The sequence below is a fragment of the Alexandromys fortis genome, unplaced genomic scaffold (assembly GCF_014885135.2).
Source record: "Alexandromys fortis isolate MF-2015 unplaced genomic scaffold, M_Fortis_MF-2015_v1.1 scaffold_70, whole genome shotgun sequence".
NCBI classification, from domain to species: Eukaryota; Metazoa; Chordata; class Mammalia; order Rodentia; family Cricetidae; genus Alexandromys; species Alexandromys fortis.
In genome coordinates this window covers 711822-853315 of record NW_026067955.1, presented here as the reverse complement: position 1 = coordinate 853315, position 141494 = coordinate 711822, and the positions used below count along the sequence as shown (strand labels likewise).

Sequence of the window (141494 nt, the reverse complement as noted above, 5' to 3'; positions counted from 1 at the left end):
CTGGATCAAGGAAGATGATCAGAGGGAAGAAAGTTAAACCACGGGGGTGCACACATACCAAGCGTCGCAGAAGCAAGGTTTGTGTGTGTGTGTGTGTGTGTGTGTGTGGTGTTGTTTTGTTTTTTATTTTACAAGCGGTGCCAGGATTAGTCACATAGTCCCTACTTTGGGAAACCGGAGGAAAGAAAAATTTTAACTCTGGTGATTAGGGCGGGGTTGAGGATGGAGGTGGCGCTTCAGGGGTTGCAGCAGCCCCTGAGGACGGGAAAATCTCAGTCTAAAATAATTCAGAGATAACCTGATAAAAAACGTGAATGCTTAATGAAGAATGGCTGAAAGATAGCACTCTTAATCCCTCTCTTTAACTTATTGCAAGGAACGTCCAACCTCCGCAGCCAGAAAGCAGAGTAGATGTAGTTACCCTGCTTTTTTTTCAACTCCCCGCGAAAGCACTCCCACCGGACCGCCTCTGTGTCTGCGCTCTCCCATTGGCTGACGCTTCCGCCCGCCTTAAATAGCTTCCGCCCACGGGTCTAACCGGAGGGCGGACCCTAGGAGTCACTTCCGCCTCGTACCTCACCTCCCACCACCTCCTTCCCTTTTTAGCTGCTTCCGGCATCAGGCCCCGCCCCCGTCCGCGAGGCCCCGCCCCTGACTGCCCCTCCCCCGCCCGAGGCCGATGGCCCGGCCCCCGCGGCACCGCTTCCGGTGTGGGCCCCGCCCCGGCTGTGGCCCCCAGCTGCGGAGAAGTCGGAGGCTCAGCTGCTGCGCCGGGGCCTGAGCGGCTGCCTCCTTCCCAACCGCGAGCCCGAGCCCGGAACGCTGCGCATAGGTGAGCTACGCGGGTCTGGGTTCTTTCAGCCGCGGCGGGAGCGGGGCTGTGGCAGGTGGAGGGGAGGCGAGGCAGGTGTGTAGGGGAGACGCGGGCCAGCGAAGTGGGGGGACCGCTGAAGAAGAGTGCGAGCGCCGGGAGGAGCCCTATCCTCCCGGTGCCCAGAGGAGTGATCTGAGATAAAGAGATGGGGAAGGTAAGGGACCCCCGGGGAACCTCAGGGCGAGCTTAGGTGGAGTTGGGATGCTTGGAGAAGAGCCTGGAGATTGGCAGAGAGGGTTTGGTGGGAGTAAAAGTGATAGGGCTCCATTGGGAGGGGGGTAAAGAATGGACGGAGAGGCTCGAGGGGGTCGGTCGGGGACGGAGCTGCTGGAAACGAAGGTAAGGGAAATGGTCAGCAAGGCCGGGCTCAAGCGGCAAGCAGTCCGTTGCGCCCCATTTGGAGGTCCGGGAAGTTTAGAGGATAGAGCGAGGGCTAAAGGGATGAAGTGGTTTAGATTTCTGAGGCGTAAATTCTCTAAATGTTGGTAGTATTGTTTGGATTATTGGCTGCTTAGGGGTTGGGATGAGATGGGCTCTGTTCTGGAGAATGAGCCCATTGAGTTGTAGAACCGAGTCATTTCTTACTAAAGAAAGAGGCTACGGGACACCTCCCCTTCGGCTGAGGGCAGCCCTACCGAGAAGATGGTGCCAACCAGACAAGAAACGTTTGTGTACTGACTGGCAGGAGTTGGTTGAAATACTTCCATTGTGTTGGTTGACGTTAATGATTATATGAATATTTTTAAATCACCAGTGAATTACTTGTTACTCTTTTGTGTGTGTGTTTTGTTTCTGTATTTTTGTCCCCAAAGTGGCTTTTATTTTAGATGAATACTTTTGCCAACTGGGTGTAAATCCTTCAGGCTTTCTTACGGAATAAGAGCTAAAGCAGAATGAAAAGTATTGCTGCAGGCATAACTTACACTTTCTAAACTGCTAAAGAGGAAGTACGGGCAGTAAGAAGCAAATTGGAATTTGAATCTTTTAACCGCCTGTGAAAACTACAACTGAGTGCTTCTAAGAAACAAATTGAGGATCGTCTAGCATGACTCTGGTTGTTTTTTGGTCTCCCCCCCCCCAGCTTTAAAAATTGTACCCCGATAAGCATGTAGAAATTTACAGATCAAAGCCATTTTTCTTGCTGGGGCTTACTTCCCCCGTGAATATTTGAAGATGCTGAAGATTTCATTTTCTTCTTCATTTCAAGATGCTTTCACTCCATCTTCCAGCTCAGTCCTAAAACACTGGGACAATGCAGATATCAAGTCCCAACCTGCACAGGGCAGCTTCCCCTTTCATGTGGCAACAAAATTGCACACCCCGGTGCCAGTCCTCTTCACCCTAAAATTTACTTTGGCATGGTAATCCATTCACTTCGGAAGACTTGTGAGAAAATATAATTTAAGTGAGGCTTGTTGAAGGTGGGAGCCTGAGAAGGGTTAGAGGTGGCAGGGTGTGAAAGGGGTTTGTGTTTGGAGACGGATTGGTAAGAATGCAGATAAACCTGCCCCCAGAATACTTTGGGACTGGAAGCCTTTTCTTGCTGTATTCATCAAATAAATATAGTAGAAATGAATCAGACAGAAAGAGGATGTGAGGAGATTTATTTGTGGTTTATAACAAATGTAGCATTGACTTGTTTAGGCAATATTGGTACCTGTTTCAAATTAATTAACTTTAAAATCTCCAGAGGAATCCCCCCCCCCCCCCCCCCGTTTGTTTTTGAGGGAAGCTTGCAATTTGAGACTCTTGCCTCCTTGCATGTTTCTTTCTTTCATGTTGTTGAAACCGGATTCTTTTGGAGGCTATAATGTCCACTTAGCCTGGTTCAGTCCACTCAACAAACTGGCTGGCAATTTGATCTGGGAAATTTGTGAAGTTTTAAACCAAGAGCAGTTTGCTTGATCTTGCTTTTTCCGTCAGAAAAGTCGTTCTGTCTATCTCTTATAGCTCTGTGTCTAGCTTGAATAGGAGTCTCCTTCTCCAGAGAGTCTGGGAAATATAAGCCATATTCTTTCTTTTGCAGGCAGACTATTCTTTGCCTTTGTAATTTCAATTTTCATAGTTACTACAAATTCTATAATTCAACACCTGTACAGTGTAAGTCCAGTAGATAACTGATAAAGTAGAGAGTAAGAGAGATAAGAACTCAGTTGTTAGCAGACTTAAATGTTTTCTGGATTTCCTTTTTTTTAAAACAAAATGTTTAAATCTACCCCTACCAAGATTTGCCCCCTATTTCCCCTCTTAGATCCTGTTCTCTTTTTTATAACTTTCCCTCCCCACGCTCCAAACAAACCCCTAGAACTTACTCATCTTGAAAGTCGGGTTTAGGAGCATTTAGTATTCAGAACTTTACTGGAGAAGAGACAATCTTTTATACCTGTTTTACATAGTTTTTTCCCCCTTCTTTCTCCCTTGTGGTTTTGGTTACTCACTTAAAATACAGACCCAGTGTGCCTGCTGGTCTGTGCCCAGGTTGAGAGCCATGCCAGTCTGTGGGTGAAGTCTGAGACAGTAATGGAGCCTCTGCAGCAGCAACAAAAGCAGCCACACCAGGCTCCTCTACAGATGGATGCCAGAGAGAAGCAGAACCTGCAGACAAGAGAAGCACAGTTGCTGTATGCCCCCAAACTAACCACCCAGCCAACTCTCCTTTCTGTCACACCTGGGAGACCTTCTGGTAGCCCTGTTCTGGGCCCCTTAGCCAGAGTTACACCAGCCACACCAGTGACCCAAGTATTTGAGCAGAGCAGCATCAACTCCGAACCCGAAGAAGAGGAAGGCGGTCTGGAAGACGAAGATGGAGATGATAATGTTGCAGAGGTGGCTGAGAAAGAGGCCCAGGCTGCTTCCAAATATTTCCATGTCCAAAAAGCAACTCGCCAAGACCCCAGAGCAGCACCCATGTCCAGCCTGCTTCCAGCACCTGGACTCCCACTACAGGGACAACAAGCTAAAGAAGACCATACCAAAGATACTTCCAAGGCCCCACCTTCCATCCCCACAGCTGGGCAGTCGAGCTGGAATCTGGATGAGCAGCTTAAGCAGGTCAGTGTTTCTGCTATAGGAGGAAGGCCATTGTTCTACCTAGAGGTCAGCCACAGAGGGTGCTGGGTGGGCAGGAGCTGGGACTACGCCTTTTCACCCCACGTCACTGACCTAGATAGAAATAGTCTGAAGTTTTTCTCTGCATTTGTTTGCTTGATCTGAGGGTGTAGTTCCATGATAGTGTCAGGAGCTAGATTCAGTCTCTAGGACTACAAAAATATTAAGTGATGGTTCTTTTTATTAAAGCATTAGAGTGTACAAGTTATTGTTAATGTGTCTGGTTTGTTCCAAGTTTCTGTTAAAGAATCTTTCCTCTATTTTTTTTAAAGGAAGAATGAGGTAACAGCTGTTTCATTACGACTATCTAAAAAACAAAGTGGCTGGTTCACACTTGTAATTCCAGCACTTAGGAGGTGGCAGTAGAAGAAGCAGTAGAAAAGGTTGGGTGTGTTAGTGTATGTCTGTAATCTCAGTGTTAATAAATGAAATTTATGGTTCTGATTAGTTTTCCTAGTAGGAATGTAGAATAATTTTCCCTGTTAGTTTTTTAGCTCTAAGTAAACCCAAGATCATGTTTTTCGGTTGTTTTGAAGTTGAATATAGCTGCTACAAAGCACTTCTGAATATTTCTCAACAGAGAGCATTATAGACATGATTCTGTTATTTTTTTTACATCATCTGGTTGAAAAGAGGGAAGGGAGACCTCAGAATTCCCTTTCTACTCAAAGAAAGTTGAAATTCGTTCCAAACATGGTTGGATATTAGAGTCAACTGTAGGGTTTACTTGTTTCTTTGGAGGGCGCTGCTGGGAGCAGCATACGAGTAGGAAACTTTATAAGGCAGACCTTGGAGTCCTAGTAATTGAATAATTTTGGAGGATAAACCCTAAGGATGGATCTCTTTTCAACTAAGCCTTTGTCTTTATAATTTCTTTGTGACCTACACTGATGTTTTCCAGTGGTCAAAATATGAGAGTAATGGTAAATTGTTCCAGGGTGGCTTGTTGGTGCTGTAGACAGGACATTCATGATAAGGCCACTAGTACCTAGATATTCTGAGTTTACATATATACTGTCTCTGTAGTCCAGTGGTGCTACTTAGAAGGCATTTGTGAAAATGTATGGCTTACAAAAGGGCAATTGCAAAGTCATAGTTGACAAGGTCCTTTGGAAACTGAAAAATAAATAGGCCTCTTTGTCTCAAGGAGCCCTGTGCAGTTTACCTGAGTTTTATATAATAGCGTCAACAGCGGGCTCTAATCCCATCTCTTCATGTCTGTTCATTGATATTTTGGTAGCATTTTAAATTGTTCTGAGCCTGTGTTTTATCAATTGCAGATTGAACATAATGAAGCTAAGTATGGTTTATATTCATAAACTCTAAATTTGTGAGGCTGAAAAAGGAGAGTTATGAGTTTATTTCTCAAGGACATTGTAAAGGGAGAGCAAGTGAGCCACGTGAATGCCTGTCTGGTGCCAAGCACTTGGCGGATGTGCTGCACAAGTTGTCTTGTACAGTTGTTGTGCCTTCCTCTTCCATGTCCTAATGGGCATCCCTCTGAAGCAGAGAAGGCACTGAGAGACACAGATCACCCAAGGGGGTAGCTGCAGCGCTAAGACTAGAATCAGGATCCCAGCTTCCACGACAGCGGCACCTGGCCACCAGCCCAGATCTGCCTTCTGGCTGATTTCTTTGGTTTAGTAAAACATCTGTGAATTGCCGGCAGCCCCTGCACTGCTGTGTAGTTGGCACTGTTCCATGGTGGCCGCTGAGTCAGCTCATAGCAGGAACCGCCCTGACAGCGCTGGGAAAGTTCAGGCCCGAGGCGGCTGCTGCCCCCGCCTTGGCAGCTGGCCAGCCTCTGTGTGTGTGCGGTCATTCCTAGAAAGTGCAGCCGTGTGTGAGGAACAAGTGGAGCTCCAGAGCCTGTCTGTCTTCAGGAAGTGCAGCAGGTGTTGAGGTCAAGCCATTAGAGCTTTGAAAAAAGAGACTCTTCAGAACTGGCGTGTGCGTGCACACGTGTACGTTGTGGCAGAGCGCCCAGCCCAGCATTCTGTATGGCAGCGGCCCGTGGCTGCACAGCTCAATGGAGGCTGGATGTTCGCAGCTCAAACTCTTTGAGTTCACTTAAGTTTCTGAGGCATACATACTAAATATAGACTGTTTGGCAGAACACATGCCAAAAATGGTTTCGTAAATGCCAGAGTAGCTAAGGCCTAATGCTTCATTCTAAATTTACCTTCCTTCTGAATGTAGAAAAGAATCTTTCTGTCTGGGAGACAATAACAATGTCTTAAAACCTTTGATGACTACTTCTTGTTTCTCTTGTAAATTTAGTTTTTCAGTTTGGTCTTTGGGCTCCTCCTTTGCTTTGTTTCTGTTGTATTGTGTGAGTATTAAATTTTTACTGCATTTTATTGATTTTGTGTGTGTGCATAGGCATATACATGCCGTACTGGCATACGGAGGTCAGAGGACAACTTGTGGGAGTCAGTTCTCTCTTTACACCATGTGGGGCTCAGGGATCAAACCCAGGCCGGCTTAGTGGCAGGTGCCTTTACCAGATGTGCCATCCTCCCCACCCTCTTCCCTTGTTTTAAACTTTGCTTTAATTAATTAACTTTAAAGTTTTACTGCATGCGTGTGTATGTGTGTGTGTGTGTTTGCACATGCACACGTGTGTTGTAGTATAAGTGGGTATATGTGTAGGCATGTTTCAAGTAGAGGTCAGAGAATAGGAGTCAGTTCTTTCGGTCTACCGTGTGGATCCTGGGGATGGAACTCAGGTTGGCAGGCGTGGTGGCAGGTGCCTTTGCTTGCTGAGCCATCTCACTAGTCCTTAAACATGTTTTTAAAGAAGTAAGTATTGTGCTTGAGGGTGTGTGTGTTTATGTTGAGTTATGCTTTGGACAGAAGACTAAAACCATAGCTCTGAGAGAGCCTGTAAAGACCACCAGACCATGAGGCTGCCTGGCTGGTTTTGTTCTTCAGTCTTTTGTTCTCTAAGTAATTAACTTTTGGAGAGAAGAAGTTAAGTAGCACTTGTTCCAGCAACAATTCAAAGACCTTTTACAGTTGACCCAAGATCTTAATTGTTAATGAGTTATAGTGTCCTTTATTCTAAGTAATCTATTTGGCAGAGTCTTTGTGCCAGGGCTGTCAGCTGCAGGCTTGTCTCTCCTCAAGGAGCCAGATGTCTAGCAGTGCTGCTGCAGCCTCAAGGTAGGGTCGGTGGCGGATGCAGCGACCTAACTCTGTCCTAAGTCAGCCAAAACCCTACTGAAGCTGCTCTGGGATGCAGATATTCTAAAACAAATGTTGTTTTTCAAACACTTATATATATAGCAAAGTAGAAGAGGTGATTCCCCACCCCCATCCCCGTACAGTATAGTGTAGAATTTTCAGAAAGTTCAACAGGCGTTGGTGAGGGGCTAGGCAGTCATTTGCAAATTGAAAACCTTAAGGGTGGCACAGTTATCCTTTGTTTCTGAAATCCTGTTCTTACAGCACATAGAGTCAAAATTACCTCATGGATTCTCTTCTCAAAGAAAGCCTTGCAAAATATTTGCTTCTAAGGCCTGGCTCATTCTCTGACACCAGGGTGATGGGAAGATGGATAATACTATGGAGCCCAGCATTCTAAAACCTGTCAGATTTCTATGGGCAGAGTAAATAATTGTAAAACAAGACAACAAAGAACTGAGTGTTCCTTTTCTCAAAGGAGATCACACAGCCAACTTTGGGGGGGTGGTGGCTCTTAGGGGTGGTCTTCTCCTGCCTGAAGAGTGGGTGTTTTGGCAATACAGGCTTTGTTTTGAGCCCATTAGTGGAACTAGTGGTTCCTTCCACAGAATAGGAAGATGAGGGATAGTTTGATGGGCATGTGGAGGCTAGAGTTTATATGTCTGGTTTTCTGCTTACTTTGCCAGACACTTTGGTTACTCAGTGTGGTTTTGCATTGCCAGCTCAGTACAAAGCACTGAAATTTACTGGGGCTCATTGCCCAATAAAGATTGCCCCCCTCCTCAGTCCCTTGTGTTGTACAAGGCTTTGTTCAGAGTTGCCTTCTAGGATGGAAGGGTCTTATTTCAGAAAACTTTCAACTGAAGAAATCCTAACCCTTCTTAAAGCTTGCTGAACACATGTTAACGAGAACAGGGTATTGCCAGTTCTGCACATCTGGGGAGCTGTTTGCTGCATCTTCAGCCTGTGACAGCACCTCTGCAGGATAGATGCCAAGATAGCTCCAAGGCAGATGGGAAGGATCATTTAGTTTGATGTGCGCTGGTAGACAGAAAGGAGCATGACTTGGTTTAGAGTTAGTTTAACTAAATTATTGAATTTGTGTGCAGTTAATGAAGTGCCTATTAATGGCATACAGAAATGGAAATGGGGCTCGAATGTGATTCAGTTGATAGCGTGCTCACCCAGCACACATAAACCTGAGCTTGATCCCCAGCACTCCATAAATGACATGGTGACACACTTCTACAATCTAGCATCTGGGAGGTAAAGGAAGGAAAATCAGAAGTTGTAAATAATCCTTGGCTATGTGGTTGAGCTTGAGGACAGGCTACATGAGACTTCGTCTCAAAAAAAATCAATAGTCCTGTCTTACTATGGTAGATTAATTCCTGCTGGGTAATTAGCTTGCAGTGTGGCATCTGTCTTTTTCTTCTCATTCTCTGGCAAACTGCTCTCCAGGATCTATCCCTCTAGTGCGTGGGCCCATTAGTAGGCCTACTGTTCTGGGCACGTACTTGGTAAGTGCTTCATGCAAAACATTTGAGGGGTTTTGCAAAACTTGTTTAAGCTGTTGACTAGAAAGAAAAGGTGGTAGGCTTTCCCCATTTTCTCTGTAGTGTGTCCTTATGCCCCCCAGTATCTGGAATCACGGTCTGTCTAGATCAGTGGCTATCAGTTGGAGCTGATCCTTCTCTACTGCTTTGACGCTTAGCAGTGCTGTTGTGCCTGTATCTGGAAGCAGATGTGTGCTCCTAGCTTCTAGTGAGAAGAGCCATGAAGGCTGCCAAACATCACACAGAATTTAGGACAACATTTACACACTCCTGACAAAGAATTGTCTTATTGAAAGTGGTAAGGTTGAGAAACCCTGCTGTTCTTGGTTTCCTTAGGCAGAACAGGCTGTGCTTTTAAAGATTGGTGTTTGTGCTTTACTCTTAGCAGCTGAGGAGTTTGACAGCCTTGAATTTTCTTCATTTCTGGTTATTTTTGCTGTTGCTTGCTTATTTATTTTTCTTTGCTTTGTTTTGATTTTTGAAACAAGGTCTTTCTGTGTATTCGCTTCTCTCTCTCTCTTTGTTGGTTTTTCAATTAATTAATTGAGATAGGATCTCACCGTGTAGCTTTGGCTAGCCTAGAACTTGCTATAACTTGCTATATAGACCAGGCTTGCCTCAAAATACAGAGATCTGCCTGCCTCTGCCTCTTGAGTGCTAGAATTAAAGGTGTGCATCACTACACCTGATTTAATCCTATTTTTAGTGTCCATTTTGAGTTTGTGTCCTTGGGTAGTCATTACAGTGAGCACACTGTACCTGTGAGAATTTTAAGATCTACACCTTGAGGTCTCTTATTTGCCTCCTCTAGCCCAGCCCTGTGTACTATCCATGATATTTATGGCAGTTTATGAGAGAGCTTGGTTGCCCTTCCAGACAGTCTTTGTTAAGCCACAAAGATTAAGGCAGATACTTGACATACCTGTTACTAGCAGATTTGATTCTTAGGTCAGTCTTTGAGAGACAGGAGGTGTGGATCTAGATTCTAGCTCTGTCACTTGTTTATTACAGTGCTTTAAACAAGCTCTGTAACTGTCTGCGCTGGACCCAGGCATAGATCTCTTCCAGAGGTACAGTAGCTCTCTCCCACCATCATTGGGCTTGTTTTGTAGATGCTACAAAGGTAGAAGAAAAATAGAAATATGAATGGTCTTTGTAAAATGCATATAATGTCCAAAGGCTCTCATTTTTAGTCCTTACTGCCTTGGTAGGTAAGAAGCTCAGTAAATCCTGGATACTACTCAAGGAGAGTTTCTTTAGGTTTTCTAGAACTGTGGCCAAACATAAGTATTCAAGAGTCCTCTGAAACCTTTCAGGCTTGTGGAAACATAAACCATGTACTTTGCTGTGCTTTTCCTGTTAGCATAGGGATTAGGGATATGTGAGTGTTACTGAAGTGGTAGCTGGTTTAGCTTGCTCCATATTCTCCAAAGACTAATCCCTCTGCATGTGTCCAAGTCCCACTCTTCTAGACTTTCAGGGACTTGCTCCATCAGTGAAGACTTCTGTTTCCTGACTCTTCAGACACTTCTCTTCTGAAGAATTCTCTGCAATTAAACATCATCTTTCAAACTTTAAAACCAACAAGCAACAAAACTGTAGTCTTCAAATTCATACATTATGTGATTGTTTAAAAAACTTTGACTTTGCTTTTTAAGAAGGCCTGTACTGCACATCTCCCCAGGCACAGTTTCTCGTAAGACTTGCACACCTTACATTTCGTTTTGTCACACTTGCCAGCACACTCCAGCCAGATCCCTGACCTTTCGTTTCTCTTTGCTAAAGTTTCTAATGGCTGCCATGTTGCCTGGTCTAACTTCCTTGATGTCATTTGTTATTTAAAAAGAGGGTTGGATCATTGACCATTTCCTCCTTGAAATTTTTCTTCTTCGTGCTTATTTTCTTTTATTTTCCCTATAATGCTTTCTTTCCAGGTATTATTCTAAGCCTTCTCTATGTCATCCTTGGGAGACTCTTATATATTCGTAAATATATGAATGAGACATATGTTACTTGGATCTCTGTTCCTAGGCTGATACCAGTGTATCTAACCCCAGCTGACTGGTTAACATTTCCAATCATATCCTACTCACAATGGGAACTAGTGATGCACGTCTTTAACTTGGGAGGCAGAGGTAGGGGATCTTTGAATTTGAGGCCAGCATTGTCTACAAAATGAATTCCCACACAACCACAGCCACACAGAGAAACCCTGTGTCAAAACACCAAAATAAATAACTAAATAGAATAGCTGTCCTACTCACATCTCAAGTTTAATACAATTAAAGCAATTAAAAACTTTTAAGACTATCCTAGAACTCATTCTGTAGACCAGGCTGCCTCTGCCTCCTGAGTGCTGGAATTAAAGGTGTGCACAACCACCATCCAGTCAGATTGCTCTTTGGGCTGATGAGGGAGGGGGACTTGATTGGGGGAGGGGGGGAAATGGGAGGCGGTGTTGGGGAAGAGACAGAAATCTTTAATAAACAAATAAATTTAAAAAATTAAAAAAAAAGTCTAAAAATATTAAAAAAAAACCCAACAAGGTCTTAGGTCTCAAGTAGCCCAGGTTGTTCTCCAGCTTGCTGTATAGCTGAGGCTGCCCTTGAACTCCTGATCCTCCTGCACCCATTTCCCAAGTACTGGTAAAGCTGAACTCTTAGTGTTGATACTTTCCTTATAATCATTTTCTTTGTTTTTCCTTCTCAGAAAATGGACTTGTTAGACACTTAGTCCTTCATACCAGAAACTTTGGAGTTGGGTTATTTCATGCCTGCCCTTGTCATCCCCCAAACTTACCAGTCTTCTCATCTGAATATCTAGAATCCTGCCACTTGTCTGCTATCTCCTACCTGTCTCCTCCAAGTCTTTGCTCACCCCACTTTATAATCCATTCGACATAGTCTATAATGATCTTCTAGAAACCAAATCAGATTTTGTCACTGCTTTAATGTCCTCTACATATGTTGGGTGTTCTAATTATAAACTTCAAAATCTGCATGTCTAAAACCTGCCTCATTATCTTTACCTTGACGTCAGAAGTCTGTCTTGTCACCATGCACTGTGGCCTTTGCATATGGTGATCATCCTGCTTGGGCTCTCTTGCCAGGCTCTTTCTCTATGTATGCCGTTATTGATCATTACGCTTTACATATTTTATGTTTGTATTATTAGTTCGTTGATGTCTAATTCTTAGGCTAGATCAGTGGTTCTCATCCTTCCTAATGCTGCGACTCTTTAATACAGTTCCTTGTTTGTGGTGACCCCAGACCATAAAATTATTTTTGTTGATACTTTGTAACTGTAATTTTCTACTGTTATGAACTGTAATGTAAGTATCTGAAATGCAGGATATTTGATATGCCGACCTCTGTGAAAGGGTTGTTCAACCCACAGATTATATGAACCACCAGACTAAATGGCCAACTCCACGAGGACAGGACCACACTTATTTTGTATTCCAACAGACAGTATAGTCATGGCGTAGTAGGCACACGATATTTTGCTGCTTCTGCCTATGTTGATGGAAGCTGCTTGTTCATTTCCTGGCTGCCCAGACCCGAAATAACTACACAGAAACTATATTAATTTAAACAGTGCTTCACCTATTAGCTCATGCTTCTTATTGGCTAGCTTTTATATCTTAAATTAACCCATTTCTATTATTTTATATTTTACCACGAGGCTCATGATTTACCAGCAAGGTTCTGACTGGCAGCTCACATCTTTCTCTGCCAGTGGTTACATGGCTCCTGGTTAACTCCGCCTACTTTCTCCTCCTCTGTATGCTTTGAATTCCCTCCTTGCCCTGTTCTATGCTGCAATAGGCCCAAAGCAGCTTCTTTATTAACCAGTGCTAATCACAGTGTACAGAGGGGAATCCCATAATATATCTTCTTTTAATTTACTCTGCTTTACTTGTTCTCATTTATTTCACATTTATGTGACTGGTTCCATTTTGTGCTTATAGGCTGTAGGGGGTGGAGGCAATGTTAAGTGTCTGCCTCATTTTTTTTTTCAACCTTTCTAAAAATTATTATTACATTATGTTCTGTGTTGGGGAAAGGGGCTCATGTAGAAATCAGGGGACAGCCAGTGGGAATTGGTTCTCTCCATCTACCTCGTGGGTTCTGAATATCAAACTCAGGTCATCAAGCTCCAAGGCAAGTGCCCTTACCACTAAGGTATCCTGCCAACCACATATTTTTTTAAATAGATTATCTATTCATTATTTATAGCAAAATGAAGTAGAAAGGTATAGTGATTAGTGTTCCTCCCCATCCGTTATCACTATCAAATCTTGCACCAGAGAGTACATTTATTACAATCAAGGAAGTTACATTGACACATTATTATACCTGCTTCTATAGTTTACATTAAAGTGAGTTCCTTCTTTAAGAAACTCTTACAAAATAGATTTTGTGTGCATGGGTGGGGGTCCAGATGTACACCTCCCATGGTAAATCTCTGGAGGTCAGAGGGTTAGCGAGTCCTTTCACTGTGTAAGTCCCAGGGATCAAAATTGATCATCAGACTTAGTGGTGATCACCTTTACTCTCTGAGCCATCTTGCCAGCCTTTGGGATTCATGCTTACTGTATTTTCTATGAGCTTAACAAATTATAATGACCTGTGTCCACCATGATACAGAACGACTTTGCTGCCCTAGAAGTCATGTATTGCATAGCCTTCATTGTCTGTGGCCCTTTTTCTTGAGGCTGATATGATCTTCTGATCTTACTTAAATTTGTCAGTTTTATTTACACAAATTTGTTTTCTTTTAAGCTGTTGTAACTTAAACACATTTTCTAGAATTCTTGTTATTTACAAATACATCTTAGGCTATAAAGATTTTTCTTGAATCTATCTCAGTTTTGCCTTATTCTGCAAAATTTGGTCCTTGAAAACTAGCATGCTTTTCAGTCTCTGAAATTTAAGATACTCTGTCTTAGCCTTATGTATGATTAGTTTCTATAAATGTCCTTGAAAACAATGTGTGTTCTCTATTTGATAAATACAGTGTATCTTTTTCTATTGGATTGAGTTTGTTAATTTGCATTTACTTAGGTCTTCCTTATAGTCTAAGTTTTTTGTATGATCAGGTTCTGAAGAGCTTAATTAAAATATTCTAATACAAAATTAGCCCTTTTTTGTTAGTATTTGGGCTTTTTGTTTGTTTGTTTGTTTTGTTTTTTCAAGACAGGTTTCTCTGTGGCTTTGGAGCCTGTCCTGGAACTAGCTCTTGTAGACCAGGCTGACCTCAAACTCACAGAGATCCGCCTGCCTCTGCCTCCTGAGTGCTGGGATTAAAGGTGTGCACCACCACTGCCCAGCAGTATTTGGTTATTGGGATCGATACATGTACATATGTTTCTTGTTTCTTTTAAAATTCAGAGCCTGTGCAGTCCAGGCTAGTGGTGTGCCACAGAACTACACATCCCAGGTCTCACATGTGGATCTGTTTCCACCCTCTGGTTTTGTTTTGATTTAAGAATGCCCCCTTTTGATTTTCTCCATTCCTGTGTTCACCTATTCAGTTGTATTCTATTTATTCTTTATCTCTTATATATGGTTTTAGAAACTATACTTTCTATTTATTTTATTGGTTACTTTTTATTTTTTTGAGATGTGGGTCTCACTTTTGCCTAGGTTGGTCCCCAACTCCTACGTTGAGTAGGGCTCCTGCCTTAGCCTTCTGAGTAGCTGAGATGATAGGCATTTTTAGAATTATATCTATTTAGAGTGTGTGTGTACAGATACATACTTTGGTGTACAAGTGGAGTTCAGAAGTCAACTTTGTAGGATTTAGTTCTCCGTTTCTACCACGTGGTTCCTAGGAATCGAACCAGGTTGTCAGGTTGGATGGCAATGCCTAAACCCACTGAGCCTCCCCCTCCCATGTGCACTTACCCCCCCCATTTTTATTGTTACTTTTAGATTGCGATTTGCATCCTTTATCTTTTTAGCAAACCATAGTACCTAAGCAATTCTGATATTAACCTCTGACACTCCAGTTCTGTCTTGGAACCTCTTGTGGTTTGTACTTTAGTTCCAAGGTTTTTTTTGTTTTTTTCTTGTTGTGTTTTTTTGTTTGTTTGTTTGTTTGTTTGTTTGTTTTTGAGACAGGGTTTCTCTGTAGCTTTGGAGCCTGTCCTGGAACTAGCTCTTGTAGACCAGGCTGGCCTCGAACTCACAGAGATCCGCCTGCCTCTGCCTCTGCCTCCCGAGTGCTGGGATTAAAAGCGTGCGCCACCACTGCCCAGCTTAGTTCCAGGTTTTTTGTTTGTTTTGTTTGCTTGCTTTTCTCCAATATTTTCCCCTTAACAGTCAATTCTTTATACTTACCAAGTTTATCTATTTTTTTTCTCAGCACTACTTGTATTCTACTCTCTAGCTCTACTTTCCTTTTTATTTCTTTACTGAGTTTTTAAGTTTGTAATAAAATTATCCATCGTAAGTGGAAACATTTCTTCATATCTCTCTTGACTTTGCCCTTTTGTACTTTGTTCCTAGCTCTTTAGATCCTGAGTCCCTACACTGACCGTTATTTTGACTTCTTTACCCTGTTTTTCTTATTGGAGAGTGCAGTGTGAGTCTGGTTGCATCTTTGTAAATCTTGGTTTTTAAGATTCTACTCAGCTATTTTGTGATTGACAATAGTATTCTAGATTTGCACTCTCTTTCATCTATTCTATTTGAACCCTGTTCTATCCCATAAGCCTGATTTGCAGTCGTTTCCTCTCCTTCCACTACTGATATTTTTTTTTCTTGAGCAAGTATGTGTATTCAGGTGTATGCTCTGGTGTGTGTGTCATCCACAGGAATACTGGCCAGTAAACCCCAGGATCCTTCTGACTCCACCTCTCTACTTTTGGGAGCACAAGCATGTGCTACCACACCTGGCATTTGTGCGTAGGTTCTGGGGATCAAACTTGGGTCCCCAAGCTCTTAAAGCAAGCGCTTGAAAATATGTTTATCTATATATATTTGTTCTTTTTTTTTTTTTTTTAAAGACAGGGTCTCTCTCTGGGTGGTGGTGGCACATACCACATAAAGCTGTGCACCACCACCAAGCTAATTCCTTTAATTTTTTAAACTATGAGAATCTTGTTAAAACTTTCTTTGTTATGGAAACTTTAACCATAGAAAAGGGAGATATTGCTTAGCTTTCTTCCAAGTATCTATATTTGGCCATTCCTTTGATACAGGCTTTTAAATTCGGTTGCATGCCTTTCCTTTGTCTTGTCCTACATAAGAGTTCATTTCCCCGTGTGATTTGCTGGTTTTCTTTGTAAGCTCATTTTGTAGGGATTTATTTCTACTTAAGGGTGTTTTGTTTTCTTTTCTGGAGCTCCACCTGCTTAGCTGCTTGCTTTGGTTTGGCTGGTGTGGATTTGAAGTGTATATTTATGCCTAGGAAGAGCTTGACTTCCATTGGGTGCTCTGTGGTGATGGCAAAGTGCCATGCTGCCTCTGACCTGATGTGCAGGTTTGCCAGGCCCAAACTTTCAAGATTTCTTCCTCTTACGTAGTTACTTCAATTCTGGTTCTTGACATGCCTGAGACCTGCAACTTGAATTCTAGGGGTAGGGGAAATGATCAAATCCCAATCCTCACCCCTGTTAAGAACTATAATTGGGGTCCCCAGCTATGGTAATACCCTTTAATCCCAACATTTAAGAGGTAGAGGCAGGCAGATCTTCATGAGTTAAGTTTGGCCCCCCCTAGGATCCACATGGTGGAAGGAGACACGGGTCAAGGCTCACACGCCCCCCTAACAATAAATGTATACAAAGTAATAAAGATAATTAAAAATAAAATTTAAAAATTAGTTGGGTGACATTCCTTCTTTAGCCCTCAGCTTTAGCATTTGTTCCTATTTCTACTTGTGAAACCCTTTCTTGATTTCATGCTTAGCTCTGTGTAGGAGGTATAGAGTTAAATTTCATCTAGCATTTCTATAGTTTTTTTTTTTTTTTTTTTTTTTAAGAATTGGGGGGAAGTCAGGAGAGTTCTACATCAGATCAGCCTTACTGCTAGTGGTTTTGTTTGCTTCTTTTTTTTCCCTGTGTTTTTTAACAGTTAGGATATTTTGACCTGCCCTATGACAATTACTGTATTATTTCATTGAGCTGTGTAAGGCAAACCCTGCCATTACACCCATTTGTTCTGTGTTATTGAGGAAAGAAGGAAGTAGGCTATATGTGGCCTCACCAGGAGGAGCTGGGCAGTGAACCCAGCAAGTCTGGCTTGCAGCCCTTTTGCTCCCTTCTGAGAGGCGTGGTCTCTCAGCGCTTTCATCACTTCAACAGTAACTTTGTGGTCTGGAGCTCAGTACAGTGCTTGTGTGATCGTTGCAGCACTTTGGTTCAGTCCCCAGCACCATGTGAAATGGGTGTGTGGTGTCTTGAATTCCTCAGAAGCTAGAGAGCTGATAGTTCAGTGTCGTCCTCAGCTCCATACTCCATTCCTAGACTGCTTAAGACCCTGTCTCAATAATCAATCTACATAATTTCTGGTTTTTTCCTCCCACATTGTAGGAGTCATTTGGGCTCATTTTAGGAAATATGAAAATACACAAATTTATAAAGAAAAGATACGCCGGGCAGTGGTGGCGCACGCCTTTATTCCTAGCACTTGGGAGGCAGAGGCAGGCGGATCTCTGTGAGTTTGAGGCCAGCCTGAGCTAATTCCAGGACAGGCTCCAAAGCTACAGAGAAACCCTGTCTCAAAAAATGAAAAAAGAAAGAAAGAAAGAAAGAAAGAAAGAAAGAAAGAAAGAAAGAAAGAAAGAATCAAAGAAAGAATCAAAGAAAGAAAGGAAGGAAGGAAGGAAAAAGAAAGAAAGGAAAGATACAATAAGCTACAAACATATAACTTAGATATAACTGTAAATATTTGTGGTATTTTCTTTGTATTTTAAAGGAAAATACCTACTGTAGATTTTATTATTTTATTTTATATACAATTTTGTGCTCGGCTCTTATTACCAAAGAGTCTGCAAAATATTTATTTTTTAAATAAATGCTAAAGTGTCATTTTTAAAATTTAATTAATAGTGGTACATGTTAGATTTCAAACCCAGGACAAATGGCTGAGGTGCTTATTTAACATATCAGAGTAGACCTGGCCACTAGGTTCTCCCTTTATCCCTCAATTCCTGCCGGTTACAGGACACCCCTGGCTGAATTCTCCAGCTCAGGGGGCTGGGCTACTCTTCCTCATATAATCCAGCCATTTTGGTTGCTCGCTCTCTTTGTACCTTTGGCCTCCTGGCTGCTACACCTGGTTCCCCTCTCTCTCCTCCCCCACACGGCGCAGCTCAGTCTGGACATGTCCATTCTGGACTCTGTCTGCCTCTGGCCATGCTCTCCCACCTGTCTACAGGAAACTTCCTCTACCATACCTAGCAGTGGTCATGTTCCTTTTCTTTTTCTTTTTATTTCTTTTTCATTTAGTACACACTTTTAATTCAGCACTAGGGAGACCAAGGTGGGTGGATCTCTGTGAGCTCAAGGTTAGGCTGGTCTACAGAGCAAGCTCCAAGTCAGCCAGGCTTACAAAGTGAGATTCTGTCTCAATAAAATAAAATACAATATTTAAAAATTTGAGACAGGATGTTACTGTAGGCTTTGCTGGCCTCAAATTTAGACTCCTCCTGCCTCTGCCTCCCCAAGTACTGAGATTACAGACTTGAATCATCGTGTCTATCAGATGTACTTTAAAATGTTTGAGAAGGAAAAGTGACAAATAGTTTTAAAAGTGAAGTAAAAGTCAGCAGGACTTTGGGGTGGTTTCTTGGTAAATCTATACCTTTTCAGATTTTTAAAAATCATTATTTGTTTATATTTCAACAAAAACAAGAACCCCATGTATTGTACTTCAACTTTATTTTTTCTCAATACTGTGGCTGTCTTTTATGAATGTTCATAAAACAGTTGTTTTATTGTTGTTTGTTTTTCAAGACAGGATTTCTCTGTGTCGCCCTGGCTGTTCTGGAACGAGTTCTGTAGACCATACTGACCTCAAACTCGGAGATCTGCCTGCCTCTGCCTTCTGAGTGCTGGGGTTAAAGTTGTGTGTCACCACTGCCCTGCTATGAAGCTGTGTTTATGCATGGCTTCTTGTTTATTTCTTTTGTAGTAATGTAGATTGAACCTAGGTCCTGGTACATGCTAGGCAAGCTCTTTCTTAACCACAAGCCTACATTTCACCCCTTACTTATGCTTTTGTAGTCACTTATTTTAGAATCCAATAAGTAAAAACTGCTTATGAATAGGCGCTTATGAAGAACAATTATAGGAAAATTCAGAGTACAAACTTAGAGTTCAGAAATTAACTCGCAAGGCCAGAGAGATGGCTCAGTGGTTAAGAGCACTTGCTGCTCTTGTAAGGGCTATGCAACCATGTCGGGTGGCTCACAGACCCTGTAACTTCAGCTTCTGGATCCGCTGTCCTCTGTGGGTACTCACACAAATGTGCACATATCTACACAGACACATACACATAAATAAATAATGAAATAAAAATTAACCTGGGCCTGGTAGCTCATATTTGTCCTCCCAATATTTGGGAGGTTGAAACAGGAAGGTTGAAAGTTCCAGCCCATTTTGCTACACAAGAACTCTGACAAATAAATAAGAGAGATTTAAAAAAAAATGTATAAGCTGATGCATGTTAGTTTTTTTTCCCCACTTAAATGTTTGCTTTGTATACATTTAAATTGTGTTCTATGAGACCTTCAGAGAAGTTTCTAGCCAGGCTCCTAATCTTGTAGCTATTTCTCCTGTTACATCCCAGTTTCCTCACAGGCTCTGCAGCTCTGCGTAAGCTCTGCCCACATCAGCAGTCTTGTCAGAAGCACAAGGAATAGCTCAGAGGTTGGAAAGGTCTGTAGTGCTGGGTTCCACAGAGAGGAGCCAGCCTTCCTCCCAGACCAGGCCTGCCTTGCATTTCACCGTGCCTTGGCATCGGGTCCTCTCATGACCAACTTTGCATTTCCATCTTTCTCCCTCATTTTATAGAAACACCTCATTTCTACCAGCCTTCCTGATTGCATGGGGTGATTTTGTGTCTAGATGAGAATGTAGGATCATGTCTTCTTTCTCCACCCTGCTCCCTTCCTGCTGCTTAATCAGAAGTCTTGCTTGGCTCTTTTTCCTAGCGACCGAGTTTGAATGATCTCTGTTGCTAGTGGGAGGTGGGCAAGCTCTTTCTGGTTCCTACTAAAGTTACCTGACAGCGGAAGGTGAGCATCTGATAATTATAATTCCAGTGCTTCCAGGGCTAGAGTGATTTAGTTAAGAGCAGTAATCCTGATCTTATCAGAAGGGTTTTGTAGTCCAACAGTGTAGCTTCTAACAGTATCTGTTTTACTTCCTGGGGCTCCTCTCTCCCCTTAGGATTCCCCTGTAATCCTGCCCCTTACCCTTCTGTGTCTCATTGCTTCCTGCAATCAGTTAAAAGTAGGAAGAGAGCAGGAATGCTTTTCTTTTCTTCTTATAAAGGTCTAGAAAATGGAATTTTAACACTACAACACCACCAGCCAGGCCATCAGTAAAGCTGTCACATACATGCCACATATAATTCTGATCCATGGATCTGGACAAAGATAGGTAGTTATGTGTTGCTTATCATACGGGAAAAAACAGCCATGTTCAGCCTAAATACTTAGATAGGGACTATATTTCAGAGCAATTAATTGGTATCCAAGAGCTTGAGATCAGGCCTTTGAAACCTGGTGATTTTGCTAATGACTACGTTGAGGGTCAGTTCCTAGGAATTTGCCTAGATCCTTGCCCTTGGGGCTCATATCTATTAGATTATAGAGTAGACAGGAAATGCATTGCCGTTTTTTTCTTTTCAGAGAATGCTCAAGAATCTCCTAAGAGTTACCAGTTTGCGCAAAGGTGTTAAGGAAAGAAGTTTTCTTCCTTATTTATTTATTTATTTATTTAGGACAATTTCTTAGGTGTCAGAATGGAGACTCCCCCCCCCCCCAAGTGAAGAGTTGGTAGTAGCTTCACCCTTTTACTTAACCCTATGGAAAAGGGTTAGTTTTTGCCTTGAGGAGAAGTGAGGAATGGGAACTAAAATTGCTTTGGACATCTGAGCTGTGCTTTAATAAGATATTCCAGGTGGTCAAGGAGTAATCCTAAAATAGCCTAGATACTTAATTGCTTTTAAAGTCAGGCTCCTGTCTCTGGGGAGGTAGGGCTCTGAGGAATGCAGTGCTGGCTCCTGAGGTCTTAGAGGCGTGGTCTGGTGGGGTTACTTCCCCCACCCCCCAATCCAAGTGAAAACAAAAGCCAAGCCTTTTTGGGTCTGGAGGCATTTACTAATATTTCACCTTTTTCCACACTTGTTAGTAATAAGCCTTTGGCTTCTGCTTCTGTAACCTGGCTTTCTTCCTAGCTGTGGGATTGGTATTGTCACCCCATCCCCTAGACAGTGGTCTGTTTTCATTAGTGCTCAAAGGCTTCCTGCTTGATCCCCTGCCTGGCTTCTCTGTTTGCACAGGACCATATTTCTCTCCCTTAAGAGTTCAATCATCCTCTCTTTTATCCCCGCAGCCCATTCAAACTGATGCTCTGAGTTGCCTGCTTCTTAGGAAAGTCATTTCCCCTGGTTCTGCTGCTGCTCCCCTCCCTAACCCAGGTTCTCAGAGTTGGTAAAACCACCCACTCATCATTATTTATAGAAACAATATATTGGCATTATAAATCAGCACTGGGAGGGGACACTAAAAAGATATAAATGAAGAGAATTCAGGCAAAAGCTGAAAGACTAACTGTGTGAAGGAGTTGTTTCTGTCGTTATTCTGTCTTCTCAGTGTGATCCTAAGCGCTAGTCTTCACTACTGGGTTGCGTGACAGAGAGCATACAGGAGGTCTTGACACATGAATTAAAAATTAATGTGGGGACTAGAGAGATAGATGGCTCAGTGATTTAGAGCACTGACTGTTCTTGCAGAGGACCTGGCTTAGAGCCACCTGCAAACTCCAGTTCCAAGGGATCTGCTGCCTACTTCTGACTTCTAAGGGCTCCTCCATGCATATGATATACATATAAGCACACATATACACATAAAATAAAATAAATACTTTTAAAAAGTTAATGAAGGGCTAGGCGTGATGGCACATGGCTTGAATCCCAGCACTTGGGAGGCAGAGACAGACAGATCTCTTATGAGTTCAGGGCCAGCCTGGAACTAGAGAGACCCTGTTTCAAAAAAAAAAGAGGTAATAATATGGTAATAATATGTCAATGGCTTGACAGTTAATAACACTGGCTAGTCCTCCTTAGACCAGGGTTCAATTCCCGGCACCCACATGGTTTCTGACAAACATCTGTAACTCCAGTTACCAGGTTTCTGACCTTCAGGATACTAGGCATGCACGTGATACAAAGACACATGTAGGCAAAATACCCTTACACATTTAAAAAAAAAAACTTTTTAAAAACTCATAAATTAAAAAAAAAACTCAAATTCAAAACAAACCTTCTAGACATAAATGAGGTTTGTTTCGTGTCTCCCCATGGTGTTGGGAATTGAAGCCAGGAACTAGCATGAGCATTACCACTAAGCACATCCTCAGCATAGACTGTTTGTTTAATTTCCATCTCTCTACATGAGACTCTAGCATATCCTAGGAGAGCAGAAGTTTATATATGAATGAATAGAACAGAAAAAAACAAAAAGTGAAGGACACCCACACCCCCAGCTCCATTACATGTCTGTACATCCATATGGATAGGTTATATTTTTCCAACAAAAAAATAGTTCATTAAAACTATCCAGAATATTGATTTTATCTTACTTTTTTCTCAGTTTAGAAACCCTCCCCACTGTTCTCAGTTCAGAGTTTAAATTTTCCCCTGGTATTCAAGGCATTTCACAGACTGTTTCCACGTTAACTATTAGATTTGATGTACTTACATCTTCCTGCCAAAACATGCCTTGTTTATCCTCTACCCCAATGCTCATTTGAGCTATAAATCTCCCCTTAGTCCATATTCCTCAAGGCCACGTTAACCTCCAGATCTGAGCCTCAACCTTCTGCTTCCCAAGCATTTTGTGGTTTAGTATTTGTAGCTTTACTAAGTGTATATTCAACTTGTTTTTCCAACTCCTTGGTAACTCTCAGTGCTGGCGACCACTTTTGTTTTGGAAAGCAGGGGAGCTAGTCTTCTCAGCAGCTTGCTCTATCTGGGGTGTGTTCTCAGTGAAATCTGGACTGAATAAATTCATCATCAGATCTTTGTTCTACAAAAGAAGAAAAAGGCCACATGGTCCAACCCTGCCTCATGTGAGATCCCAAATCCTGAGATCCCAGATAGTAATCCAGAACCAAGCTGCTGCTCACTTCCTAAGAAGTCTTTCTCCATTGCCAGGTAGTTCTGATAGATAAAGACCTTCATCTGTAGACCTGAGAGCTTCCTGGGCAGTTCTTCCCAGCTGCCCTACTTTTGCCTGCTGGGACTGAGGCTGGCTCCCTCTTCCATAGGCAGCTTTTTAGATTTTCAAAGAATGAATCTGTTTATTTTCCCTCTGCTTTTCTAATCAACTAGGATTGAGAAGTTGGAGGGCCAGTGTTTTAATTTGAGTAGCAGTCGGGTAGCTTAAGACTTTGACTTGTTTTATTTTGAAACCTTTATGTATACATGCTAGGTGCCACATTCCTCTGGTCTCTAAAATGTAATCTCCTTTCTCTTCCTCCACTTCCCTTCTTCCTGGTCCCCTGTCCCCCTAGGGGAAAGAGGGCCATCCTAGAGTAGCTGGTCTATTTTGGAGGTAGAGATAAGGTAAAGATCTTCCCTTTTGGGGAAAGATGTCCCCAGATACCTTTCCAGGGCAAGTGAAGGTGATTTTTGTTTGGCTGAAATGAACCCAGTGAGAGAATCAAGAATAAAAGACCCTCCCATTAATGAGCCACTTGGGCCAGGATTTAGCCTTTCTCTAGACAGACTTTCTCTGTGCTGACGGCACCAAGCAAGCCAGGCAAACCCAGCACACTGGTGTTGCCAGTTCGGAACTGTGAGACCTTGTTTAAGTCCCCCTCCCACCCCACCCCAGTCTTCTTTCACTACCTTTTTGAAGGAATTTAAAGGCAAAATAGTCTGGTTTCCCTGGGGAAGACAGTTGAATGTGGGTATGGCAGCTAAAACTAGTCTTAGGTGGGTATTTGGAGACAAACTGTCAGTTTCCTGTGAGCTCCTGGTGAGATCAAAGATGTTAAAAGGGATTTCTGAAGTAAGAGGAGGCTGTAAATGACAATAAGTAACCACTGGCTACTGTTGACATCTACTCTTATTTCCCCTTTAACCCCCAGTTCTGGGATTGCTGCCTGTGCAAGTGGGTTCAAAGCCTTTTCCTGGAAGGGTAAACCTATCTGCAGTGACTCTTCAATTTATGAACCCCTCTTCATCCCCAAAAGGTTGAGCTGTCTCTGGGCATGCATTTTCCCCGTTCTCGTTTGCCTCTCCTTTTCCCTGTTGTTTCCACTACTGCATTCTGTCAGCCATACTTAATGTCTAAGAACAATTATTTTGGGGCTGATAACTTTTTAGTCACTCATGTCCACACCTGATGATAGATGAAGGAAGCTTATATTGTATAAGTGAACCATTTATACCATTCTATTAGAGCTGTAAACAGAAAAGAGCTGTAGCCAGCCCTATTAGTACAGGCAGGAGGGAGGCAGGAAGCAGTGAGTCCCAGTGGCACTAACCATGTCTCTCAGCAGGTATCAGTGCTGTCCCTGTGCTGAGGGCTGGGGATACCCTCAAAATGCTTAAGATTAGAGATGAAAGGACTCAGGTAACCAGAATATGAGGCTACACAGCTTAGAAGGGAGGCCGGGAGGCTTCATGAAGAAACTGGCATCCCACTGGACTGTGACAGGCTGGCTACAGGGTTAGTCTCACTTTAGCCCAGAAGAACCTGCAAAGCAGGGTAAATTTAATAACTGCCTCAAGACAAAATAGTGAGAGATTTCTGCATAGGTCCCAACCAAGTATTTTAAGCTAAGAAATGGACTATCACTGGGCAGTGTGGTGCACTCCTTTAATCTCAGCACTTGAGAGACAGAGGCAGGCAGATTTCTGAGTTTGAGGCCAGCCTGGTCTACAGAGCAGGTTCCAGGACAGCCAGAGCTACACAGAGAAACCCTGTCACAAAAAAGCCAAAAAGAAAAGAGAAGGAATGGACTGTCCTTCTTTGCCTTGGAACAGGAGAAGGAAGACACACACACTCAGGCAACTTCTTTTTCCTTACATTCTTAAAAAATAAAGTTCAGTGTCTCATTTCTGTCCTGTGGCCAGTGTCCTCCTCTGTGGTTATTGGGTTAGAGATGTTTCTGGCTACAGTCCTGTCACTGTAGGGTACTTTGGTATCCACTTTAGAATGTAGTTCTCAATTATTCTTCTTCTCCACTCTCTCCACTCCACCTTCTAGTGCTAACTCCTTTCTGGACCAGGCACATTATAAGCTGTTTCTTACTTTATGGCAATAGCCAAGGTTTAGAATCCCTTGCAGTTGGGGCAGAGCTGGAGAAAGTAGAGGAGATATAGTGGATACCAACCTCTTTCCCAACCCCCTCTTCACCCCAGCATTCTTCTCTTTTCTGTCTGTAGAACTCTGCTGTCACTTGGGTGTTTATTTTCACACATAGCCCTAAGGTGGCCACACTGGCATGCTTGTTCTCACACCCCTCCCCCACTGCTGAAAGCCCCACTAATTCAAGGTTGTGGATTAAGTTCTCTCCCTCCAACTGAGAGTGACACAGCTTCTGAGCCTTGGGATGCCTGCAAGTTACTGTAATTAGCAAATACTCAGTGTTTTCGTCTTGGTGACTGATAAAGAATCCTCCTGTGAGCATTGGCCTCAGATCTCTAGCTGCAGAGTTGGAAATTGAGCTGCCACAGTAAACAGCTGACATAACAGAAGCACAATGATCCCCCATTAAATGTCTTTCAACCAATAGGAGCTCCCAGGATAATTGACTTTCCAGCAGGAATTACTGGCTCAAACAAAATCATTGGGCATTAGGGCAACCTACTGCACCCTTTGAAAGGGGTTCAAATGTAACTGTCTGGTTTTGCTGACCTAACAGGCATATTCATCTTGATTATTCATTGTGCTAGTTGCCACCAGATGATACTAGATTTCTGGTGACTATAATACAATGTGGGGTTGAACAACAGAAAAGAAAAAGAAAAAACTATTTTTTTTTTCTACTTGGTTATTGACTTGAAAGGACACTAGTAACAGTGTCTGCCTCTGGATCTGATTGTGCACTGTCCAGTTCCTGACCAAGCACTTTTTTACACACATCTTTCACTAGATAAGCGGGAAAACAATTTGTCATAGTCTGTTTCATTTCAACTGACAAGGTGTTACTTCTCTGTCAGACTTACCGTGGTGTTGCTGCTGTGAGGAGGAAGTGGGTCTCCATCTTAGAGCCAGCTTCTAGTAACGAAAGCAAAGTATGGCCTTAAACTAGAGCTCAATAATGGCCTCTTGCTTTCAGGCACAGGGGTGTAGGGTGTACATATGGGTGCAGAGTAGAAGTCGCCCAGGCTATCATTTCATGGTTTTAGAACAATATTCCTGTGCAGTTGAAAAGTGTTCTTCCAAGATATCTCTTCTCCTAGCCCCCTTGGCTTCTCCAGCACTTCCACACGCTGCTAGCAGGGTGGTGCACCTGCGTGTGCCTGTGGTCCAGGAGAGGGGAGGAGCGGGTGTGTCATAGCTCAAGGTATCTGGTTGCATCCACTAGGACAGAGTGAACAGAAAACTACACTGGGAGATTTCATACTTGCCACTGCACAGAGGTGCTTGCACTATCTCTATGGTATGCATGTTTGTGTATTTGGAAGAGATTTTTAGTTCAAAGAACAAATTGATCACTTCCAGGCTGTGTGGTATTGTGCTGAGGTACAAAGAAAATAGTAAGATTGATTTTCTATCAAGGAATGTTCCTTCTGATGGAGATGACATAATTTCAAAAGACTGTGAAATTCTGAACTAGCAGCAGACAGACACAGTTTCTGGGGTTCTTAATGCAACCGGGTGAAGGGTGGGTTTCCTATAGAAGAGGTAAAGAGGCACCTGCTGAATGAAGAACATAAACACAGGCTCCTTCCCCTTCCCTCCCACTCCACTGAATAACATTGCTTTGATCTAACCAAAGCTTGGGTTTTGTTTGTTTGTTTTGTTTTTTAATTTCCTAATGAAAATTTCCTTTTGTGCCTAGTCTACACCTCAGGCATAGTCTCAGGCTGTGGTGGCCTCCAGTCACTGGGCATTGTTTCTGGTGGTAGGCTGGGTTGAAAGACTAAAGTTTGAAGGGAGAATGGTTCTTTGAAACCCACCCACCAACCAGCCATATTTTGAAGCTATCTTCAAAAGCAAAACAGGAAATTCATGAAAAGATAGTAGAGGGTTCTGAATAGGCTTTTCTAGTGAGCAGGAGGGCAGGGATGCTGAGGGTGGTTATCTTTGCCTGAATGATGGTCTTGCTCTTTCACTCATGATTCCCATTCCCCTCTCAATTTTGTGTTTTGTCCCCTTCAGAATGGTGCTTTGGCCTGGAGCGATGATACTGATGGAGGCCGGGGAAGAGAGATTTCTCGAGATTTTGCCAAGGTCTGTAATGTCTTTTTGATAAAGATAGAAGCAGTTCTGCAGTGGGTTGTGTCTTTCCCCTAAACACAGATGTGAGTGGCAAATGAGTCACATCTGTCGTTACTCAGATGTCTGTAGGAGCTCTGGGGTAACACCTACAGTGAGATGGGATGTTTCATTGTGGTTTTCTCTTGGGGTCTGGCCTGCAGCTGTATGAACTGGACGGTGACCCTGAAAGGAAAGAATTTCTGGATGACCTCTTTGTCTTTATGCAGAAGAGGGGTAAGTGTGTTGCCTCACATTGTCCCGACTAAGTGCTTGCAGAGTGGCTGTGCTACTGTTGCCTGTCCTTCACTCCGCCTTGTCCAAGGGTTATTTAAATAATTGACAGCCAGATTGAAGGGAGCAGAGAGGACCTTAGCAAAAGATAGATTTGGCCCTGCCTTATTTTTGTCTCTCTTCCAATTAACTAGTCTCTGGAGACATATCAAATTTAAATATGTTTTTATTGTAGCCTTATAGCTGCCCCGGGTTTCATTTAGGTAAGCATGTGGCATGTACTTTTGGCGTAGTTAGTCCCACGTAGACTGAGAAAAGGTAAGTAAAAGCATAGAGACCCCTCTGCTTGTTTTGGAGGGTGTGAAATGTTCTATGAAAAGGAAGGGCCAACATTACCTATTGGATCTCTTTGACATAGTTGGGATAATCCTGCAAGTTAACTACTGAGTACATAGACATCCATTTATAATCCACTTCTCAGTTCTTTGTCCTCCTCCCTCCACACTATCCCCCCCTATAGCTGGCTCCACTCTGGACCAAGTCGTGACTGACTCTTGAGCCCAATGACTCAACTTCCTGGCTTTATATCCTGTCACAGCAATGGGTTCACCAGCTAGGTCAGGCCTCAGGAAGCATGGCCAGGACTTCAGCCACTCTGGACCCTTAACAATTTATGTAGCTCCATGTTCATCACCCTCAAGATATAGCCACCATCATCCCCTTCACTAGAAACCTTCTATATCTGATCACACATTCCTTGAGATACGTTAGCAACTTTATTAAGATCTGGGGGTGACTTTTTTTCTTTGTTCTAGGTTGCACTTTGATGGCAGCTAAATATTATTGAATACACAGCTCATTTTCTCTCCCTCCCCACTTCTTTTCCTTACTTCTCTTCCCCCTCTCTCCCCTGCTTCTCCCTTTTTACTCCTTTTTCTAAGCCTATGCCTTCAGTGTAGTGAGCACTCACTACTGATTTGCTTTAAAAGGCGGTAGGAAGGTTAGAGGCTTTGTTCCTCTGTCTCCAAGCCTATCAGAGCAGTATTTGCAGCCCTAATTAGTTTACCCCTCCAACAGTTATCTGGAGCTGGTTGGTATGTGTGAGTAGAAGACAGAAATATAGCCCTGAATGACGATGTGACTGGCAGCAGGGAAACTCCCAGTGCCCTGAGAGAGAGATCCACTTAATACTTTGGCCTCGCCTTCCAATTACCTTTTAATTATTTACAAGCTCCACAAGCCCAGCTGGTGCAAAGGCAGGAGCTGATCCTGTCTCAGAGGGGCTGCCATAGCAATATAGATTTGAATCAGCAGTGGAGCTCTACTGCCTTAGCTTCTACTTCATTGTCTTTCTCTCTTCCCAGAAGGGTTTTTAAAAAAAGAAAGTATAAGCTAGATCAGCCTAGTCATGGGGTAAGATTGCTAATTGTTTACTCCTTCAAGTTTCCTTTAGACTTGCGACTCCTGGGGGACAGTCACTTGTCATACCTCTATCTCTGGAACCAGGCGGGTGGTGCTTAGGATGTTTGCTGTCTGAGCATCTTGTTGGTTCTCCTGACTCAGCCTGCCCTGCAGGGGACTGAGCTGCCTGGAGCTTGGTGTAGCTCTCTGCTTCATTTCCGTAGCAGTGCTGTAGTTTAGGTTAGGAGTAGGATGCAGTCTTCATGGCCTTGCTGTCCAGGGGCCGCCAGCTAGTCATCCAGCATGTTTTTGCGTGATGACAGCTGTGGATGATGTCGGTTTATAGCTCTTTGGGCCTGTCTTCAGCACTTTTGCTAGATATTTCACCATTTGCTGGTATCACCAAAAGAGTAAAGATAACTCAGTCTTTTGCTTGTTGGTAACTCTAGGCAGATTTTCTTTGCCTTAGCAGCTGTTGACTTTAGGGACTGGATTATCATTTTTTGTGGAAGTACACTTGTTGTACACTGAAGAATATTAGCAGTATCCTTGGCCTCTTCCTAGTAAATTTCAATATTAAAACTCAGTCGTGATATTGAAATGTGTCTAGAAGCCAGATGTGGGTTATACCTATAATTATACCTATAGTAATACCTATAAATACTCCACTTGCAGGGGTGGAAGTAGTCGAGGCCAGCCTCAGCTACATGGTTTATTGGAAGCCATCCTGGGCTACAAGAAATCCTGTCTCAAAGAAATGCCTCTAGATATTGTAAAGGGCCTTGGGGGAAAATTGCTCTCTAGAAAGAGCTACTGCCGTATGATTGGAAAGAGTAAGTAGAAAGTTTTCTCTGCAGGAGGGAAAACGCCATGAAAATCATCTTTCCTCATTTTAGGGTCAGCTTTTGTCAGGCAGTGTGTCTCAAGCTCCCCACTCACCTCCTGCTTGAGAGTATGAAGAGAGAGAGCTCCAGGAGTCCACACCACACTGGAGCACAGAGACAGTCTCTGAGACCGACCCAGTTCCTCCTTTCTGGAACACTGTTAGCTGCTAGTCTAGGTTGAGTGGGGTTCCCATGAGCTGGGAAGCAGGTTACACCTTTACTGGTGAGAGGCGTGTTGTCTGTTCTTATCACTCTTCAGAGTGGAATATGTAGGGTGTTCAAAGTGTAGGTCTCCTGAGCTGGATCTCAGCAGCAATTGATTCCACCAGACCTATTGTATAAACTGAATTTTAAAGTCCTGGTCATGCTCCCCTGGGCTAGGAGCTGGGCTGGGCAGCTTCCTTATAGCAAGCACCTCAGAGGAAGTAGTCAGGGCTCTGAGGGAGGCAGCACACAGCAGGCTACCCCAAATGACTGCAGCTGCAGGTGATAAAAACAGCCATCATGTGGGAAGGGCACAGGTTGTAACTGCTGCTTTGTGCTGTCTCCCGCCTGTTAACACATTTGGGTGAATTGACTGCAACAGATGGGCCTTTCAGCCTTTGGCCTTTAGTTTCTAGACCCAGCTCAGAGTTACTTGCACCCTGGTGGCCCCTCCCCTCCCAATAGGTCAGTCTGTCAGGAGAGGAGCCTAAAATCACAGTGGGCTGAGCTCCTGCTGGCCTAAGGAAATGAGGCCCTTGGAGACGGAAAAGGCTGTGGATTGTGCAAAAGCCAGGCAAACATCCACCCTTCTCCAGGATCTTAAGCAAAGTCTTCTCTTTGGCCACACTTTCCTTATCTGTAAGATGTCAAATGTTCACTTAGTCAGTATGGAAGCTTGTGTTCTACTTCCAGGATCGCTTTGCTGAGCTCCCTTAGGGAGAAAGAAGAGGAGAAGCTCTGCAGCAGTTCTCTAGTAAAATAATGCTACGAAGAGACCCAGGGTTCTCTAAGACCAACTCTTTCTTCCCTTTTGCTAAATAACACTTCTTCTTTTGTGGACTGAAGCTAAGTTGAATTACACACATTTTGTTGCATTAAGAGTCTCTTTTCCAAGCAGAACATTGTTCTCAGAATGATTAGATTTCAGAGCTCCAGTGTCCTTTTCTTCTGCATATTATATGCCAAGGTGTGTGTGTGTATTGCCAAAAATAAAGCCGAACAGTAAATAAAATTGCCTGCCAGTTTAACTCACTGTGGATAGCTTGAGCTCTCATTTTCTTATACAATGCCCATTTAGTTTTCCACTGCCCAAGGGGAGGGGTAATTTGTAAGTGTGATGAACAAAGGGCATGTATAGGTAGTTGCATTTTCACTTCAGTGAGAAAGAAAAACTCTTTCCTGAGAGGAAAAATAAAAGTGTGAGCTCTGGTGGTAGTGGTGGTAGTGGTGGAGTAATTTTACAGTTATTTTTAATAGTATCCTGTACACTTTGCAGAACATTTTCAATCTAGTATGTGATACTTTGCCACCAAGAACTTCAGCTCTGTGGGATAGAAAGAGCAGAAGTTAAACTGTGACTTACCCAAATCTGGAGAGCGGACTTAGCATTTGGTCTCCTAAGTCCTAGGCCAGTGCTTGAGAGACTCGTCCCTAACACCAGCAGCCCCATGACTTACTTGTAGGCACTCGGGCAAACCTTGTGCCTCCTGTAGCAGAGGGTACCCACCACTTCACTGGCCACTGTCTAGTAGAGGATTTGCTTAACACAGAATAGAATGTTGTGTGCAAGGGGAAGTCTCATGCCCAGGTCAGTTGTGTCTCTTGGAAGGACAAGTGTGACAGCTCAGCAGTCTGCTGTTTGCTGAGGCAGGATGAGGGAGTGGACTCAGAAGAAACTCCCAGAATCCCCTCTAGCTAGTTATCCTATCTGTCTCCACATCCATACTCCCACTCTTGACATGTCAGGATAAGCAACTGCATGGTCACGAGGAAGACATCTTTTGTCAAGACCTCACTCAGAGATCTGCCCTCACGCCAGTTCTGTCACAGCTACAAACTGGCCTTGGTTTTTCCCCAGTGGATTGTTAGATCTGTTTTTGATGTGCATATACAAAGAATTTACTGTGGGAAAAGGGCTTGGTCTGCCTCAAAGTGCAATTTGAGTGTTTTTCCTTCTGTTGTGTGCTTATCATCCATCAGGCAAGGAAATGTTCCTGACTTATATTGCTTTGCCTTTTGGTGGGGGTGGTTTCTCTGTGCTCTGGTGTCTTGCTGGCAATGCTCTGTGCCCTGGACACCCTTTCTAATAGACTAAGATGTTGTGTGTCAGATGCAGTGGGTTTGGAAGCTTTGTCTTCAAAGTTTACCCACAAGTGAGAGCCTGAAATGCAAATCTGTGATACTCAGGGTTAGTCTTTGAATTCGAGCCTTTTCTCTCTCCCAGGTGATCCAGCTGCTGTTGCTAAGTGCACTGTTTTTCTTCCTCCCATCTCTAATTGTCATTTAATACCATATACCTCCTCAGCCATCCATAATAATGGGAAAAGGAGTTTGATTTTTCAATAGTACAATTAATTTGAATTCCTCACTTTTATTAAATTCACCTTCTTTCCCCTTCAGAATCTTGCCTTGGTGAATTAGCGCATGGCAAAATTCAGTTATTTAGAGTACTCTGTGCCCTCTGTTGTAGTATAAGTCAGCGTTTTAGAGGTTGGCCTAAAGAAAGCCTGAGCTGAGGTTTTGGCCCACTTAAACCATTAGGACAAGGTGAGGATCTGTGATGGCAGAAGAAGCAGATAGCAGTATATGTCCTAGCCCAGCTACTATCCTTCTCCTCTGAACTTTGGCAAGGTGTGATCCACTAACAAACAAATAGGAGGACTACAGCCTACCTCCTTCAAACTCTTTGTTAACCTTTGACCTCAGGGATTTGTGAATGCTGAGCTCGCACTCTGCTGTATGGTTATAACTGTGACTTTATTATTAACCACAGCAGAAGGTAGTGTCACCTAAAGCAATTAGCTTCCCAGGTTGTGGAGCAGCCAGAATCTTACTCCTTTCTGAAGGAAGTGTAAATGTGAGTAATAAGTCTTGTCTGGGTCAGACAGTGTAATACCACACAACTGTAAGAATGAATACTGCTGGCACACCCAGGATGATTCTAACAGACTTAATGTGGAACAAAAGCCAGACACGAGCGTTTTGCTATGTATGATTCCATTTATATAAAGTTCAAGAAAATGCACATCAGAATGATGGACCCCGCCAGCACTGGTGGGAGGGCGAATGGATGTTATTAGGAAGAAAGGGTTTTGAGAGGAAGTGGAAATGTTTCATGTTCTGACCTGAGGGTTAATTCCATGGGTGCTTGTGAAAAATCCTTTTGTCTACTCAGATTAGCGTTCTACACCATGTGTAAGTTACAGATCATTGCTGTGTGCATTTGGAGGCAGAGGGCTGAAGTATATTGGTCATTCTAATAATGGATATTGGCACGTCCTTCCTTTTGCCTTTCCTTGTGGAACAACATGGCACAGACTGCTGCAGACTGCTAGGCATTGCTGCCCAAGCTCCTATTGGGAGATATGGGCATCATAAACTGGTCAGAGGAAGAGATCACCAGTTATTTCCCTTGTTCCTGAGGGGCAGGCCAAGGATTAATACACAGAGGAATGGCGGGGATGCCAGCTTGCCTGCCTGCATGCATGCATGCATGCCTGTACACATTCCCGGTCTTACATGGATTTTAACTCCTCTATACATCCTGGTTGGCTGTCTTGACAGTCAGGCTATGGGCGTGATTAATGACTTTTTTGAAGCCAGGAAAAAAGCAGACAAGGATCGCTGGCCGGGCCACACCCTGGGTCCTGGGCCCTCACCCCTGACCACTAGGCAGGAAAGCACCCTTTGAGTCTCTTTGCCCAGATTGTTCCTGGTCTTCCTTGGAACAGGCCATTCTCTGTGATGGAAGAAAGGGGCTTCCCCTCAGCATTCTCCTAGACTCCCATCTTTGTGTCTAGAGCCAGAGGCAGCTGTCTCTATTGCCTTTCCCTACTCTAGTATGTCTGTACAACCTAAGTGATACAGAGGGTGCCAGGCCAGAGAGCGCTTCTGCCCAGCCATTTCTACAGTGGAAGCCTCTGCTGACAGCTCTAGCCTATTAGTACTTGTGTCCAGCAGCATTCCCACCAACAAGGGTTAAAGCCCCAGGAGTCTCAAAGGCTTTGCTTGGGTCCCTAGCCCTCATAAAAGCCTTTTACATCCGTCCCTGGGGCTGTCTTAGGCTCCCTGGCTGAAATCTGATAAGGGCCCTCTTTGTTGCAACTGTCAGTCTCCTTTATTGAGGAGGGAACTAGAGACCAGTGGCATTTCTTGGGGTACAGATAAGGCCCTGGATTCCTGTCAGAGTGAGCATGATTAATTACCCTCAATCCTAGCTCATGCTTTGATAGCAGTGACTGACAGTCTGCAGGCTTCCTTGTCAAGTGCCCCCCCCCGACGCCCCCTCCCCCACTAGAGTAGGGATGGTCTCCTGCAGCGCCAACACAGCCACCCACAGACTTCTTTTCCATGGGTGTTTGTCTCCTTGCGGAAGCTCTGCAGCTCTTTGCATGCCCCTCTCATCAGACTCTGTTGGTATAGAGAAGAATCTAACAGCCTAGAGAGCAGCCAGAGACCCTTTCCCCTTCTCCAGAACTCTGGGGAAGCAGCCATTGCTTGTGGACATGAACTTCCTAGACCAGATCTTAAGTCTCATAGTTGTCTTTCAAAAGAGAGGAGTCCTGATTAACCATTTCAAGGTCATTTGGCAGCATTAGTCCCTAACTCAGGCAGGCTTCTAAAACCAAACCTCCACTTTAAGTAATAATCACAAGCACCAATTTTTATTTTAATTTTTGACTCATGCATTCTTAAGCCTTTAAAACTGAACATCATCTAAACGACATTCTTCATTTCTGTCCTGCAAGTTAATGTTAGCTTGACACAAACTAGAGTCTCCAGAGAGGAGAGAGCCTTAATTGAGAAAATACCTCCATAAGATCGGGCTATAAGCAAACCTGTAGGGCATTTTCTCATCAGTGAGTAATGGAAGAGAGCCCAGCCCGCTGTGGGTGAGGACACCCCTGGACTGGTGGTCCTGGATTCTATAAGAAAGTAGGCTGAGCAAGACAGTAAGTAGCTCTTCTCCCGCCCCTGGTCAGCTTCCATCTCCAGGTTCCTTCCAGGGTTGAGTTCCTGCCTTGGCCTCCCTCAGTGGGCTGTGATTTAGGATTATGTAAGCCAAATAAACCTTTTCCTCTCCAAGTTGCTTTTGGTCATGGTGTTCATCACAGCAATAGAAACCTTAACCCAGGGAACTCACCAAGGCCAGCTGACCTGGGTCTGAAAAAGCCTGGGTTAAAACAGGTCTCACTGAACATAGCGGACAATGAGGACTACTGAGACATCAAGAACAATGGCAATGGGTTTTTGATCCTATTGCATGTATTGGCTTTGTGGGAGCCTAGGCTGTTTGGATGCTCACCTTACGAGACCTGGACGGAGGAGGGTTTTCCTTGGACTTCCCACGGGACGGAGAGCCCTGATTGCTCTTTGGGCTGACGAGGGAGGGGGACTTGATTGGGGGAGGGGGAGGGAAAGGGGAGGCGGCGGTGGGGAAGAGACAGAAATATTTAATAAATAAATAAGAAAGAAAGAAAGAAAGAAAGAAAGAGAGAAAAAAAAAAAGAAACCTTAACCCAGACAACTTTACAGATGAAATTGTGGCCTGCATCTGCTATCTCCTATGTACACACACACACACACACACACACACACACCTGATTTTGACCCAGTCCCTTAACAGACCTCCCTCTGTTTTCATAGTAGCATCTCCTTTTGGACAAAGGGGGGAAGAAAAAAAAAAAAAAAAAAACGGCTTCCAGATCCACTTAGTGCAAAGCAAACTGCTAAGAAACCAGCCTGAGGACTCCAGTTGGTTCTCCTATTTGCCAGGAAAAATCCAAGGCTAGGCAGGTTTTTGTGTCTGGTTTATCTGGATAATGTAAGGAGAGCACACTGTTTCTGAGAGTGCTCAGGAGCCATCCTGCTCTGGGAGCCGTGTTAACACTCTAACAGAGGCTTAGCCTCAAACCAGACAGACAGTACCAGTCGTCTTGTGGACTCGACCAGCAGCCTCCCCTGGAACAGGAGCTGATGGAGTGAAGGAAAGCAGCACCGTGGCTTGCTCTGCACATAGCTGCAGTCTCTGGTGTGAGTTGTTTACCAGGGGTGTCTGCTCCCCCTGCAGGGGAGCTGGGTGAAGTTCCTGGTGAAGGTGAGGCTTTGACTTCAAAAACTGCTGTGGCCTTCTTACCGTCTCAGGTCTGTTTTCTTCCCTAAGCAGTTCCCAGCAATACCTAATCATTCTGCAATAGTATTGCCCTTCATAGACCTCCAGTGACCAGTGCCTTGCCTAGTGACTACTTCACATGAACATGAAAAACTGCTTGCAGATATTATGAACTACAATAGAGTCTTTCATGGCTAGTATCTACACTCACTTTCAGTCAGAAAACAAGATAAACCTGGAGGTGGTTACACACACCTTTAATCCCAACAGAAGCAGGTGGATCTCCTTGAGTTCAAGGCCAACCTGGTTTACAGAGCGAGTTCCAGGACAGCCAGGGATACACAGATAAACCCTGTCTTAAACCAACAACAACAAAGAGGGAGAGGAAAGGGGAGAGAAAGAGAGAACAGGATAAATAGCCTGGCACCTTCATCTTGCACACCTGGCTTGTCTCTAGATGAATGATGACCATTTCTTTGGAAGTTGTATTAATGTTAAAATGATCCAGAAGAAAATAGTGTTGTTCAGATACGGTGATCTGAAATGTACTTAGTTCTCCACTGACCTTCTGAAGAACAGTGCATCTCTAGATGGTAAACCCTGCTATGCTGGTTAAGTGCTCAACTACAGATGACCCATGTATTCCATACCCAGCCATCTTCTCTCCCTCTTTCCCTCCCCACTCCTCCCACTGATGGACTAACAGTTGCTTTGCCTTGCCAGTGCCCTACCTCTGCATGCATTCTTCTCCTGCTAGTCTTCGTAAGCAGGAGCCAGAGCAAAGGCCTTGCTCATTCTGAGCTTCTATTCCCCAGGCTCTTGAGTAATGACTGCGATCCAAATGACCCAGGGCAGGACCTGAGAGGGGGACAGCCTCTTCAGGCCTCTTACTGTTAGACATTCAAATGGGTCTAGTGATGAATCTCATTGAGTGGATCTCATGCTGTCCCAGGATGGCTTACGTAGTAGAAAATGAACTCTGGATCCTCCTGCTTCTACCTCCCAAGTGCTGAAATTACAGCCATGTACTCCATCACTCCCAGAAAGAAACACTATTGTTTAGTCTACCTAATATGCTGATTTTGCTACAGTAATATTAGAGCATGAAGGAAAAATAGTTTCTGTTTTTACAGATTTAATAGTCCTGAGAAACCATTTGAGAGAATCTGTGAGACCTGGAGGAGTTAGAAAGTTCTCCCAGGGCTGGAGAGATGGCACTAACTGCTCTTCCAGAGGACTCGGGTTCAATTCCCAGCACCCACAGCTCACAGCTGTCTGTAACTTCAGTTTCAGTGAATAAGATTCCCTCACACAGAAATACACACAAGCAAATAACTAATGCACATAAAAATAAATCATTTTTTAAAATCTCAAGTGAAAGTTCTCGCTTGGTGCAGTGGATGCTGAAGAACGGACAGCATGGAAACCTGAGCTGAGATAAGTCATGTCAGAGGAGGAGGGGTAGTAGAGCAAAAGTGGGCTTGACTTGAGGGTGATGCTGAGAAGGCTCAGGTGACTGGAGTGAGAGCAGTGACTGGGGTTTGCTGAAAATAGACAATTTTTTGTGGAGTATTGGTGAATGTGGATCATATGACCTAGTGGTGTGAGGTGGATAAGCCATGAGACTTTGTAGGCTTTTAAATGAGCAAGTGAGGGGCCGGAGAGATGGTTCAGCAGTTAAGAGCACTGGCTACTCTTCCAGAGAACCTGGGTTCAGTTCCCAGCACCCACATGGCAGCTCAGAATTGTCTGTAGTTCCAGTTCCAGGGCATCTGATACCCTCACATGCAGGCAAGATACCAGTGTACATAAAATAAGAATAAATAAATTATTTTTAAAAATGAGCAAGTGAAATACCTAATAAGAGTAGAGGTGATCTGGCCACAGCGTGCAGATCATAGGTGTGAATCCAGGCTGCTGTGAGCGAGCCAATGACCTGGCCCAGATTGGTGGCCCAGGCCAAAAAGGAAAGATACTTGTGAGAGGTACCTCAGAGAAAGAGGCAGTGGGATCTCCCAGCAGCCTGAAAGTGGGTGATGAGCACAGCCAGGACGGATGTGGAAGCCCTGCCTAACTTGTAAGGACTGCAGAAGTGCTGGGAAGGAAAGGGCAGAGAGGGGACAAGGGAGCCAGGTTAAGGAGGTGAAGGTGAGGTCAGTGTGCACGTCTCTTACTTTGAAGTGACAAGTCGTTCACATGAAGATACCTTGAAGTTTCTGGAGGATAGGCCTCCAAGAGAAGACAGTACCAACTCTGACCTGCACAACTCTCCCATCTCAGGCATTTTGTCTTTGTGGCAGGAATGGATTTGCTGTTGAGAGCAGCACAGTGCTCCACCTGGAGCTGTGAGAATTTGGGGGGTAGGTCAGGAATATGATATTTTCTGTATTAATTTGTTTGGGTTTCCTTTGTCTTTTTATTTATATATTTAAAGACAGTGATCAGTAGTCTTTGTAGCAGAGACTAGCCTTGAACTTGAGATTCTCTTATCACAGGCTTCTCAGTACTTGGAGTTAAAGGCATATGTCATTTTCCTTGGGTTACCTATGCATTCTTGGTTATGAGCCTGGCTCTAAACAGCTTAACCATTTCTCCAGCCCTTACCTACACATTTTTAAACATAACTTCATGACCTTTCCCAAACGGGTCAGAAAACAGCTCTCTGGTCAAGACAAAGGTCTTGAAAGTCCAGTGGCCTCCCCATTCACACAAAAGAGCTCTGGTCCTACCAGGGTAATCCCCATAGCTGTGTTCACACTGGTTTCTCTTCAGAAATGGGGACCTTGTAGAGACATTCCTGAGGATGATACACAAAATATTCTTTGGCCTCCACATAGACAAATACAGATAATTTTTTTAAATTTTTATTTTGAGACAGTCTTACCATGTAACCCTGAATGGACTGGAACTCTCTTTGCAGACCATGCTGGCCTTGAACTCACAGATCACAGAGATCCTCCCCTTTCCCTCGTAGGTGCTAAGATTATAGACCTGTGCCACCATGCCCATATATTTTATTATTTTATGTGTGTAGGTATTTTGCTGTGTCTGTGTATCGTGTGCATGCAATTCTAACAGAGGCCAAAAGAGGGCATCAGATCCCCTGGGACTAGAATTATAGATGGTTGTGAGCCTCCGTGTAGATGTTGGGAATCCAACCCAGAGCCTCTGGAAGAATAGCCAATGCTCTTAACTGCTGAGCCACCTTTTCAGCTCCCACATAAGATATTTTTTAGGGTGGGGCAGGAAGCCCTTTATTCCGTTCTCCTGTTTGGATTATCTGAAACAGCTGATGAGTGGGCCATGTTGTCCCGTCTCAGAAGGCCAGCACTTGGGAGACTGAGGTAGGAGGGTTTTACATTGAAGCCAGCCTGGTCAACTTTGCTAGACCCTGCTCCCAAAAATGTTATTCCTGGTGAGACTGATGTTCAGCTGAAGGGTAAAGTATCAGCACTGGAAAAGAGCAGCCTCTGTTCATGCTGCTTTGCCACTATAAGGCAACTCAATAAGATGGGGGCAGGGAAGGGGTGGGGCAGGAGCAGCAGTCCATGTACAGTAAGAGGAGTTTGCCATCAAAAGGCAACAAGTCTCATTCGCTGCCCCGGATGCTGACCCTTCCCTGTGGAATTCTCCCCTCTGACCTCAAGATCATTAATCCCGAGGCTGCCAAATGACAGTCATCCATCACGCCTCCTGACGAGCATCCCAGCCTTCTGTGAAAGGACCTGGGCCCCTCCCTCACTCCTGTCCCCTGGTGCTCATTAGTAGCCCTTCCTGCCCAGTGCCAGGTTTCCTAATCAAGTCCCCGGCTCCCTCTCACTTCCCCTCTGGGCCAGTGGGCGGAAGCTGCTCTGACCCTCCCTCTTTCAGAGGCCAGAGAGGAGGTGGAGTGATTACTGAGTGGGAAAAGAATTGTTGAGTGGCTTTTTATTCCCTGAGAGACCTTTATGTCCAGTATCTACTTTGACTTGTCTAGTCATAAGAGAAAAAGAAAACATGTTTCTCCATCCTGTCTCAGGAGAGAAGGCAGGCAGTCTGCATAGGAGCATGTTTTCTTAACTGTTCTTAGTACTATCAAAAATGTAAGCAGGTGGATGGTCGGCAGGGCCTGAGCAGAAATTGACTCCAAAGGCTCCAGGAATGTAAGTTGCCAAACTATTAGAAATCATCTGAGATTGTATTTCTGACAACAAACAAAACACCCTCTAAATTCATCTAGATCAGAAAGGCTAAGGCACTTGCTTCAGACCACACACACACACCAACCCCCAAGTTGGGCCTGTCCTACTTATTTTGGACAGAACTGGCATTGAGTCTAATTGTGTCGTGTCTAGGGCGTTAGAGTCAGAGCATACTTCTGAGAGTCACAAGCGGCTGTACAGCCTACTAATGGTGTGTACAGATTTGATGCCTTCTTGCTCAGCATGACTAACACAGCCTCTGTCTTGTTGGACAATCACAGGCACTCCTATCAACCGGATTCCCATAATGGCCAAGCAGATCCTGGACCTGTATATGCTATATAAACTGGTCACAGAGAAGGGGGGCTTGGTGGAGATAATCAACAAGAAAATCTGGAGGGAGATCACCAAAGGCCTGAACCTGCCCACGTCCATCACCAGTGCTGCCTTCACTCTCAGGACCCAGTGAGTAGCCACAGCTGAAAAGGAAACTGAGCACATATTAGGATGTTTAGGCCCGAGCTGAGGAAGGGAAGAAAGGACTCAGATTTCTGAAACAGTGAGGAGCCTTTGAGGTGAATCCCTCAGACCTGAAGAGATGTCCTCACCATGATTATTGTATGTCAGTATTTTATTATTCTGTGTGATTTAAACCTCATAATCAGCCCTGGCAAATAGATCCATTCCCATTTTGTAGATTATAAAAACAACCCTGTGCTAATCAATTTAGCCAATGCCATACTGGGCCAGTAGACCTGAAATTCAGACTTGGGCTTCTGTCCCTACATTCTACACTTTGTCCAGTGGCCCCTCTTACCCTATATTCAGCCTCGGATCAGTCCAGCCTCATTTGGTCGCTGACCTATTTTGTTACTGATTGACTAGTTACAAGGGTTGACAGAAACAGTAAATCCAAGAGTAACCATTTAGAATGAAAGCCAAAGTGGAAAATATTCTTCTGGAATGTTCTAGCTTCTCTGTGAAAGAACAGTTGACATATCTGTCAGGTATCATGCCCTGGCCTTTATTGAAAGATGGTAAGGGCCAGGCAGCAGTGATGACACACATCTTTAATCCCAGCACTCAGGGGGCAGAGGCAGATGGATCTCTGAGTTTAAGGCCAGTCTGGTGTACAGAGTAGATTCCAAGAAAGCTAGGGCTGTTACACAGAGAAGCCCTGTCTCAAAAGAGAGAGAGAGGGGAGGGAGGGAGGGAGGGAGGGAGGGAGGGAGGGAGGGAGGGAGAAGGGAGGGAAGGAGGGAGGGAGGGAGGGAAGATCGTAAGTTTTGGGGGCCAGAAAGAAAGCTCAGCACGTAGCTGCTTGCTGCCATACCTGCCTACCTGTGTTCAGTACCTAGAGCCCAATCCTCATTGTAGAAGAGGACTCCTGCAAGTTGTTCTCTGGCCTCTATACCAGCACCAAGGCATGCATGCGCTCATGCCCATAATGTGTGCACACACATGCACACAAAATAAGTAAATGTAAAAAGAAAGAAAGGCTTTATCCATCAGGACTATTCTAGCAGAAATAGATGTTATTAGAATGTTAGTGTATGGGGGAAAGAATGGATCCTTGGGACAGACGAAACATAGAAAGAAGGGCAGCCCTCCTGGGTCCCATCCAGTGGGAAGATTTGCTCCTTAAAGACATTCCAAAGGTATAGAGGCCAGTGGAAAAGATTTTAGCTAAGGCCTTAAGGTTCCTTTTATGACTGATGTTTCAGATTCAAGCAGTGTGTATATCTGAGTAGCATTAGAGAAGCCTGAAGGAATGTGTCCAGTGAGCCCAGACTTTCTTTTTATTTCTGCTGTACAGGCCACACTCTAGCTCTTGCCTGATCAAGGCTGCTTCCAAAGACACATCAGCTTAAACTAGATAGTCTCTGGTACTGTGTTTTATATTATTCTTCCTCCCTCTGTAGGTACATGAAGTATCTATATGCCTATGAGTGTGAGAAGAAAGCCTTGAGCTCCCCAGCTGAACTACAGGCTGCCATTGATGGCAATCGTCGGGAAGGTCGGAGGCCCAGCTATAGCTCCTCCCTCTTTGGCTATTCTCCTGCCACTGCTGCTGCTGCTGCTGCCGCTGCCGCTGCTGCTGCTAGTGCTGCCACTGCTGGGGCCCCTTCCCTTCTATCGCCTCCCAAGATCCGATTCTCCATCCTTGGACTTGGCTCCAGCAGTGGTACCAATGCCAGTAGCCCTCGGATATCCCCAGCATCTACTCTCAGGAAAGGTGAGCAGGGCCTTTGGAGGAGGGAAGGGATGGAGAAAGGAAGCCCAGTTTCCCTTTGTCCTCGAGGGGCATTGAGGTGGAGGGGTAAGTCACTGTGGATTCATTCTAGCTCTGTTTCCTTCTCAGGTGATGGAGTCCCAGTGACAACAGTGCCTGTGCCAAATCGCCTGGCTGTGCCTGGGACTTTGGCAGGCCAGCAGGCTGGCAACCGGACAGGCACACTGGAGCAGCTACGGGAGCGTCTAGAATCAGGGGAGCCTCCTGAGAAGAAGACATCGAGGTTGTCGGAGGAGGAGCAGCGCCTAGTGCAGCAGGCCTTCCAGCGCAACCTCTTCAGCATGGCACGGCAGCTCCCCATGAAGATCAGGATCAACGGCAGGGGTAAGCATCAGTGTGTAACTCCGTCGTTCATAATGCCTGCCACACCCCAGCTCCACTCAAGGCCTTGAGGCTGGGTGGCTGTAATATGTCCTGACCTCCTGGCCTAGGAAACGTCCTCTCCAATCATCCTTCCATTGCCTTCACTGCCCTAGAAGACTCTAGAGGCCAGAAGAGAGCCACTGGAGGTTTCGTGCCCACCAAGATCTTACCATCCTGATGTTTTCTAGGTCAGAAGTTGCTTCCAGCAGTGAAGTCCTTGTACTCTAACGAAAAGGAAAGTGGTTATTCACAGAGGAGACAGATGCTGTGCTTCCCCCACCCTTCCTAGCCTCTTGCTCTGTCTAAATTACAGGGTTTGCGTCCATCCCATCCACTTTACCTGATGCAGGCTGCGGTCAGGTCTGTCCTTCCTGAGAAATAGCAGAGACACCAGTGACCTCAGAAATAAGAAAAGAAGTAGGCAATATAAGTTTAGCAGTACGTTTGACATTTTCCCTTTTCCCCCTCTTCATTTTTCTAATTTTCCACCTTTTTTTCCTAAAATACACATTCCATTTCCCTCATTCTTCTCCCGGTTCTCCCATTCAAGCCCTCTTTCTGTGCCCTTGTTGCTGTGGCTCTCTGTCAGCAAACATGGGCAGTTGTGTGCTGGGAAAAGAGGCAGCTGTGAAAGAAGCCATTGAGATTCCCAGGCAGCCCTCCTGTATGATTGGAAGAGGGACCACTTAGAGACCAGTGGAAGAAGGCAACTCACGTGGAAGAATGCTTGACTCTGTAGAGGGAAGGCAAAGGTCAGAGCCAGGCAGACGTCCTGTGTGCCAGCTGCCCCAGAGGGCAGGGAAGGCAAGGTGCTAGAGGCAAAAGATCCTTCTCCAGAGATCCTTACAGTTCAGATGGATCAGGGGCGGGAGGAGGCCAGGGCTGATTTCTGGAGCTGATGTACAGTGGGAACCCAGTTGGGGTTGGCCTGCTCTTCCTTCACTCTGAGAGTCCAGGAATAACTTGGCAGCAGCTGGTGAGCCTGGTTCTGCTGCCAGACCTATGATGAGAGGTAGTTGAGACAGAGCTACTAGTGAGTGTTAGACCACAGACCAGCTTGACTAAGCAGCACCAGAGGACAGCAGGAAGCTTGACCAGGTCTAATGTCTCTGATTCCACAGAAGACAGAGCAGAGACTTCGGCTGCAGCACTGAACCTGACTACAAGCAGCATTGGAAGCATCAATATGTCTGTGGATATTGATGGCACCACCTATACAGGTAGGCCCTGGAGCTGCGGGGAGACCCATGCTAGCTGCCAGTCACAGTGCAGCTTCCCAGCTTGCCCTGTCTTGCTCTCTCAGATACCTTGGGGCACGTGCTGTGGGGTGTGTACATGTGTGCATGCGTGCGTGCATGCGTGTGTGTTAGGAATGGAGTTGTTCTTTTTCATCGAATCAAGATTCCTAAGATACAGAGGTCCTGGACTATAGGTGCATAGATTGATAAGATGGCCAGTCTTCTTCAACAGTGATAGGATCCCTTCCAGTCAGTGGCTGGCTTGTTGAAGATGTCATTTAGCATGAGGGTTTATTTGTCAACAACCCTATACACACTTTTCAGAATACATTATGAGCTAGGTCACCATTTACCATGCACAGTCTTCCAGAGAGCAAGACTCCTTTCCCTGACTCATTAATGGTCTTTGTTTGTTTGTTTTGTTTTGTTTTGTTTTGTTTTTGTATGTGTTTTGAGGTAGGGGAGTAGTGAGACAGGGTTTCTCTGTGTAGCTCTGGCTGTCCCTGGAACTTACTCTATAGAAGAGGCTGACCTTAAACTCAGATCCTGAGTGCTAGGATTAAAGGGTTACACCACCATGCCCAGATCCATATCTTCTTTTAAAAAGTGCTTTATTATTTTTTGTGCATGAGTGTTTCATCCATCTGCATGTATGTCTGTACACTATGTGGATGCTGGGAATCCAACCCAAGTCCTCAGGGAGAGCAGCCACTGCTCTTAATTGCTGATCTTTCACTCCAACCCCATCCCCTGTCTTAAATAAACTATGATAAACTTAAATGACTATGATACTCATGTAGCTAGGTATAGTAGCGTAAATCTGCAGCTCCAGCACTCAGATGACTATGACAGTCACATCATGAGTTCAAGGCCAGACAACTACAGAATGAGACCCTGTCAAAACTAAATATATACCAGCAGTGAATCTGAGTGCTGCAGAAGCAGCCTTGACCCTGGGGGGCATTGTTTTTCAATTGTATCTTTTTTTTTTTTTTTTTTTTTTTTTTTTTTTGAGACAGGGTTTTTCTGTATTGCTTTGGAAGCCTATCCTGGAACTAGTTCTTGTAGACCAGGCTGGCCTCAAACTCACAGAGATACACATGCCTCTGCCTCCCGAGTGCTGGGATTAAAGGTGTCCGCCATCACCGCCCGGCTGCCTGTAGTATTTTTGTAGGCGGTTGGGTTTGCATCTGTATCTTTCAAAGTCAACATAGAGTTCACATAGGCAACAGACCCAACCCTGAATCCCTGGCTATTCCATTTGTTTAAGATACAGACTTGTGTGCAAGTTCGGGCTGGGTGACATCTGCCTGTTTTTACCAGGGCATGGGGTATGTTGGCTGCCCGGTGAGAACATCCATGTGCAGACTAGTAAAACCTTGCATTCTAACCAGTGTGTTTCCCTAGGAATAGCCCCTGGCTACCTGCCACAGCATCAGAATGCAGCCAGGAAAGGATGGGTTCCTAGAAACAGCCATGCCACTGTGGCTTACCAGTCTCTTGTGTTGTACTGGTACCCTGTGCCCATTCATGATGTGGCTTGGGACATCTGGGCCTAGTTTGAGTCCTGAAGAAAACAGGAACTGGGAGTTATGGCTAGATCTCAATATCCTCTTGTCATTTTCCTAGGACGAAGAAGTGGGTAACTTTCTCCTTTGCTCTCAGAAAAAGTCAGGAGTTGAGGCATCCAACACTCTGACAAAATGAGCCTCTCACCTGTCTTGACCCTGTCTGCCCCAAGCTTTCTCAGTGGGGATGTGGTGTCCAGGAACCTCAGGTGGTTCTGAGACTCAAGGCTACCATCCTCCATTAACTCCCTTCTGCATGCTGCTTCTCACGCCTGTGCCTGCTGCCACTGCTAGGCCAATTCCTCTGCAGGGTTCCTAGGACTTGAGCATCCTCATTCTCTGACCTTCCAGAGAGCATTCTGAGTTCCAAATGTCTTGGTGTCCTTCTCCTGCTTAAAACTTTCAGGGCCAGGGGCTGGAGTGATGGCTCAGAAGTTAAGAGCATTGCCTGCTCTTCCAGAGGTCCTGAGTTCAATTCCCAGCAACCATTTGTAATGGGGTCTGGTGCCCTCTTCTGGCCTGTAGGCATACATGGAAGGAATGCTGTATACATAATAAATAAATATTTAAAAAAAAAAAAAAAAAAACTTCAGGGCCTCCAAATGGGTTCCCATAGCTATTCAAGGCCCCACCCACCTCTTTAGCCCCTTACTCTACTGCTGCCTAAACCACTATCCCCAGTGGCATAACCTCTCATGCTGCTTTGTCTGAGGTTCCCTGGTCACCATCTCTTCAGTTTGCTGCTTTTTCTCTTTCAAGGCATCTAGACACATACTTTCCACCAAAACCTTTTCTGGGCTGTACTTGTGTATCTTTCCCTAAAACCCTTATGATGTCCCCAACAGCAGAGCTACATCAGGCTCAGAACATTTATGTCATTCTAGCAAAGACACTGGTTACATGCCTGTCCTTCACCAGCGTATGACCTTTTGATGGCAGGACAATTGTCTGGGCTTCCACTGACAGCTGGAGCATGGTAGGAGAATAGAGCACACAGGGTTAGGCCAACAGTCATGCCTTGTTTAATTGAACTGAGCCCATACTGCTTCTCCTCCCACCCCAGGTGTGCTATTTGCCCAGAAACCAGTGGTCCACCTCATTGCAGGCTCTGCTCCCCAGAGCATTGGCAGCGGCACCAGCAGCAGCAGCACCAGCTCTCACTGCTCACCAAGTCCTACCTCATCCCGGGGCACCCCCAGTGCAGAGCCCTCCACCAGCTGGTCCCTCTGATGAGCAGCACCCAGCACCCATTCCCTACTCTCCTGCAGAGAATAAGGGAGATTGATGCACAGAATTTACCTCATCTCATGGAGCCCACATCAGATACCATCTGGCCAGATGTTGAATTTGGAAGTGTTCGTCTGTTCAGGCTCCATTCAGGTTCTGCTGTACTCTGGGGACAAGGAGAGACTTGGGGAGGGGGGCAGGGGCAGGACAGAGCAGCGTTGTCCAATCAGGGATTGTCCTGGAGAAGTGGGTGGGGTATCTGAGCATCCAGCTTCCCCAGGGTTCCCAACCACTCCCCATCCCAGAGCAGTGTATCGACAATCTGTAAGGCGACATGGGGCTGGAGGCTTTTCATTTCCCTTCCCCTTAATTTATTTCCCTTCTGCTGCCTTCTGCCTTCACCCCAGGATCACCAGTCTCTTAGTCTGCCCAGTCCCCCAGTATTTAAGTCCCACTTGGGGCTTTAGGAGCAGAAGGTTGTCTTCCTTGCTCTAATCTTTTGAGCATGGGATGGGGTGGGCCTTCCCAGTCCTCCTTGCTTACTGCTTGATTCTTTGGGCATGAGTCTCTCAATCCAAGTCTTAACTTCAGTCCTCAGGGCCCTGGAATATTCCCTTTGTTGTTCTAAGAAAAAAAAAACTGTGAGGGCAAGCTTCAGGTTCAGGGCCTCTGCACATGAAAAGGAGGAAGGCCCTGGGACCTACCTGACAAGGCTCCATTTAATCCCTAAACCTCAGCTCCCTGCCTGCCCATGTTGGCCAGCTCTCCCAAGATACCACTTGTCTCTGGCCCCTTCTGTCGTCTCTTGGGGCCAGCCCTACCAGCCCCAGACATGCTGATGTCAGGCTCACAGAAATACCTCAGATTTGTAATTGTTGATATTTGATTCTTCAGGAAGTATTTGCATCTCTGTAATCTTTTTTATATATGTTTTACTGACTTTAATTTTTTAATTTTTATTGTTGTTGCTGTTGTAGCACCAAAGAAATGAAAGCAGATCACCCCAGCCGGGTGCAGTGCAGCCAGCCTCCCTCCAACCTGCCCATGCTCTGGCCAGGAGTTGGAGCAGGTGGGGTGACTCAGGGATCGCCACAGCAGGAGGATGGGGTGGAGGGACCCATGCTTGCTGGTGGATCCTGAAACCACACTGGTTCTCTCTGCCCTTACCCCAGCTGACAGAGTAGGGCAGGGTTTCTTTCTGCCCTTGGAGCCCTCGCCTTGGGACATAGGAAATGGCTGTGGGTTCTGCTTAAGGCTGAGCCCCAGGACTGAGAGCTCTGTCTCCTCTTAGCATGTAACTGGAACAGTCCACTGTGGTAGAGAAAGGGTGGTCTTTAGCAGGGCTCCACTCTCATCCCAGTGTGCTCTACCCTGTTACATAAGACATAAGACATAGTCCCTCTGGGACTACTCGGGTCGTGGCAGTGAGACCACCCCATGGCCCAGCAGTCCTGACTAGGACTTGAAAGGGAAAGCAAAAGCTCGTGCACAAATATACCTCAACCTGGCAAGCGCCACTCTGCTGACTTCTGGCTCCTATCCCTGCCCCAGGACACACATGCTCAGTAACTCACACACATAGCTCTTATACTGGGATCTGACCCTCTTCTGGCCTCAGAAGCCTTACCCACCAGGCACATGCAGGGTTGGGCAGAGAGGTGCTGTGAGAAGGCTATTTGGCCAGTGTGTCTCAGGATTTAGTCATGGAGGATAGACCCTTCCTATCCAGGGGAAACGGGAACAATGCAGGTCTTTCTGGTCATCAGATCTCCTTTCTCTTTCCCCAGGCAGCTGTCCACCTGTCCCTCTCCATGCCCCTCACTTCCCTCAAGCCAGCAGCAGGCTCCTAGCCAGAAAATGCAAGAGTTGGGTGCCCATGTGTGCCCAGCATTAGGGCTCTGGCCCAAGTGGAGCTTCCCCTGCAGGCATAGTCCTGAAAGTCACGTGGCAGGACAGCATTCCCCTTTTCATGTCTTGTATGTATTCTAACCAGAAAAAAAAAATGTGATAGCACATGGTAGCCTAGGCCGTGAATAAATACCTCAGACGTCCTCTCACAGCAAGTGTCTGTATATGTTGTGGTTATTTTCTGTCTTACATGTTCTTGAATGTTTATATTTCAATAAAGCTCTACCTCTTCACATGAGTAGGTCTGGGCTTCTTTCGCTTGGTTTCTTACACTTGACAAGGTCCTTCAGAGGGAAAGGGGGTTTCATGAACTGTGCCTCAGGTCCCCAGCTCCTCCTGATCTACTTTCCCAAAGGCTCGACCTCTATTTCTCTGCTGTGCCGTCAGAATCTCCTGGCATTACCAGTGACCAAAGCTGACAGCAGTAGTGTGTTGTGTCTGACAGGCAGGGGACCACCTCCATGGTTTAGTAGAGACCCTTGCTGAGCTCTCACTGGGTCTGATTCAGAAGAGATGTGTCTGAGCACTGGAAGGGCCTCCGGCTAAGAGATTTGTGTGTGTCATCATCCTCTGCATTTTAGAGAATGTGTTCTAACCAGGGCATGAACTTAGAAAGGTGACCTAGAACCAGATGTCAGGCTGGGTGGAGGTCTTTTCTGCTAAGCTGAGCAGTCTCACGGCACAGTAGGAGGAGATGTGCAGAGGCAAGGCCAGGACCACAAGCAGCTCATGTGACACTCGAAGGTACTAGAACCTTAGCTGAGTCATGCTTCTCACTGGCCAGTGTGACAGCACACCTTTATACCATCACACTGTGCGCAACGGTCTTGGGTTTCAAGCCATCATTAGAAATAGCCAGATTCTGTCCCCTGATAAAACGACTAGCAAGGTGGCTCAGCAGGTAAGGGGCTTGCTGCCAAGCCTGAGGACCTGGGTTAGATCTCTGAACCCCATGTGGTAGAGGGGGAAACTGACTCTTTCAGCTTGCTGTCTGACCTCCACACAAAATGTCTTAAAAGGGGTGAGGGCCTGGTGTAATGGTATGCACCTGTAACCCCAGTGCCTGGACCACTCTGCAGGTAAGAGCTCCTGCCCCACAGCTGACACCTGCTTTGATCTGGCAGGAAAGCACACCTCCCAAAGTTGTCCTTTGTACACGCGCTATGGCACATGTGCACACAAACACCATCTGAAAATTGCATATTTATTTAAAATATTTTTTTAAAGAGGATGGATCAGTCTGGCCATAGTGGCACACCTTTAATCCCAGCATTTAAGAAGCAGGGGCCAAGCTGGCCTGGGTCTGAAAAAGCCTGGGTTAAAACCGGTCTCGCTGAACATAGCAGACAATGAGGACTACTGAGACCTCAAGAACAATGGCAATGGGTTTTTGATCCTACTGCACCTATTGGTTTTGTGGGAGCCTAGGCCACAGAAAGCCAGTCTGGGCAGTTTGGATGCTCACCTTACTAGACCTGGATGGAGGTGGGTGGTCCTTGGACTTCCCACAGGGCAGGGAACCCTGATTGCTCTTTGGGCTGACGAGGGAGGGGGACTTGATGGGGGAAGGGGGAGGGAAAGGGGAGGCGGCGGTGGGGAAGAGACAGAAATCTTTAATAAATAAATAAAAAAAGAAAAAAGCAGGGGCCAGTCTGGCTGAGACATAGTGAGTTCCAGGCTTGCTAGGGCTGTATGGTAAGGCCATGTATGAGAACAGCAACAATAACAGAAACAGTGGATCAGAGTCCTTGGCTACTGTATTGGGTTCTCTAAGGGAGCAAAACTGATGGAATGAATATATATACATATGTATATGGAAGTTATTAGAGTGGCATGGGCTGTGATCTGAGTAGTTAAATGATTCTCAACCTGTGGGTTAAGACCCTTTGGAGGGTCAAAAGACCCTTTCACAGGGGTTGCCTAAGACCATCAAAAAACACAGACGTTTACAATACGATCCATAACAGCAAAATTACAGTTAGGAAGTAGCAACGAAATTACTTTCATGGTTGGGGTCACCACAACATGAGGAACTGTATAGAAGGGTATAGAACTGTATAGAACTGCATTGGGGAAGTTTAGAACCACTGGAGTAGTTCAACAGTGGCCAAGGATCCGGCAGTTGTTCAGTCCATGAGACATCGGCGCTAGAGTCTCAGGGACGTCCTAGACAGCTGTCTATTTTCAGTCCATATTGGAATCCCAAGGAAATAGGTTCCAGCGCCAGCAAAAGAATGGCTCAGGAACAGGATAGATGAACTTGCCGGTGAGAGTGAGGACAAGCAGGCAAAAAGTGAATCTTTCTTCTTCCATGTCCCATGTCCGTTTATGTGAGCTGCCTCCGGGAGGTGTGGCCCAGATGTAGGGTGGTCTGGGTTGGTTTAGGTTTTCCACTTCAAATAAAATAATTCAACCAAGGGCTGGTGAGATGGCTCAGCGGTTAAGAGCGTTGCCTGCTCTTCCAAAGGTCCTGAGTTCAATGCCCAGCAACCACATGGTGGCTCACAACCATCTGTAATGAGGTCTGGTGCCCTCTTCTGGCCTTCAGGCATACACACAAACAGAATATTGTATACATAATAAATATTTAAAAATATATATATAACTTCATAAAAAAATAATTCAACCAAGAAAAATTCCTCACAGGTGTGACCAGCTGTTTGGGTTATAGTTAATTCCAGATGTGGTCAAGTTGAGAGCTAAGAGTAACCATCAGGACTACCTAGGGAGTCCCAGGCCTCGCTGGGCTACATGAAACCCTATTTAAAGAGAAAAAAAAATGACCATCACTTTAATCACTGGCCACCAGTCATGTGTGACACATGGAGAATCAGTAAGCCTCTGGCTGGGGGGCTGAGAGGTAAAGTGTGACACTGGGTCGGGGTGTTGGGGACTGTCTTCATTACCATTCCATTGCTGTGAAGAGACACCGTAACCCAGGCAACCAAGGAGAGGAAGCATTTAATTCTGGTATTGCTTACAATTTCAGAGGGTTGGTCTATTATGATGGTGGGGAACAGACAGGCATGGTGCTGGAGCAGTAGCTGAGAGCTTTACATCCTGATCCACAGGCAGCAGGCAGAGAGAGGAAGAGACTGAGCCTGGTGTGGGCTTTTGAAACCTCAAAGCCCACCCTCCCAGTGAGAGACCTATTTCATAAGACCACACCTCCCAATCCTTCATCATCCACATAGTTCATCAACTGGGGACTAAGCATGCAAATACATAATAAGCCTGGGGGGGCATTCTCAATCAAACCACCACATGGAGATAGATGAGTGGAGACGCCTTTTCACAAGGGGGGGGGTCTGAGGACCGCACCAAACCACTGCAGTCTCTTCTGTTTCAGAATGCCAGAGAGAATGAGAAAATAGAAGCCTTCAGAAAATTTCAAACTTAACACCACCATTGACACACACACACACACACACAATGTTCTTCAAACTTTAAAATCAAAAGACGAACAGGAGAAGAGATGGTTCAGCTATTAGGAACACTTTCTGCTCTCTCAGAGGACCTGGATTTGATTCCTAACCCTTGCAGGGTAGCTGTAATTCCAGTTCTAGGTGATCCAGTGTCCTCTTCTGGCCTCCAGGAGCACCAGGCATGCATGTGACACATGTGCATATATGCAGGCAAAATACTCATACACACACACAAAAAAAAAAAAAAGAAAAGAAAACAAATCTTAAAGTCAGGCATGATGACACATACCTTTAATCCCAGTACTCAGAAAGCAGGCAGATGTCTGTGAAATGGAGTCCAGCCTGGTCTGTAGAGAAGCCAGGCCAGCCAAGCTACATGAGAAAAGAACAAACTGGAGAAGGCTACTTGCAAAGGAGTAGTAGTGAGATGGACTAGTGAATGCTTATTCATCACTAAAACAAAAGACAAAAGAAGGGCAGGAAAAAACTGGGCGGTGGTGGCACACACCTTTAATCCCAGCACTCAGGAGGCAAAGGCAGGCGGATCTCTGTGAGTTCAAGGCCAGCCTAGTCTACAAGAACTAGTTCTAGGACAGGCTCCAAAGCTACAGACAAACCCTGTCTCAAAAAAGAAAAAATAAAGAAGGAAGAGGAAGGGGAGGGACAGGAGGAGGAGGGCAGGAAAGCTGGGTGTAGAGATTCAGGCTCCCCAGCACTTGGGAGTTGGAGGAGGCAGAACTATCAAGAAGTTCAAGGACAGCACTGACTATGTAAGGAGGCTCCCCGGGGTACATGGGACTGAGTCTCAAGAAAAAGTAAGTAGGAGCCCCAAACAAGTGTGTTTCAGAAGATAGAACTGGAAGTGTAGCTCAGTGGTGGAACTTAGGCCTGGCATGCAGAAGCCCCAGGGTTTAGTTTGTCCCCAACACTGCAGAGATAGAGTAGTTCAGAAGGCAAAATACAGCCCAGCCACACTAAGACAGGGCACACCACTGCACAGCTCTGAGGTTGCACAGGGGACTCCCTGCTGGGGAGGACATGGCTGACCGGTTGGAAACCAGTTGCTGAGTAAATGGAACATGCAGTAGTCCTGGGGCTGTGAAAACTCCCTTGTGGGCGCGGGCCATGGAGAGGACCATTGAACCTGGTGCGGGCTGCGGTTCCTTCTCAGGCTTGTCCGTGGATTGGCTTCTTTCGTTTCTGTGGTGGTGTGAATGAGAACGGACCCCACAAGCTCATTATTTTTAATACAATTCCCAGTTGGTGAAAATGTTTGGGAAGGATTAGGGGATGTGGCCTTGTTGAAGGAGGTGTGACACTGGGGGTGGGCTTTGAGGTTTGGAAGAGCCCACACCATCCCAATTAGCTCAGACTCCTCCTGGTGTATCAGCTGTAAGCCCTCAGCTACTGCTCCAGCACCATGCCTGCCTGCTTGCTGCCATGCTCCCCACTATGAGGAGCATGGGCTCTAACCCTCTGGACCCATGAGCCCCAATAATGTAAGTTACCTTGGGCATGGGATCTCTCTCTAGCAATAGATCTCTCCCTATACATGAGGTAGAACTAAGAATTTGTTACCCATTTCACAGATGAAGAAATAGAGAAGTTGAACAACTAGAGCACACTGTGAGCAGGGCCTGGATCACCCATAGCCCCCGTGCCAAGCACGCTGTGCACATTGCTCTGTTGTGCAGACTGTGAGGCACTTGCTGCTTGTTGTACACCTGAAAATCCTGAGTAGATATGTGCTCGAGGAGCCAAAGAGCTAGGGTCGGACTCTAAAGTGCTTCCCTTCTTAAAAGGGAAAGGGATCGGAGTGGAGGGAGGCAGAGGATTCAGGGGTGTTTGTCAACAGGTCTCTGTTATACCCTGCTGTACCCATCCTGGTACTAACTGGTGGTCCTAGCATCATGAAGGAAAGCCTTTGCTGCTGTCTGTGGCTGTCCGAGTCAAAGATCCCAGACTGTATCCCACATCTGGAAGAGATTCATTGCTCTCTGTGAAGGAGTGAAGGCCACCATTAGAAGAAAAGAGGAAGTGGAGGCTGAGGGGCTTGGCGAGGGTTTGAGGTCACAGCTGGAGAGAAGGTACTGGTAAAGAATGGTCAGAACAGAAAGGGTGAGCTTGGGGACATTGAAGTGCAAACCCAGATGGTGGCTAAGATAGATGCAGGACAAGGGGAGCCAGGCATGGTGGCATACATCTCTAGTGTCAACAGTTGAAGGGCTGGTGCAGGAGCATCATTTAAGCCTAGGAATTTGAGACCAGCCCAGGCTACAAAACAAAACCCATCTAAAAAGACCAGAAGGCCAAGATGCTTAGGGGGACAGTTTCAACAAGCTAGTGGTCTCCCCACACTGGAGCCACTGAGACAAACAGTTGAGGCTATGAGAAAGCAAGAGACTCGGGGAGCAGGTGAGTGACTGGATTGGATGCAGCACAGACCAGAATAGCAAAGAGGAGAGGGGTTTATTCTGGGCCTCTCAAGCATATGGAGAAGCCTGGACCTAGCTGGCCCAAATTGGCCTGTAGAAGGGCCCAGAACCTGAGCTGTTTTGTCTATGAATGGTACCCCTCTCCTGTTAAAGATCACCCCCAAAGGAACAACTTGATGTTTTCTCCATGTGTGAGATCCCCTTCACCAAACTGAAACCTCTCTTGCCATCAAATCCACTTCCCGAGAAGCTATCTGCTCTCTCCAAACAGGGAAGCAGTGCAATTGACAGATTCCCAATTTTCATTCTCCCTGCACATCAGCAGTTCAGGAAGGGGTCCACAGATGCAGGAAGACTCTGTGTGGAGGAGCTCCTGGAGCAATTCTAAGACCTGGGCTAGAGTCTCAGAAAGCTCAGCAGCGATGCAGGCAGGTCCCATGGCCAACTCTGTACATGAATCCTGGCTAACAGATGGGAGTGGGGGATCCGGAGGGGGCGATCACACTGGCAGGGTGGGGAGAGGTGTCCAGGAAAAGAATGGCCAGTGTCTAAAGGTTACTATTGCTGTGATGAAACACCATGACCGAAAGCTAATTGGGGAGGAAAGGGTTTATTTGTCTTACGCTTCCATATCATAGTTCATCATCAAAGGAAGTCAGGGCAGGAACTCACACAGGGCAGGGACCTGGAGCCAGGAGCTGATACAGAGACCAGTCAGTGCTGCTCCCTGACTTGCTCTTCACAGTGTGCCAGCCTGCCTGCTTTCTTATCAAACCCGGAAACACCAGCCTGAGGGTGGGGGTGGCACCACCCACAATGTGCTGGGCCCTCCCCAACAATCGCTAATTAAGAAAATGCCCTACAGGCTAGCCTACAGCCCAATCTGCTGGAGACACCTTCTCAACTGAGGCCCCTCCTCTCTCATGGCTCTACCTTGGGTCAAGCTGACATAAACTAGCCAGGACAACTGGTCCTTTGTCAGATTGACACACACACTCATCGCTGCTAAGGCACGGCTTTTCCCTTCTTGTTCAGCCTCAAGAACACGTTAATATGAACATCACGGTATAAAATGTTCACAGTCTTACAAGTCCCACAGCCTTTACAGATTCAAACACTTTAAAATTCAGTCTGCTTAAAAATCTAAAGTCTCTTTTAAAAAGCTACAGTCTGGCTGGGCAGTGGTAGCACACACCTTTAATCCCAGCACACAGGAGGAAGAGGCAGGTGGATCTCTGTGAGTTTCAAGGCCAGCCCGTACCACACAGCAAATTCCAGGGCAGCCAGGGCTACAAAGAGAAACCTTGTCTCGAACCCACTGCCCAAATCTAAAATTTCTTTAGAAATTTAATCTGCCTTGGGGCTGGAGAGATGGGTCAGTGGTTAAAAGCACTGGCTGTTCTTCCAGAGAATCCAGGTCCAATTCCCAGCACCCACATAGCAGTTTATAGCTGCATATAACTCCAGTTCCAGGGTCTGACACACTCACACAGACATGTACAGACAAAACACCAATGCACATAAAATAAAAATAAATATACCACTAAAATCCAGTCTCTCAAGTGTGGCTCCTATAAAGTAAATAAATATTTCTTACTTCAAGAGGGAAGAACCAGGGCACAATCACAATCAGACCAAAGTAAAACCACGCCCCAACTGTGTAAATGACTCAGTGTCTAATGTCTGGGATCTACTCACTATCTTCTGGACTCCTTTTCTGGCTCACTTCTCTGGTTCTGTCCTCCACAGTGCACACAGCTTGTCTTTCAGGCTCCACGCTACCACTGCTATTGCTCTTGGCAGTTGTCCCATCTCCAAAATGTTGGGGGTTTCTGCTGCAGCTGGGCAGCACTTTCACTAGCCTCTCCTGGCTCTCTTCATGGTGCCAAGCCTCAACTTCTCTGCATGACCCTTCAGTCCTGGGCCATCAGCTACCACTGAGGCCGCAGCTTCACTAGTGGCCTCTCCTGGCCGCTCACAGGGCCAAACCTCAGTTGCTCTCCATGACCCCTTCATGTCTTCAAAACCAGTACCACTTGGGTGACTCTAACACTACCAAGTTTGGTTGCCAGCACAAGGTACAATCTTGGCCGCTACTGGAACATAGCTTCTGTGTGCTTGTGATGTCTCTCATGTCTCTCTCTCTCTCTCCATATATATATTTACTGGGTTTTTGTAACAGTCCTGGCTGTCCTGGAACTCACTCGGTAGACCACGCCGGCCTCAAACTCAACCTGTCTCTGCCTCCCCAGTGCTGGGATCAAAGGTGTGTGCCACCACACAACTGCACACAACTGAAAACCTGGAACATTCCTCCCAATGCTCCATGCTTCACTCACAGCTTCCCTTTTACTGAAGTCCCCGGATAACACCAATGCATGCTTAATGCTGCCAGGGATCCCTGACGTCAGTCCAGGGTAGTACTGTTCTGCATGTCCAGGTCCTTCAGTCTCCCCCGGCAGGCTCCCCCCAACAGGTGCCCACAGGCGCCCCACCACCACCACAGGCGCCCCCGCAGGCTCCCTCCAGCACCCGCACCGTTTCAGCCTCTGGTCCCCCTGCTTCATGTGGGATCATCCTTGCCAAGCGGTAAATTGCCTGACCCTCCCAGGGCTCCCAGAGAGATACGAGAGCAGAGCAGCCTGCCTCTGGGTCTGGAAAGAGTGTGGCCCGTGGGATTCCACTATCCCCATTCACTTTGTACATCTTGCCAGCCTGCTCTGTGCGCTGCCTGCAGCCTGGACCCTACCTCTACTTCTGTTGTCAGGCTCAGCTCCTCCAGTTCCTAGAAACTAGGGCCCAATGTGGCCTTAAGGACTCCATCCACAGTACAGAGGGAGACTAGAGCTGTGTCCTGTACATGGGCGGTCCAGCCCCTGGGCCCTTCCCCAGCCTGGTGTTTGGGAAAGTATGTTCAGACTACCTTGGGCCAACTTTTTCTGTGAAGGTAATTGTGGCAACCTACCCCAGCCCACCCTAACCCACCTCCCTGACCTCTGCCCATGACGTCTGCTGGGGTCTGTCCCCCTGACCTCTGCCCATGACCTCTACTGGAACCTGCTCTCCCCTGACCTCTGCCCATGGCCTCACTGGAGCCTCCCTGCCATGAGCTCTGCCCATTGAACCTAGCTTGCAGACTCTTGCTTCTCTACAGGCCTTAGCTCCTGTAGTCTCTGGGTCCTGGGACACAGAGCAGCTACTGGGGTGTGGCCTGTCCCCTTGTCTGCACTCTATTCTGACCATCACTAGGTCTAAGCACAGCCAGTGGCCCACTCTGTTGAGTCATAGGCCATACTCTATGGAGTCAAGGAGACCGCTGGGTCTCTGAATGCCCCAGCTCTTTAAAGTCCCCTGAACACTGTTCCCAGTGGGTATCTGAGCCTTGGAGACAGCATGGGGCCCGGCCGGTAGTAGAGCTGGGACCAGGCGTCCATGGAATCCCTGCTGTTTGATGGACCCAAGGAGGAGTCCACAGTGGTTACCACAGGTTGAGAGAGTGGGGTACACCTAGTGCCTGCATGAGAAAAACACCTGTGAGATCCCTAAAGAGAAGCCAAACTGGGGCCCACCTTGTGCTGGCCTCCAGGGACTGATCTGGGGCCTCTGCAGAGTCTACTGGGAAGGTAGGTGCTAAGGTGGCTGGAGTACCTGGATTGCTGCTGTGGATGCTGTCTTCCCTTCCAGTTGGCCAAATTGTTCAGGTTCTCATGTCCCTGTCATTGGGTGTGGGCTCAGGCTGCAATGACCAGAGGGCCAGTTCTCAATCTTAGCAGCTGACACTAGGTTCTGGTCCCTGCAGTAGCCAACCCCTGGCCCTGCCCTCACATACACACTTACCATACTGCTGCCCATGTTTGGACTTTTGGAATAGAATAGCTGCTGCAGTCCCTGAAGCTCTCTATACTCTTGAGTCTAAATGCCCAAAAACTACAGGAGCCTGACTGGGGAGCTTGGGACCCATTATACAGAAAGAACAGCTGAGGTCCTGTTAGGAAAAGGGTTCTAGTGACTGGCAGTGCTCGTACCTCCCACTGTTTTTCAAGAGCTCTGGGATCCTCAGGAAGGGTTTGTTGAGGGTCCTGATCTCACGTGGGATCATCTACCTGATGCTCCTAGGTCCTTTAAATGTCTGCAGCCATTTGATTGTTTTCTTTCCCTAGATCCTGCTGCTGGGCAGGGGAAGCCTATGAGGGGCAAACTGCACCCCATCTCGGGTCCACCATATCCCCCTTGAGGTTGGGCAGTGCCCCACTGAAGACAGCTCCACTCTGCAGCCTAGCATTGCCTGCCCTCGTTGCTCAGCCTGGAGGAGTTAGACACCCTGAGCAGAGCCCACCACCATCCTCCTCGGAACACTGGGCCTTTTGCAGCTGTGAACTTCCTGGGGTCATGTAAGGAGACAAGCGGAACAGAATAGCTGGTTCCCGAGATCCTAAGTCCCACCCACCCACCCACCCACCCAACGAGAAAGTAGCGGGAAGCGAGGTGGTGTTGTGGGCTGAGCTGTGTCCCCTAAAAAAGAATTCTTGCAGTTTCCTGCACCTCAAAATATGACCATATTTGGAGATGCTAACCAGGTTAAAAGGAGCCTCCTGATCTAGCTCCTAATCCCACGTGACTGTGATCTTTACAGAAGGCAGAAGGGAAGTTCAGATGCAGGTACGGCCTGGGAGCACAAGGATGCGAGGGCAGGGAGCTAGGTGACAAGAATGGCAAAGGCCGCCGGATCCAGCAGAGCCCACAGCTAGGAGCCACAGCATCGACCGTTGGCAGCAGGGTCTCCCACTGAAATTCCAGCCTGCAGAGCTGTTTCAGTCTGAGGCTGGGGTGCTAGGCTGTGGGGGTGCAAGGATTGGACCCCCGCGTGGTAGCTTTCTGGACTCCAGATGACCTGATTTCAAAGGGAACTTCCTCTTCTTATGTGGCCACTCTTGCGACCCCGGAAGCATGTAATAATTAGCTACACGTGTGATCACATGACGAGGAGGAGGAAAGTTTCCAGTTTTACAGCTGAGGGCCAGAGAAGTACAAGTGACTTGCCCAAGGTCACACAGGCACTACGGAGCCAGGATTTCAGACCAGCATCCATGGGCCTCATCTCTGTCTTAACCACAGTAAGGAGCACTGACTCCTGGGATTAAGGACAACCAGGAATGAAATTGGAAGGCAAAACTTGTTAGAAGATTTGGAGCCCCTTAGGCTAGACCTTTGCCAATTAGACAGAATAGCATGGGCTGCAGCCAGGCCCTGGCCAACTGCTATTCCACCTGGCCAAGCTTTTGCCTGGCAGAAGAATACTGTGGTAAGCTTGGTCTGTGGTCTGTAAGCCATATGTCACAGGGTTCTATGAGCTGCTGTCCACATTCTATGCCCTGCCCTTTTGACAGGCTCAGAGCTGGGACAGTTCACAGGTGGCCCTTAGTCAGCCACCTCTCCCATCCCTTCCAGTTACATCAGCAGATCAGCCTAGGCAGAGGCCTGTGGCTCTTAGACCCCATCCCCATCTTACAGCACTGTGTCACCTGGCCTCCCTTTGTTGGTGTCTGTGTCCTGCTCCATGTGCACACTGCTGGAAGAAAGTTCACGTGTGGTGTGTCCATGGGAGTGTGCATGCACACCTCAGTGTGAGTCTGCGCAAGCCTGCATTTGCCCCAAGGAATGGAAAGGAAGAGACTGCCAGGAGAAAGAGCAATTGGGTTGGAACTGGAGTTGGAGGTGGGAAGGAGACATCAGGGCCTACGGCACCTGAGTCCTTGATCTTGTTCCCGTCCTACACCCCACAGTAACCACCTTGCCACCTCCGCTTGCCGTCTGAGACAGGTATTATTTTCTATTTGTGTGTGCGCGTGCGCATGTGGGAGCCAGAGACTACTTTATGAAGTCAGATCTCTCTTCCCACCTTTACGTGGGCTCCAGGGATGGAACTCAAGTGGCCAGGCTTGTCCATGTGCTGTTCCCTTCTGTAGTGATATTTCATTTGTATTTTAATAAATAAAGCTTGCCCGAAGATCAGAATGCAAAAGCTGTCACACTAGTCAGCCATACAGGCCAGGCAGTGGTGGCACACAACTTTAATCCCAGCAGCCACATTAGTTAGCCATGGGTGGTGTTGGTGCACGCCTTTAAAATCAGCACTAGAGAGGAATGTAAGGTGGGATGAGACAGGAACTCACTCTCTTTCAGTCTGAAGATTTCATAGAGGTAAGAGCTCTTGAGTGGCTTTGTAAATGGAGACTGCTTGTTCATTCGTGGCCACCCAGACCTGGATAATCCCACAGAAACTACATTAATTACAACACTGCTTGGCCTACTAGCTTAGGCTTCTTATTAACTAACTCTTACATTTTAATTAACCCATTTCTATTCATTTGTGTATTGCCACGAGGCTGTGGCTTACCAGTAAGGTTCTGAGTGTCCTTCTCCTTCAGTTGTCTTTTTGACTCTACCTGCTCTCTCTCTCTCTATTCTTCCAGCCTGGCTATATTCTGCCCTGCCACAGGCCAAAGCAGCTTCTTTATCAACCAATGGTAACAAAATATCCATTCCTAGCATACACAGGGGAATCCCACATCATGGCTTGGCTGTTTTGCTTTTCTGATCTTGGGTTCAAACCTAATATCTGTCTCTGGGCTTTATTATTTGTGCTACACCCTCCTGAGCCATCTCCCCAGCTGCTGTGTAGCTGTTCCCAGGAGATAAAACATTCCATCTCAAGACTCAGCAAGTTCTAAAGGGGGTTATTAAGACTCAGGAAGCAAGCAACTCAAAAAGCTTCAGGAAGTCCCTGCAACAGGTGTGCTAGGGCTCCCTCCCCAAGCTCATCTCTGCAGCAAGGACTCCAGGAAGACACTCGCGGACTGGCAGCACCGCTTGGAAGAGACATTTCCTAAACTGTCGGTTGAGCAACCTGTGAGCTGTGCAACGAGATCCAGATTTCCAGCGGTCAGCAGCCGTCACCAGCGCTGCGGTGGGTTTCTGGTGACAGCTGCCTTTGAGCTATTTCTGCTCTTGAGACTCTCCCCTCACTCACATACCTGAAAGGAATCCCAGTAAACTTGCCGCTTTCCCTAAATTGGACTTGGGTGGTGTCTTAGTTAAGGCTTCTATTGCTTTGACGAAACACCGCAACCCAAAAGCAAGTTGAAGAGGAAAGGGCTTATTTGGCTTATACTCCCACATCACTCTACATCCCTTAGGAAGTCAGGACAGGAACTCAAACTGGGCAGGATCCTGGAGGCAGGAGCTGGTGCAGAGACCATGGAGGATGCTGCTTCCTGGCTTGCTTCCCATGGCTTGCTCAGTCTGCTTTCTTATAGAACCCAGGTTCACCAGCCCAGGGATGGCGCCACCCACTATGGGCTGGGCTCACTGATCACTAATTGAGAAAATGCCTTACAGCTGGATCTCATGGGAAGCATTTTTCTCAATGAGGCTCTTTCCTCTCTGATGTCTGCCTCTCTAGCCGTGTCAAGCTGACACGCAAAACCGGCCAGTACAGGTAGTATCCTTACTCTGTCCTCAGTTCTCTCTCTTGAGCAAGCAGATGTTTGTTCATGCATCTCCAGGAACTGTTTCACAACCCAGCCTGGGTCGGGGAACATTTACAATCTCCCACCCCATCTCCTCTTCTCTGGGCCTCTGTACGCGCTGCCTGCTCTTCCTGAAGCGCCCTGCATTCCAGCTTTCCTCCTGGAAAATGCCCCACTCAACTCTCAGGGAGGGGCCAGACGTTCAGAATCCTCTTCTCTGGAGAAGCCCTTGCTATCTATTGCCTTTCTCCTGGTTGATCTCTCCTCACTGGCACACAGAATTGTAATCACTTCTTTCTTGACCTATATGCCCTCAAGCCATATGCTTTTGGGGACAAGGAGCTGGCTGCTCTAACTCTAACATGGGTTCTGCACATAGGAGAGACCCAGGTGTGTAGTAGATGCTCACCAAATGCATGCTGAATGTCTGGGAGCTCCATGGAGGAGAAGCAGAGAGAGGGAAGAGGACATAGGATAAAGCTAGGGGGAAGAGCTCGGTTGGCTTGCAGTTGGGAAGAGAATGGAGAGCGGAAAAGAGGTAGAGGGGCTCCTACCTGGGAAAGCCAGAGCCCTCTCTCTCTCTCTCTCTCTCTCTCTCTTTCTGTAATCAGAGCAACGGCCACCTGGTGCCAGCATGCCCTCCAATGGACAGCCCCCTCCTCATGATGCAGTTTAGGAGGTGATTCCTGCTTCTCTAGCTCCCTCCTGAGAGACACAACTTGGGTGTGCCAATAGAAATGAAATACTCTGGACTCAGTGTGGGTCTTAGGTCACTCTACCCCATCCCTTTATTCTCTCAAAAATAAGTGTACTCAGCTGGGCTGTGGTGGCGCCCACCTTTAATCCCAGCACTTGGAGGCAGAGGCAGGCGGATCTCTGTGAGTTTGAGGTCAGTCTGGTCTACAGAGTGAGTTCCAGGACAGGCTCCAAAGCTCCAAAGAAACCCTGTCTCAAAAAATGAAAACAACAACAACAAAGCTCCAGAACATGACCAACAGGAATACAGATACACAAGACAGGAGTTGGACTCTGGCCATGTGACTCAGGGTTCTGACCATTCTTACCAACCAGTGACAGAGGCTGGCCAAGCTCTTGCCAATGGAACCATCTCACTCTGTGAAAACAGGGAGCCCCGCCCAGTCTAACTCGCACATTCTAGGAGTGTGCCCAAGCAGCCATTTAGCAGGCCTCCTGGTCACAGATCACCACCAGAGCGGCCAGCAGCACTGACTTCTCCCAGCAGCTGGGTACACTCTGCCGTCAGTGCCGGAGCATGGTCCTCTAACACTGCGGCTCTCTGCAGCTGCTGCAGATGCTCCAAGAGGCCTCGTGTGGCTCTGGCCCAGCTCTTCCGAGTCTCTTGTTTACTGAAAAAGAACCCAGAGTAAGGGACTCAGCTTCTGCTGGATTGTGAGGCCCAGGCTAGCCCTGAAGGGATTACCCATGCAGTCCCTTCCTCCCTGAACCCCTGAGCCACTCTTTCTTGGGAATACTTTTGTAGTCACTGTTCTATTGCTGAAAGAGACATCATGACCAAGGCAATTCTTATGAAAGACAGAATTAATTGGGGGCTGGTTACAGTTTTACAGGCTTAGTCCATTATCATGGTGGCAGGCAGGCATGGTGCTGTAGAAGTAGCTGACAGCTACATCCTAATCTGGAGAAAGAGAGAGAGAGAGAGAGAGAGAGAGAGAGAGAGAGAGAGAGAGAGAGAGAGAGAGAATGAAGGCATAGTTTAGAACTGATTTGATCTTTTGCAACCACAAAGCCCACCCCCAGCGATACACTTCCTCTAACAAGGCCACACCTACTCCAACAAAGTTTACACCTCTTAATCCTTCTAATTCTTTCAAATCATATCACTCACTCCCTGGTGACTAAGCATTCAAATAGACTAGCCTTTGGGAGCCATTCTTACTCAAACCACCACACCAAACTTTCCAGGTGGTGTGGGACATTCCCACATTCCAGCTGTAGGGACATTTCCGTGAACCAACATCCACTCTAGACCTGCACTGGGTTACCTGCTAGCAGAGTGGGCTAGTTGTGGGAACTGCCGTGTAGATGAACAGCCTCAAGTCACACTGGGTGAAGGCCTGTCCTTGTCAGTCTCTCCTAGTCACTCTCTTTTCCACTGGTTCTTAGTAGCCCTTACCCAGCCTCAGAAGCCCCCAGGAATAAAGCCAGGCTCTCCTCTCTCTGTCCCCTAGGCATATGTGAGCTGGGGCCCTGCTCTGTACCCTCATTTCTCCTGCCAGGGTTTTTTTTTTTTTTTTTTTTTTTTTTTTTAAAGATTTATTTATTATGTATACAACTTTCTGCCTCCATTTATACCCACACACCAGAGGAGGGCGCCAGATCTCTTTACAGATGGTTTGGAGCCACAATGTGGTTGCTGGGAATTGAACTCAGGACCTCTGGAAGAGCAGACAGTGCTCTTACCCACTGAGCCATCTCTCCAGCCCCCTGCCAGGGGTTTTAACCCACCTGGGCAAGCATCAGATGGTGCTTCTGTACAAAGGCCACTCCAGAGCCAAGGCAGAGGTCTCAGCTCTCCCCAGGGAGACTCTGCCTGGGCCCCCCAGGTATCTGGGCCTTGTCGTCATCACAGCTCTACTCCTGGATCTTCAGTCAGGCCTCAGCATCTGCAGGGCAGGCTCCTGAGGCCTCCTCACATAAGGGAGTATGTCATGGCTGGGAGTTCCCCACAACTTGGACTGTGCACCTACATAAGCTCTTGCCTATAGTCTGGTCTCAATTTCTCTATTTGACCAGGAGCAATTGGACTGAATGGTGAAAGACTGAAAAGAGGGTCCCTCTGTTGGGTGCTTACTGCACTCCTTCCTTGGTTCCTGCTTCAAGAAGGAAGACCAGAGAATATAGTACAGGGCAGAGTTGAAACTGTAACAGAGCTGGGGGCAGAGCTTTGCCATACTTCCGCTTGGGAGGGGCTCTGGTGTCATCCCTACCCCAGGAGTCTCTAGGCTAGACTCTAGGCCAAGGTGCTGCCAGCACATCTGGTCCAGACGCTGCTGTGTCTTCCCCATCCCTGTCTGCAGTAGGAAGACAAAGGGGATGTCTGCCTATCCTCTGCTACTCCTATCCCTCGCAGTCCCCAGCCTCACTTGCTCTCTGGCCTTGTCTCTTCCACTCCTGTTGTCCCTGGGGTCCCTGCAGCAGGTGCCTCTCCTGCTCCTGGTGGGCCAGAAAGCATTCCACCCTCTGGGAAGAATGCTGACAGCAGCAGATCCACGGAGCAGCTGGGGAGTGCTGGCTCATCCTCTCCACCCACAAGGCAGGATAGAGGCTGCAGCCTCTGATAAAGCAGATTCCTAGCCAGGGGCCCAGCTGATGGCTTATAAACGAGGGAGTGTGCCTCGTAGCTCAGGGGAGCGAGGGAGGCTGCTCAGCAATTATCTCTTACTGCAGAGCTCCAGACATGCACTCTGCACCCCCAGCTGATCACACACACACCACCTCTCCCTTGGAGCTGAAGATGGCTCCAGAGCTCAGGATAGCAGTATGAGGACTAGGGACTCTGTTGTGGAATGCTAGAGAGCAGGGAGGCTAAAGAAATGGGTTGTCACCTGGGTCCCGAGGGTCACCCAACCCAGGTGGAGAGCAGTAGACTCATGAGGGTCATCAATAGACTGAGACATTGAGTCATTAAATACTCGGGCATCTCGGCAATCCAAGTGGCTCTACTTGTACCCTTGCTTAGAGCAGGGGTGGTATGACCTGACCAGGGAGCCTCAGCCTACAAAGTCACCTCCCCATCTGTGATAGTGATGGCCAGTTTATGTGGTTATATAAGGAAGCTCTTGAGTGTGCTGTGTGTGCACAGGAATCCAGGCCCTTCTGTCCCCAGTCAGTGAGAGTACCTGGCCTCACCCAGTACCTGCCTCCCAAATATAAGCACAGTTCCAGGACAGCCATGAGAGAGTGCTGTCAACAGGCTTCGCTGCTGGCTCTCCCATTCCCCTTTCTTCCTCAGACTCTCTGACTCTTAGAACATGAACCCAGGTATGGGCAGAAGCTCTGAGCACTCTGGAGCTTTCATCCTGGTACGGGAACCCTGTCAGCTTAGAAGATTCCTTAGGGCTGCAGGTGGAAGAGGAGGACCTGGAGGAGAAGATGGGAGACCCATTTTCTGTTTGAACATTGACTCACAGCAGGCCTGGCTTCCTGGCTTGTGCTCACACTTCTGCTGAATTTGGACTTGGTCCAATGGGCCTCTGGACTGCTCAGAGGTGATTGGCCAGCTCAGTTTACAGCCGCCCCATTCTCTGGTAGCCCGACCTGAAGCTCCTTTGACTGCCTCCTGTCCCACTCTGGGACTTGTCTGAGCACCTGCCAGGAAGAGAGGAACCATGCTGTGCCTTGGATCCCAGGAGGCTGGTGCTTACCCGAGTCCTTTAGTGGGACTCAGTCGGTGGACACAGAATAGAGGACACAGTGACAGAAGTCCCAGGGGCATCTGGCAAGGCTGAGTATTGCTTCACAGACACCATGCAATAAGCCCTGCAGTTTTTGGAGATGGAGTAGTCCTGGCTCCTAAGCACTGGGCTGAGATGCAGAACTGGGGTCCATCCCATCCCTTACCCCTGGCCCAGGGTCCCTCAATGATTTGATTGACATTTCACATATACATCAGCCTCAATCCATCTAGTTTCTCAAGTCTAGGCTTCTCTGAGCTATGGGTGCTGACTTTGGGTAACCTTCCTCAACCAACAAGACCTGTTTGATCCTTATAAGAGCCAGTTTGGAGGGGAACTGAAGCTGAAAACAGGATGATGGATGTCGCAGATCATGCTGGCAGTCCTGGGAAGCCCAGCATTTGCTCTCATTTCTGTCTGACTCAGTAGCCCCCTTCCCCCAACTCTGCCGCTGCCCAGTGGTCTTCCTCCAAGTGTAGACTCTGGAAACTGTAGAGCTCAGGTGGACATTCCCAAGCTCCTACTTTATGATGTAAGGAGCCAGAAACCTTCACCCCTGTTCTGGTGGCTCTCTGGCTTCAGCCCCTGCCCTCCAAACCCACCACTTTGGTGAGGGGATTCGTGGACTAGCTCAGTGGTACTACCGTTTCTTACCACTGGCTTCTTCACCTATAAGGGATGGACCAAGTGCTCCTGAGATTTCATCCACTCATAGGATGGAGGAGGACTCTGTGGCCCTCCCATTCCCTGGCTCCAGGTCTGCCACTCCAGCTTTAGGAAGGGCCGAGATATCTCCATTTGAGCAGGTGTCCATGCCCCTCTCCTACCTCACCTTTCATGGCTCTGGCTTCAACACACCTTATACTCCTAGAACTTTGTCCCTCTCAGGTTGGTAGCACCCTCCAGCAGGGCCCTCCCCCTCTCAGCGGGTTGACTCCCTCCACTCCAGGCCCATTCCCACAACCCTTCTTGGTTGGCTTCCTACACCAGTACCACCCAAGGCCACTCTAAGACAGACCATGATTTCTGACCCCATGCCCTGGCACAGCACCCGCCTTTTTTGAACTGGCCCCGAGGGGGACTAGTCTTCCCGCAAGGCTGCCAATCGTCCTCTTTGAGAAGCAGGGTTTGCTGAACTGGTTTTAAGAGGCTCATGGTTTTCCAAGCCAGATTGTTGGGTGTGAGGGACCAAGGGAGGGTGACATCACAGCACAGAGAAGGGGAATCTGACCTCCCTCAGGATGCTTTTGAGGGAGGTGACCTCGGGGATGAAGCTCAAACGTGCATCCTTTCATCACAGGCAGGAGAAGCTGGATGTGGCGGAGGAGAATGCAAGGGCAGTCAGAGGAGGGAGAACAGGGGCCCAAGAGCCTAGGGAGTGGAAAAAGGTATCGAGAAACAAGAGGAGCTGTGGGGGTTGAGTAAAAGCAGAACAGGGACATCTCCTTGGTGCCCTAGAGTCATGCTGCAGACCAGGGACACGGAAAAGGCTTGATGGGCAAAGGGCACAGGCTGGGCAAAGTGTGGTACCGGCCCAGCAGATGAGCAGCCAGCCTCCTTTGGGGGTGGCCTGGAGAGATGACCTGTGTATTTATTTACACAGGGAGGAGCGAGTCAACCCAACTTCACTTCAGGACTAATTCTTTCCTTCTGTTAGGTGTGAGTTCTTTATGAAGAGAGACAAGAAAGCAGAGCTCTAATGGGAGACCCTCAAGGCTAAGTTGCAGAGACAGTTCCTGTTTATGCCAGTGAGGTGAGGGGCGCTTTCTAGAGCTGGGTAGAGGTGGGAGCTTCGGGCAGATCGCCTGGATTTTTCATGTTAGGAGGGCAGGCAGGAAGACTAAGATTCCCCCCTTCGTTCCTGTTGCCAGGGTAGAGCAGGGGACACGAGCTTTTTGAGGATGTCGGCTTTAAACTGGAGGATACTGGTTTCCCACAGCTGTGGAAACGTGGGTGGGTAATAATGGTGGGAGGCGATGACAGAAACCTGTGAACGTATGGTGTGAAATTGTCACTGTGGCCCTGGGTCTCTGGTGGAAACTGCATCTTCAGCCACCTGGGTTTTTCAGTATCTTTGGCTCCTGGGGCGGGACTCCAGGGCAGAAGCAGCTGAAACTGCTACTGAATGTCTGTGTCGCTGAAAGTTAACCATGGGGTCAAACTGAGGCTAAATTAGCAAATGTAATCACCCAGCTTTTTTTTATTCAGCCACTGTTTGCTTGGGTGGTGACTTGTCGGGCCACTACATCAGTCAGAGGCTGAGGTCTCTAGAGACAGTTGCAGTACGGGAGAGAGGTTCGGGGGAGACAGGGCCTGATGGGTGGGCGTGCATCTCATCCTGCACGAGGAGCTGGGCACATGGGAAACCCTGGCTGTCCTAGCTGAGTCAGCGAGATCCTGAAGGGAAAAGGCGCCCCGCCCTGGCCGGCCGCTCCAGCCTCGCGGGCCTCGCGTGGCGTGGGGTAATTAGGTACAGCACCCGCCCGCTTGGCTGCGCGACGCGCGGGGGCGGGGACGCCGTCAAAGCGAAGCCTTCCCAAAGGACCGCGACCTGTTGTTTTTACTGGAAAAATAGGACCTCATGATCCCGCCACGACAAAGCGTGGGTCAGTAGGTGGGAGGGGTCTGGTCTGAGTGGCCGCACGCCCGAGGTCGCAGCAAAAAGGCTGGCCGAGTGACTCGAGTGGTAGAGCCGAAGCGCCGCATGGCGCGGGGCTTTTGTGTGGCGCGGGTTTCCTAGCCCAGCAACCGTGCTGATTGGCAGCGAGACGCTCTGAGGTGCTCAAGTAAGGGAACGTCCTCTCCGTCAGACCCCGCAGCCGGGGACCGCGGGGATCTTCCCGGAGACTGTTCGGCAAGCTCCAGCGAGCTGGGGCGTGGCGCCAAGACTTTCAAAAAACCCGCACAAGCCAAGAGCAGAATGTGTCGTTTGCTTCTAGCGCGCAAGCGGAGTCGCGCCCGCCTTCCTCTGCCCGGGCGCAGCGACCGCTTTCGTCTCTAGCGCCCTCCCGGGCCCCGGGAGAACAATGCCGGTCCTCTCCGCGCGCAGGAAGAGGCTGGCGAGCACGGCCGGGCCGCGGCGGCGGAGTGGACCCAGCCTGGCAGTCCGGTGGGTTCCTCCTTTCGGTCCAGAGCCGGACTCCGGTCGCGGCCGCGCACCGATGCGGCCCCGGGGGCCTACGTGCACTACCGCACGACGAGGGGCGAGCCGCGGTCCGAGGCTGCTCCCGGGACCTCCCGGAAGACACCCCCACCGCTGCGGTCCCGACCCTAGAGGGGCAGGCCGATCCTCCAGAGCCTGCGAGTTGGGGGCTAGAGCGGCCAGGCCTCCGGGCCGGGTCGAGCCCGGGCCGCCGACGGCTGCGTCACGCGAGGGGGCGGTGCTGCCACGGGCGGAGGCCGGAGCCGGAAGCGGAAGAGGCGCTCGGAGTGGGGAGTGGGGCCTAGCCGCAGCCGGAGCCTGGGAGACGGTGAGTATGGGCCCGAGCCCGCGGCCGGGCGGCTTGGGTGAGTCGGTGGGGACGGGCAAGCTGGTACGGGCACCTCAGCTCCCGGTCGGGTCTCGGCGTGTACCCTTTTCCCTTTTCGGCCCACGTCAGGCCGCGGTCCCGACCTCTCACCCCTGACCCGCCGCTTCTCTCCCGGAGGGCGGTCACTGTAGACCCCTTTTCTGGATCCCGCGGTGTTGGAGGCGGAGCCCAGGCGGCCTCCGAGGCGACTGGGAGCATCCCCGTCGGGCCCCGCGCCGGCCCGCCGGCTGGATTCGCGTCCGACATAAGCTAACCTGGAAAGGCTTTCCCTGCCCCGGGCTCGAGGCTTAGCTCGCAGACCTCCGCCGCGAGCCGCCTGGAGTTTGATTCTGGCTCAGGCTGGCCTTCCCTCTGGTCGCCGGGTCTTCCCTTGGCGGTTACGGGGAACGGGGCTCTGAGGTCCCCGGGATCCGGGCGGAAGGAAGGGACTCGAGTGAGGGCCTCCGGCCCCCTCGGTGTTTTGTTATGATGGAACCGCTCCATCCCGGAGAGTGGGTCAGACCAAGCCGGGAGTACAAGTGTCCAGGCTGCTCCTCGGTCCGGCCGGGAGCCTCTATGCTTTAGTTCCGGGTGCGGGTGCCCTGATGCTTGGGTGGGAATTGCTTGAGTCTGGCCCCCGTCAAGGCGGAGTTGGCGGCCTTCCAGCTTCCCTCCTCCGTGCCCTTGAAAAGGAGGAGCGTTTTGCCCGGTGGCAGCCGCAGCTTGCGAGGTGGCAGGTTTGAGGTTGCAGTGGTGGGGCACTGCCAGCCAAAAATAACCATGGGTCGCTGGGGTGGCAGGAATCCGGGAGGGCAGCCGCTGACCTGGCTGGCTGTTCTTCTTGTCAGCCCGGTTCTCTAGCCAGGAACAGCAAATGAGAAGCCAGCAAGGCCTGTGCTCACAGAAAAGCTGGCATCCTTAGCTTGGTTTCATTGGTCACATTGCCTTTTTTTTCATTGTGCAGAGCCTCCCAATGCATAATTGTGGTGCTTAAGTTTAAAAAAAAAAAAAAAGCCTCTTTCCTGAGGTCTCAAGAAATCGGAGGGAATTTATGAGAAATGGGCCCAAGAGCCCTGGCTGGGATGACGTGGGACACCTGGTAGTTCCTATATTTCACCTGCCCGGGCTGAGTTGCAAGGGAGGTGATCTCCATTGCTACCCTATACGTTGTACTTTATGGCCGTCATGCTTGGCCTTCTTTGCCTGTCTGGGAGGTCTTATCTTCGTTTTCCAGGCATTGGAACTGAGCTCAAAAGTGACTCGTATAAATAAGGCCACAGGGCCAGTAAGTGGCAGCACTGGGATTGAGTTCAGGGTTTTCTGCCAAAACTTCCTACCAGCTCCCATGGAAAGGATTATAAATTGTGCCATTCATCATAACGCTGTTACCCGGAACCTTCTCAGACTGTCTTACTCCTTGAGGCCCAAACCTGTGCTAGGCTTTTGACTTCATAGGGCAGATATACTTAATTCTTACAGAACCTGCAAGAGATTATTGTTTCCTTCTTTCAAGAGGAGGCCGAAGCTCAGAGTGGTGTAATAACTTGCCTAAAGGCAAACAGTGGTAGTGGTGGTGGCATGGATTAGGTTGACATTGGACTCTGAAGCTGTGACTTTCCACCCAAGTAGACATATGGTCATAAAAATTTTCTAGGTCCCAGAAGGAAAACGTTGCCTGGTGTATATTAGACCACATTACCACATCCTCCAGATAGGTCTTTGTCTGCCTGATGAGGATGGGCAGGACCACACTTGCCTTGTGGGAAGATATGTGCCCTGGCCAGTAGGATGTCTTTTGGGTCAATTAGTGAGACATGAAATACTGCTTTCAGGACACAGGTTAAGCACTTGCCTTAAGGTAATTGGGGGGAAAATGAAAACAGAAACATTATTCAGACGATTGGGAAAATAACAAATCTACCGATTTTATGTAGTGTTTATCTCCAAGGATTTCTGGGTGGCCCAGACTTTTCAGATGGAGGGTTACTAGTGGAGAGATAGAAGGCAGTGCCTTTAAGTTCTCCAGCGGCCCCCAGAGGTTTAGATGAATTGGCCTCCCTGTCCTGCACATACACAAGTAGCTGTTTCAGTTTTGGATTATGCTGGTGAGATGAAGCAACCTTGATGGATTTGTTTAAAAGATGCTTGGCCAGGCAAGCCTATAACTGTGCAAGACTAGAGGTTGGGTGTGAGCAGTTGCCGGTTTGGGAAGCAAACAAGCAGTGTGGGCTCTTGTCTGGCCATCTGGTGGAGAAAATGTGAAGGGGCAGGATATGTGTGAAAAGGGTACCAGCCTCATGTAGCCATCTTCCTCAACTGGTTGCTGATCCAGCTTGGGAGTCTCCTCTATTGATATCAGTCCTCAGTAGCTAGGGATAGTGAATGGGAAGCCTGCTTCTGCTTCCAAGTGTAGACCTTCAGCCACCTCTTGGCATCTAACCAGCAGCACAGGAAACAGTAGGGGGAGCTAGGCGGGATGACAGTGATAGTGTTGGTTTAAGGTGAAGCATCTGGCACAGGTCTGAGGGCCACTAAAATGTGCCTCAGGCAAGCAGCTTAGATTCTCTGAGGAGTGTGGCATCTTCTGGGCTGAGACTGGATGGGCCAACAAGGGCTGGGCAGGTCCTCTGGGCCTGTACTCACTTGGCTAGACCCTGGTAGAGGTAGGGAATATTGATGAGATATTGTGTCTTTGCTCAAGAGTCAGTGTTCTCATTTCTACTGTGACTCGTCACTGACTTAAGAGTTTTCAACTTCTTTGAGTTGAATCCAGTTCAGTGCCTTAGCCAGGCAGCTTTCAGTTTCTGAAACCAGTACATTGGCTCCATGCCACCAGTTCTTTAGCTCCAGACTCCTGGTATATTTAGATATAGTAGGAAGAAATTGAGCAAAGAAGCTCTTCTTTCCCCCTGCCCTTGGAATCTCTGTGGCAGTTCTCAGCATCCCTCTAAGAGCTCTACTTCTGTATCTGGACCCTGCTCACCCAGCTCAAATGTTTAGGCCCCTAGGCCGTGCTGGGGAGGCACCTGTTTGTTTACTCACTGGCAAAGGAGGAGTCATCCTTTGTATGCTGTTCTGTCACTGTGACCTCAGAGTTCTTTACTTCATAAACTCCTGGGGGGGGGGGCGGGAAGGGCTGCCCCTAAATAGAACAATGGGCCTCTTCTTCAGGAGCACCTGGCTGCACCAGGCAGCCCTGTGACTGGAAGCAGTAAGCTGTGTGCTGAGCAGGGCTTTCTCTTTCTTGTGGCCTAGATGCATCACTGTAAGCGATACCGTTCCCCAGAGCCAGACCCATACCTGAGCTACCGCTGGAAGAGGAGGCGGTCTTACAGTCGGGAGCATGAAGGTAGACTACGATACCCATCCCGAAGGGAGCCTCCCCCAAGGAGATCACGGTCCAGAAGGTGAGTGGGAGCTGGGTTGGAGGAAGTTCTTCTTTCCTCAGCTAGATGAGCAGATGGTCCAGAGACTCTGGTGGCCTTAAGTTCCTTTAGGTGACTGCCTCTGCCCAGATGCCCATGGACCCTTGTCACGATCTCTGGGCTGCTTGCCTATCCTTATTTGTGTTTCCTGGCTTCAGTAGAAGCCACTTTCCTTGTCCTGTCTTTGTCACAAAATGATCCTCCTTCTCCTTCTGTATTTTCTAGGCCACCCAACTGTGAGCCTTCCTCAGTGGGAAGTAGAACATTGTCCTAGCCTTAGAAAGACTGCTCCTGAGTTCTATCTGAGTCCCCAGACCAAAGTAATAGTTGTACCAGACTAGTCAACTCTGTCACTGTTGGAGGCCCTTCCCTGTGCTCGCTTGCTATTTCTGCTTCTTCCTCCTGTGGCACTGGAAGGACACTGTTATTACCCAAGGCTCTGAGAGTAAGCTTGGTACCTTTGCTCCTTCTCCCTGCTCACTTCCCTCAGCATGGATGCTTCAGCTCTGACAGACTTTCCTTGAGAGTCTTTGCAGGGGCCTTGCAAAGAAAAGCCTCTTGCCTGCTGGCAGGAACCCAGCTGGTAGGGCCCTTCTTGACTCATGTCCCCACCCCCTCTTGGCAGCCATGACCGCCTACCCTACCAGCGGAGATACCGTGAGCACCGTGACAGCGATACATACCGGTGTGAGGAGAGGAGCCCATCCTTTGGAGAGGACTGCTATGGGTCTTCACGTTCTCGACATCGAAGACGGTCACGAGAGAGGGGGCCATACCGTACCCGCAAGCATGCCCACCACTGTCACAAACGTCGTACCAGGTCTTGTAGCAGCGCCTCCTCGGTGAGTGGTGGCCAGAGTGTGCTAACAGGGGCCTAAAGGCCTCATCTCTTTCTAGCCTTCTCTCAGGCTGGCTGGTCTGGGTGAGTACTGGCACCCCTGTGCATACACACCATTGTGTGTGCACATATATGTGTGCGTGTGCGTGTTTGGTACAGGGCTGAGCAAGGATGTTATGCCCTCCATCTTCTGGCCCCTTGCCAGTGGTAACTGTAGGGGCTCTGGCTCCGGCGCTGGCTGGTTTCCAGCCTGTCTGTGTCTACCCACTGTTCCAGACCTAGGCTACATGGTACACATGTCTGGGACACACTCCTCAGGAACTGTACTAAGATTGATGGTTTGGAGTTATACGGCCTGGTCTTTTTCATATCAGGTCTTGTCCCCTTCCAAACTTCCCCTCAACTTCCCACACTTAGCTAAGTACTTTGAGTGCGGACTTGACCACCTCTGCCGCCTTACCTCACAGCCCCCCTCTCCCAGAGTACTAGAGTCTCCATCACCCAATGAAAAAGGGACACTTTACCAGTCAGAATTTTTTGTTTTTTAACTTTTTAAATGCTGGGAGTCCAACCGAGAGCCAACACGTACTAGGCAAGTGCTCCACCACTGATGTATGTCACACCCTGGTTCCCACACTTCCTCTTTGTTTTTTGAAAATCTTGTTATGTATCTAGGTTGGCCTAAAACTCCTGATCCTTTTGCCTCTATTTCCTGAGTTTCTAGCCCTTTCTTTTTTTGATACGGATCTTGAATTTCTGTGTTGAGCCGTCTAAGCTGCTGGTCTGTAAGCGTATATCACTTTGCCCTGACAGTCAGTTCTCTTCTGCCTTGTTCCTTGATAGGTGAGGCACTTGTGATGAGGAGAGGCAGCCATTAGTGTGCTGGGGCACCTAGGCCTCACCTTGTTGCTGACCCCTTAAAAACAGAGGTTGGCCAGCATTCTAGGGTGGTGGGTTGAACAGACCAAGAGTCCACACTGTACTCCATCCCATGGAAAAGAAAAGTCACATGTGTGTTTCTGAGGTTATGTGCTGTCTTCTCTTCTCCCCATCTCTTCTCCCCATGCTGTCCTCCTGCTGGCCAAGAGGCCTCTGAATAGTAGTGGTGGGTTCAGTGGAGGTATCTTCTTTGCCCAGTCTCTGTGACTTGAGTGGCATGGGTTGAAGGTTGACTCTTGTAAGTGAATCCAGCATGGCCTGTGGCCTCACACAGTGCCACACGCTGCCACTGGATGGCAGTGTAAGTCTGTTGCTCTGCTTATTTAGGGTGCCCTCTGTTGTTGTGGGACGGGTCTGGCTTATGAGTGGCACAAGTCCTAAGGCCAGGCCAGGAGCTGGCTTGGGGCCTGAAGGTCGGCTGTCCTGGAGGATCTCAGCCAGGCTCATTTCCTGCTGGAGGCTGGTGGCAGGAGGACTGCTGGCAGAAGGCTGTTTCTGGTAGTTGCTTAAGTCTGGCCAAGGATGTCATGTGGGGGCAGGTGGTAGCTTGGTTTTACGTGGCAGCTGTTGAACATGTTGTGAGGCTGTGTGGGCGAACAGAGGCAGGCAAGGACAGGCTGAGCATGCTGCTGCTGCAGAAGCCAGGATAGCCCTCAGATCAGTCCTGAAGGTTGGACCCAGGTTGGGCCAGCCGCCTTTTTGCGCCGTCCACTCTCCCTGCGTCTTCAGCTCTGGCCAAAGTCATGGGAGGGTCAGGGCGGGGGAGACTCAGAAGAGGAGGGAGTCAGGGCTGTGGCTGTCCTTGGGGCCTGGCCCCTCTGTGTCAGAGGCTGGACATCTTTCTGAGCATTGTGGCACTCTTCTTAGAGATAATGTCCGAGTTTTCTTACATACCTGTAGCTGTTTTTGCTTTTCTGTTTTGAAGTCAGTTTGTGTCTTGACGTGTCCCTTGCAATATCCCTATCGTTATATATGCTGTGTGCCTTATGAAATGCTGGGATCTGGAAAATCCAACCAACCAACCCACCGGCTCCTCACCGTCTCCACCTCTGCCTTTGACTGACACCTCAATCTGTCAATCGGAACCGCCTACCATGCGATTGGTCGGATGGCGTTTCGGGGGGCGGTGCATGCAGAGAAGCCAACAGAGCAGTAAGCGCAGCAGCCGGAGTGTGGAAGATGACAAGGAGGGTCACCTGGTGTGCCGGATCGGCGATTGGCTCCAAGAGCGATGTACAGCCACCTTTCGTAAAACTTTACCTCTCTACTTTCTACCCCCCTTGTTAGATGAGACCTCTCCTGCGTGGAGGGGCCCTAGTGCGCGTGGCGCCTTAGTGGGGCCACCAGTAATTGCCTGAATGACACAGACACTAGCAACTTCTGTTTTTAAGAGTGTAGCAGTGAGCAAGAACCTTTGTTGTTTTTGAGGATTTGAATGCTGTGAACTTGCAGGAGCTGCCAGACTCCCGCCCTCCAGACTCTGATGCCCAGCTTCTTCTCTCTCACAGATGAGATCGTGGGGAACCTGGGTGAAGGAACCTTTGGCAAGGTGGTGGAGTGCTTGGACCATGCCAGGTGAGCATGCAGGGGCAGCATAGCCAGCTCTGGGTGTGAGCATGCTTGGAAGAGCTAGTTTGAGGCTCCTCAGAGTGTAGCTCTTTTTTGGGGGGCGGGGGTAACACCAGTGCCGATGTATGTGCTGGGCTTTACTAATCTCATGAAGTAAGGGAGAAATTCATGAGATTTGACAGGCATGTGACATCGCTTCCCAAGAACTTCTGATTAATAGGTGCCTCTGCCCTTTATGAGCTGTGGCATTGATAACCAGGCAGGGCCAAGGCCTGGCTTCTGTGGCGTGGCCTGGAACTGCATCCCATGAGCTTTTAGAGATTTTTAGTCAGGCTGCATCTCTTTTTTTTTTTTTTTTCTGGTTTCTTGGGTAGAGAAAAGGACAGCTATAAAAGGATCTGGGAACCGATAAGGAATTCAAAGGGAGTCAATACAGGGCCAGTGGAGGTGGAATTCAGTTCTTTCAACAGCTCTGGAATGAGTTATACCTGTGTTGTGTCGGGGTGGGGGGGTACACCTTGTTTCAGAAGTCTAAAGTAGTGGGCTCGCCTCCCTCTCTGTCAGAAGGATGAGAGTGCTGCTGGCCTGGCCTTATGCTGCCTTTGCTCCTGCCATGTCTGCCTGAGAGGTCCCAGGGCCAGATGAGAGACATGAAACTCTGGCCTTCACATCTAGCATCTGCTGCCCACCCTAGTGGGACAAAGGCCTTTTTTGTTTTTTTGAGACTGGGTTCCTCTGTAACTTTGGAGCCTGTCCTGGAACTAGCTCTTGTAGACTAGGTTGGCCCCAAACTCACAGAGATCCACCTGCCTCTGCCTCCCGAGTGCTGGGATTAAAGGCGTGTGCTACCACTGCCCGCTTGTGACTAGGGTCTTGACTAGTTCATGCTGACTTGGTCCAGATTATAGAGGCAGTGCCTGTCTGTGTCATTCTACTGAGGCCAAATCACTCCCTCCAGTCCTAGCGGTGAACACGTATTCCCTCATCATCTGCAAGACTAGAATTCTTGCTTTCTTCCCTGTAGCCGTAGGTGAGAGGCAGCCCTCTGGGAACCAGTTGTTCCTGCCTTACTAACCTCTAATTGCTTTAGTGCATTAGCTAAAGAGTGCTGGTGCTCTCATGTGAGCCATGCCAGCCACTGCTTCAGAGACGAAGCATTAACATCCTCTGTGGCGTCCCAAGTTAGACCTCAGTCTTTGATGGTCCTGGGCTGTTGATGGTTCTCCCACATTAAGTGGGCTTCTTAGAAAGGACCATTGAACCCAAAGTCAGCTGTGAGATGAAGTGCTAATGTGACTGAGAAGCTTTCCTCTGCTCCCAGTTTATATTCAAATGCTTGTTCATCCACCATGACCCCCAAGAATGAGTGTAGGAACATATACTCACTGTCTTGTGACCAGATGTAGACATGACTGATCCAAGAACTGTGATACAGGAAGACAGTTACCAATGTGTGGACTGTTCTTTGAAGCTGGGGGTGGGATATAAGCCTCTGAAGTCACTAAAGGACAGACATAAGGTCTTGGGAACCTTTAAAGAATTCAAAGGGAGTCAATGCAGGGCCAGTGGAGGTAGAATTCAGCTCTGCCAACCGTCCTGACAGACCATTGTGTGGGTGTGTGGCAGGGGGCAACTTGTTTCAGAAGTCTGAAGTAGTGGCCTCTCTTCAGCCTGCACTGCCCATGAAACCAGAAAAATGGATGAGGGCTAGCAGAGCAGGGAATTCTGAAGTTGTCTTTGCCTGTGGGTCTATGAACCTGTTCACAGCATCAATGCCATCCCTTGAAGCACCAGAGGGTATACCCTGCTGGGCCAGGGCCACCTCATCTTAGGTCTCCACTGGCACCTGAATACTAGCTCTCATTGACAAGTCTTGGCAACCCAGCTTGGCATGTTTCCTTGTCCGGTCACATTCTACAAATGGCCTGGTAGGGTGGGGTAGAGCATGAAGGGTAGAGCAACAACAGTGGAACTCTCATGGGACACCGAGTAACTTCCTGGCCCTCTGTAGCTGGTGGGAAATGCTGATGCAGTTAGTTAGTTGGGGGAAGGACCTGGATTAGAGTGTAGTGTAGGGAGTGGCCCAGGCTTCCAGTGAAGAAGTAGGGCCTACAGGAGGGAAGGTTATCAGATGAGCTTCCAGGGACTGGGGTTGGTCAGGATTGGCCTCAACTCTTCTGCCTAGATTCTCCCTGGGGAGCTAGAAGTTTCTCAGATCCTAAAGGTATACGTCAGCATGGAAACCAAGAGAGTTCATACAGATGCCAGGGGGTCTTGTATGGTGAGCAGAGGTCTGGTGTTGCTTTAACAGGTTGTACCTCAAGTATAAACACTGCCTCTGGTTTATGTAGTGGTATTGAGTTGCTGGGTTTCAGGAAAGGATAGCATGCTGGGCACTTGGCTGATGAGAGCCTTCATGTCTTTCCGGATCTATAGAGGGAAGTCACAGGTTGCCCTGAAGATCATCCGTAATGTGGGCAAATACCGGGAGGCTGCTCGTCTAGAAATTAATGTTCTCAAGAAAATCAAGGAGAAGGACAAAGAGAATAAGTTGTGAGTATCTACAAGGAGTAAGAGGGGATCACTCAGTGGGGTAGCATCCTCTAGTTCCAGCTGCCCAAACACCCAGGGATTTCTCAGTGTCTTACAGGAGCTCGGTACTGCTTTCTCAAAACACTCAGTAGGGGAGTGTGACAGGGTTCTTTCTGGAAAGAGCCCTTGGACTTCAGGATCTATCTAATCTGGCTTTGTGTTCTGAAGTCGTCCTAGCCCTGCATTTATGAGTTAGGGACTTCACAGGTTTGTGACGCTTGTTTGGACACTTACAGAACTTTTCTTTGGCAGATAGATACCAAGCACTTCACTGTGCTACACTCAGCAGAGGGCATGTACCTGCCCAGGCCCTCAAGAAGCTTAGTAGTACCCGGAGGCCTGTGTTGTACTGGTGTAATTCTATCTCCCCCTCGTAACTGGCAGGGCTGCTTACCATTCCAGCCACGGGTGAGCTAAGCCCAAAGTTAAAGTCCCTCCACACAGTAGGAAGTTCATTTCTTGCTCAGAGCCCATCTGTGTGATAGTAGATTGAGACACGTGCTCTGTTGCATCGTATCATGGTATGCAAAACAATGTTGAGTCAGGTGAGTCGGAGCTTGAACCCCACCTGTCCTTTTTTCCTCTAGCCTGTGTGTCCTGATGTCTGACTGGTTCAACTTCCATGGTCATATGTGCATCGCCTTTGAGCTCCTGGGCAAGAACACCTTTGAGTTCCTCAAGGAGAACAACTTCCAGCCTTACCCCCTACCACATGTCCGGCACATGGCCTACCAGCTCTGCCATGCCCTTAGATGTAAGTGCCCATTGGTGGTTGGAGCATGGAGTACTTTGTTCTCAAAACAAAGTCGCCTAGTGGTCTTGCCACCCTCTTTCCTCTAGCACACTGTTGATGGTTCTGCAAGGTCTCTTAAGCCTAGGGCCCCTGGCTGAAAGGTTCTTCTATCTTCAGATAGGAATCTCAGTGTGAGGCTAGAGGGACCACATGTGCCAGGCTCTTCCACAAGTGCTTAGGAAGAAAAGAGAAAGTGCTCTAGAAGTTGCCTAGCTACTGACCTTGCCTTCACCTTCATAGAAGAGGAAAAGGTAGAAAGTGGACCCGACAGGCTCCTGCTACCCAGAGACCTCTGTCACTCATCTATCCACCAACCCTGAAGAGCAGCTTTGCTGGAACCCAGTGCTCAGTGCACTGTAGGACTTAGGTAGATAGGCAGCTTGGAAAGTGACAAGGCCTAGAGCTAAGATACGCAGGCCTAAGGTGATGGGGAAAAGAACCAAGTAAGGGGCACGGTTCTGCAAAGGTCTAGACTGCCTTGTGAGCATCTTATAGGCCAAATGGGAACATTGAGGTTGAAAAGTAGAAAGTGACAGTGATTGGATGCAGAAGACTTTCCTTCTCCGGGATGGCTTCATAGGCATGCTTTCCAACAGTCACACTTTGGTGCAGTGAGCCATTATATAGCTAGTACTGAGGAGAGGACTCACTAATGTGGCGTCAGTGAGATGGTAAGGCTCTGCCTCTCTAGAGAGTGGTGAAGGGGTTTTCTGATGGAAAGCATTCCTTCCTTCCCTGTCTTCTGGATTATGAAGAGGCCTTACAGAACTGGGCTAGGGTTGTAAGTGAGCAGCTCTGGCCACAAGCTGGTGGGCAAGCCTAGGGTCTCAATCTATGCTTCTCTCTCTTCTAGTTCTACATGAGAACCAGCTGACCCACACAGACTTGAAGCCAGAGAACATCTTGTTTGTGAATTCTGAGTTTGAAACCCTCTACAATGAGCACAAGGTAGAGCACTGACTGGGTGGGCAAGAGTGTGGCCCTGCTCCAAGGTAGGTCACCTACCTGGGCAGACTGACCTAGCTGGCCTGCCTTGCATTCAGAGCTGCGAGGAGAAGTCAGTGAAGAACACCAGCATCCGAGTGGCAGACTTTGGCAGTGCCACATTTGACCATGAACATCACACCACCATTGTGGCTACCCGTCACTATCGCCCACCTGAGGTGATCCTTGGTGAGTGGCTTCATAGCCTGCAGTATTGTTTACACTGGGCAGTTGTCAGAATGAATATCTGGATGTGGTGGCACACATCTGTAATCCAAGTTTTTAGAAGGCAGAAAAGATCAGTTTAAACCAGCGTTGGCTACACAAGACCCTGTCTCAAAGCGAGGCATGTGGTAGACAGTACCAATCAATCTGCTGCCCGGACTGGACAATATCCAAGACACCAAGGTAGACTTGGTGTTAGTCAGAAACAGCCTTGTTAGTGGGGCTTGGGCAAGAGCTATGCCAGCTAGAATGGCAGCTTCCTGGGAATGTAGGGTGTGGAGTCTCACATCTTGCCATCTTGGCTTACAGAGCTGGGCTGGGCACAGCCCTGTGATGTCTGGAGTATTGGCTGTATTCTCTTCGAGTACTACCGTGGCTTTACCCTCTTCCAGGTATAGTACTGGGTTGGTGGGCTGTAGGGCACATGGTCAAGAAGCTGTGTGGTTAAGGAATTGATACCTTCCATTCCATCCCTACCAGTACATGTGAATCTAGACTCTTAAGGGTTATAGTTGCTCAGGGCAAGGAATCAGTTAAGAGTCTAAAGCAGGTAGGGAGGATTTCATCCAGGAAAAGACTGGGTACAAACAGATTCTGTCTGGGCAAGAACTTATCATAGCAATCCTGTGGTATGAAGAACCAACCTGGTGTGCAATCAGCCAGCCAGGTCCACCTATGGGGCCGAAAAACATGAGTCCAGCCCTGGTTCTAGGCCTGTGGGATGCCACCAGGTTGTGTTGAGACAGTTTTCCTCTCCTGAAGTGGGGAGCTTTTAGCCCGTCTTTTCTCACCCTTTACTCTTCCAAAATGGGCAGAAGTTGGACTTAATTCTTACTTGTTCTATCCCTGATCTTCTGCAGACTCATGAAAACAGAGAACACTTGGTTATGATGGAGAAGATCCTAGGGCCCATCCCATCACACATGATCCATCGTACCAGGTAAGAAGTCTCCATGGCTCTGGGTCAGCTGGGTACCAGAGACACAGCCTTTGCCAAGTATTCCTGTGGTTCTCCCAGCTCCTCATAACCTTTAGTGTATGTTCCTCAAACCTGTCTGGTAAAAGCTGTTGCCCCTACTAACCTTTGCAGGGTCAGGCTAACACCTATTTTCTGTCCCTGTTGCTACCTGAAGACTGCCAGGAACCACTTTTTCCCCACCTCCCACCTAAGTCCAGACCTGAGGGCTTCCACTCCTTGATTGCCTTTTTTCCCTTGTCTTTCTAGGAAGCAGAAATATTTCTACAAAGGGGGCCTGGTTTGGGATGAGAACAGCTCTGATGGGCGGTATGTGAAGGAGAACTGCAAACCTCTGAAGGTCAGTTTCTGGCTCCCCTAGCTCAGCTCACTCAAGGAGACCCCAAGCATTGGGCAGACGAGCAGTAGAGACAGGATGGGCAGCCAACAGCTGCCTGATCATATCAGTTCTCTGTGAGGCAGCACCCAAGACTACTGGCTACTTGCAGCAAGGCTTTCTGCAATTTGCCCGAGGCGCCCTTAACCTTGCCCCTTTCCATAGGGCGCTGAGAATGTAATGGGGAACATACCAGAAGAGCCAACTGTCAGACTGCTGCTTCCTGTCCCCTTCTCTTCTCTGAATTTTGGGAAGAACTAGGCAGGACTAAGGCAAGAGGGAGGGAAAACCTAGATGTGGCCAGGACTGTCAACTGTTATTTGGTACCTGGCCAAGTGCATTTTCCAGAGGTGATTTCTACCTATCCATTAGAACTTTGCATGTGGGGTAGAAGCACCAATCCAGCAAGATCTCACCCGGTAGCCTAAGTTCTGAGCTAAGTTCTGAGCATGAAAGGAAAGGAGTTGTTCTGTCCTGGAGGGCAGAAAAGGAGGCATAGCTGCCTCCTTGACCCTTCCTAGCAAGGTATCCCAGAGGCAAGAGGACTGCGTGGCTTCCCACAACCCTGCTATCACACTGAGGCACCTTGTGTCCTTGAGCAGAGTTACATGCTCCAGGACTCCCTGGAGCATGTGCAGCTGTTTGACCTGATGAGGAGGATGTTAGAATTCGACCCTGCTCAGCGCATCACACTGGCAGAAGCCTTGTTGCATCCCTTCTTTGCTGGCCTGACCCCTGAGGAGCGGTCCTTCCACAGCAGCCGTAACCCCAGCAGATGACAAGTGCAGGCCAGCATACGAAGAGTTGGAGAGCTGGACTGGGCTCCTGGCCCCTTTTCTCCAGCTTCTCCCACTGGCCTCCGAGCCAGGGCCACCGATGAACAGTGCAATGTGAAGGAAGGCAAGGAGCCTGCAAGGGACGGGGGGATGTGGTGCCCAGCTGCCAGAAAGCACAGATTGGACCCAAGCTATTTATATGTTGTAAAGTTATAATAAAGTGTTTCTTACTGTTTGTAACCCCCTGGTACCAGTGTGTCCATCTCCAGGCTCCTTGCCTTCTCCCTTCTCTGACTGACTTATTAATAAAGTCTTTCTTAGCAGCTCAGCTTGTGGAAAGCTAAGTGTGGGTTGGGCCAGACACAGAAAGGCAAGCCAATGAGTAAGCTGGAACATCTTCTAGGGCAGCAGTTCTCAACCTTGGGGCTCAACAACTCTTTCACAAAGGTCACCTAAGGCCATCAGGAAACACAGATATTTCCATTATGATTCACCAATAGCAAACTGTTATGAAGTAGTAACTAAAATAATTTTATGGCTGGGGCTCATCGATATGAGGAACCCCATATTAAAGGGTTAACATTTGAAAGGTTGAGAGCCACTGCTCTAGGGTTTTAAGTAGAGCACTTTTGGCAGCAGGATGGCAATGAGGCGGCAGACTTGCCAGACCTAGAAGGCTCTTGCATCTTTCAGTCTCAAGGGTAGACATAGCACACTATAGCTAGCCTGTACATGCCCAGCAATCACGGTGATCAGGGTAGGCTCCTAAGATTTGGGGAAGCAGCACTTCACACTCTACAAAGCAGTTGAGATAGCACAGAACTCTCTTTATTGTAGTGCTGGCTTTGGGTTTCCCAAGAGCTGCATGAGTTACTAACAGATATGATGACTTGACTGAAACCAGCCACTGGGCAGGGACTTCCAAAGAGTTGCAGATAGGAGTAAAACAGTTTCAGTAACTCAAGTGGGGGTTCAGGCCAAGGGCAGGGAAAAGAGGGAGAGGCTTCTCAAAGTCTTACCACCTCCAGGGTCACCATAACTACCTGATGCTAGCCATCTTCACATACTTTGTACGTGTCTAGTAACCTGTAGTGGCTGCCTGCTGTCCCAACTGTAACCCTGCATTCAGAGAAGAGGCCTAGCTTGAAAGTTACAAAGTCTTTCTTGAAGTGTGCAGCTGAGGCTCCCAGTCCTTTCCTGCTGCTGGAAATAACTTGAGAGAAAAGATGGAGGGAAAGGAAAGGCTATTCTTATCTTGGAGCCAAGTTCCTACAAAAAAAAAGAGATAGCCTGAAATCTACAATATCAGGGTAGTAAGCCCATCTGCATGTCTGCCTTTGCCCACCAGTGATGGGCACAACAAAAAGAACCATGGAAGGGGAGAGCTTCAAAATACAAGTCCTTTGTAAAGGTCCCTGCTAAGGCTCCAGGCATGGTCCTATCCTACTAGCCTATAGGGCCCAAATCCAGGAAGATCCCGAGGATAATGCCCTAGGATCTGAGCAATGTGATGTTCCCATGGCTGAGCCCCATCAGCAAGGTCATCCAGAACTGGGCTCATTTTTGGCCATGTTTGAGAAAGACCTCTAGTCCCAAGTCTGCACACAGGGGAGGGCAACTATAAAGGATTAAAGCCCAGACATAAGAGTGAAGCCATGGCATGGGGGGGGGGGGCATTTCCAGAGGCAGGCAGAAGGGGAATCAAGGAATACTATTTATGGGTAAGGAGGAGATAGGAAGTGATGACAGCCTAGAACAGAAGCACCAAGGAGCCTCCTCTGGCTCAGCACCAAACTCCCCAGGGTTTCCCCAGTACTGAAAAGCTGCATCCTGAACATCTGGCTCCCAACTAGAAGGTGTGGGCACTGTAGCCTGACAGGCACAAACCCTCTGTTAAAGATGACAGCAAAGCAGCCAGCCTAGAATCTCATCACAGTCACCATCCCGATACACTCCCCAGGAAAAGTTCCAACATAAAACTGGAATATTTCTGGAGGGTCCAAAGCTTCTAAAAAAAACTTGGGTGGCACTGGGGGAAGGCAGAGACAGCACTCTCAGGACCTAGGAGATCACAGGTCTGCCTTCTGGATAGCTGCCTGATAGCAGCCTAATCTACATGATTAGAGTAAGGGTGAGCTGGCTGGCTGCAGGGCCAGAGGACGCATGGGAAAGAGAAAGCCTTCTGAAATGAGGTGGGTGAGGCTCCAATAGGCCCTGGTCAACCCCACAAGGTGCCAGCCCATGCCCAGTGGCTGTAAACCTGAAACAGTCTTAGAGCTGCCTATGTCTGTAAACAAAGCCCCACTCGAATGGAGGCATGGTAGGATAGAAAAGATGCCTGGAGCCACTAGTCTGTCCCTGACATGCATGCCAGTGGGAAAGGCTTCCCCGATTAAGGGGAGGTAGCAGGCAAGTTTTAAGTATGTTTGTGTTCTTTCATATAAGAAACAAACCCAAAAAGAGAATCTATAAGGTCCACAAAGCTTCACATCCTTAAGGCGTCCGTTGTTGGGTTTGGCGGCAGAAGTGCAGGGGAATATAGGATCCAGCTGCCAAGAGCCTCTATGCAGAGTGCAGGGGAATGACAAACTTGCAGCCAAAGGGTGAATGGTAGTTGATGCCAACCTCCTGGAAGACCTGCTGGGGAATGCCAATGTCACACAAATAGACTCGGCCTGCGTGCTCCCCCAGTGGCAGAGGCAGGCCCAGTGCCAGGGACCATTTGGCATCAATGCCCTGTTCCACTTCATGCACCGGAGGGTCTATGCTGAGCACTGGTGCCCGGTTCTGGTTGGCCCAGGCCACAGCTGCCTTGTACCAGGGCTGATCCCGCAGGAAGGCGTTCTCTGGGCAATCCAGGCAGTTGATAACCAGGTCCACAGGGCTAGTAGGGAGATCTGTAGATGGAAAGAATGCAACTGAACATTCCTGGAGCAGACAGCAGGCAGGACCAGGGTTTATGGCTCCATGAGATCTGGTGTTTGAGGTGGCACCAACTCTAATATTAGCCTCTCCAAAGGCCAGCCTACTCAAGAGCATGAGGCCCTCACCACCTCTGCCTTGCAGATAGGGCTTTCTATCTGACTAACCCTGCAGACGCTACAAGTTCAGAGATGCTCTCTGGTCCATTGTCTGTCTAGTTGGCAGTAGGTGTTTATACGCAAAAGGCTGGTCTGTGCATCCTACTCCAGCCAGCCTGCCCTTCTCTGGGAATTCCTTATACAAATGGATCCTCTACTCAGCCCTAACTTAGTAACAGGGAAAAATGATCTCTGTTCTCCCAGCACTTAAAAAAAAGGGCTTCTCTGTCAGCCAGTAAGATGGCTCAGTGCTTGGTGAAAGCACTTGCAGTCAAGCCCCATGACTTGAGTTTGCCCCCACCTCAGGACCCACATGGTGGAAGAGAGAACCGACTCCTCTAAGTTTTCCTCTAGACCACACACATGCCACAGCATGTGCACACATACACACAAACTTTAGTAAAATGTAATAGCAATGTTAAAAAAAAAGCCTCTGCTCTTGATTAGGCTGTAGACCTCTGTAACAGTGTAAGAACAGGAAGTCTCAACATGTATGCAAATCGTGGATTACCTAAGAAATCAACCTGACAGCCTCCTGAAGCATCTGCCATAGGAAGCTTTTTAGACAGCTAGAAGGAGGACTGGCTGGAACCTGGCACTGCATCAGGAATTGTAATTCATCCTTGTACTCAGCCTATAGTTAATAGCATTGCTCAATTAGAGACTCACAGCTTCCCTCCCCCCACTATAAAGTTCCTTTGGGCCATGAATGGCTCGAAAGATTAAGAATGGAACCCTTTGAGCGTACACAGAAGCCTGCGGTTCTGGTCTAGGCTCCTCCTGACTTGCCATGTGGCCTCTAGCAAGGTCGTTCCCTCTTGGACCATCTTTGCTCCAGTTCTTACCCTATTGTCTAAGTCTGAGACATCATTCCTACACCAAAACTGCGCTTTCTAAGTATCCCTGGCCTCCACACTGCCAAATCTAATTCTCAGTCTTCCCATGAATTAATTTAGAACTCTTTCCTCCACCTGGCTGTCAGCTACACAGACCACTGCACCTCTCTTTCCCTCCCTGACCGCTCCTGCCCATCTCCGTAACTTCAGAAACAAAGAACTCAGTCCTCTGTCCTTCTTCCCTTTTCCTGGCTATTTTCAGCTTCCATATCCTTCAATACCTGAAACTCCAGGCTGGACCCTTCCTTTTACTACAGAGTCACAAAATTTCCTGCTTGGCAGCATCAGTCCCAACCCCTGAGCACTTTACTAACATCTAACCTGAGGTGTTCTCTCTCTGTCAAGTTCCACTTCTGAGGCAGGGACGCAGGCCAAAACATTTAGAGTATATTCTCATTCTCTCTCTCTCTCTCTCTCTCTCTCTCTCTCTCTCTCTCTCTCTCTCTCTCTCTCTCTGATCTATTATTTTAGTATGAATATGAACCACTTGTGTGGAGGCCAGGAGAAAACTGTCAGATACCCTAGAACTGGAGCTATATAGGGTTTTGGGCTGCCATGTGGACTGAATCTAGGATTAAAGCTGCATCCAGCTCGGTAAATGGATTTAAAAACCATTGCCATGTTTATTCCCATAACTGGGGAAAATACTTGTCCCATATATATTTATGGAATGAGTTGTGGGTATCCAGATCTCTTTGCGTGGTAGGAAAAGGGTAGGGCCCAGGCTGTTTCCTCTAGGTGATTTAAAGAAAGAGCCTAGAAGCAGAGCATTGCCTGTGCATATGTGCATGCACACATACACATGTATTTCCCCCAGATGGAGTCTCACTATGTAGTCCTGGCTGGCCTCAAACTCAAGAACATCCTGTCCCCATGCCCTGAGTGCTGAGATTTTACGTGTGGGCCACCACCATACTGAACTAAAGCAGAAAGTTCCACCCATGTGATGCTTTTCTACTTAGCACCACCAGATGGCACCACCAGACTGTCATGCTACCAAGGAAGCAGAAAATCTTGCCCAATTCTTGGGCTTTTTTTTTTTTTTTTTTTTTTTTTTTGGTGAACCTAGGTCTTGACACAGAAAGAGCTACTCTCCAATGCTAATGCTCACCTCTTAGGCTAGACACTTGTTGACCTTGGGTCTTACTGAAGAGAGATAGTTCGTTGGTGATAGACTCCAGCATCTTGACAAAGTTGGGCAGGAAGAGGATGACTTGCACATCATGGTTGGCTAGGTGCCTCCCACAACTGATACCCTGAGCCCCCTTCACATGGGGCCCACACAGCAAGGCAACTGTAGGCCTCTGGTGGACATTCTTAGGATTCAACCTAGAACACAAAGTGAAGAAACAGTTTCTGGACACAGACTGGCCAATCCCTTAAGTCCCCAACACAGAAACAAGTAACTGTTGCTCTCAGGGGCCCCCACTCCCACACTCCACTGCTGACCAAGTCCTAGGTCCCAGAGAAACCCAAGTCCACTACAAATCTAACAGGCCTGTAGTGTGGCCCTCACTGCTTGTTCTTCCCACTAGGAGTTCACCCAGAACAAGTAGCATAAAACCCTGTTGGGCAGAACTATGTTCTGACCCAAGGATGTCTTCATGTGAACCGTTAGATCCAAAACTCCACGTGACAGAATTGCTCCATCTCTCACCCCCAGACCAACAAGGTTAGGTTCCTCATTCTTCCGTGGAGTTGTAAGGCTTTTTCCTGCCTGTGCTCAAACTATGGCCTCTGAGCAAACAGTCCTTTACTTTCCAGACTCTGAGCAACCTTTTCTTTTAGTTCAGACCAAGGCTCTCAGCTCTGTGGGGATACCCTGACTCAGGCTAGTTGTTTTCCCTTTCTTGACCCCTACTGTCCTTGATTATTTGCCAATCCACGTTTGCTTTCAGGTGCCAATAATCTGAGGAGGGCAATGCTGTGGATGACTCCTAGTATTTCCGAGGGGGCTGTGTGAGCAAATGGATGAAAAGCACTCCCCAACACAGGCATCTCAACTGAGACTAGGCACCAGGGAAGGACCTGCCTTGCAGAAGGCAGTCACTTGTTTTCCTGCTAGTCAAAGCTGTCATGCCACTGGCTCAGATCAGCCCTGAGAGGGGCCCATATCAAAGGCAGAAGGTAGAGGAGAGGGAAACTGCGAGACTTAGGGGTGGAGCAGTGCCAATCCCGTCCCCCACAGGGAGGAAGAGGATAGGTATTGTCAAGACAAACTTCCCTTCCCAAAGGCTCTTGGGAGAACTTAGTATCATCGTCTCCACAGACACCAAGTTAGTCACTACCCCATTATCTGCCTCTAAAGCAGTGGTTCTCAACACGTGGGCCATGACCCCTTTGAGGGCTACACAACCCTTCACAGGGGTCATATATCAGAGATTTACATTACGATTCTTAACAGCAGCAAAATTATAGCTATGAAAAAGCAATGATAAGACTTGAACTCTTAAAAAAAAAGAAATAGCAACGAAAATGATTTTATTATGGTCAACATGAGGAACTGTACTGAAGGGCTGCAGCATTAGGAAGACTGAGAACCACTGCTCTAGACGAAACAGACTACTTCTTCCTTCAGACAGAAACTGCAGGGTGCTGGCACCTGACTCACAGGGGCTGCTTCTCCAATGGGCTTTCCCTCACCCATCATAAGCCTTCACCAAGAAGAAAGTGACAGGTGTCTAGCACCCACAGCACCTCTACAGAGTGGAGATCTGGCGCCCAGTACACCAGCAGTGTTACCTGGACAGTCCTTCAAGCTCTGAGCCATAGTTTGCTCCTCTTAAATCATGGGACTGTAATATTTCTCTTTAGTGTGAACCTCTGAGCAGCACATAAGATTCTGTTGTGGAAAACAGCACTTGACACACACAGTGCACACAGGTAGAAACAGCATCTGGCTCCCAAAAGCCTACTGACAACTGCTACAAAGGACACAGATGGGTCTCCTGAAAGCTCAGACTAAGAAAAACACTAGTCACAAAAAGCTAGCTGGAGAAGAGTGCACTGGTGAGGACACGCGTAGCATGCCCATGCTACGGTTTCCAGACGGCTCCAAAACCCTTCTCCCCAAGGAACTCATTCCAAGACCTACCCGAGTGGCTACTCTGAGCATAGTGTATGCAACAAGCTATCCCTCCTTGGGGAGTTTTCTTCCTATACAGGAACATCAGAGACCCTGTACAGCAAAGAACAGGCCCAAGCAAAGTACAAGGGAAAACAAATACTCCTAACTCTACAAGGCAACAAACAAGTAGGGGCCAGAGTGAAATCCATCCATCCCGGATCAAACTTGCTTTTGTTGAGACTGCTTCAGAGCCAGGAGACACTGCAACCAAGCACAAATGGAGACGTCCTAGACACTCCTCTCTGCTTCCATCACCACAGCGACTGACTCAGTGCATGTCCTCCAGACTACCCAGGCTACAAGAGGGCGGGAGGAGAGTGTGCTGTGTTTTGTCACTGGTGTGTGCGGTGTCAAACAAACGGTCTAGCACATACCCACTGGTGAGACCATGCTCTGCTTCTAACAATGACCTTGGGCAGGCATGAACTATCTCCTCTGATAGGTTTTTAGGGTGTTTCTAGAAGTTTCAGGTATGGTGCTCAAAACTGATGCGCTTCCTAGTAGAAGGCTGAGTGTCGAAGCCTAGATCTCTGCAAGGTCTTTCGAAGTCAGGTCTGACAATCAGTAGGGAGCTCAAAAGCCCAGACAGCTGCTGTCAGCAAGGAAGGGAGGGTAAGGACTTCCAGGAGATGGGTAGGAGAGAGGCAAACGTAGACATGTGGCATAAGGGAGGCTCACAGGAGATAGGCCCTATGTGCATGTGAAGTGCCGTGGGCTGACCAGGCAGGACATCAGCCCACACTCAGCAGGGTCACTTACCTGTTGGGTCCTCCGAGGAGAGTCAGTGCCATTTGACTGGCACACACACCAGTCATCTCAAGTCTCCGCTCAAGGGTCAGCCCATGCTTCTCAGCCACAGATAACAGTTTTTTATGTAGCTCATAGGAGACACTTGGGACCACCAGGCCAGAGTCTGTGGTTAAAAGAGGCAAGAAGCAAGGGAAAATTATTACAAGAAACCAGGCTTTAAAAAAAATGTAGGCATTCTATGCAGATTCTGAGACAGGGTCTCTCATGTAGCCCAGGCTTAAAACTTACTATGTAGCTAAGGATGACTTTGAACTCCAAATCCCTTTTTCACCTCCAAAATGCTGAAATTAAAAGTGAGCACAGCCACAGCCAATTTATTCAGTATTGAGAACTGAACCCAGAACTTTGTGTGTGCTAGGCAAAAGCTCTACCAAATGAGCTGTATTCTAGGCCAAATGTCAACTTTTTAAGACTCAGCCTTGCAAGGCATGCTTCAGCATGCCTTTAATCTCAGCATTCTAGAGGCAGAGGCAATCAGATATGAGTTTGAGGCAAGCCTGGTCTACTAGTGAGTTCCAGGACAGTCACGGCTATGTAGAGAGCCTGTCTGAAAAAAGACCAATCCTCACCTGATCCATTCTCCTCCCTGAAGCGAAGGCATGCTTGAAGAGTAAATGACAACTTATACACAATTTGGTCTAGATCAGTGTTCTCAACCCATGGTTCGAATGACCCTTTCACAGGGGTCACCTACGACCATCGGACAACAGATTTTTATATTACGCTTCATAACAGTAACAAAATTACAATTATGAAGTAGCACCAAAAATAATTTTATGTTTGGGGTCACCACAACAGAAGGAACTGATGCAGATCAACACAAAGCGAGGAGGACTTTGCCCTCCCTGAAGGCACTCAGCTTCAGATCACTGTGCACAGGTGCCACAGCAATCCATCACAATAAAGAGAGCACACTTTCCCCAAAGTGGGGGAAAGTCACCCTGGACTGTAGTTTTCCTCATAAATAGGCTGCTCCTCTTTCCCAAGAATTGGAACAGACAATAATGCCCTTTGACCTTTCTGAACACTTATTCTCATCAATTTCTTGGCAGGAAGTTCCACCCATTTGCTCTCTGCTTCCTCTTATTTCTTTCTTCCACTTAGTTCTTCCTCTTAGCTTACGGAAATTTAGACAGCAACTTGTTTTCTCAAATGTCATTTTTCCCCTATTTACATACTACCCAACCTTCTGGCCACAGCAAAACAACTGTCAAGCTACTTAAATGAACATTTGTTTCATTCCCCAGAAACAAAATTCTAACAATTCCCTGGCAGCTAGTATACTTGGAAAAGTTTATGTGGTGTGCCCACATACACACATCAGTATCTTCAGACCAGCGACAACAAAATTCTAACAATTCCCTGGCAGCTAGTATACTTGGAAAAGTTTATGTGGTGTGCCCACATACATACATCAGTATCTCCAGACCAGCGACACTTCAGAAAGCAGGAAACCAAGCAAACAAGAAATACCAAAGTAAAAACTGGGATCTGAAGCCCTTGCTTTAATGCCGTATTACAAATGCCAAAGCTGGACTGGCCCCAGAGGATCAGACCTACTGCCAAAGAAGACCATTTAGCTTCCCTGTCTGAAGAAACAAACATGGGCTCTAGGCTTGAGAGCCAGCTCAGAGGCTAAGAGCATTGGCTACTCTTTCTGAAGATTCAGGTCTGAGACCAACAGCCACACGACAGCTCACAACCATCTGTAAACTCCAGTTCCAGGACATCGGACACTCTTTCTGGCTTCGGTGTGTATTGTATACACATGGCACACACACACATGCAGGCAAAACACTCACACATGCTTAAAAGACAAAACCAACAACAAAACAAGCTCTAGCAAGTCATCAGAGGATTGCCTATTGGCTGTGTCTGGCATTTTAGATCCTGTATCCTCAATTACATTGGACTGTGAACTCCAAGCGGGGAGGTGACCATTTTAAATCAGGAGCCATGGTTTCCGGAGCGCGTTAGCTTGTTGCATCTCCATCGTCAAGACAGGTAAGGTCTCACCAACTGGTCAAATGTATAGATACAAACCTCATGCTATTTATGATCTGGTCTAAAAACAGAAGTTTTCTTGTGGATCACTGCTCCAGCATTCTACTTAGAAAAACTTCCCTGCCCTGCTGGTCATTTCTAGAGAAATTTCTTTTTCTTTCTTTCTTTCCTTCCTTCCTTCCTTCCTTCCTTTTTTTCTTTCTTTTTCGAGACAGAGCTTCTCTGTGTGGTCCTGGCTGTCACAGAACTCACTCTGTAGGCCAGACTGGCTTTGAACTCACAGAGACACTGCCTCCTGAAAATGGGATTAAAGGTGTGCACTGTCACTGTCCATTGAGAAATTTCTTTTACTTCTATCATGAATCCAGTCCTGACTGTGTAGATTACCCAAACCAGACAAAAGGAGGCTTTTGTATGTTTTAGCAATAGGAACCAAGCAGAAAGCCCAATTCTACAGCAGTCAGGTCTGCATCTCCTCAAGTGAAGGAAGACCAACACAGTTTAGTATAGGAAAAGCATAATGAAAAGTGCCTAACATTTGTCAAAATAAATTATCAGTTGAGTGCTTCTACCTGCCCAACCCATTTCTGTTACGGGCAGAGATGACCAACAGCACCTTTCAAGCACCGACTCTCTTCCTACCCCTCTCTAAAATTTAAGTCACTGGTGTTTCAGGCACTAAGGCTGAGGGTGCAGTCTGACCTTATACATCAAAACGCGACTAAACAGCCATATTTTTATGGCCCACTTTAGACAGACACATATTTGTAGAGCTTCCTGGTGAAGCCCTGAGAGGCTGAGTTTCCAAGCCTCCTGAGCTGTCGTACTCCAAACCTGTCAGGACTAGTCATACAGTCATACACCTATGTAATTCAAAAGCCTCCTTCCCTGCAAAGCCATGCAGAGTAGAGCTTTACCTCAGCCTGCCTCCTTCACCTGTCTACCCGAACTGGTGCTGCTGGGTTTATAATGGAATCTGCTACCCTATAAATCAAGTTTTCCAAGTCTGGCTCTTGTGTTGTACACAGACAGGAATCTCTCTGGGAACAAGTAAATCCATTTTCAGCCCATTCTCGCCTCATAGCCCTGAAGAATGTGAATAAAATTCTGGAGATCGGGGAAACAAGCACTCCCCACTCTGGCTAGAAGCTACTACTAGAGCTGGAAACTGAATCTCCTACCATCTCCCCTGGTCTGTGCAGACAGGATGGGCTGTGCTGATGGGCTGCATATTTCTATAACCTAGAGTGAGAGAGGCTAGAATCCTCTTTGCCTGAAGTCATACGCTGGGGACTTGACGAGAGCCTGCTGTTTGCTTCTCCAAAAGGAACACATGAGAATCACACAATATTCCTTTTAAACATTATAAAGAAAGTTCAAGAAGCTGGACTTGCTTATCAAAAACAGTCAGGGGGAATAAAATAAGCTCCAAAGGAAATGAAGCAAGAACATAGCGTGTATACTGCGAACAATAACACTGGCAGTCTGAACATGGTCCAAGTCTAATAATTATGTTTGGGTCGGAAGGTGGATCTTTATTGTTTGAGAATCAAGGCAGTCAATTGGTTTCTGGGTTTCTCTGGATATTAGTATGCATTTTACACCTGTACTGAAGTAATAAAGGGGGATATAACTATGAAATCTGTGACAGGCAGAACATTCACAAGGCTCCCATTAACCTCTAGATATCAAGGAAAACCAACAAGCACAGACTGCATGAACGGAAAGGGGGCTCCTCCTTGCGTTGCTCATTTCCACAGTGTGGGGCTGGGTTGTCTCTCAGGACCCAGGGGCCCAGTATTGCAAATATCTGTCCTTTCTCACACTACCACTTATGCATTCCCCATTCCAATCTCCTTATAGACTACACACACCCTCGTATTCTCCATGCCCCAATCTGGAAGCACCACATTCAAGCTTCCCCTCTCATCCATCCAGGTCTAGCCTTTCTCCTGTCTAACCAGACTCTTACAACAAAGTGCCTTTCCATGTAGCACCATCTTCACACAAATGTGGTCCTTTAGTAGGAAAGGTCCTGTGCTCTATGTCTCATGAACAAGGAGCACAGCTCCACTGATGGGCATGAGATTTCTTTAGGTCTGTAAACTGAGTCTATTCTGTGGCGGTCCCAAAATTGAGGCTCTGGGAGGAGGTAGCATACTTTCTGTGGTTCAAAACCACCTGCAAATTAGCACCTTCGGACTAGCAATGTCTAAGTAGCCCCTGCAGATCTATATGAAATCTACCACAAAATGCAATGTAGCATCAGGAGGGATTGTTAAGAGAAGCCTAGAGATATGCAACAGCAAACATCCTGGCAACAAGCCTTTATCCTGGCTGCATCTATCTCACAGCCTTTCCCTCACACACACGCACCACCTCTGTCAGGCCTCAGTACACTCTTCACTTCCTGTCTCTACTCCAACAGCCCTAAATACCTTAGACTCTTATCTCCCCTCTCATCGCGTTAGTTTTTCTCAATCTTTACTTTAAAACATTTCATTATATGTACTTACTTATTTGTGCACACATGTAATGGTGAAGAAATCTTGTGGGAGTCAGTTCTTACCATTACGTGGGTTCTGGAGATCAAACTCACATAAGCAGACATCAGATACGGAACAGACTCATTAGCTTCCTACTGGCCTTATAACTCAAGATCCCTCTCAATGAAACTCACAACCACTTTCTCACTCTCTGTCCTCCAGAGTGGCAACTATACCTTTTGCTTTCTACAGGTTCACCCACAAAGCAATGCAGAAGGAAAGAGGGGCAGACAACTCTGAAGGCGTAAGTCATGAACAATGCCACACCAGTTTGGAATTATGATTAACAGGGTGGTATTTAAAGAGGAAAAAACTTACAGATCACTGTCCCAGACAACAGTCCTCTGCACAACCAGGAAGGGAGTCTAGTTGCTGGCAGAACAGGAAGTGAAGAGAGAGAGCGGAGGAAGTAGCCGTTTTTTTTTAAAGGGAGAGAGACCACACCCCAATGGGCTGGTATCTCAGCAGCTATTGGTTGGAGGGGCGGAAGGACCTCCCGCAACACCCCGCCTGCTAGCTTATGCCCAAAATAACAACACACAAATTGTATTCTTTTAAACACTGCTTGCCCATTATATTCAGCCTCTTCTAGGCTAACTCTCGCACCTGGACTAGCCCATTTCTAATAATCTGTGTAAGCACCCCAAGGTGCGCTTACCAGGAAGATTCTAGCCTACGTCCATCCTGGGTCGGAGTTGCCTGGGAAAGTGGAGCCTGGCGTCTCTGCTCCAGAGAGCAGAGCTGTCGAGTCTATCTGAGAAGTCTTACCTCACTTCTTCTTCCTCCTGTTTACTCCTCCCACTTATGTTTTAACCTATCAGGGCAAGCAGTTTCTTTATTTAATTAACCAATGACCTTCCTCCATCACAACTCAAATCACAAAACTATGCACAGCTCTCTGTAAAGTTAAGCCTCATTTTCTAATAAACATCCTCTTCTTCTCAGCCTAGAAAATCCTGCCCATGAGCTTCTGTTCAGGCTCTCAACCCCATCCTAAGCTCGCCTGCCTTTCAACACCTAGCACACACACTGTCAGCACCCGCACATGGGGATCTTTCCATCTCTTACTCCCCATTCCTATCCCCATGCTGAGTGAGCATCTAAGTCAGGCTCCTGACTGCTAAGCTGGTCTGCACACAGCTCTTTCTACTACATTCTTTTTCTTCTGCTTTTGCTTTTTTGAGACAGGCTTCCTCTATGTAGCCCTGGCTGTCCTGGAACTGCTTTGTATGCCAGGCTGACTTCAAGCTCAGGGATACACCTGCCTCTGCCTCTCTATTTCTGGGATTAAGGGTGTGTGCCACCACGCCTGGCTTCCATTACATTCTTAAGAGCAGGTTACAGTAAGCACAGCAGTTTTTTCCCCTGGTGTTTGTGTGCTTGTGGGTATGCATATTGAGGCCAGAAGTTAACAATGGGTGTCACCCTCATTCACTATCTTACTCTTTAAGACCAGGTCTAGAAAAGACCCAGATACACTGGCTCCCTAGAAAGCTCCAGGAATCCATCCTCCTGTCTCCACCTCCCCAGCACTGGGAATAAGGCATGTCCTGCCACACCCTGTGTTTATGTGGGTACTGTGCTACCAAACTCAGATTAGATTCCCGTGCTTACACAGTAAGAACTCTACTGACTGAGCAATCTTCCCAGCCTAAGCACAGTGTCTTGTAAGACCCAATGGTCCTAAGTATGCATTTTAGAATATTATAAAATTTGAGCAAAAACTATTCTCTGGAAACTTTTTCACTGTATCTGGTACACTCACATACACACATGCAAACCATTTGTTCTTAGCTCCCAAGTCCAGATCCAGAGATATCCTGACTCATTCGGGGGTAACTACTGAACATTATTATCTTACAGGGTAGGCCTAAAGCCCAAGTTAGACTGTCTTACAACCTGTCACTGTAGAAAAATCAGCCATGCCAAAGGACCAGAAAAGGCTTTCCAGAGAAATTTGAGTTAAACATAAACACGGAACTAAATTTAGTTGATTCCTGAACAACTGACCTCTTATAATAAGCACGTGCTCATGCACATAAACATGCACTCAGGTGTGCTCACACCTTCTCCCTCTCTGCTGGCAAAGAAGAGTGCTAAGGGGAGTATGTGCAATTCCCAAATAAGTGCCTATGTGCTGTTGGCACCACTTAGCATGAACATACAGGATATCAGCAGCAAGCTGTTAGAACTCTAAAGCCAAAGCTACCACCAAATGGGTAATAAACATGTTGCTCCTCGTTCAGTGCTCTAGGTATGAACAGGATGACAGCATTTAGTATTAAAAACAAGAATGACACAAGGCTAGACTGGAGGGCTCTCCAGGCCACTTCTGCAAATTATTGATCAGACTGGTCCATTTCGGAGACCACACTTTTTGGAAACTGTAGTCTGCTTGCTATTAATTAGATTTAGCTTCTTTTTTCTTTCTTTAAAATTTATTTATTTTATGTGTGAGTGTTTTATCTGCATACACACCTTTATGACAGAAGAGGGCAGCAGATCCCTCTAGAGATGGCTGTGAGCCACCATGTGGTTGCTTATAATTGAACTCAAGATCTCTGGAAGAGCAGCCAGGGCTCTTAACTACTGAGCCATCTCCCCAGCCCCCTGCCCCAGATTTCTCTTCTTATACTACAGTCTTCTCTTAACTTGTCCACATTCACAAGACAAAAAGGTATGTCAACTAGATCATTTCTCCAAACATTCTGGACAGACAGCCTCACTCAGCTGTTAACATCTGGAACTGAAAAGCGTTCAGCTCTTCACTATTTGAGTACTGCTCAGTACACGCCTGCTTGAGGACTGTGTTTTGAATCTGGAGGAGAAACTGCTTAGTGAGACAACTGTTGCTCTATCTCTAGAACAACAGAAGGGCTTTATTTCTAACCACGATTAAGGAAAACAAGAAAAACCAGGTGGCGAGAGGATGCTGGGCTTCTTGTCCCCTTACTCCATGCCCTAGGAGGCTGCTATCCTGAGTTGCTGATCAAGAGAAAGCATGTGTGCCTTGTAGTGTATTTATTGGCAAGTATAGGAAAATAATTTCAAGAGGACAGAACTGTCTATTCCTGTCATTAAAAATAAAAGATGTATGGAAACAAAGTTGGAGAGGTGTAGTATCTAATAGGAAAAATGATGTGGAAGTTTGAGTGAAAATGGCCCACAGGCTCATAGGGACTCAAACCCGGAGATGTGCCTGCCCCCACAAGTACCGGGATTAAAGGCGTGCCCTGGGCAGTGGGAGGTATGAGCTTGTTGTAGTAAGTGTGTCACTAGGGGGTGAGTTTTGAGGTCTCAGAATTGCTCAAGTCAGACCTAGTGGGACATTCTCTGCCTGTGGCTCTAAATAGAACTCTCAGATCCTTCTCCAGTACCCCGTCTCCCTACACACTATCATGCTTCCCACCAAGATGATAATGAACTAAACCTCTGAAACTGTGAGCAGCTCCAATGAAATGCTTTACTCTGTAAGAGTCGCCGTCATCATGGTGTCTCTTCACAGCGATCAAAACCCTAACGAAGACAAATTACTACCTCTGTTTTGGTCTATTTAGGAATGTTTTCTCAGTTTCTTTGGGATCTGAAATGTTTTTCTTTCTCGTTATGAAGTCTTACTTTTTAGTCATTTAACCACAAGTCAGACCATGATCTTCCCAAGTTTAGGAATTCCTGTGGTCTAAATAATTCCAGGAAACCACATACTTCATAATCCAACCACCTCTGCATAGCCACAAGGACAGCAGCACAGAGAGCTGCTGCAGGAAGAGGCAGTTGGTAGATCAGGCCAGCCTGGGCTACCCTGTCAAAAACAAAACCCTTAAAACTAGCTGAGGCAGAGGCTTGAGTACTGGCTGCTCTTCTAGAAGACTCGAGTTGTAGTTCCAGCACCTACATGGCTGTTCAAAACTGACTAACTCCAGTTCCAAGGGAATCTAATGCCCTCTCCTGGGCCCCAAGGGAACTGCATACATGTATAGACATACATGCAAGCAAACATCCACACATAAAATTAAAAAGTAAATCAACCTAAAAGGAAATCATTAAGGTAAGAGAAACACACTATAATCCAGTGGCTTTCATGATTACAAAGTGACTATTTAGGTGAGATTCTAACCAAACTCTCAATGACCAAGGCTACTGGAAGGTAAAGGCAGTAGGACAAACAAATGTAATTACCTGAAACTCCAATTTTAGCACATGAAATTTACCCATCTTCACCTCTGTGCATCAGCCAATAACTACTAAACAGAGCTACATTTCTGGTGAAACAAACACTTATCAGGGAAACCAGACTAAGATTATCACGAAGCCTGCCAGATACAGGACATAAAGGAACAAGTATTGAAACGGCCCCTCCACCACAGCTCAGAGCTAAGTTAGCCATCATCCCCAACAGACAATAATATCACACCAACCGCCAAGTCACTAATTCCTGATGCAAGATGCTGACTTTCAAACAATTAGGTTTTTCTGTTTTAAGCAAATTCAAAAGGAAGAGTAGCCCATGGTGGAGTCAACAGAACTCACCTGTGCAGAACTCCTTGCTCACAATGTGTGGTACTGTGATTCTACGGTAGACAATGGGCTCTGATTCGAGGATGTTTTCATCGTGGCGGTACCTAGCAGGCCGTTCATTTGGGACACCCCTGGAACGGGTGCCACTTCTCCTCTCATAGGTGTCAATCTCCTCAAACACAGCTGCCTTGTCAAAAAGGGCCAGGTTCCCCTCAAAGTCAAAATCTGTGTCTGGGATCTCCTCAATATCATCTCCAAAGCACTCGTCATCTTTATTCTTCATTTGGCCATTTTTTAAACCACTTTTCTTTGGGGTTGCCTGATTGGGGTGCCTGCTACTAGACGACCCTGAGGGAAAAAAATAAAGATCAAAATCAGTGTGCAGGAAATAAAGAGAAAGATATTTCTAAATCACATTAAGTAGCAAAAAAAAGAGCAAGAGCACAAATCTCACATGGAACAATAAATTTGAAAAACCATTCAAATAACTAAACATGAAATGAACAATACTCTTATAAATCTTAATCAGTGCTGCCTTCTGTAAGAGAAGAGGTGATAGCAGAAGCTCTTTGTCAATGAGGTCATCAATAAGCCCACTAAACTGGCCTTGAACTCCCAAACAGCTTGGATTACAGGTGTGTCCCACCAACAAGGCAACAGAAGTTTACCAAATGAGAAGTGGAAGAGCCACGGCAAGGCCAGGATGGCTGCTGCAACCAAAGTAAAAGAATGGTCCACAGGAAGACATTGCTCAGTTCTCATTCTCTATGCACCCACCAAGGTCCTTTCTAACTTAATTTATTCTCAGGCTGGATCACAGCAGGCTAGAATCCAGACAACAGATCCAGATCATCTGAAATGTCTTTCAGTCTTTGGCTACCATGGTCTCTTTTCTTAGAACTGTATCTCTTCTATACATAACCACTGTCTGCAATATCAAAGACAAGTGATCACAGCAAAATAAACACCAACACTGCAGCAACCGGCCACCCTATCTCTTAGACTCTACTTGGCTGCTGCATATCAATCAACACTACTCTAGCAATCACAGAGAAAGCCCCGTAAAATTCTCCCAATCAATCATTCAGAGAATAAATGACACCCACACAGACAGGTAGGAGACTCATTTCAGCTCAACAGCATTCCCTTTTCATCATCTTTCAATGTGCCAAGAGTTAGAAGATCTTTAATCTAGTTTTGTCATCAAGATGTTGTGTCATCTAGAAGCTGAGGAGATGGCAGTCATTAAAGTATGTGAGGGCAAACATGAGGACCTGAGTTGGATCACTAACACGGATGTAAAAGCTGGATGCAAAAGTGGACGCATCTGTAACTGAAGGATCCCTGAAAGCTTACGGGGTGAGCCAGACAGCCTAGCCAAATCAGTGAGACCCAGGTTGAGTGAGAGAAATTCTGTCTCAAAAAATAAGACGGAAAGGGATGAAAGAGAACACCATGTTGACCTCCGGCACCCACATGCACATGTGGATGTGTACAGGCATGCACACATGCATATAACCACATGAACACACACATGCACAATGTACACACATAGTTATATAATTTGGGGATGGAGTTGAAGCCCAGATGGCAGAGAACTTGCCATGCATGCACTAACCCCCTAGGTTCAATTCCTAGCACCACAAAGACTGGAAATGGTGGGGCAAACCTGTAATCCAAGCACTTGAAGAGGCAGGACAGAAACTCAAGGTCATCCATTGGCCTAGGCTACATGAGATCTTGTTTTAAAAACAAAAGCAAAAAGTAAGAATTATGTATAATCTTATATTTACTATTCTACATTTTAGGGCTTCAATCTCCATTAAGCAAAATGTTCACAGCACAGTTTCTAAGCAGTCAATAAAAAACTGACAAATTAAGCAACACTAGCAAGGCCACTTAACATCATTCTGAAGAATATACATTATGCAAATATAACTCAATGTTTTTTTAATGCCTCAGTATGGAAAAGCTGTGCTAGTAGGGAATATGTGACTTTGGTCTCTGAGGGAAAAAAACAAAACATGAGGGTAAAGAACAGAGAGGCACCATTAACTCGGATTGTAAACCCCTACAAAATAAGAAGTGGTTTAGACTAAATTCCATTTTCAATTGTTTGCCAAACATTTAGTGAGAGAACACTGAGTGCTATAACTAGGTGCTGGGAATACATGATATATCATCAATACTAACTAAGGAAAAATAAAGTATACAAACAGTGAAAATTCAGCGTGGATTCAAATCTTAAAAGGTGTGTGTGTCCCCACAAGGGGAAGTCAGGTGACCTGATCTATCATGCTCTACCTTATTCCCTTGAGATGAGGTCTCTCACTGAGCCTGGAGCTAGGCTGGCAGTCCCAGAGAACCTCCTGTTTCTGACCCCCACCGCACTGCAGTTACACACACAGGATGTGTTCAGATTTGGTGCTGGAGATCTGAACTCAGGTCTGCATGCTTTCACAGCAAGTGCTCTTACCCACTGAGCCCTCTCCTCAGGCCATGAGAACATACAGCTGGATTAAGAACAGGAGAACAGGCATGAAACTACAAATACACCATTAGTAATATTTGTAGTTAAAGGGAAGAAAGAACAGGACAGAAAGTCCATCTTTCAAATGATCACTGCACTGACTCAATATTAAATATTAAATCAAACTATCTACTAGGAAACAGGCATGCAACCCAACTGCCTCTCATCCCCAGGTCCAAACAGGATAATCCACTGGGATACAGAAGATGACAAAAAACATTTTATTCACTTTTAAGTAAAAATTGTGGGAAATCACATACACTTCATGAATTTAATATGCTGATGGAAACTGACATCCTAGGAGGCTTCATGCCAGTAACTCACTACCATTTCTGAGGTATCTGGAGAAAACGCAATGTTCTCTACCTAACAAGTCTGTCCATGTTAAGTGGACTTACATAATTTTTTGAAAACAAAGTCTTTCCCTAGAACATGCTGTGCCATGTAGCCCAGTAACCATCCTCCTGGAATGCTAAGATTACATGTATGTGCCATACATAATTTAAATATCCACCAATATTTAAATTATATAGCATGAGTTGTGCAACAGTATATATAGTTTGGTTGTTATACACACAAAGACTGCTTCTTCACCAGGAATAAAATCTTGAGTATTCAGCCAGCTAATGACTGAAATATCATTACAGGACATGGCTTTTTACATAAGTTCACCTGTTTTTACCCCCCCTCCCCACACACACACCACGTTGTTGTTGCTATTGCTGTGTGTGTGCTGGTATTCAGGATTGAGCCCATATTGCATTTTTTGTTTTGTTTTGTTTTTCGAGACAGGATTTCTCTGTAGCTTTGGAGCCTGTCCTGGAACTAGCTCTTGTAGACCAGGTTGCCTCGAACTCATGGAGATCCGCCTGCCTCTGCCGCCCCCCCAAGTGCTGGGATTAAAGGCGTGCACCATCACCGCCTGGCTCATATTGCATATTTTAAGCAAGTGCTCCATCACTGAGCCACACCCCTAGACTTTTCATCATTTTAGTTTTAGTTGAGATATGGCTCTTTTGTTTTTTTCTGAGACAAGGTTTCCTTATGTAGCTTTGGAGCAGGTCCTGGAACTCGCTCTGTAGACCAGGCTAGCCGCAAACTCAGAGATCTGCATACCTCTACCTTATGAGTGCTGGCATTAAAGGTGTGCGCCACCACCGCCATGCATGAGACAGGTTTTTGTTATGCATCCTGCTACCTTCCAACTAGTTATCCTGTCTCAGTTTTGAAAATGCTAAGATTATAGATCTGTGCCATCATGCCCACACCGTCTTAACCATTTTGGGGGTTTCCTAGTGGTATCGAGGTTTATGTTGGGGTAAGCCCCAATAAGCCTCTCAGGATTCAGAAGGATTACTATAGCAGGCGAAAATCTGACTAATTAGGTCTGAGGGTAAACGAAATAAATTAGCTACATGAATCTTTTCACCATGTCCTATTTATTCTTCCTGTGCTCTCTCTAATGCTCTCTCGGTGTTTCCTTTGGACGTTTCTCTTCGATGTCCCTTGCTGTTCCTCGCTGTTCTACCCATCCCACAAGGTTTCCAGTTTATATACCCACACATAGTTAACAAGCATCCTTTTTTTTAGGGCTAACAGGATGGATAAAAGACTGACCAGGTAGGCGCCTTATGTCTCAGAAGGGGCGTGACTGTGCAGTTGTCCAGCAGATACCAGAAGGATTAGGTTGGAGCTTGCCCCTGGGCCAAGCATCCTGTGCTGTATCTGCTGGCACTGAAGTGAGAAGGAATTTCTTTCTCTGGGGCTGGTTTAGCAACCCAAGCTTTTTTCCTATATATTTTAGGGGTAAAAGTACAAACAGTTAATTTCTTAGACTAAGACCTCATGTCAAATGAAAGGTGAAGGTAAGTGCAGAATATTAATAGCTTGTTAGGGCAGAGCAAAGACCAGCAGGCTATACTCTCCTGACTCGGCTGTGAGAGAATTCAGGGCCACCCAGACCTGTTTATCAGTAAGAGCAGACATACTGTTGTCTCTCTGCTCAGGGCTCTTTTCTTGTCAATAAGTTCTGTCAATGAGGATAATTGTGAGGGACTAGCTTTATGTAGATTCGACTAGAAATAACGGTTTGGTTGAGTGAATGCTTTCATACTAGGGCTCCATAGTGGGAAGGGAGTATACATTGCTGGGATATTTTGGGATGAATCCTATTATGAGAGGGGAAAATGTCATGATTTGACAAGATTTCTACAAAATTGACAGTTACTATCTGAAAGACAAGAGTTCCCAAAGCCTTGCAAATCGGGTTCTCCACCAGGTCATACTCTGTGGACCTGTCCACAGCTGACAGCTGTACTCGCTGTATAATATTTGTGGCTGACATCATAGTGGCACCGGGGAGCAAGGTCAGGCACTGTGTTCATTGGGGACAAGTTAATAAATAGTGTGTACTCAATACTGTGCAAGATAACAAAAAGCTACTGAAATGCCAAGTACAAAATCAATGAAAATAACCCTAGATGGCTGTAGAGCTTTCTCGGCATGCTGCCAAAACACCCCACCACAATAAACGGCAGCCCAGTTCACAACAGAAAATGTTGTCTGCCCTAAAGATGCTGGATACTGGGCACTATTTTTGGCTTGGCTCTAGAACTCTTCCACATTTAACTGCACCCACAGCTGTTTATTATCTGTTGCTTGTGTTCTCTCCACAAGACTATTCATTCAAGAGCCATACTCTAAACTAAGAACTATCTATTTTTCCAAGACTGTCAATATTTTTCCAAGAAAAACACTGATTTTTTTTCTAAAAATACTGAAAATTCCAAAAGTCAGGGAAAATGACCAGAAAAATAAAACTTTTTTTAAAAAATGAAAAGCAGGCAAAATAGTCATTTGTCTTAAGTCTCCCATTTCCCCATACTTGAATACAAAATACACCGAAGTCCTCGGTGAACAAGCTTGCTCAGTACTTGACTCACGTGGCCCATGGGTCTGGCTGTGCATTAAGCAAACTGGCCTCTGGCCACTGAGAGCACAAGGAACTTCCCTTGGAAAAGATAAACAGCACTTCCCAGGCTTGTATACCTTTCAAACAAGGGCCAAGCATGTGGGACTGGAAGCTGGCCTTCCTGTGCCATTTTCCTGCCAGCCTTTGATACACAGGCCCTTTGGCCAGGACATTCTGTAACAAACCCACTGTTGTGTAACCCTCACTAATTGGCTTTTGTCACACACATATTATAAAAGAAAACTTTGTCCTACACTTAAAGTTCTAAAAGGTATCTGATAGTCAAACTGAAAATATTTAGCTCTAGACTCAGAATTTATGACAGAAAGCCTGACAATACTGGAGCACTCTATTTCCCAAATCACAGCGCTGCACTCTCTAGTATGGAAAACAGACGAAGCACATCCGAAGAGATACAAAGTCAAGGGGACTTCCAGTAGAACCATGGAATCATAAGTTCCAACTGCAGATGACTACCAGATCTAATAGGCCATTAAAGCCCAACCATGCTGCAGCAAGTTAACATCCAACGTCTTTAAAAGGTTTAACTATACTTCCCAGTTTCTATCCTCAAAAGAGGAAGGGAGAATCTGGTACCAAATAGACATAATTTTGTACCTATGATTATATTTTACTTCTAATTTTGTATATATGTGATTCTGGGATGGGTGGGTGTGTGCCTAAGAGGCCAGAAAGTATTAGATCTTCTGGAGCTGAAATTATACATACTATGAGCCCCCAAAATGTCTTATCTGTAAAACATTTTGCTTATATAAAAATGAACAACACAAGGCCAGCTACCTACTTTCATGTCCTATGGGCAAAAAAGCCTTAACCATTTAATAGTATGTAGCCAATGTCTGTCACATTCCTGACTGTAATGTGATTTCAGAGTGTCTTTTATTTGTCCCTAATAGTCACTATTTTCAGCTGACATGGGATTTGAAAAACATGATTTTAAATTATTAGTGTATGTGTGCACACCTGCACCTATGACACCTGTAAAGTGCATGCATAGCACCAAAATCCAGCATATATGACACTGAGGATCTAGCCAGATTTACATGCTAAGCATGCACTTTAGCAACTAAGCTACACCACCAGCATGACAAATATGATTTTTACCCACATAATGATATACACTTAGTAAAACTGTAAGTGGTCTCCCTCTGTAACCTGGACCAGATGATTGATTCATTCACTCATTTGGCAAGTTTTCTGACAGTCATAGAAACTATTCTTTAAAGCCATCTGAAATAACAACACGCAAATAGTATTCTTTTAAACACTGCCTGGCCCATTAGCTCTAGCTTCTTAGTGGCTAACTCTCATATCTTGCTTTAACCCATATTTAGTAATCTATGTAGCACCACGAAGTAGTGTCTTACCAGGAAAGATTCAGCATGTCTGACCTGGTGGCTGGGTCCATCACGTCTCTGACCCAGAGAGGAGAGACATGGCAATTGCCTAACTTCCCTTCTTTCCAGCATTCTGTTTGGTCTACTCCACCCACCTAAGGACTGGCCTATCAAATGGGCCAAGGCAGTTTTTTTTTTTTTTAATTAACCAATGAAAGTAACTCCTCCAAGGTGGTGCTGGCACGTGCCTATAATCTCAGCACTCAGGAGGCAGAGGCAGGTGGATCTCTGTGAGTTCAAGGCCAGCCTGGTCTACAAGAGCTAGTTCCAGGACAGGCTCCAAAACTGCAGAGAAACCCTGTCTCAAAAAGCGAAACAAACAAAACAAACAAAACAAGCAAAAAAAGCCCAAAAACAACAACAACCCAAACTAATCCATGAACATAAGTTTGATTTCAGTTGCTCTGATAAACACCATAACCAAAAACAACATGGAGAGGAAAAGGTTTATTTAGCTAACACTTTCCAATCACAGTCTATCATGGAGGGAAGTCAAGGCAGGCACTTGGAGGCAGGAAATGAATGAAGCTGGGGCCATAGAGAATAAGAATGTTGCTTACTGGCTTGCTTACCTTGCTTTAAAATACAACCCAGGACAACATACAAAGTAGTGGCACCACCCACAGTGGGCTACACCCCTCCTACATCAATCATTAATCAAGAAAATGCCCCATAAACATGCCAAAAAGTCAATCTGATGGAGGCAATTCCTTAATTCAGGTTCCCTCCTGCTAAGTGACTCTAGTTTTGTCAAGTTCACAAATCTAACTAACACAATGAGATAACAGATTAAGTTGGAGATGTCAGAATAGACTCACATTTAGCATGGTATAGTATACATGATTCCCTACAGATTATAAACCAATTAAATATAGACACATCTGTTTCTTTGCTTTCAGTTAAAAGAATGACAGTGGTTAGCAATGATCAAAGCCCACATTTTGGTTTTAAATACTACTTTCCAAACAAGGAAATAACATTCCTCCTGATTCATTTCAGGAAGAAAATACACAAGATGAGCTTCAAGTTATCTTTAATGTCATAAAATAAGTATTAGGGAATTAAAAAAATATTTCCCTATGTCAGGAGTATGTCAAAGAGACATGGGATTCAATAAAAAAGTGTTTCTATAACCAAAGCTGAAATAATATGTCACCAAATGGCACACAGTAGCTAGGGACATTACTCATAACAAACCCCTTGCTTAACCCACAATGCCTGAGTGTAATCTCCCACAGCAACAAAGTAACAATAGAGTAGGAGCTGAGGAGACCACTCAGTGTGTAAAGTTCAAACATCAGAACTTTAATTCAGATCCCTAGCACCCACCCACAGACAAACCCACATCTGAAGTTCCAGCATTAGGAGACAGAGACATTATATCACAAGGGTAGCACGAATAATAAAAACCCAGAGACGAATAATGGGATTCAAGCTGAAGATGGGAGAAGCAAAGCAGGCAACAACTAGAGAGACCTTTTACCTCTACCAAATCTTCAGACCAAAAGTGCAAAATCCTGTCTTCATGAATCCTCAGAGTCCACACTCCAGTGAGTTCCTGTCTCTTCCCCTTTATATTCCTCTCTCTGCCCACCCATAATGCTCCTGTCTCTGCCTCCCTAGTGCTGGGATTAAAGGGTGTGACTCCCAAACACTGGGATTAAATGTGTGAGCCACCACCACCTCAATCTGTTTCTGGATTGTATTGTGTAGTCCAGGGTAGCCTTAAACTCACAGAGATCTGTCTACCTTTGTTTCCTGAGTCCTGGGATTAAAGGTATGTGCCACCACTCCCTGGCCTCTAGTGGCTAAGCTTTGCATTTTGATCAGGCAAGCTTTATTTATTAAAATACAAATATCACTATATTTCCCCTCTTTTGTCAAAAATTAAAAAGGCTACTACTAAAATAAGAAAAACTATATACAGTAAGTACAGTAACTACATACAATATATACAGGCAATAAGTACATCAACAATTCTAGTCCATTTGACAAATGCAGAGAAAATATTCCATTATCTATCCTATCTTGGTGATAGGTCCAAAGTCTTGTACCTAATTTACTTTCTATTATAACTTGCTTTCTGCATCTGGTAAAACAAGGGAAACTGTAACTATAACTATCTAATCTTCAACTCCCTCATACTCAAGAAAGAAATAATATTAACTGCACAAGCAGGAAGTACAAGCAAGCTACTTCCAAATCATGTGAGAAATGACAGAAACATCTGGTTGCCTGGACAGCCACCCAAAGTTCCTCTGTAACATTGGGGTATCCATCTTTGGTCTACAGGCCTAAAAATATCCAGCAGATTTTTCTGTGAAGCAGAATATTCTGAAAGGCTGTCCCTCCTTGTCTTGACAATGTTTGGCAGTCATATTTCTTTCTTATTTTTTTGTCATGCTTGTCCATTTAGAACAGCATACTGTCAGTGGTTGAGGCCAGGATACTTTCTTGCCCAGTGGCTTACTTTTGCCACAAAGAAAATAAACTTCACGTGGAGTTTCCTCGATATCCATCATTGTCTCTGAAGTAGATTAGTGCTTCCAGGAGCAGATGTTTCTCATTGCCAGAAAAAAAAAGAGCCTATTAAAACATCTTAAATGCCATATTCTGTAGATCTCTGAAGAGTTTGAAAGTGACTTATCTAAAATATATCTTTGTTTGACCTTGAAAACATACCTAATGTGACTACAAGATTGATTATAATAGGTGATTTGCTACTAACCTGCATTTCCTTATTATCCTAAACAGTTGGTAATAATAATTTTCAAGGACTATAAATTTGCAATACATTGTTAAGTGTATAGGTACAATACCTTGAAAAGTAGAAATGTATGTACAGTATGTTCTAACAAAATCTTAAATTTGTATCAATATACAAAATTTGTATAAAATATACAAAAGTCCAATTCAATGTAAAATATTTAAAACTAGTAGTTGCTTTTTAAAAGCAGATTCAATAATTTCCCTTTTTATCTTATATCTATATGATACTCAATGATCTACCCTTTTATCCTATCATATTGATAGCACTCTCTTTTTTCTTTTCAAAACAATAACTTTGAATCTAATTTCTTCAGTTTAGTTTTCCTGACCATTACCAGTAACAGACTGTAACCAAGCCCCATAAACAATGACAAATATCTATAACCCAATCAAAGACCAAAAACCACCCCCTCCATCTCTTGGGAATGTGGGCACTGTATTCTTAAATTTACTTCCTGCTGTCTGGGGGTGAGGAAAATCTTTAGGGAATCCTGAAAAAAGAGATTTAGGTTAATTATCAAGTCCTGGGAGAGGTAGCTCTATCATTTGTTGTTCAGTCTCTGTGTACGACAGTTGGGAAGTGCAGGGCTGGTCTCAGGTCCTGGCTAGAGAAGTCTGTGAGACTGGATCATCTCAGCTAGCCACTTTGAAGTCGTTCTGAGCAGGTTGTAGTCCCAAGTCGATCTTTAGGTGGTATTTTTCAGCTAGTGGTGTGATGTAGGATGTCCTGTATATGTGTTGCTTTTATAGGTTGATGAATAAAGCTGTTTTGGCCAATGGCTTCGCAGAGTAAAGTCAGGTGGGAAATCTGAACACAGATATATAAACAGAGTAGGCGGAGTCAAGCAGATGCCAGTCAGCCACCGAGGAAACAAGACAGGTAGAAAATGAGGTAATGCTACATGGGAATACATAGATTAACAGAAATGGGTTAATTTAAGATGTAAGAGCAAGCTAGAAATATGTCCATGCCATCAGCCAAACAATGATGTAATTAATAAAGTTTCTGTGTGATTATTTGGGTCTGGGAAGCCAGTAAACGAAAGTGCAGTCTCTGTCTACAAATGGTCCCCAAACATTTGGCAAGAATTTCCACATAAAGCCTGAGAAAGCTTTACAAAAAGGATTCTAATACCAGGTGGTGATGGTGCATGCCTTTAATTCCAACACTCAGGAGGCAGAGGCAGGAGGAGTCTATGAGTTGGAGGCTAGCCTGGTCTACAAGAGCTAGTCCAGGCACCAAGGCTACACAGAGAAATCCTGTCTTGAAAAACCGAAGTGGGGGAAAAAAAAAAGGATTCTAGAGAGACAAGAACAGAGTCAAGCACAGCTTCTTGGTAACTATGTTTTCTCCACCAGGCTCTGTTTGTTAGAGGCAAGGCTTCATTAAGAGAGGCTTCCTGACTCAGATTTGCAGCATCTTTAATGTGGGGAAAAAAACTCTTAACTAATTCATCCCTTTAAGAATTCCCAATATCTTACCAAATCTGCTGCCAATGCTGATGAGGATATGAGGCTTAATTTTTTATTTAATTGATTTTATTGAGCTATACCTTTTTCTCTGCTCCCTTTCCTTCTTCTCCCCTCCCTTTCAACCCTCTCCCATGGTCCCCATGTTCCCAATTTACTAAATGTGAGGCTTATTGCTGCTGCATTGACTAGTAAAAGCCTGACTGAATTTCAAGGCCATTACCTAGTTTGGCAGCAGCCTGAGAAGGGGGTTCACTGAGAGGCTGCCAGAAGAGAAGAAAAACCTAGCTGGTAGGGTGATGACTCCAGCCACATGTAGCTTGGTCTATGCCAGTGGCTGTAAAGCTACAGGCAAATGGCTTTTTCGTGAATTTATACCCAAAACGTTGGGTGTCATATGTAGCACAAATATTAAAAACCCAGAGCCAGATATTGGGGTTCAAGTTGAAGATCAGAAAAGCAAAGCAGACTACCACTAGACCTTTTACTTCTACCAAATCATCAGATTGAAAGGGCGAGGCTGTCTTCATGAATCCTCAGACTCCACACTCCAGTGAGTTCCTGTCTCTTTTATATTTTTATAATTCTTCTCTTTTATACTCCTTTCTCCACCCACCCATACAGCTCCTGTTTCCACTTACCTAGTGCTAGGATTGAAGGAGTGTGACTCCCAAACACCAGCATTAAAGGTGTGAGCCACCACCACTTGGATCTCCTTCAGGATACACCTTGTGTAGCCCAGGGTAGCCTTGAACTCTCAGAGATTCATCCACCTGTCTCTGGGATTAAAGGTGTGTACCACCATTCCCTGGCTTCTAGTGGCTTAGCTATACATTCTGATCTTCAGGCAAGCTTTATTTATTAAAATACAAATAAAACATCACTACATCACAGGGGATCAGTGACCAGTCAATATGGTCAATTGGTGAACTCCAGTTTTAGTGAGAAACTCTCTGAAAATGTAAGGTAAGGATGAGAAAGTGATGAAGAATATACCCAATGTCAACCTTTGGCCTCTACAAGCACACACAGATGTACAGATGATGTGGGAGTGTCATATATCAATCTGTTGATTTCATTGGTTAATTAAAGAAACTGCTTGCCCTGATAGGTTAAAACATAGGTGGGAGGAGTAAACAGGAGGAAGAGGAAGTGAGGTAAGACTCCTCAGACAGACTCGACAGCTCTGCTCTCTAGAGCAGAGACGCCATGCTCAGCTCTCCCGGGTAGATGCGCAATAGCTCTGTGCTCTGAGGCAGACGCATGAAGCTCAGACCCAGGATGGACGTAGGCTAGAATCTTCCCGGTAAGCGCACCTTGGGGTGCTTACACACATTATTAGAAATGGGCTAAATTAATATGTAAGAATTAGCCTAGAAGAGGCTAGATAGAAATGGGCCAAGCAGTGTTTAAAAGAATACAATTTGTGTGTTGTTATTTTGGACATGAGCTAGCAGGCGGCCGGGGTGCTAGGGACGCAGCCCCGCCGCTCCTATTTCAACATACAGACATGTGCAGACACATGTGCGCAAATACATCTGGTACACCACAGGCACATACACAATCAATGAGTCAAGGACTAAATAAACATTTGTGAATCAAAACTCTACTACTCTAAATGACTGACTGAATAAGCCAGCACTCAGGAGGCTGATCTCTGTGAGTTATAGACTAGCCTTGTTTACATAATGAGTTCCTGGTCAGCCAATGGCTACACAATAAGACCCTGACTCAGAAGATGAAAAAGGCATAAATAAATACTTGGGTAGGGGATCTCTGGTGCAGGTTTTTCCAAATAACTTGTGAAAACATTGTACTGCCAAGGAGAAGTATCATTAACTGTTCACTCCTTGGATGTGGACTACACAAAGGAGAAACCTGACATGCTATTTTAATCAGGTGACCAAAGTGATGATGGAAAGTCATAAATTATGGTCATTGTACACAACCTTGACACAATGTAATGAAAACAGCATTTTATCTTTTGTATTTTTCTCCCCCCCACCAAATCGACAACAATAACAAAACCCCCAAATCACTAATCTAACCATAAGAAAAGTATCAGCTGAGGAACTTGCTACAAAATACCTGACCAGTATGCACCCAAACTATCTGTGAACAAAGATAGGAAGTCTATGGCTGGAGTGATGGCCAGTGTTAAGAACGCACAGTGCTCTTCTACAGGACACGCCAGTCACAACTGACTGCAGCTCCAGCTTTAAGGGTTCTGATATCCTTTTCTGACCTCCTTAGGTACCTGTCTACACACACACACCCCAAAATAAAATAAATCTTTAAAAAACAGTCAGTCCAAGATTAGTAACTTCTAAATGAAATGGATACCGAATAAGATCCAAGACATTAGGTAAATACAAGGGCAAACTGAATAAAATATGTAGTTTATTCAAAAAAAAGGTTTCTAAGTGGAAAGAGTCACTATCTATGCCATTTTAAGTTCCTTAGGATACAGAAGTACTACTGCATACATTTCAGTCTCCTGTTTCAGGCCATCACCAATTAAAACTGTTGCCTATAGGTATTTAAATTGCCTAGAAATGCCTTTTTTATTGTTTTTCCCTCCCACATAAAGTAGGCATTTCCTTTGTTTTGCCTTTTTAAGATTTTTTACTTTATGTGCATTGGTGTTTTGTTTGCATGTGTGTCGGTATGAGGTACTGGATCCTCGGAACTGTAGTCAGATTATTTTTATTTTTTAAAAATAATTTATTTAACTTTATTTTATGTGCATTGGTATGAAGGTGTTATATCCCCTGGAACTAGAGTTACAGACAGTTGTGAGCTGCCATGTGGGTGCTGGGAAGTGAACCCAGGTCCTCTGGAAGAACTGACAGTGCTCTTAACCGACTGAGCCATCTCTCTAGCCCCCTGTAGTCAGATTATTGTGGGCCCCCATGTGGATGCTGGGAATTGAACCTGGGTCCTCTAGAGAGTAGCCAGTGCTCTCTCTTAACTGCTGACCCATCTCTTCAGCCCAAAGTAAGCATTCTTATAACTTAAAATGTTAGTTCTGACACAAATGTCACATCACAAGCTAGAACTAAGGCAGCACACTAAAACCTTACTACAAGGCCACTGAGACTAAATGAGGAACTAAAAGGACAGTAAGTGACATCTGGAACTTTCTTTAATCAACTCTTTAATGTGGGCTCCAGAAAGCAGCTCATTCTAAATTCTGCCTTTTAGGAGGTAATGCCTTACTTAGCCTTAACATGACTCTAGTTTATGAGTTTCTATGTTATTAAATTCCCAATATATTTTGCCATATTTCTAGAAATAAAATGCACATAAAAGTAAGAATAATGTAGGGCTGGAGAGATGGCTCAGAGGTTAAAAGCACTGACTGCTCTTCCAGAGGTCCTGAGTTCAATTCCCTGCAGCCACATGATGACTCACAACCATCTGTAATGAGATCTGGTGACCTCTTCTGGCTTGCAGGCAGAACACTGTACAAATAATAAATAAATTTAAAAAAAAAAAAAAAAAAAGAAGAATGTGCTGGAAAGTTTTGTGTCAATCTGACACAGGCTGGAGTCATCTGAGAGGAGGGAACCTCAACTGAGAAAATGCCTCCATAGGATCAAGATGTGGGCAAGCTTGTAGGGCATTTTCTTAAGTTAGTGATTGACAGGGATAGGGACAGATATTATGGGTGGTATCATCCCTGGGCTGAATTCTATGGGAGGGCAAGCTGAGCAAGCCATGAGGAACAAACCAGTAAGCAGTACTCCTCTGTGGCCTCTGCATCAGCTCCTGCCTCCAGGTTCTTGCCCAGCTTAAGTTCCTATCCTGAATTCCTTAATGATAAACTGTGATGAGGAAGTGTAAGCTAAATAAACCCTTTCCTACCCAAGCTGCTTTGGTCATGTGTTTCACTGCAGCAATTGTAACTCTAACTAAGACAAGAAGTTTTATCATTTAGAAGCATTTTTTAATATTTATTTTTATTTATATGTATGTATATTTTGCAGGTACCCAAAGAAGTCTGGAGAGGGGCTTTGGGGCTGCAGTTACAGGCAGTTGTGAGCCAACTGACTTGGGTGCTGAGAATTGAACTCAGGTCCTCTGTAAGAACAGCAAAAGTGCTCCTAGTTACTGAACTATCTTTCCAGGTCTAGAAGTAATTTTTAAAATTGTATTTATTTTATTACTTTATGCACGAGAGTTTTGCCTACATGTACCACATGTGTGCCTGGTGTCTTTGGAAATCAGAACAGGGCACTGCATCCCCTAGGACTGGAGTCACAGACAGTACGAACCACCATTTGGATGCTGGGAAGTGAAACAGGGTCTTCTACAGGAACAAGGCTCTTAACCATCAAGCTGACTATCCAGGCTCCCTAGAAGGAACTTTTAAAAGACATTTATATGTATTTAAGGAACGATAAGAGATGTGAACAAATCTATTATGGATCAAATTACATTACTCTAGAACACGTTAAAAAACATTACAGGTTCTAGTGACCCATCTACGTTTCACGTAGAATTCAATAATCTGTTACTAGCAATCAAAACCAGAGAGCAATATATATCCATATATGTTCTCCTTAATGTTCTAGTGGGGACAGTAAACACAACAAAATTTAAGTGATCTGTTTGGGGGCCAGTGAGATTATTATAAAGGTGTTTGCCACCAATCCTGTCAACCTGAGTTTGATCCCCAGGATCCACATGCTGAAAGGAGAATCAACTCCCACCTCCACATGTACATCCCTGCACACATACACATAAATAAACGTGCTGTAAAAAGAAATAAAAGTGAAAGAGTCCGTTTGGGCTGGGGCTGGAGCTTGGAGACAGAATGCTTGCCAGGTATGCACACAGCTCTGGGTTCAACCCATAGCACTTCAACAAATAACATACTCAGTCTGTCAGAATGATGGTAACAGTGATGCCTACACTAGCCCCTCCTCTCCGAGAACAGAAGTCTTACTCAAGAATTAACTAGAGCTGGGTGGTGGTGGCGGCACACGCCTTTAAATTTTTTTTAAATTTTTTTTTTTTTGGGGAGTTTACTTGTCTCTATTTCCAGAAGCTAAAAAAAAAAAACCTCAATATACACACATATGTACAGGCCTCAGCTCTGAAACACTCACAGTGGTGGATGCCCTGGGGACGAGCTGGCCTCATCTCAAAGAGGTTGAGACTTGACTGGGCTAGCTTAGTTCTTGAGACCCGGAAGTGCTGGCCAGCCTAAACCCACCCCTGGCTAAGACCATCTTCCCGCAGGACATGGGTGCTGGGCAGATGGGACATGGAGAACACCTCAGTCAGAATCACAGGCCTCTTGTCCAGTGGTGGCGTCCACTGCAGAAGCCAGGCTGTCTTGTTGGCCTTTGAGGCGTTCACGGATCAGCTCTGCGATGGCTCTCTGGGTCCTCCGCTTTTCTAGCTTCTCTAGCTTCTTGGCCTTTGAGGCGTTCATGGATCAGCTCTGCGATGGCTCTCTGGGTCCTCCGCTTTTCTAGCTTCTCCAGCTTCTTGGCCACATCTCTCTTGAGATCCCAATCAGGTTTCCGGGGTGCCAGGTTAGCCAGATCCACTTCCTCAATGACAGGCTCTGGCTTGGCAGCCTCTAGTTGCTCCTTCACCTTCTCTTCCACTGCAACTGGTTTGGCCTGGGGGACCCTCCTCCTCTTCAGGTCCTCATCCTCCGGGACATAGTTGCGAAGCCTGAGACCCCTGTGCTTCCCATCTTCTTCCTCTTCTCGGAGCTTCTTGGTCTGTGGCTCCCCATTGTCCCTGTCCTTGCGTCCGGTTTTCTCCCGGAGGGCCTTCAGCCGTTCTTTCCGCCGCAGCGCCTCCTCCTCGAGGAGGCCCACACCGGCGGCAGTAGCCGCCATCTTACCCGGGGCCCTGCCTTCTCTGGCACACGCCTTTAATCCCAGTACTCGGGAGGCAGAGGCAAGTGGATCTCTGTGAGTTCGAGGCCAGCCTAGTCTATAAGAGCTAGTTCTAGGACAGGCTCCAAAGCTATAGAGAAACCCTGTCTCAAAAAAGAAAAAATAAAGAAGGAAGAGGAAGGGGAGGGACAGGAGGAGGAGGGCAGGAAAGCTGGGTGTAGAGATTCAGGCTCCCCAGCACTTGGGAGTTGGAGGAGGCAGAACTATCAAGAAGTTCAAGGACAGCACTGACTATGTAAGGAGGCTCCCCGGGGTACATGGGACTGAGTCTCAAGAAAAAGTAAGTAGGAGCCCCAAACAATATACAAAACAAAAACAAAACAAACAAAAAAAAATTAACTAGAACAGCCTGAGTCAATTCAGACATCATAACTACCCCCACAGATTTCAAACACCAATACAGTACAGATCCCCAACTCTTCCTGAAGGAAGGTGGGCAAGAAGCTTAGGAATACCTCTAATAACTCATTTTCTTTTCCTTGGTATCTTAAGGGATTAGCCCTAGGAAGACAGAAGCGTACTATATTTTTGTCAAACTCTGCCAGTACCCCACTTTACAAAATAAAGGATTAATTTAAAGAGCTTACAACACGGAAACAGCAGGTTATGAAAATGGCAATTTGACTGTACTTACAAGAGTTGTGCCGACGACGGAAGCTTTTAGACTGACTCAAGGATTCCATGTGCCTGTCCACATAACTCTTTGAGCACTGCTGCTGCTGAGGAGAAACGGCAACATCCTGGCTCTTCACATCTGTCCTCTTAGGGATGTTCTGAGGGGTACTACTGGAAGAGGTTGGCTTCTTGACCACCTTGCCCGTACCATTCTGACTGATACCCACTTGGTACCCAACACCAGAAGGGCCTAATTCTGTCTGATGAAGGTCTCCAAACTGTTGGTTGTCTCCAGGACCTGGTATCTCCAAAATTTTTAATTCTGTAATATCACCTGCCCTGAAATACACAAAAGTCCGAGTCTCAAAATTATAATTGCAATAGAAAAGTGCTAAGGATGAAGCTGGGATTAATGGAAATCAGTTACCCCTCTGCAAAACTGTACTTCAGGGAGCTATTGGACGTAAAAGCTAAGAAGGTAGCAGAGCATTTAGAGACAGTGCTCAGCCACCAATTTTCAACTCATACTCTACTGGCCTTTAGAGAGAGAAGCTGTTAATAACAAAACTCTATAGCCATTTTAGATTTTCAGAACGTTAGTGGCTTTTTAAAATTATTTCACCCACTTGTTCATTCAATGGGCATATATAATGTCTTTACTATGTGGTAAACCCTGGGCTAGGAGCAGGACATACAGAGACACAGTACACACTCATAAACAACTCAGTCTGGGTACTGGAAAAGACACATGTAAACAATCGAGTGTCAAATACCAGGACAGAGATAAACACAGGGCACCAGAGAGCCCAGAAACAAAATACCTGAATTCACAATGCATATGGACTAGTTAAGCTATGTCAGGGTGTACAAGATGGGAGGAGGGAAAAGTGAATCAAGCAGAGAATAGTAAGGAGAAAGACATCTCAGCCAGAGGTCCAGAGACTACGAAAATGTGACGTCATCCACAGGAAGAACTGCCAATGTTGCCTATGGTATCACATAAGGGCAGAACGCTGATGGGGGTCATCAGGAAAATAAAACTAGGGCCCAGATCATGAGCACAATGGGCTTTTCCCATGGCAACAGGGAGGGAGAAACCAGCAGGGCACCCAGGCTCCTGCTTAGAACCTTCCCATCTGGAAGGCAGAGGCAGGAACTCAATTTTAAGGTTAGTGTGATTTACATAAAGAGTTAAAAGATAGTTAGGACTACAAAGACTTGTTTCAAACAAGTCAGAAAGAATCCTTATTCTTCTCCTAAAGTCCTCTCCTGTCATATGGCTGTCTGCTACCATGGGGGATATCCATGCTGGCAACTCAAATAGTGTGGCTTTTCCCACACTGAGTAGCTGCTGAGATAAGGGTTTTCTGTCAAACTCTAATAAAAGTATCCTCTCAAGCTTATATTTGGGGAAAAGGTTTATTTTCTTTTTTCTTTTTTGAGCCTGGACATGTGGAATATGCTAACAGATCTCTGAGTCTGAGGACAGCCTGGCCTACATAGTGAGTTAAAGGTCAGCCAAGTCTACACTTTTAAGACCCTTTTCTCAAAACAAAACAACAAAAATGTTTTTCTCTTGGGCTGGAGAGATGATTCAAGGTTAGGGAGACTATTCTTCTAGAGGACTCACACTATAAGTCCAGTTCCATGGGATTCACTACCCTCTTCTAGCCTCCCTGGGCACCAGGCACACATGCGGATACAATGTATAATGCAGCCAGATACTCAAATGAATAGATTCTAAATTATTCTTTACATTTTACATGTACTTATTCATTGCATGGGGAAGGGTAGAGATGGGGGGGCAGGGTGTCTCAGTGTGCACGTGGAAGTCAGAACACAACTTTGAAGGAGGTGGTTCTGGGATCTGAACTCAGGCTGGCAGGTTTGTTGGTAAGAACTTGGCTTGCTGAGCCATTTCACCAGCCCAATCTTTCCATTTCTAACTCTGGTGAAAGGTGCCAACACTGGACCTCTGGAAGAAGAAACGTGCAAATAAGCAGCTGTTCAGCTTCTAAGTCTTCCATTGAGGACATACTAGAGATTCAATTGGGAAGGACCAGGCCACAAAGTATCAACAGCTCAGACAATGAGTTCACAGGACAAAGATCTGAGTTCTTACTAAAATACATAAAAGAATACACAAGAGTGCCTAGAACCCAGCTTAATCTGTGGGCTGTGGCTCCACACAGGTGAACTTGGGGTTTGGGAAAACTTGGCAATAGTAAGACTTCTGAACATGCCATGACCAGAAAAGAACTAAATCAAACATATCACAAATCCAGTGTGCTTCTGCATACTCTGCACTGTGCATGCCGTCATGCCCTCCAACCCACTACTGCTGACTCAAACACTGCAGCTCCAATCGGAGACTACTACACACTATACAGTGTAGGGTTTCTACTCTACAAAGATTGTTGGCCTCATAGAAACATAATAGTCTTATTATGAAAACAAAGTCTTTCAATATTTTTCTACTATCATTTCTCAATATGTAAACATCAAATTAGCAAATCTCCAAAATGTATAGTGTTACAAGTTTGTTGCTTGAGTTACTAATTTAAGTAACTTAAGTTTCATCTAAAAAACGGAAAAAGGCTCACACCTTTAATCCCAGCACTTGGGAGGCAGAGGCAGGCATATCTGAGTTCCAGGACAGCCAGTGCAACACAGAGAAACCGTCTCAACACACACACACACACAACTGGAGAAATGGCTCAGTAGTTGGGAGCACCTTTGGCTCCTGCAGAGGACCTGGGTTCTATTCCTAGCACCCATATGGCAGCTCACAACTATCTGTAGCTCCAGTTCCAGGGGATCCAATGTCTCTTCTGACTTCCTACATGCATACAGTGCACACACATACACTTGGGTACACAATATACACATTAAAATAATTAAATATTTTGGTTTTTTGAGACAGGGTTTCTCTGTGTAGTCCTGGCTGTCCTGGAACTTGTTCTGTAGACCAGGCTGGCCTTAAACTCAAAAGATTTGCCTATCTCTGCCTCCCCAATACTGGGATTAAAGGCATGCTCTACCACTGCCAGTTAACTACATAAAATTTTCTCTTTTTTCTTTTTCTTTCGTTTTTCAAAACAGGGTTTCTCTATGTAACAATCCTGACTCTCCTGGAACTTACTTTGTAGACCAGGCTGGCCTCGAGCTCACAGAGATCCACCCACCTCTGCTTTCCCAGTGCTGGGATTAAAGGAATGTGCCACCACCACCTGGCACATAAATATTTTAAGAAAGTTAAAATGAATTTTGCCTTAGGACAGAATTTTCATAATTTCTCAAATGTCCCTAAATACATTTCCATTTATGCTACATTTGTGAATCAACATTCCCCGCACTGACAACTATAAGATCAGTATCATCAGTTAAAGTGAAAAAATAAAGTATTTTGTGTACTACAGCATCAAATATTTATACAAGCTTTAATTCTCTATGTAAAATAAATATACATACCTACCTCATTAGTATCCAAATACACTTCACATTTACTAAGTGGTAAAATTATAAGAATACCAAAGAATTATTTTAAAATAAGTATCTTTATGACTGAAAAGCAGTAGATGTTTTGTTTGTATACCTACTTCCTATAGCTATATGCTACAGTTACTTTAAAATGTCTAAGAACCAGACATGGTGGCTCATTCTTTAAATCCCAGTGCTGGGGAGGCAGAGGCCACCAGAACTCTGTGAGTTCCAGGCCAGCCTGGGCTGCATAGTGAGACTCTGTCTCAAGAGTCTGAGAAAAAAAGAGTGTTTAAGTAGAAAAAAATTAGAAGCTCTGATATGATATTGAGGGGGAAAAATACAGAATCCAGAATAAACCAATCTTTGAATCTGAAAAGAAAAAAATCTTAAAGGCAAGCTGAAGAAACCAAGAGAAGAGGGCTTCTGAATTTGACATTACATCATCTGTAGTTTGGCAAGAGAGAATCCAGGATGATGATAGAAAAACACAAACAAGGGACTGAAAAATAAAGCTGCAAAACTGAGTAAAGACAAATTATTTTCATCTAAACGAGCACGGCTATAAAGGGAAGAGAAGGATAGGGCACTGTCTTTAGCTAGTGGGAAATAGCAGGCGGGTTGCCTCACCTGAGGGAGGTCAAACGGTAGCATACAAAGAGTACAACCAAAGTTGATGCTGAAGACACAGAGAAGATGAAATAAGGTCTCGAAGGAGGCAGAGTGCATCTCAAGCACAAATGAAGGGGCCAGCCCAAACACAAGGGCTACTTCCAGAGACCACAAAGATAAGCAGTTAACAGCAGGCGGTATACCAGGGCTAGAGAGATGCCTCAATAGTTAAGAGCACTTGCTGTGCCTAGCAGTGGTAGTGCACACCTTTAACCCCAGCACTCAGTGAGGCAAAGGCAGACAGATCTCTGTGAGCTCAAGGCCAGCCTGGTCTATAGATCCAGGACAACCAGGGCTACACAGAGAAATCCTGTCATACAAAACAAACAAAAAAAAAACAAAAGAGAACTTGCTATTTTTTGTTTTGTTTTTATTTTTTCAAGACAGAGTTTCTTTGTGCAGCTCTGCCTGTCCTGGAACTCGCTCTTGTAGACCAAGCTGGCCTCGAACTCACAGAGATTTGCCTGCCTCTGCCACCTGAGTGCTCACTTGCTGCTCTTACAGAGGATTCAAGTTCAGTTCTCAGCAGCCACACTGGCCTATAACTCTAGCTCCAAGGCATCTGACCCTCTTCTAGCTCTGCAAGTAACTCAACAGTACGTACCCTGAGACACACATGTACCCTGAGACACACATGTACTTGTGTAATTAAAAATAATCTAAAAAATTAAAAGAAAAATACAAGTACTCAAATATGAAGGAACTGTTCAGGGAAATAAGGGCACTCACACCTGACAGCCTCACTTTGGGAATATGCATACAGGAGGCTGACTCTCAAAGTGAAGGAGATGAGAGCGTCAAGAGACAAGTGAGTGAGCTCTACTGGCAAATATTAAGAAAAGAACTCCCCAAAACTAAGGCCTTTAGTTATTAACTACCATGTGCTTCTGGGGATAAATCATATATCTCCAAAGACAAACACATTTATGCTAAGGGGGAAAAAAACTGATGAGACCTTTGATGTAGAAAAGCACACATAATACTGAGAAAAATTTTGAAAAGTGATGCTGAATTTAAATAAAATTCCATGTCTAACAGAGGTTAGAAACAGGTGAACACTAAATCGTTAGCTCGAAATTGTATTATAATGTAAAGTCTCCACTGAGAATAGCAACAGTACTCTAAGGCCTGTAAAACTATGAACTCTCCTTGGCAAGACTCAAGGCAAAACAGAGCCCAGCTGAGAAAACACTGTCAATCAGACCCCGATCCCAGCACCACAAACCACCAGGCTGGGTTCTTAAGGGTGCTAAGCAGCACACTTACCGAAAGGTGACTTCTGGAACGAGACACTTTACTCCATTGTGGAAGGGCCGCGTAAGAGAAATGGTCTGGCCGACCTGATCCACTGCTGACACTCTTCCTTGATAGACACCCAAGCTGTCTCCACAGTTGATTGACACAATACTGCCTAGCCAATCCATAGCCATGTTCCCGATGTGGGGTCACTGTGAAGAGAAGGAAGCATTCAGTGCACCTTGAAGAAAGACTTAACTCAGCAAATATGGCAGGCTCTGCACTTAGCGCTAACTGACGATGGTCTCTTTTAGACTAATTCAATCTTGTGTAGCCCAGGGTGACTTTGAACTCACAGAGATCCCTCTGCCTCCCAAGTGCTGGAATTAAAGGTGTGTACCACCAGTGCCTGGCCTCTATGGCTAACTAGTGTGGCTAGCTCCACACTCTGATCTTCAGGCAAGCTTTATTTGTTAAAGTACAAACAAAGTATCATCACATCTTACCACATAACTTGCTGGCCTAAATTAAAACTAGTTACATAGACCTCAAACTCACAGAGATCTGTCTGCCTCTGCCTCCTGAATGCTGGAGTTAAAGAAATATACCACCATGCCCAGCTGAAAAGACCTTAGTTCTAGTGCTGGAGGTATGGAGGGGAGGCAGAGACAGCCCAGCCTGGTCTACACAGAGAGTTCTAGGTCAGCCAGGACTACATAGTAAGTAAGACTCTGCCTCAAAAACAAAAAACCTTTTTTAGTAGGGACATGCAAATTAATAAGCAATATTGATATATGTATACAAAGACCATGTAGAAATCAGGCAGTGGTGGCACAAGCCTTTAATATCAGCACTCTAGAGGCAGAGCCAGGGGGAATCTGAGTTCAAGGCCAGCCTGGTCTACAACGTTGAGTCCCAATACAGCCAGAGTTACACTGCCTTAAAAAAACAACACAACAACAAAAAACAAAAACAAAAAAGCAACCCAAAGACCATGTTGTTGTGTTAGTATATGCATTGCAGATAATGGTGCAGAATCTTTCAAAAGAGAAGGCTGGGGATGTGGCCCAGCAGTGGAGGAGTATTTGCCTAGCAAAGACAAGTTCTGGGTTTAATTTTTAGCACCATCAAAACTCTTAAAATATTGAAAAGCTGAACAAAAAAGGTTAGAGAGAAGGCTCAGCAGTTAAAAACACTGGCTGCTCTTCCAGAGGATCCCAGTTCGATTCCCAGCATATATATACTGTGGTTCAGGGGCCCTGATGCCCTCTACGGGCCTCCTCAAGGACTGCATACACATGATGCACAGAAATACATTCAGTTAAACACACACATAAAAATAAAATAAATTTTAATGAAATAAATTGCTACATATAAAAGACACTTACTCTAGGCTTATTTTCTATTCCTGACAGATTTTGCCTATTTCATATCAGAGTAGCATACATTTTCTTGCCTATCACTTATACTCCATCATAATCCTATTTTGGCATCTGCTTAGGTATTAGATAGATGCATTATAAAAAGCTGTCATGAGAAAAATAACAACAACAACAACTAGAATTTAACCTAATGAACAAGTTTCTTTTGCTTCTCCAGTCAATATGTATCTTTAGTGCCCTGATCTTTTACATTCAAATTTATACTGTGCTAACTACGGAATCAAAAGGTTGACACTTTGAAAATGTGGCTTTTAGTGATAAGTGCAGGTTTTTAAAATCTGGCTCTGTATTAGTGTGCAACTGTCCATTTTTATTGGAAAATCTCCCATAAAATATACTTTTTATTGAAAACTCATCAAACAGCTTTATTCTATAAGGAAAAAAGTTCACATGGGCGTGGTGGTGCATGTCTTTGTAATGCCAGCACTTGAGGCAGAACCAGGAGGACTGCCGCCGAGTCTGCGGTCTGATTCCAGCCTGATTCAGAGAGCAAGTTCCAGGCCCTCCAGGGCTACACAGAGAAGCCAGGTCTCAAAAGAAGCAACATAAACCAACCAAAATTTCCTAGGGCTGGGCACGAAGCTCAGTGGGAGAATGCTTTCCAGGAATGTGTACATGAAATTCTGGATCTACACCCCAATACTGCCAAAAAGAAAACTTTTTCATTACGCAGACACTAAATATACTTCAAACAGTGTAAACAGTGTGATCACTGCCCCCACTGGACTACTGTGACTAGTGTTCTGGTGACTACTCCGAGGAAGTGTGTTCCTCATTACAAGTCTAAGGCCTCCGTGTCAAAAAGCTACAGTTGAAGCAGGATCCATAGGAGCTGCAAAGGATTCGGGGTGGGGGATTGGCAGGGGTATAGAGTTTCTCTATGTGGCCCTGACTGTTTTGGAACTAATTCTTTTGACCAGGCTGGCCTCGAACTAAGCAACCTGCCTGACCACACTTGCCTAGCGCTATTTTTTTTTAACCTGTAGTGTGTGTTTTGCTGGAGATCAAGCCCAGCGCCTGCGCTTATTGCTAGACAAGCTCTGTCACCGAGTTAAATCCCTAGCACAGGATAAATCTTGAGACCTTTTACTTTTCCATCTAGTTATAAACCAAATAAAACAAAAAACCCAAAACAAAGACAGAGCCTCACTATGTAGCCAGAGCAGGCTCAAACCCAAAATCCCCCAGTCTCAGCTTCCTGGGTACTGTGATTACGGGTATACATCACAACATCTGGTCATCCAAAAATGTGCACAGTAATCCCCCATTGAGCCATGACCTAAACATCACAGGGGGCACCACTGGGTCTCTACAAAGGCGCAGCTATTCTGACACCATGAAAGATCAGTCTACGCTGCTTTCAAATGTCACAGAAGTTGACGTGGGTCTGGCTGTCATTCGTCACCAGTACATCTGTGAAACAGGGAGCAAGCGTTAACCACACTGTCTGGACTGTATTGTTCGGGGACACCGCAATTATTTAAGCCAGACTACTAAAATGAACAGCTGGATTATTTTCAATCCTGAGTTCCTGCTTAAATACCTAACTTTTTACTTGTGTTCTTGTTCATATTACACAGAAAATCAGAGCCAAAGTTATCAGAAACTGTCAGGTAGAGTCAGGCATAGTGGTGCACACCCATAATCGCAGAACTCCAGAGGCTAAAGCAACTGGACCCAAACGGGAGACTGTCTTGGTAACGCCAAAACCAAGAATGCTTGGTAGTTAACAAGTCATCCCGGCACTCAGGAGGCAGAGGCAAGAGAGTCTCTGCGCGTTCCAGGCCAGTTTGGTCTGCATACAGAGTTCTAGACCAGCCAGAGTTACATAGTGGAGTGTCTCCAAAACGGGCCGTTCTTTGCAAACACTTTTACTTCAGAGAAATCAACAAGTAGGAATCCTGTGCCCAATACATAAAACAAAAACAAAAAACTGGGTTACACACACCTCACGATTCCAAATGCGATACTAATAGCTCAGGGAAAGTCGCTTCTACTGTGGAAAGATCGAGGCTCCTATTAGCTCTGCACTTGGGAGACTGAAAACCAACTAACGAAGCCAATAAGGACTATTCCTCCAACACACCCCAACACTTGCCCGCGACACACACACACACACACACACACACACACACACACACACACACACACACACACACACACACACACACACACACAGAGTTCTTGCCTGCCAATGTAAAGGTCTACAAGGCCTGGAAGCCCGCAGCCTAAAAAGCAAACTGAGTTGACCACCCCGGAAGCGCCAACCAACGAGCACCGCGAACACCCGGCCTCCCCCGCGCTCACCTCCCCACCGTCTACCCCAGCCTGCGCGGGACACCACACCGAGGGGATCCCACGACGCCAAAACACCACCAAAGGGGCTTCACGCCCACCTCCACAGTCACAGAAGCAGCCGCCAGCACCGCCGCCGGAAACGCCCCCGCGCCTCGCCGATCCGGGCGATGTCACTTCCGTTGAAGCGTAATAGGCTGGCGCTAGGAGCCCAGAGGGTGGGACTCCCACGAAATTTGAAAGGATGCAAACTGAGAAGGGAGCTAGCCAGCGAACAAGAGAAGAAAGTACGGAAATGTGCTGGTTAGTTTGCCAACTTGACACAAGCTAGAGCTATCTAAAAGGAGGGAACCTCAATTGAGAAAATGTCTTCATAAGAATAAGATCCGGCTATACGTAGACCTGTAAAGCATTTTTCTTAATTAGTGATTGATGGGTGAGGACCTAGCCAATTATGGGTGGTGCCATCCCGGGGCTGGTGGTCCTGGATTCAATACGACGGCAGGTTGGGCAAGCCATGAGATGAGAGCAAGCCAGTAAGCTGCACACCCTCGCATGGCTTTTACATCAGCTCCGGGGTCCTCCAGGATACTAATTGTCTTAATGAACAAAAACCCAGAGTTAGATATTAGGGGGTGGAAGCTGAAGTCAGAGAAGTAGTTCGGCCAGCAACTAGAGACAATATACCTTTACCAATGCTCAGACCAAGGGGGCGATCCTATCCTCAGACTTCGCTCTCTGACTTCAGGTACGATCCTCAGACTATAATTGTCTCCACCAAACTTCAGACTGCCTCTGTCTCCACCAAACCTCAGACTTCAACGAGTTCCAGTCTCTTCCTGCCTTATATTTCTCTCTCCGCCCAGCCATATCACTCCTGTTCCCACCTCCCTGGTGTTGGGATTAAAGGCGTGGAATTCCAAGAGCTGGGAGCACCTTTGTATGAGCTGTTTCTTTTTTAGACAGATTCAATCTCGCATAACCCCAGTGTGGTCTTGAAATAACAGAGATCCCTCTGACTCAGTCTCCTGAGTCCTGGGATTAAAGGTGTGTGCCACCACTCCCTGAACTCCAGATCTGGATTAAAGGAGTGTGCCATCCAGCCTCAAGATCTGGATTAAAGGAGTGTGCCATCCAATCTCCAGATCTGGATTAAAGGAGTGTGCCATCCAATCTCAAGATCCACATCAAAGGCATGTTGTCTTCTTGCCTCAAGATCCAGATCACAGGTGCGCCCTCCATTTCTGGATTGTAGTTCATTCTAGATATAATCAAGTTGATAACCAAGAATAGTGTCATTCTCTTTGGGGGTCATTTTCTTTCAAACTACCACAGTGCACATACATACATGCAGGTGAAATATCCAGTATACATAAAATAAATCTTCAAAAATTAAATTTTTATGAGCTTATAGATTCAAACACACTGGAAGGATTTTAATTTATGGGAAATTTTTTTTGAGTCAGTGTCTTGCTATGTAGCCCTAGCTAGATTCAAACCCAAAGCAATCTTCCTGCCTGAGTTTTGAGAATAAAGGCATGTGCCACCATACCCAGTAGAAATTATTATGAATAATCAAACTGTCCTATTAAGAATTTGAAAACTGCTCAAGCTGGTTCCAGAGTGATTCAACCCACTCCGGGAATTTTTGTAGCAGCTCTACCATCTGCCATGACCAAGTGTTCCAGGATTGTCTTTTTCACTACATCTTCTGTCCCAGATTTGTGGGCAGTTGTTTTCCCTAGAAGCCCTGGATCACAATCTGGGTATTAGGAAGTTAGAATGCTCATTTCTGTGAGCTGGCCTCTAAGATCTAGGTTGTTAGCCAGGCATGATGGATGGTACATGTTTGCATATCCCAGCTCAGGAGGGTAAGACTTGAAGCTCAAGAGCTAGAGCCAGTCTGGACCACAAATTGAGACCCTGTATCTGAAAGCAAACAGATCTAAGAAGTTAATAAAGAAGCAGACAGAGATGTATCATATTGGTTAAACCTCTGTGTAACAACAGTCTCTTCTTTTTACTATACTCTAAACTCCTAGCTCCTTAAGATAAAGGGGATGATAAAGTTGAATACCATTATCAATTCTCATTTGTTTACCCCTCATCATACTATAATCTCAAGAGAGCAATAATAATATCACCGTCTCCAAGGTTATGAACATCTGCGAACAGTTACACGAGTTGTTTTTGGCTTTTTTGTTTGTTTGTTTGTTGATTAGTTGGTTGGTTTTTCAATACAGGTTTTCACTGTTTAGTGCTGGCTGAACCAAAACTCGCTCAATAGACCAGGCTAGCCTCGAACTCAGAGATCCCCTGCCTCAGGCTCCTAAGTGCTGCAATTAAAGGTGTGTGCTACATAAATTGTTTTACATATGCTATCCAGAGTCCTTAGTTTTAGAATTCTATTTTAACATTCATAATCCATTGTTGTTGTTGTTTTATGAAGGTTTACTTTTTGTAGGTATGTGGGTATTGGGCAGGTATATGTACATGTTAGGAGGGAGTTTCCTTTGGTGTTAGAGTTACAGGCAATTGTGAGCTGTCCTACAAGGGTGTTGGGAGTGGAACTTGGGTCCTCTGGAGGAAAAACAAGAATTCTTAACTGTTGAGCCATCTCTCTAGACCTCCTTGGCTTGCTGCTGCTTTGTTTTTTTACAATATTCATAAAGTTATACAATCATCACTCCTATCTTTAGAAGAGATTCTGCACCTCCCAATTCCCTTTGCCCTGTGTTCCCTGATAATCACTAACCTAATTTCTGGCTATATTAATTTGCCTATTCTGGATAGTTTATAGGCACCTCTACATTACAGCATAGAATACAAATTTGCTTGTTGTTTCTAAGTGGGGTCTCATGTATTCTGGGCTGGCTGCAAACTTTCTGTAGCTGAGAGTGACGCTTACCTTCTGATCATCCTGTCTTTAGCCACTGCTTACTAGAATTACAGGTGTGTACTACTACAGAAACTCTTGACTTTGGCCATGCTAGACTACTATCCAGCTGAGCTACATTTCTAGCTCCAAAGTTTTTGTTTGTTTGTTTGTTTTTAAAGAAAGCTGTAAGAATGGTAACTGGGCACCATTGTGTCCTCTGACTTTGGTTTGCTCCTTATGGTGGCCTGAAACTCTTGGTGAGTGGAAACTGTCTACTCCAATCAGGAAGCACGAATGGTAGCTGCTAGCCACTACAAGCTGTTCAAGAAGGAAGCTGAAGGGGGTGATACTAGGAAGGATCATATCCCAATATGCATGTCCTCTTAGCACGTCAGCCAGAAGAACTTCTGACTGTGCAGCTCTGGCATACACCCCTGCCTTACACTACCACACTGAGATTCCTGAGGGATAAGGCTTTTTGCATTGATATGCAAGCCCCTCAAGAGACTGCTTCTCATCCTTAAAGAAGGCTCTGCTCAGATGCCTCCCAAAGACCCCAGTATCCCTTCCCACCAATACTATCCCCAGCTTTAGAATCCACGTTCCCTGTGCAGGACTGGTAAAGCCCCTGGTTAGCATGGATTAGATGATATGGTTGTGGATCAGACCCTCCCACCAGCGTTAGGGGCTTCTGAAAGCAGACTTGTGTTTAGAGTTCAAGAGAATACACTCTATCTATGTGTGACAAGCTAGAGAGGCAGGCACCACTAACAACCCGCCTGAGAGCAGTCCCTTCACCTCTCTGTTGCCGCTCCTCTCTTCCCAACGGGAAAACACAACATAAGATTGAACTCTATCTAGGTGTGAATGTAGCTTAACTTCAGGTTGAAAACCTCTCCACATGGCTGGGCAGTGGTGGTATATGCCTTTATGGATCTCTGTGAGTTCAAGGCCAGCCTGATCTACAGAGCAAGTTTTAGGACAGCTAGAGTTGTTACACAGAGAAATCCTGACCAAGAAAGGAAAGAAAGAAAAAAAGAAAGAAAGAAAGAGAGAGAGAGAGAGAAAGAAAGAAAGAAAGAAAGAAAGAAAGAAAGAAAGAAAACAAAAAACAACAACCTTTCCATGTATAATACTTCCAGGTAATATTTTATTTAGATCATGTAGGTATTGTCTATATATTTTTGGATACTGGAGTTAGGATTTTCTATGTGGCATTAAGTGCATTGATCTAAAGCTCTTAAGATATGACTAATATAAATGTATAAGCAAAATACTGGCTAAAATAAAAAACTTACATATAAACATTTCTTAAATGAACATTTTATACAGCAAAGAAGAGAGACCAAGAGCTGGTGTAGTGGTCCACGACTGTATCCTAGCACTTGGTAGGTTGGCAAAACAGGAAAAAACAAACAAACAAACAAGGAATTTAAGGCCATCCTTGGCTGCACAACAAGTTCAAAGGCAGCGTGGGCTACATGAAACTCTGTCTCAAAAGTCATGCCTTTGCTCTGGACCTGGTCCTACTGCCCAGAGAGTCTGTCCCTCTGTTCTTGGATCTTCCTAGACACAAGAGTCAGCATTTCTGAACAGGAAGAGGGGCTTTGCAAGGACAGGGGCACCTTGTTTATTCCTCTGTAGAATAAATAAAGGTGATCCCGACAGACAGAGTCCTAGACCCATGTGGGAAGGATGCTCAGCGACTGACAAGCACACCTCTGTGGCAGTATTTTGAGCCGTCTTCTCCATCTATTCTGGGTAGATCCCAATTGTCAAAGAAACGCGAAAGGCCCTAGCATGACCCGCTTAAAGCATTTTTCAAACAGGACAGCCACTCGAGAACCCAGAGAGCTCTTTGGAAGTTGTCTGAGGTCCATGGACCTCCTTAACCTTTCAGGCCTCCTAGCTGATGCTGAACTTGGGGAGGCTCTGAAATTCCTGTGGGCCTTGGCTGTGCCCACTGTCTGTGGTCAGTATATAGAGAAGTAACTCCAAAATATGAGGCAGTCATGATTCCCCAGAATCAGTGTTTCTGGCTGTAGTTAAATCCCTGAACACACCCCCTTGTCTGGTGACCATATAAGGCAGTCTAAGCTTGGAGATGCTGAGATCAAGAAGACCTCATCTGCACTTGGAAGTGCTCACAGCGGGCATGCTTTAAAGTCAGTCCATAGATAGGAGTCATGTCCACCTTCTCCCCCGGTGACACGCTGAATTCAATTTGCTGCAGCAAGATGGCTAGGAAAAGAAAGACCTCCCATCGGCCAATGGTCTCTCCAACGCACTTCCGCTTGCCCAATCCAAAGAGAATAACCTTCTCACTGAGAACCTTGTCCAAAGTGCCATTGGGGGTGAGAAACCTTTCAGGCCGGAAATTGTTTGGGTCACCCCACAGTTCCCTGTAAGCAAAGGAAAAGAGTTGAAGTAGATGTTCAGGGGCTTATTAGCATCAATTAGGTAAATCCCCAAGAAGAAAAATAGTCTGAAGCCCAGGAGAGGATGGACCTTGCCCACCCAGGAGTTTCCACTGCCCCTGTCAACTTACTGGTCATGGTTAATCTGCCACTGGCTCACAAAGACACAACGTCCCTTGGGGATATAGAAGCCACACAGACTTGTATCTCTTGTGGTGCTGGGGAAAGAGGAAGCTTAGTCAGATTGAGGGACACAGGAGAATCTGTCCCCTATCTCTCATGTCATGTCCCTCTCAAGAGCCTTAACTGGCTGTGCATATTAACTAAGGTCTAGTATCAAATACCAATAGCTCTATGGCCTGACCTGTGGGGGATGGTGAAGGGAAGGAAGGATGAATGTCGGAAAGTCTCCAGGATGAAGGCCTCCAGATAGGGCAGTTGAGGTCTGTCAGAAAGTCGGGGTCTCCGATTCCTGCCAATCACTGTGTCTACAGAATACAGGGATTCAAGAGGATTAAGGGCTTGCCCAGACTTTATCAGGGTCCCTGCACATAGACTCCTTTGAGTGGAACCAACACCTACCTAGCTCCTCCTGGATCTTTCTCTGTACCCTAGGGTTTGTTACCAGGTACATGAGGCTCCAAGAGATTGCAGTGGTGACTGTGTCAAACCCTGACCAGGACAGAACAGAGGGAGAAGTTAGGGATGTGGCAGCTTCGGGCACCTGAGCACAGAATGATTCACTGAAGAGCACACACCTGCTCCAAAGAGGTCAAAGACGACACTAATGACCTTATCATCTGACAACTGGACATTGGCATTCTCATCCAACTTTTTGTCCTGACAGTGCTCAATGAGGCTGTCTGTGATGTCCCGGATGTGGCCCTGGGAGGCAAAGAGCACAAGGTGAGACAAACCTCAAGTCTAGCCCTACCTCTCCATCTAGGCCTGGTCCCTCCCTGCCATTAGTGCCTTTGTGCAAGAGCTGACACTCTGAGGCTGCTGTCCTACTTGTCCTTTCCCTCTCCAAGTCTCCTTCCTACTTCAGAGAACTGGTGGCCCCAACTCACGGGACCCTTGAGGCACAGAGCCTGACACTCTTAGTATTAGACGTTTTAAAATTTTTATCTACTATGAGTCCAGGAGACAGGGTTTTAACTTTTCCTGGTCCAGCAAGAACTGGACCAGAACTCCAATTTGGTGGCTTTTGTCTGACGGATACACAGAAGGATTAGCCAAGAAAAGTTCTAGGGCCCTGGTGAGAATGGAGTGTACTCTGCCACTGGCTTTAAGCTTGTCTGTGATGTTTTGGCCCTGACCGAGCTGCTTCCCACCACCACCTGCTCCTCCACAGCCTCTACCTTCTCAAATGTTCTGTAGTGCTCCTTGATTAACTTCTGCATGAAGCTGTAGACCTTCTTATTCAGGTCCTTGAAGGCATCCAGGGAAGAGTTAGGTAGGTAGCGGAGGACAGGGATGAAGTCAGCTGGGAATCCAGAGGCAGTAACTTCCCCAAACTCATTGCTCAGATTGACTATGCTAAGCAGCTCTTGGTTATCATGGTCATAACGTCGACCAAAGCACATGGCACAGATGACATTGGCCACTGACACCACCAAATACCTATAAGGGTCGAAGTGGCCATCCTCTGCCATCAGCTTCTGGAACTTGATAATGAGGTATTCTGCCTCCTTGCTCACATGCTCCTCTAAGTAGCAAGAGGATGCAGAAGCTGGGTCTGAGGCTATGGAGAAACTCTTCAAGGCATTCTGGGCCAGGCGCCTCCGGGCAGCCCATACTGGTCCAGAGTCTGGGTTGAAAGTCATACTCTGCCCATTAATGATTAAATTAAAGCTGTAGAGGTCTGGACGGCCCTTGAAGTCATCCCCCTGACGCACCAGGGCCTGCCGGATGGTGTCCAGGCCACTCAGCACCACCACAGGGGTGGAGCCAATGCGGATCTGCAGCACGTCCCCATACTGCTTGCTCAGCTTGGTCAGAGACAGATGTGGGTTCTTCCCCAGGGTCAGTATGTGCCCAATGATGGGCCAGCCCCAGGGCCCAGGTGGACTCTTCAGGCCTTTAGGGATGCTGGTCCTTGTGGCTCTGACCACCCAGAATCCAAGGCAGAAGGTGGTGATGGCCAGGAGCAGCTCTGTGGCTGACAAGAAGGTTAGAAGTCCTTGCAGGGAAGCCATGATCTAGGCGGCTGCTGAGAGGAGAGGCAAGAAAAGGAAAGACAGACCATCAGACTGAGGGTGAGGGACGGATTTCCTAAAGCATCACCATGCTGGTCAAGGAAAGAAGCCCGTCACTGGGCATGGAAGGAGACAGGGATTGTTTGTTGAGCTGCCACTCTGTGCCAAAAATTCCTCATTTCTTTTTCCCCACATACAGAAAGGCTGGAGTCTCATGGACTGTCCAGCTACTATCACGGGTGTCTCCCCTAGAAAATCAAAAAAAAAATTGAGTTCTCAGGTCTCTCTGTTCATCCCAGGATCTAAAGAATTCCACTTAACCCTGGTAGAGGACAGGGATGCAAGGGGACAGAAAATCAGTTCCCAAGCCACATTTTTCTCAGCTCTAGTGCTCTAAGTTCAACCGACCCACACTTTAAAAAGCAGCTAGATCGAGTGTCGATAACAGTAATCGGGGTGGGCTCTTTGTTGTTCTCAATTCTCATGAATAAACAGCCTGGGCTTCCCCCACTTCTTCAGGTCATAAAAAAGCAAAAAATAAACCGGAGAGTTCTACCAGGCTAGGGTTATAAGAAAACTATCTCCTGGAGTCAGAAAAGCCAAGAATGGATCTAAACTTAACAAAAACTAAGAGGACACTTTTCTTTAGCCTTGCTCTAGAAAAGGTATGAAAATTTACAGATTGCCCTAAGGCTGTGCCCAGCCAGGAGAGTCGCTCTGCAGTGCAGGTCAGTCACTTTACCTTTCAGGCTTCAGTTACATATGGAGAGAGGTAAGACAAGATTGCCCATGTCAGCCGGGAGCTGGTTGTGCAGGCTTTTTAATCCCAGTGCTCAGGAGGCAGAGGCAGGTGGATCTGTGAGTTCAGGGCCAGCCTGGTCTACAGAGAGAGTTCCAGACCAGCTAGAGCTTAACAGAGAAACCCTATTTTGAAAAAAACAAACAAATAAAAGATCACCTAATTCAGAGGGTACAGATGCTAGGAAAAGAAGATCTGAATCACATAGGACAAGAAGATGTACAGTTCCTACCCTAAATACTACAGCCACCTTGAAGTGAGGGTCTTCCTGGAGAAGTTGACTCACAAAGCACACTAGAAGTTCAATTCCTTCAGAGCAGTTGGGATACAGTCAGCCTGGTGTGCAATAATCCCTCCTTCTACAGAGCTGGTATCCCCTTTGTAAGGTGGAAGAGCCAGGGGAAATACAACTCTTGTTTCCACCAGCTAGCAATCTATCAAGCTGGCTGTATCCCAGCAAGGATGGAAGAGTCAGTCAGTGGGACAGGGAACCCCTGAGCAGTGGGTGGTTCCAAGGCTCCTGCTGAGCACGGCAGAACTCTCGGCTCTGCCATGCTAGCCTTTGGGAGGGTGGAGGCTATCAGGGGTAGTTTTGAAATAAGACGGAGTACACAGTAAAGTTCAGTGCACCTCCTCTATCCACCCTACCCACCCAGAGAAGCCCTCTACCCTATTGGCAGTCCTGAGGAAGGGGTTACTTGTGCAGGATGGGGAAGCCCCCAGAGATCAGTGAGGCAGTGGGAGTTGACCTGAAAGTGTAGGGTATCTCATTTCCATCTAAAGATCTGACACTGGCTACTGGACCTTAGGCAAATCCTTTTAGTTCTTTAGCCTCAGTTTCTCCCCTAAGGAATTTGCCTGGTCACAATAAAGGTTCTTAGTGTCTCATCATGAAGGAACTACCCAGCACCCCATCATCCAAACTTCCTTTTCTTGGGACGGAGGGGCAAACCAGGAGCCCCCAATACTCACCTTCGTCTGTTGAGGAGGTGCTGAACCCACGAGTGGTGTCTGGGGATCCCAAGGAGGATCAGTGAAGGCTCCAAGGAACTACCTACCACCTTCAGGGTCAGGGTGAAGGCACCACCACCTTTATAGGACTGTCTGTGGCCACGCCCTCTTCCCTGGAGCCCAGTGGTGGGTCAGAGGGAGGGGCAGCCTTAGGGAATGCTCTAGGCAGCAGGGGGAGGGGTGAGATAGGCAAGACGTTGTTGTGGGCTACCTGATGTAAGCGCTGGCATATAAAAAAGTAAAGGCTGGGGTCACCCCACTTTCAAGGTTCTCTATAGACAGCACAGAATCCTGCTAGGGAGGGGTTTGGGGGGAAATCCTGGGGAACCTAACAAGCGAATATGGGGGGGGGGCTGTATCTCGAGCCACGGGGATTCCTTTTCACTCTTTTTGTGCCCGGAAAACAATGGGTGTGTAAGGTTCTCTCGCCCACTTTAAGCCAATGGGTGCCAGGAAAGGCTGGTGGAGGGAGAGCTGCTGGGTGGTGACTTCGTGTCTTTCCTTCCCTGGTTCCTGAGTCCAGGCTCGCGTGAGAAGCGCAACGACCCCAACCCCGAGGTCACGTACAGGAAGGCGAGTGGCGCCATAGGATGACTATGTCCCCCACAGAGAGTACTGGCTGAAGTTCGTGCTGCTTGATCTAGGGGTGGGGATGGGTGGCGGGCATGCAGATTGCACCTCTAGGGTCACCTTAGGCAAGCAACAAGCCTGGCAGACCCCTCTTGCAGCTCCCTCTGTGCTCCCGGAGCTTGCTAGTGTTTTGCATACAGAAACAGACCACATTGAGAAATCAGGAGACGTAGCTGCGGAGCAGGCTGCGGATAGTGGAGGAAATGGTGGAGGGAGGATCCACGCGAGTTGGCAAGAGGGTCAGGGGCCACAAAGAGGGGCGGGGGGGAGGAATGCTTGGCATGCTAGCAGGCTCTTGGGGTTTGCGTGCCTGAGCCTGCTCCATCCTTTGGGGGCAGAGGTCGGCCTGCCTGTCCCCGCCCCACCTGGTTGGGGGCAAGGTGCCCGGGAGTAGCGTGAGAAGAGCCTGAAGGCCCGCGTGCAGCCACCCAACTACCAAACTCGGAACCAGGCGCGGGTTCCAGTGCTGTCACGCAAGCAGGGGGAGGGGAATCGGGGGTGAGGCTCTTAAAGGGCCAGTCTCTCTTGGGGCGTTAGGGTGGGGCTTGAAAGATAGAAGTATTCTAGGCTTTGCAAGGGCACCCGCGACTAAACAGAACCGGGCGGTGCAAAGGGCCAGGTTTGCGTGCGGAGCTCGGCTTCTGCATGAGAGCAAAAGCCTGACGGCGTGTTCCACGTTTTTAGTGGCAAGACACACAGCACCGCCCGGCACACCTATCTGGCTGTTTTGCAGGCACTCTCAGGAACTGGAGTGCTCCCAAAGTAAGATGTCTAAGGAGGAAAGCAAAACTTGTTTGCTAACTCAGCTCAACCTGTCCCTAACTAACATCTTCATCTGCCCTCAGAAGTAACACTGCCAACTGCTCTGTGACCAAGGCCAGAAAACAAAACAAAATAAAAAATCAACCTCATTCACCCCCTCACCTCCCACTCCAGTCCCATGACACCCTCATACATTGTACAAATATTCACAGCTGACTGTTATGTTCTGGACACTAGGAAGAAATCTAATAGTCTTCCTATGACACAGTGAACACTCTGCTGGGAGAGACAGGTGATAAGCAACGAGACAGAGACCAACATAGGGCAAAAAATGAGCAATAGAAAAATAAAATGATAGCTGTGCGGTGGTTGTACATGCCTTTTATCCCGGCACTGGGGCGGTGGGTGGGGGGGGGAAAGCAGGAGGATCTCTGTGAGTTCAAAGGCAGCCTGGTCTACATAGCAACTTCTAAGACAGGCTCCAAAAAGAAGCTACACTACAGAGAAACCATGTCTCAGAAATAAAAAAAGAAAGAAAGAAAAGAAAAAGGAAGAAAGGAAGGAAGAAAAATAAAGTGATAGACAGAGGTCAGTTTGCAACTGCAATGGGGTTGCCAGGGGTGTGATGCTGTCTGAGATGACAATGGGCAGGGGGAAAAGTGTCGAATGAAGAATGAAGCCTCCCAGGTAACTACCTGGGGGATGCACCTGTAGCAGCACCTCCTAGACACAACGGCTCCACAGGGCTAGTTATGGGTAGGGCTGTGGGAATGGGGGATGTTCTCTTGACATTTGCCCAGTGCCAGAAATACACCACCACCACCTCCAAGGAAGATTAGAGTCTATAATATGGACGTGGTGTGACATGAGTAAGATTACTCAGGCTTCTGTGCTGGAAATAGACTGAAGGACCAAGAACACCTCTGTTCATTTTGACATCTGTCTAGCCCCGTGGTCACAGTCTCATCAAGGTCCCTATCACTGCTCCCTAGAGAATGGAGTCCCCTTTGCTTTTGGACTCTGTCAACTCCTTCTTCCCCACTGTGCCTTCCAGAGTGTGAAGAGCTTTCTGTTACCACCTTTGCTCAGATCCTTTGGTATCTGAAGATAGAAACCAGAGCCTCTTGCAGAATCCACCAGGTCTGCCCATCTAGGCTTCTGGTGGTCCCCATTTTGAGTCCTCAACAACCCATGCACCCCCATTTCCCTTCCACAGCCAGTGAGAGTTCACCTTCTGTCAGCTCCAGCACTTCTTCATGGCCAGTCTAGGACATCTGACCCCATAGCTGTGATCCTTATCCAGTCTGCTGCTGCTTCCTCTATGCCCCAATGGAGGAAATCGGCATGTTGAAATTTAATGAAGTATACAAGTCTTTGTGAGGAAGAAATGATTGCCAAAACTGCATTATGGATGTGTACGTGGCAATGATAGTATTGAGCCCCTGGTATGTAACAATAATAATTAGGCAACAAGTGCTGGCCATGATGGTACAAACCTATAACCTTAATCCTTGAGAAGCTGAAGCAAGAGGATTTTCATGAGTTCCAGGTCAGCCTGGGCTACATAGTAACAGTAGCCCAGCCAGCAGACACAGAAGACTGGAAAAATAAAAACAAGGAGGAGGAGGACAATGAGGAATAGGAGAAAAGGAAGAGGAGGGGATAAGCTGGGCAACAGAACAAGCAGGAGACATAGGAGGTGGAGTGGCCTTCTCAGCATCTTCACAGCCGGTTCACTCCCTGCATCTCTACTCAGACTAAGAAATTTCCTGGTACCCACTTTGGAGCCAGAACCAGAGAATTGCAAGAGCTTGTGCAGACATAAATTCTGACCAGGAATTGGGAGCCAGACCCTTCTAGATCCCTCAGCCTGCTCTACAGTCACTGTCTTCCTCCTGTTTCTGTTGTCCCTAGCAATGCCTTTGTTTCAGAGAGTCTTGGAAACCTGCTCGTCATGGCTGGAAGTCCTAGTTCTCAGACTTGCCACCCTGAACACAGGAGGCCTCACTGCTTGGCTCCTGTCCTCAACCAGGCATTTGACTCCAAAACCTTCATTAGCTAATAAAGGCAGTCCCTCTTTCCCTTCTCAGCTGGAGAAACTGAGGCCAGAAAGAACAGGCACAGTGACCTGGGGCAGATGAAATCTGGCATCCTGCTTCCAGGCGATGGCTCTTCCTGCTCAGGGAAGCCGCAGGGCCACAAGCTCAGACTCTAAGCCAAGACCCTCATCTCCCCAGACCCTGTGCACTGGAATAATGGGAACCTTACATCCACTGTCACCAAGACTTGTCTGGACTAACTGCCACAGTGGAAGGAACAGGGCCCTCCCTAATCCCTGGCTAATTGACAGGCAGAAGGTTTGGAGACCTTGGCACAGAGTTTAACACCCAATCTGAGGTCAAAGTTTATGCCTTTGCGTGAGAAGCTCCTTGGCTTTCTGAGTGACTGATACCAGGAACACATTGGGAGGGTGAGGGCTCTTGGCTGGAGGGAGGCAAACAGCTTGGGAGTCATCCTGGCAGAGTCAACAGCTGGGGGATTCTGGTCAGTACTGCTGAGGGCTAGGGAGTAGAAGCTAGGAATGAAACAAGACCCTACAAAAATCTCTTATTCCACAGGGAAGAGAGGAGCCACACCCCAAAGAAAGCCTGGGCAGAGCCCATAGATGCTACAGAAACCACAGAAGGCTGAGGCAGGTGACACAGAGACTCTGGGGAACCTGAAGGAACAGTATTGATGACCTAGGCAGGTGGCACAGCATGAACAAAAACAATAGTGGACGGTGGGAGGAAGAGGTGGGAAGAGTGGAGTTTGGGGAGATGTGGAAACCTGTCACTTGTCTCTCATCATGTCCTCTTCCCACCCAGTCACCCTCTAGTGCAGCCAACATATGAGCCCTGAGGACCTTCCCTCTCTGTGCCCAGAGATCCACTGAGATTCAGTCGGTAGGACCCAGGCTCAGAAGGCACAGCCCTCCACTGCCTGACTCTTGTCTGATGCAGTTAAAGCAATGTTACTTTCCTAGGACAGTCTTGTTCTAACGCTGTGGTTGTGGTCAGTCTTGACAGCCACCTTGACGGTCACCATGGACACCTGACCTCTGAGTGTTCCAATGTATTTCCAAGAGATTTGACTTTCAATGTGTCTGGCACCATCTCTTGTG

At 46.5% G+C, this 141494-nt stretch overlaps 5 protein-coding genes across 8 annotated transcripts; 2 read left to right on the top strand and 3 right to left on the bottom strand.

The window, feature by feature from the left end:
* Positions 1–724: 724 nt before the first annotated feature.
* Arid3b (AT-rich interaction domain 3B) lies at positions 725–49247 on the top strand. The gene is made up of 9 exons (XM_050151942.1): positions 725–832; positions 3324–3925; positions 27301–27372; positions 27561–27633; positions 40694–40877; positions 42335–42648; positions 42775–43029; positions 44190–44288; positions 46938–49247. The coding sequence occupies exons 2-9, from the start codon at positions 3395–3397 to the stop codon at positions 47102–47104; spliced, it is 1695 nt and encodes a 564-aa protein (XP_050007899.1). The 5' UTR covers positions 725–832; positions 3324–3394; the 3' UTR covers positions 47105–49247.
* Positions 49248–68465: 19218 nt separating this feature from the next.
* Positions 68466–84076, top strand: Clk3 (CDC like kinase 3). Of its 3 annotated transcripts, none has more exons than XM_050152052.1 (13): positions 68466–68587; positions 73599–73750; positions 74394–74610; positions 76682–76778; positions 77054–77120; positions 79551–79667; positions 80294–80460; positions 81353–81447; positions 81543–81672; positions 82018–82100; positions 82569–82648; positions 82934–83024; positions 83663–84076. In XM_050152052.1, the coding sequence occupies exons 2-13, from the start codon at positions 73599–73601 to the stop codon at positions 83837–83839; spliced, it is 1473 nt and encodes a 490-aa protein (XP_050008009.1). In that variant the 5' UTR covers positions 68466–68587; the 3' UTR covers positions 83840–84076. The 3 variants fall into 3 exon arrangements, with proteins under 3 accessions (XP_050008009.1, XP_050008008.1, XP_050008010.1); XM_050152051.1 differs by lacking the exon at positions 68466–68587 and adding an exon at positions 68643–70304; XM_050152053.1 differs by lacking the exon at positions 68466–68587 and adding an exon at positions 70322–70341.
* A 566-nt stretch (positions 84077–84642) lies between these two features.
* Edc3 (enhancer of mRNA decapping 3) lies at positions 84643–127804 on the bottom strand. 2 transcript variants are annotated; one of them, XM_050152061.1, is made up of 7 exons: positions 127738–127804; positions 123930–124111; positions 118531–118850; positions 100830–101165; positions 91699–91852; positions 88924–89141; positions 84643–86733 (listed from the first exon to the last, which is right to left on the bottom strand). In XM_050152061.1, the coding sequence occupies exons 2-7, from the start codon at positions 124091–124093 to the stop codon at positions 86399–86401; spliced, it is 1527 nt and encodes a 508-aa protein (XP_050008018.1). In that variant the 5' UTR covers positions 124094–124111; positions 127738–127804; the 3' UTR covers positions 84643–86398. The 2 variants fall into 2 exon arrangements, with proteins under 2 accessions (XP_050008018.1, XP_050008017.1); XM_050152060.1 differs by having other exon boundaries at positions 127649–127793.
* LOC126507549 (coiled-coil domain-containing protein 12-like) lies at positions 117063–117879 on the bottom strand. Its single transcript, XM_050152097.1, has 2 exons — positions 117480–117879; positions 117063–117403 (listed from the first exon to the last, which is right to left on the bottom strand). Exons 1-2 carry the CDS (start codon positions 117834–117836, stop codon positions 117260–117262), a joined length of 501 nt encoding a protein of 166 aa, XP_050008054.1. The 5' UTR covers positions 117837–117879; the 3' UTR covers positions 117063–117259.
* A 3854-nt stretch (positions 127805–131658) lies between the features above and the next one.
* LOC126507531 (cytochrome P450 1A1) lies at positions 131659–137311 on the bottom strand. The gene is made up of 7 exons (XM_050152055.1): positions 136901–137311; positions 134293–135143; positions 133690–133816; positions 133514–133603; positions 133296–133419; positions 133063–133149; positions 131659–132916 (listed from the first exon to the last, which is right to left on the bottom strand). Exons 2-7 carry the CDS (start codon positions 135127–135129, stop codon positions 132628–132630), a joined length of 1554 nt encoding a protein of 517 aa, XP_050008012.1. The 5' UTR covers positions 135130–135143; positions 136901–137311; the 3' UTR covers positions 131659–132627.
* Between the last annotated feature and the right edge of the window lie 4183 nt (positions 137312–141494).

Coding starts and splice junctions, on each gene's coding strand:
- Arid3b (XM_050151942.1), top strand. CDS start 3,395: ATGGAGCCTCTGCAGCAGCAACAAAAGCAGCCACACCAGGCTCCTCTA. Junction 27,634..40,693: donor TGTCTTTATGCAGAAGAGGG/GTAAGTGTGTTG, acceptor GGACAATCACAG/GCACTCCTATCAACCGGATT. Junction 44,289..46,937: donor TGATGGCACCACCTATACAG/GTAGGCCCTGGA, acceptor CTCCCACCCCAG/GTGTGCTATTTGCCCAGAAA.
- Clk3 (XM_050152051.1), top strand. CDS start 69,861: ATGCCGGTCCTCTCCGCGCGCAGGAAGAGGCTGGCGAGCACGGCCGGG. Junction 79,668..80,293: donor AAGGACAAAGAGAATAAGTT/GTGAGTATCTAC, acceptor TTTTTCCTCTAG/CCTGTGTGTCCTGATGTCTG. Junction 80,461..81,352: donor GCTCTGCCATGCCCTTAGAT/GTAAGTGCCCAT, acceptor TCTCTCTTCTAG/TTCTACATGAGAACCAGCTG.
- LOC126507549 (XM_050152097.1), bottom strand. CDS start 117,836: ATGGCGGCTACTGCCGCCGGTGTGGGCCTCCTCGAGGAGGAGGCGCTG. Junction 117,404..117,479: donor GGGATCTCAAGAGAGATGTG/GCCAAGAAGCTG, acceptor AACGCCTCAAAG/GCCAAGAAGCTAGAGAAGCT.
- Edc3 (XM_050152061.1), bottom strand. CDS start 124,093: ATGGCTATGGATTGGCTAGGCAGTATTGTGTCAATCAACTGTGGAGAC. Junction 118,851..123,929: donor GTTCCAGAAGTCACCTTTCG/GTAAGTGTGCTG, acceptor TGTGTATTTCAG/GGCAGGTGATATTACAGAAT. Junction 91,853..100,829: donor GAGCAAGGAGTTCTGCACAG/GTGAGTTCTGTT, acceptor TTTTAACCACAG/ACTCTGGCCTGGTGGTCCCA.
- LOC126507531 (XM_050152055.1), bottom strand. CDS start 135,129: ATGGCTTCCCTGCAAGGACTTCTAACCTTCTTGTCAGCCACAGAGCTG. Junction 133,420..133,513: donor AAAGATCCAGGAGGAGCTAG/GTAGGTGTTGGT, acceptor TGTATTCTGTAG/ACACAGTGATTGGCAGGAAT. Junction 133,150..133,295: donor CCCTTCACCATCCCCCACAG/GTCAGGCCATAG, acceptor CTCTTTCCCCAG/CACCACAAGAGATACAAGTC.